The sequence below is a fragment of the Abramis brama genome (assembly GCF_963993115.1).
Source record: "Abramis brama genome assembly, chromosome: 14".
Classification (NCBI taxonomy): domain Eukaryota; kingdom Metazoa; phylum Chordata; class Actinopteri; order Cypriniformes; family Leuciscidae; genus Abramis; species Abramis brama.
Window position 1 is genome coordinate 27,007,409 of NC_139976.1, and position 111,885 is coordinate 27,119,293.

At 39.3% G+C, this 111,885-nt stretch overlaps 3 protein-coding genes across 3 annotated transcripts; 2 read left to right on the top strand and 1 right to left on the bottom strand.

The window, feature by feature from the left end:
• The first annotated feature begins 15,332 nt into the window (after positions 1-15,332).
• On the top strand, positions 15,333-56,196 carry avl9 (AVL9 homolog (S. cerevisiase)). Its single transcript, XM_084135950.1, has 16 exons — positions 15,333-15,543; positions 24,657-24,777; positions 27,100-27,185; positions 27,412-27,483; positions 27,560-27,649; positions 32,264-32,330; positions 33,165-33,205; positions 33,335-33,373; positions 33,452-33,521; positions 38,434-38,900; positions 39,749-39,883; positions 41,370-41,589; positions 43,280-43,397; positions 47,726-47,779; positions 49,452-49,540; positions 55,687-56,196. Exons 1-16 carry the CDS (start codon positions 15,469-15,471, stop codon positions 55,797-55,799), a joined length of 1,857 nt encoding a protein of 618 aa, XP_083992076.1. The 5' UTR covers positions 15,333-15,468; the 3' UTR covers positions 55,800-56,196.
• Positions 56,197-77,918: 21,722 nt separating this feature from the next.
• Positions 77,919-88,798, bottom strand: kbtbd2 (kelch repeat and BTB (POZ) domain containing 2). Its single transcript, XM_084135930.1, has 4 exons — positions 88,097-88,798; positions 82,568-82,948; positions 80,293-80,458; positions 77,919-79,832 (listed from the first exon to the last, which is right to left on the bottom strand). Exons 2-4 carry the CDS (start codon positions 82,738-82,740, stop codon positions 78,276-78,278), a joined length of 1,896 nt encoding a protein of 631 aa, XP_083992056.1. The 5' UTR covers positions 82,741-82,948; positions 88,097-88,798; the 3' UTR covers positions 77,919-78,275.
• An 8,443-nt stretch (positions 88,799-97,241) lies between these two features.
• Positions 97,242-100,823, top strand: LOC311096527 (uncharacterized protein). Its single transcript, XM_084135728.1, has 4 exons — positions 97,242-97,463; positions 97,896-100,301; positions 100,407-100,487; positions 100,684-100,823. Exons 1-4 carry the CDS (start codon positions 97,268-97,270, stop codon positions 100,728-100,730), a joined length of 2,730 nt encoding a protein of 909 aa, XP_083991854.1. The 5' UTR covers positions 97,242-97,267; the 3' UTR covers positions 100,731-100,823.
• Positions 100,824-111,885: the final 11,062 nt, after the last annotated feature.

Below are 111,885 nucleotides of genomic sequence, written 5' to 3' on the forward strand. Positions count from 1 at the left end.
CTATGCAATGTTCTACACTATTTATATCAGTTAATTTGGTGCAGCAGAGACTATGATTTGGACTTTTGGTTACTAGTCAAAAGGTATTTAACATTTTGGAGATGTTATCTGACAGAAGATCCGATCCAAATCTGCTTGGGTGTAAGCCATCAGCACGGTAAAGCCTAGGACGCTCCCAAAACAGATTCCAATTATTTACAAAGAGCAGTTTCTGCTCATTGCACCATGATATTAACCATTCATTTAGCGCGAATAATCTACTAAACTTTTCATGACCTAGTCGGTACGTGGGAAGCGGTCCTGACACAATGATCGTTATATCAGGCGATATGCTGCGTACCGTATCGATCAGATTCCTGAAGTCTTTCTTCAGAACCTCTGTCTGGCGCAGCCTGATGTCGGCCCCTCCCGCGTGCAGGACCACAGTTCCGACGCGCTCGTTCAGAATCTCGGGAACGTGAGCAGCGATTTCAGAAACACGAGCACCAGGAAAGCAGTGACTATGCACCTTACTTTTATTTAACGTAGCGTGTACGTGTCGAACGATGGAATCACCGATGATCACAGCATCGCGTTCTGTTTCGCGGAGAGGGGAGAAGCGGTTTTGTGTGGATATCTCGAAAACCGGGAGGGTCAGAGAGAGTTTTCTTGGTCTAGACCTGACTCGCGTCTTCCGCTGCGGAAATATCCAGGCTTCGTGGTGGCATGTTGGAGCCGGCGTAAACGAGACCATAGCTGATCGCGGCCTCGACGCTCGTGACCGATGCTGAGTAACGCACGGAGTAGACGAGGTCGGAGTCAGCGGGTTAGTAACGTTAATCACTGATTTGTGTGCATCGGCGCGTGATGTTTCAAGAGCCAAACGCCGGTCTATCAGCTCGGCTTTTCTCACTAAAAGGTCGTGGATCTGTTTCTCAACAGCTTCCAGCTCAGACTGTACCGCGTGTAGCTCAAATGTGTCCTCACCTGCACCAAAAGGTAGACTACTTACATCTGATATATTCGCCATTTTAACAGATGGACAGTAAGTTAAGTTAGCAACGACGCTACCAGTGATGCTATCAATATTAATACTAATTTATGGCTTAAGTCTTGGATAAAATCCGTCTTTTTAGTGGTACGGGTGTGGAGTAGATGCACGATAGGCGAAAAAAAATGTTTGTTTATAAATGAGTGCGGAGAAGACGCGTTCAGCCGTGATCCATGGACGTAACCTATAAGAGTATCCAGCGTTGGATCACTAGGCTTGAGACGCGTCTGCTCAACAGTCCGCGTTATAACTATGAGGTGAGGAAAAATAGAAAATGTTCGTTGTAAGTGAGTTTAAAGAGAAATCAAGAATTATAAATCAATCGATGGAGCTCCAAAGACAACAACGCGTTCAGACGCGACGCATGCGCATTCGAAACAGGAAGAATGATGTCAACTGGTGGGAGTTTCAAAAGTTTAAAGTGATAGTTGTGAAATTTAAATAATTTCCTCAGCCTTGTGAGGTTCCAAACCTGTTTGACTTTCTGTCTGTGGAACCCAAAAGCAGATCTCAGGCATAATGCAACCCCAGTCACCGATCGCTTACCGATCACTGCATGAAACAAGCAGAAAAAATTTGTGTAAATCATTCAGGAAACCATTCTTATGTACACTTGTCTAGTTCAATTCAATGCAACAATTTATGTAAAAATGGTTAAGCTCCAAAAATGTCCCAGAAAAGATCCTAAAAATAATCAATGAGTTCACAACTCATGTGTTATGGGTTGTGTTGTAAGTCTTCTGAAGCCATATAATAGCTTTTTCCTTCTTTTTTTTGTCGAAAAAGACTAAACTTGATGTTATAATTCAGAATTAAAATGTCTTATATTCAAATGCAAATGATAAAGATATAAGAAAAAAATGCATAGCATTATTTGTGAACCAAACCTAATATTATTTTTCTGAGTAACATGAATGAGATTTGAGAGCATGAGGGAAGATTTTCAGAGAATAACTGATTAAAAAAACACTAGTACACAGTCAGACAATACAATTTCACACAGAGAAAGTTCATAGTAATAAAGTACTTGCATGTGGTGCAGGTAACTTACTGTAATTCAATGTTGCCACTGAAATGTTCAGATTATTTTAGAAATGTAATGGTTGTTCTGGGGATACAAAAGAAAAAAAGCTGATTATTCACAACATAATATTTATTGACCAGTAAATAGCTTTAAAATTGTAACGTATTTTAGAGAATGAGGGCACCTGTAGTAAGTAAAGTTAGGCTAAACAAAAACAGACCAAACTATAACTGTCACGATCAATGAAGCGGAAGCAAAGATGCAACTGGTGACAGAAAATATGGATACTGCGTAATTGCTTTAAAAAACATTTTTTGCGGTGCTGCGGTGGGCAAGTGATGAAACCGGTGTTGCGACTGAACACCGTGTAACACCGGTAACACCGACTATCGCGCCAAGCCTAGCAGGTACCCAACTTCTCTCCTCCGGACCGTAACCTTCCCAGTCCACCAAGTACTGGAACCCACGTCCCCTCCACCTTGAGTCCAGAATACGATTGACCGAATATGTAGGTTCCCCTTCTACGAGTCGCGGCGGGGGAGGAACCGGGACAGGCGGATTAATACAAGAACGAAACACGGGCTTTATTTTGGAAACATGGAAGGCGGGATGAATCCTCCTGTACACTGGAGGGAGTTTGAGACGGACTGCCACCGGGCTAATGATCTTGGTGACAGTGAACGGGCCAATAAATTTGGGAGCAAGTTTATTAGAGACGGAGTGGAGAGGAATGTTCTTGGTAGAAAGCCACACTTTTTGACCAACGACGTATACGGGAGGCCTAGACCGGTGGCGATCGGCTTTGGCCTTGGTGCGCGCCCCCACTTGGAGTAGAGTCTCACAGGCTCTAGTCCAAGTGCGGTGACACCTCTGGACGAAGGCGTGAGCGGAGGGGACCGCGACTTCAGATTCCAGACTAGGAAAAATTGGTGGCTGGTAACCTACACTACACTCAAACAGAGACAGGCCCGTAGATGACACTGGTAACGTATTGTGGGCGTACTCCACCATTGACAGTTGTTGGCTCCATGAGGAAGGATTCTTGGAGACCAAACATCGCAACGACCTTTCCAGATCCTGGTTGGCTCTCTCAGTTTGACCATTGCTCTGGGGATGAAACCCTGAGGACAGACTGACAGTCGCTCCCAATAATTTACAAAACTCTTGCCAAAATTTGGACACAAATTGGGGTCCTCTGTCGGAAACCACGTCTGTCGGGAGGCCATGTAAGCGAAAGACGTGATCAACGACGGTCAACGCTGTCTCCTTGGCTGAGGGTAATTTGGGCAAGGGAATAAAATGGGCCGCCTTCGAGAACCGGTCCACCACGGTCAAAACTACCGTGTTGCCTTGAGAGGGAGGGAGGGCGGTGATAAAATCTAGCGCAATATGGGACCAGGGTCTCGAAGGGACAGGCAGCGGTTGAAGTTGGCGAACCCCAGAAACCTCTGTAGGGCCTTACGGGAATCTGGATTTGGCCATTCCACCACAGCCTTAACCTTCTCAGGATCCATTCGTATTCCCTCAGACGACACAATGTATCCTAGGAAAGAAACAGACTGTGCATGAAAAACGCAGTTCTCCGCCTTGACAAAAAGCCCATTCTCTAGCAACCTCTGAAGCACTCGTCGGACATGCTGCACATGTTCCTGGAGAGAGGATGAAACTATCAATATGTCATCCAGGTAGACATATATGAACTGGTCGACCATATCTCGCAGCACGTCGTTGACGAGTGCCTGGAAAACTGCTGGGGAGTTGGACAACCCAAAAGGCAAAAGGCAAAAGGCAAGTATTCAAAGTGCCCCCTGGGGGTGTTAAAAGCAGTTTTCCACTCATCCCCCAAATGATAAGCATTACGTAAGTCCAATTTAGTGAAGATAGACGCTCCCTGCAACCTCTCGAAGGCTGAAGACATCAACGGTAAAGGGTAAGTATTCTTTACCGTGATGCTGTTCAGCCCCTGGTAATCAATACAAGGTCGCAGAGATCCGTCCTTCTTCCCCACAAAAAAGAACCCCGCCCCCGCTGGAGAAGAGGAAGGGCGGATAAACCCTGTTGCTAGAGAATCAGAAATATATTTCTCCATAGCCTCCCTTTCTGGGACAGAAAGCGAATATAACTTGCCCTTAGGCGGAGACTTACAGTGAGGAAAATAAGTATTTGAACACCCTGCTATTTTGCAAGTTCTCCCACTTGGAAATCATGGAGGGGTCTGAAATTGTCATCGTAGGTGCATGTCCACTGTGAGAGACATAATCTAAATAAAAAAATCCAGAAATCACAATATATGATTTTTTAACTATTTATTTGTATGATACAGCTGCAAATAAGTATTTGAACACCTGTCTATCAGCTAGAATTCTGACCCTCAAAGACCTGTTAGTCTGCCTTTAAAATGTCCACCTCCACTCCATTTATTATCCTAAATTAGATGCACCTGTTTGAGGTCGTTAGCTGCATAAAGACACCTGTCCACCCCATACAATCAGTAAGAATCCAACTACTAACATGGCCAAGACCAAAGAGCTGTCCAAAGACACTAGAGACAAAATTGTACACCTCCACAAGGCTGGAAAGGGCTACGGGGAAATTTCCAAGCAGCTTGGTGAAAAAAGGTCCACTGTTGGAGCAATCATTAGAAAGTGGAAGAAGCTAAACATGACTGTCAGTCTCCCTCGGACTGGGGCTCATGCAAGATCTCACCTCGTGGGGTCTCAATGATCCTAAGAAAGGTGAGAAATCAGCCCAGAACTACACGGGAGGAGCTGGTCAATGACCTGAAAAGAGCTGGGACCACCGTTTCCAAGGTTACTGTTGGTAATACACTAAGACGTCATGGTTTGAAATCATGCATGGCACGGAAGGCATGGAATGGCATGGAATTTTGGTCATAATTCCACTAAACGTGTTTGGAGGAAGAAGAATGATGAGTACCATCCCAAGAACACCATCCCTACTGTGAAGCATGGGGGTGGTAGCATCATGCTTTGGGGGTGTTTTTCTGCACATGGGACAGGGCGACTGCACTGTATTAAGGAGAGGATGACCGGGGCCATGTATTGCGAGATTTTGGGGAACAACCTCCTTCCCTCAGTTAGAGCATTGAAGATGGGTCGAGGCTGGGTCTTCCCACATGACAATGACCCGAAGCACACAGCCAGGATAACCAAGGAGTGGCTCTGTAAGAAGCATATCAAGTTTCTGGCGTGGCCTAGCCAGTCTCCAGACCTAAACCCAATAGAGAATCTTTGGAGGGAGCTCAAACTCCGTGTTTCTCAGCAACAGCCCAGAAACCTGACTGATCTAGAGAAGATCTGTATGGAGGAGTGGGCCAAAATCCCTCCTGCAGTGTGTGCAAACCTGGTGAAAAACTACAGGAAACGTTTGACCTCTGTAATTGCAAACAAAGGCTACTGTACCAAATATTAACATTGATTTTCTCAGGTGTTCAAATACTTATTTGCAGCTGTATCATAGAAATAATTAGTTAAAAAATCATACATTGTGATTTCTGGATTATTTTTTTTTTAGATTATGTCTCTCACAGTGGACATGCACCTACGATGACAATTTCAGACCCCTCCATGATTTCTAAGTGGGAGAACTTGCAAAATAGCAGGGTGTTCAAATACTTATTTTCCTCACTGTACCTGGCAGTAAATCTATGGCACAGTCATAGGGACGATGCGGAGGAAGAGAAGCAGCACGAGACTTACTGAACACCTCCTTCAGGTCTAGGTACTCCGCGGGCACGTTAGACAAATCCACTGCCTCCTCCTGAAACACAGGGACAGAAACAGACAGACAGGCAGACACAAGACAGGACTCATGACATTTACTGCTCCACTCCAACACTGATTTTTGCTGCCAGTCTATTTTGTGATTGTGATCGATGAGCCAGGGATGTCCAAGAACAACAGGTGCAAGAGGTGAGTCCAGTATGTAAAACGAAAGTGTCTCGGTGTGATTGCCTGATGTGATGAGTGTGATGGGTCCGGTGATGAGTGCAATGGTGGGTAAATCCTGGCCGTTGAGTGCATGAACAGCAATCTTGCGGGTGAGTGGTTGGATGGGAACTTGAAACTTGAGTGCAAATGAATGGTCCATAAAATTACCCTCGGCTCCTGAATCCACCAGTGCGTGACAGTCGTGATTGTGGGCTGACCATCTTAGTCTTACCGGGAGGAGCGTAGATGTTGATGAGGTCTTCTCAGTGGAGATCCCACCCGACAGTAGCCTCATACTTACTGCCGGGCTTGGCCTTTTTACTGGACAGTTGTAAGCGTAGTGTCCCGCCGCGCCGCAGTACAGGCAAAGCCCTTGGGATCTCCGCCTTTCCTTCTCCTCCCGGGAAAGCCGAGCTCGCCCGACCTGCATGGGCTCGTGATCGTCGACGGGGCTGACCACGTCCCCACCGCTGGACCGCTGACTCTCAGCTCCCCTCAATCCACGGCTGGGCAACATCCGTCGCTCGACCCTGTTCAGACGTGCATCCACTCAAAGAGCCAATTCCACCAGTCCGTTAAGAGAATTAGGTAGGTCCAGGGCGTAGATCTCTCTTTGGACGCGGTCAGCCAGCCCATGCAGGAACATGTCCCACTGCGCCTCCTCGTTCCACTGACACTCCGCCGCCAGGGTCCTGAAGTCAATCGAGTAATCTGACACCGACCTCTCTCCTTGTTTGAGTTCCGCGAGCATCCGAGCCACCTCTCTCCCAGCGACCGCTCTGTCAAACACTCTCTTCATCTCGGCGGCGAGTGTCTGGAACGAGGCGCAGCAAGGGTCTTGGTTCTCCCACACCGCCGTCCCCCATAGCGCTGCCCTCCCAGTCAACAAGGTCAACACAAATGCCACCTTGGCACTCTCGTTGCGGAAGGTTCTAGGCTGGAGAGAGAAGTGCATTGAGCAACGAGTTAAAAATGCTCTACAAAAGCTTGGCTCACCCGCGTATGATTCCGGAACTGGTAGGCGGGGCTCCGACTGGGAAGCGCTCTCTGGTGGTGTGGGGAGAACGGCCGGTGTGGGCGGCGCAGTGGGAGCTCGCAGATGTTGAATTTGCTGGGTGAGCTCGGACAGCTGCGTCACCAGCGCTTGAACAGCCCGTGCCGTGTCGTTCAGATTCTTCTCATGACTGTCCATGCGCTGAATGCTGGAGTTAACAAACTCATCCAAGGTTGAAGGGTTACTCGCTGCTTCCATTGAAATGGTCAGATCGTTATGTCACGATCAATGAAGCGGAAGCAAAGATGCAAGTAAAACTCTTTATTTGTAGAATATATATATATAAACAGAATCGCTGGCAGGCTGGTAACGCAGGGACTAGATGGTCAGCAATCCGGTGATGAAGTGACGTGATGATGAAACAGTGAAGAAATCCAGATGACGAACGGAAACCAGTAGAACATGGAACAGGAAACGAAGACACGAACTGAAACTCCGACGGGGACTGGATACAAACACACTGGAGACATCAAACAACGATCTGATAAAGAGAGACAAGTGTGATGAGTATTTATAGGTGACTGAATTGACTGCAGCTGGTGAGGAGAGTGAGATCAGCTGGATCGCTGATACTCTGAGTAGAGAGGTAACGCCCACTCACACACACCCACACACACATAACAACAAATACACGAGACAAGAAGGAAACAGAGAATTCATGAACCGTGACAATAACTTTTAACCTGCTTTTGTTATTCATAACAAACGCCAATGACAGCAGGAATCAGCTAAATTATAGGCTATATCAGCAATTTGACGACACAGTTGTACAGAATATGTTGAATTGAATGACTAAATCAATCTATGACAATAAGTCAATAATTTCCATTTTTTCATTACATTAGATCAACGTAACGTTAGTTAGCATTGGGGCTAAAACCTTCATACCAGATACTGTGCAATAAACGAGTGGTAAACACCGTAAAAACGTAGTAATGTATAATAAATTTAATTTATATATGTGTGTGTTTGAATATATAGTGAGTAGACTCTGTATTTATATTTATTTGCGAGTTTACAAACCTTGTAACGGAGAGCCGAACAAACGGCGGAAGCTTTGATGAGAGGACGGAGCCGTTACTTTCAAACCCGATGACGTCAGTTGATACTATTGTTGTTGCGCGCGAGCAGCGCGAGCAGCACTGAAGTGACGACAGCAGAGGAAAAGCAGCAGTTTCGTGACAGAATACAACTTTTCTCCTCCTGGTTCCTCTTCTTCATATTATTAATATGTTGTTTTTTAAGGTTTAAATTACTTAATAAAATAGCCTAGGCCTATACTAAATATATGTAACCCAAGTGAAAAAGACGTAGGCTACTGTTAAATGTATTAAAATGCATTAAAGTATATTTGTATTGTAGTAGGTCTACTAAAAATACACTCAAGTACATTTTTAATACATTTAATAGTACGTCTTTTTCACCTGGGTATGTATACTGAATCAAACTTAAGTAGCCTATAATAATAATAATAATAATAATAATAATAGGATAATAATAATCTTATTCTGGCCTCACTGAACCATTGGGTTCCTCCAGATGCTGGCTTTAACATAAGAGATCTTCCAGGAACCACTTAAATGTTAAAAGATCTTCCAATAACCCTTTTATCGCATTCAGGTTCCTCTATTTTCCCCCAAAGCACTTTGAGGTCTCGTGGTAATGAAAAGGTGACTCCAGAACCTCTGAACTAAATACAAAGTGCTTAAAGGATCCCATAAGTTCCATCAAGAACCTCAAAGATTGTCAGTGCTCCTCCAGTAACCCTACTATAGGAGAAAGATCTTAGAGGCACCTAAATTACATTTTGAAGTTCCTTGAGTATCCAACAGGATATTTGAGGCTCCTTTAGTTTTTACAGTGTGGAGAAATCAGTATTACACCAAGTATATGTTTTTTTATTTGGATATTTTTGTCTCCAGATATCTATTAAGTCATATTTCTCCATAAAAGTTTTTAATAGCAAGTTACATGGAGTGTTCTTTGGTGGCATACGATCTAGCATATTATCTGGAGCAATGTTAAAGTCTCCTCCAATACAAATTATACCAGATGGATATTTGTTTAGCCATAAGGCAATTTTGTTTTCAATCACCTCAAAAAGAGCCCTGTTTTCATTTGAAGAGTTGTAACCATACACGTTAATCAAAAAAATTAAAATGTTATTAGTGTAAAGAACCAAAAAAATAAAATGCCTGCAAGGGTCACAGTAATAATGTAGAACATCACCAGCAAACTTATTCTTTAGTGTTAAAACACCTGCCGAACGTTCATGAGAAAACCATGCATCTTTTCCCCACTGTGATTTCCAGAAGTTACAGTCATTAACAGTTGAGTGAGACTCTTGGAAGAAACAGAAGTCGGTATTGTATTTTTTCCCAAAAAGAAAAAGAGCTTTACGCTTCACAGAATCTCTCAAACCCCTGGCATTTAGAGAGATAACAGAAATAGAAATAATGAACAAGTCAATGAACAAAGTTAAAGCAAGTGCAAAAAGAGCACAACAAGTAGTAAGTATAAACCTGAGAAACGTAGCTCAGCTGAACATACTGAGAGAAAGTCCTTCCGTCAAGACATGACAACTGGTTGCTGAAAGAAAGTAACATATGTTAACAAAAACACAAGCCGTAATAATACAGACGCATCATCCGTAGATGTGATGGTAGCTGGTAATCGAAAACTTCGATAAAGATTGTAAAGTTCGTCGACGATAAACTGGTCCGCTAAAGGGAGTTATGATCATAAAAGAAAGTCTGAGTCTTCTTTTTTTTTTTTTTTTTCAGCAGACGCAGGCAAACGGATCTCAGTACCATTAATGAAGGTTAATTTTTTTTAACCTTTTAAAAAAACGCTAGTTTTTCACTAGCGTGCACCGACGTAGTAGGCAGCTTTTCCAGCTGCGCGTGCTTCTTCTACCATAGGCCACAACTTCTTCTGTCTTTCTCTGTCCAGTGGAGTAAGGTCTTCCATAAACTGCATCCCATTGTCCTTTAGATAAGCCGAAGACTTTGCTGCCTTCCATATAGCATCCCTGATAATGCGTGAGGTAAACTGCACTATGACAGCACGAGGGACAGACTTGTTGCCAATTTCATTTAGCTTTTTCCCCAATCTGTGAACTGAGTCTATAGCAAAGGAGAATTTGCCCTTCCCTTCAGGATATTTTTGTTCACATATGCGGATGACTTCATCCCTGATGTTCTCCTTCTCCTTTTCTAGAACCCCTCTCAGCTGAAGATTCCAGCGCCTCGAATATCTCTCCATGTCAGCTAAACGAGTTTCACACGTCTCAATTCGCTGCTCGCCGAGTTGCAACCGAGAAGCTAGGTGGTCAACCTTCACTTTCATATCTTTGACTTCAGCAGAGACAAAGTCCACAGTCTTTTTCAAGCCCTCAATTTTTTATAGCATTGTTACTCACCAACTTTTCAAGAGAATCAGAGCGCTCGTTGATCAGTGATGAAATGGATGATAGCATCGCGACCACATCTTCCAAAGTCTCCATTTTTTCCTTTCTTAGAAACAGGCTTAGTTGGTGTGTCAGGAAGATGAGTTAAGCAAAGAGTATCCAGAGTATGTCCAGGACCGGGATCAGTAACAGCAGAAAGTGCGTAATCGTGCATATCAACGGATACATCCATCATACTTTTCGCCCGTTCTTTACGTTTTCCAGCACTTTTTGGCATAATAATTCCACAATTACATCATTAATAAAACACACAATGGATGTGTAAGGTAACCAGTTGAAAGTAGACAGTTTACATGAGTTATAATAGTTTTTTGTCAGCAGAGCTACTAATAGTTATCTTAACATGCCGCCATCTTGGGTCGCCGGCTCAACCTATGGTTAGACTTTGTGTGAGAGCACTTTGTGGACTACAACTCTTCGCTGCTTTCGACACGTTTGATATACGTCACCACCACTAGCACACGGATCCCGCTATACATGGCTGTGTCTTTGGTGCACTTCACCGCCTTCTTTCAGGGAGAGGACAAAATCATTGAGCGTGGTGAAAACCACTTCAAGTCTGGGCATGTGGAGGGGTTCAACTACGCAAGTGGGGAGATGGTCGGCATTGTCCACGCCAGTTGACAAGAAAGCGATTCCTAAAACACACAGGCATCTCGATCTGTCTCCATAGATTATCGCAGCATTAGCACCGTGATTTGACAAGTCGTGAGCTTAGAATTATAAGGTTCTGTCTCCGTTTAGGGTAGTTCTGAGATATTGAGCATCAAAGTTTTTACATCCCAGCTGGCAAAACTGTTATGTAGTATCTACTATTATAGCTCAACAAGACCATCACCCTACAGGTACTTTGAGGATAGAATATCAAAATCCTGGCACATTTGGAAATGGGATTTTTTAAGATGGCCCAAATGGAGATAGAATAGATAATTCTGAGAGCTCTGATTCTGTTTGGAATTATAAGGTTCTATCTCCACTTTTACAAATAAAACCCCACATTTCAAAGAATAAATGTATATAACCATTGATTTAATCAATTTATATTTATAATACAAGCACACAGCTTGTAGTATATAATATAATATATAATAGTATAGTATACATCAAAGCCAAGCAAGTTTGTAAGAAAAAACATTATTTTTATTTTCAAAGAACATGGACATGGAAAAATTACAGCTAAACAAAAAATGTTTTCTTCACATACTACACCCCACTCCTCTGTACTGTAAAAACATTTAGGAAGCATCTTACAAACATTAAAAACGGTTCATTTAGTAGATTAAAACAAAATATTGTGTAACATCATGAAAGTTATGTTTTCATTCCTTTCCACCCCCACCCCCTCTGTGCTCTGAAACATTTAAAAAAATGAAAGATGGATTAGTTAGAAAGATAGAAAGATGGATTAGTTAGAAAGAAAGAAAGAAAGAAAGAAAGATGGATTAGTTAGAAAGAAAGATAGATTAGTTAGAAAGAAAGAAAGATGGATTAGTTAGAAAGAAAGAAAGAAAGAAAGAAAGAAAGAAAGAAAGATGGATTAGTTAGAAAGAAAGATAGATTGTTAGAAAGAAAGAAAGAAAGAAAGAAAGAAAGATGGATTAGTAAGAAAGAAAGAAAAAAGAAAGAAAGATGGATTAGTTAGAAATAAAGATATATTAGAAAGAAAGAAAGATTAGTTAGAAAGAAAGAAAGATGGATTAGTTAGAAAGAAAGAAAGAAAGAAAGAAAGAAAGAAAGAAAGAAAGAAAGATGGATTAGTTAGAAAGAAAGATAGATTGTTAGAAAGAAAGAAAGAAAGAAAGAAAGAAAGATGGATTAGTAAGAAAGAAAGAAAAAAGAAAGAAAGATGGATTAGTTAGAAATAAAGATATATTAGAAAGAAAGAAAGATTAGTTAGAAAGAAAGATGGATTAGTTAGAAAGAAAGAAAGAAAGAGAAAAAAGATGGATTAGTTAGAAATAAAGATATATTAGAAAGAAAGATAGATAGATTAGTTAGAAAGAAAGAAAGAAAGAAAGATTAGTTAGAAAGAAAGATGGATTAGTTAGAAAGAAATATAGATTAGTTAGAAAGAAAGAAAGATGGAATAGTTAGAAAAAAAGAAAGGAAGAAAGAAAGAAAGATGGATTAGTTAGAAATTAAGATATATTAGTAATAAATAAATAAAGAAAGAAAGATTAGTTAGAAAGAAAGAAAGATGGATTAGTTAGAAAGAAAGAAAGAAAGAAAGAAAGAAAGATAGATTAGTTAGAAAGAAAGATGGATTAGTTAGAAATAAAGATATATTAGAAATAAAGATATATTAGAAAGAAAGAAAGAAAGAAAGATTAGTTAGAAAGAAAGATGGTTTAGTTAGAAAGAAAGAAAGAGAAAAAAGATGGATTAGTTAGAAATAAAGATATATTAGAAAGAAAGATAGATAGATTAGTTAGAAAGAAAGAAAGAAAGATTAGTTAGAAAGAAAGATGGATTAGTTAGAAAGAAATATAGATTAGTTAGAAAGAAAGAAAGATGGAATAGTTAGAAAAAAAGAAAAAAGAAAGAAAGAAAGATGGATTAGTTAGAAATGAAGATATATTAGTAATAAAGAAAGAAAGAAAGAAAGAAAGAAAGATTAGTTAGAAAGAAAGATGGATTAGTTAGAAAGAAATATAGATTAGTTAGAAAGAAAGAAAGATGGAATAGTTAGAAAAAAAGAAAGAAAGAAAGATGGATTAGTTAGAAATGAAGATATATTAGTAATAAATAAAAGAAAGAAAGAAAGATTAGTTAGAAAGAAAGAAAGAAAGAAAGAAAGAAAGATGGATTAGTTAGAAAGAAAGAAAGAAAGAAAGAAAGAAAGAAAGATAGATTAGTTAGAAAGAAAGAAAGATGGATTAGTTAGAAATAAAGATATATTAGTTAGAAAGAAAGAAAGAAAGAAAGATGGATTAGTTAGAAATAAAGATATATTAGAAAGAAAGAAAGAAATATAGATTAGTTAGAAAGAAAGAAAGATGGATTAGTTTGAAAGAAAGACAGATTATTTAGAAAGAAAGAAAGATTAGTTTGAAAGAAAGATGGATTAGTAAAAAAAGAAAGAACGATTGATTAGTTATTAAGGATAGATATATAGATAGATAAAGTTTGAAGATAGATAGAAACAGTTTGAAGTTACATTTTTTACAAAAATAACACCACACAGGCATTAATAAACACCTAATGGATCAGATTATGTCAAAAACTCAATTTCGACCAAAAGTGGAGATAGAACCTTATAATTCTAAACTCACGAAGTGGAGGGAAAATGTGTTATGGGGTGACGTCACATAGGCAACATGTAGTCTTTCTCGTTATGTCTTTTCCACAACTGCTAGCCAAAGAAAGAAAGAAAGAAAGAAAGAAAGAAAGAAAGAAAGAAAGAAAGAAAGAAAAATAGATTAGTTAGAAAGAAAGAAAGAAAGAAAGAAATATGGATTAGTTAGAAATAAAGATATATATAAGAAAGATAGATTAGTTAGAAAGAAAGAAAGATGGATTAGTTTGAAAGAAAGAAAGAAAGAAAGAAAGAAAGAAAGAAAGAAAGATGGATTAGTTATACAATATACAGTACTGTCAAACTCGTAACATGAAAAATTATATAAAAAATTCACAGACAACATATGTTCACATTCATGGCACAATTCAAACGGGACCAGAAAATAATTATTTTCTCACATTCACTTGCATTGACGATTTTTCAACCTTAGAGGTCCACTTGGGGTTTTACGGATGGGCGGGACTTACCAGCTCAATAGGCTATTATCTGAAGACCAGGGGACCACGCTGCTACAACGTTCTCCATGGGATTAACTAGCGACGACATTTGAGGACATGCCCACGACATTTCTGGAACGTTAGCCAAGATAAAAAAAAAATGGAACTCTACCCACGACATCCTCACAACGTTGCCATAAAGTAATGTCATGCTGACCAAATGACGACTAATTGACGTCGTCGTCACAGCGTAGGCCTACCCTGATAGCACAAGTACATCTTGGAGACATCTATTTGATGTCTCCATTTACATCTGCAAGATGTATATTTTTGAGTGTCATATAGACATTTAGAAGATGTCTTTAAGATGTTTAAGTTTTAATGTATGTAAAACAGTTTTTTTCTGAGACTGAGATGTTTTTACACAGATAGCACATATACGTCTGCAAGATGTCTGTTAAATATCACTTCATCTGGAAACCATCTGCTGTGTACAAACATCTGATAGACGTCTTTAGGATGTCAGTTTTACATACATTCTAAATCATAAACATCTTAAAGACATTTGACATCTGACAGGAAACGTCCTATAGATGTATTGCAGATGAGCAAACACTCTAAAAAAATACAAATAAAGCATTTCCAAAACACAGTTGAAAGCTAGGCATGATGTGAGCATTAATAAAAGAAAATAAATCTGACCAAAACACAAATTGAATGAGGACAACTCCAAAATAAATGAAAGCATGTTTCTGCATGTAAACCACAAAATGTACAAAACATATCAATACAAAACGTTGTCATATAGACTAAACAAGGACTACTATCCTTGTGTGGATAGTGTGTTTGCTGGGAAGTGTTCTTGTTATACGGTTTTTATTTTGTCACTTACTCAAAATATGAATAAAAATATCAATGTTATATGATATTTGAGACTGTAATGAACTGGCCACCGACACAGGATAAGCGCTTTGGAAAATGGATGGCTAGATGGATGATCTATCTATTCGAGCCATGGCGCGCCCTCTCTCGGCAGTCTTATGACAGCTTTTCGTCTGGTGTGTTTGTTTGTCCTGGAGGCGGAGCATCGCGTGACATACTAACTGACGGTCAAGAGTGCGGAAGTTATAGGCTCCACACATTAAAAAAAATATTTTACTTTTTATTTCTTCTATTTTGAACTCTGATCTGATTGTAATAGAGCGGATGGAGTCGCAGTGCAAAGAGGAACCGGTGCTGCACATCGTAGTTGTGGGATTTCACCATAAAAAGGGTTGTCAGGTAAGAGACTGTCCTCATGTTTGTTTATTAATATTAATCTGCTTCAAACGTGCCGTGCGCTTCTCTATTACCCTTACAAAGAATTTATGTGTTTTTACTATTGTACATGTATTATTTACCATTGGTACTTTGGTGTAGAAATGCATAAAAAAAAACAATATGCAAAAATAAATCTGCTTAAGGAGCTCGACTTCACTGAATGATGAATGATCATAAATTATCAACAACATCGCCTGTAATTCAATACTGATGGTGATAAAGTGTGAGATCCAGCTTTACTGCCCTCTTCATTCCATCCAGAAAAACAAAACAACAAAAACACATTTCTTTTATTTTTGAATGAGTGGCACTTATTGTATGATGTCCACTCACATGAGTAGATTTCAGTCATACATAGTTGTATAGCAAAAGCTATTTTATTCTTTATAAAGGTGTCCCTCCCTCATGGTGGCTTCCATGTTGATATCACATGACCAGATGAATAATGGTCACTAGCTGTACAAGAGATAGTAACGTATCAAGGCATCACATACAAATTCAATTATTGTACATAAAAATAAAAAAATAGTAGGAATAATAAATTCAGTTAGAATAATAAGACATTGTAATAAGGTTAAGTTATTAAATCCAAATTAAATCAGTATTAAATATATATATATATATGTTACACTAGTGCGTTTTCATTTTAAAACTTAATCCTGTTCAAAAGTTTGTTGCCCAGCCCTATTTGTTTGAACCGTGAGAGGCATCAAAGTTTACGCTACTTCTACATCGTGTCAGGGGTTACTGTTTTGGCGTAAGTCGGCGTGCTGCCGGAAGCTTTATTTCAGTTTTTAATATGGATATTTTTCTTACACGAACACATCGCTTTGCTTCAGAAGGCCTTTATTAACCCCTCGGAGCCGTGTGGAGTACGTTTATGATGGATGAATGCACTTTTTTGGGCTTAAAAATTTCATCCTCTATTCACTTCCATTATAAAGTTTGGAAGAGCTTTTATATTTCTGCGCTACTGAATGATTCTCTGTCTATTGTACACGTAAATGAATCGCCGCTCTAAACTAATGGATGCTGCATTGTAACGCACACACATCACAATCTACAATGTAGCACCCATTAGTTTAGAACGGCAAATAAACTTAGGTGTACAATAAGCTGTTTAAAACGTGCATTCTCTCGATTAATTTTGAGCATCTATAGCATAATCAAACATCTTGTGAAGCGCTCTCAGAGTATGCATTTATTTGTCATTTGAACTGTTTGGACATGGAGCTTTAAAGTGGACTTCCAAGATTTCTTATCCTGTTGTGCCCTCTATAGGCCATGACCAGCGACTAGTCAACGCTTAAAGTGTCATGGCAGAGCATTAAAGTCCACTAGTTGGTTCAACCTCTGTACATTCAAGCTCTCTATTCTCTATTCTCTATCTATATCTTCCCCTAGTGTTCATGCTTAGCAATAACATTGCATACAGACACCACATTCCCTAAAAACTCTCTCCCCACTATTTTCTTTAACCTTGCAATTACAACCTTGCAAAAAAAAAAAAAAAAAAAAAAAAATCATAAATTTTTTTGTGTCCATATGGTTTAATTTAAATTTAATAGGCAAAATAATAAAATGGCAAATTACTTGCATACATTCTCTTTTTTGAGGACAAAGTCTAAAATTTCTGGTTTTAATTCATTTTGAGAGAATATTTGGGGGATGATTGCAAAAATGTTAATCTGGTGTAACCGTAAAAACTTTGTACCAAATAATTGATCTTGTTTAAAAAATGTGAAATTCTCAATAAAACAACATATCAGCTAGTTTGGCATAATCTTACATCAGAACTATTTAGGCTAACAGTAAATAAAAGTAAATGGAACACCATTGTTCTAAATATTATAATTAATTTGGGGAATCATGCGAGTCAAGTCAAATTCCTGAAGTGTCAAGGTGGTGTAACCACCATTCAAGGAAGGAGTCATTTGTTAATATTGTATAAAAAGACCATGTGACAGGAAATTATATCACACTGTGTGACACTAACTGCTGCTTGCAAATGTTAGTAACTCTCATTAAAATGTGAGATAATTTGACATTTTTAGGGTATGGTCAGGTATCCTTTTTTTTGTGATCAAATTTTTATTGAGTTACAGAATATTATTGTACAGAAACAAAAAGTAAAAATGCACATCATTCTGAACACTTCTCTTTTCTTTTTCCCCCTCCCACATTCCCAAGGCGACCATATCCCCCCACCCCCCTCTCCCAAAGATACATTCAGAGTATACATAGTCTAAGAAAAAGTGCAGATCAAAATCCAAATACAATAAATAAAAATTAGAACATGAGATAAAGGTCTTAAAGACGCTCCTTAATTTTGGAAATGGCATGTAACCATGCTGAAATAGTCCTCTGAGAAGCTCCATGTAGTCTTGCCATTGAGAGCTCCATGTTCGCAATGTCCAAGAAAGAATGCATCCAGTGAGTCCACGCAAGAGAGTGTGGAGGTTTCCAGCGCAAGGCAAGCATTTTCTTAGCAGCAGTAAGACCACAAAAAAATAACTTTTTCTGAGTTAGAGAGAGAGTATAAGAGGAGTCATCACTTAGAAGCAAGAGTCTCGGACAGCATGATATCTCCAACTCCAAAATGTCCTTCAGCGTGGTGGTAACCCGTCTCCAAAACTCATTGACTTCAGGGCAATCCCAAAACATGTGCATATATGTCCCTATGCACCCAGTAGAGCACAAGTCACATTTAGGAGAGGTGGAAAGCTTCATTAAGTGATGTTTCCTGGGAGTGAGATACATCCTATGAGTCATCTTGAAATGAATCAATTGATGATTAGGATTTTTAGAGACATGTTTGAGGTTAGCCCATATTGAGTCCCAACATATGTCAATACTGTCCTCTGAATCAGTCCCATAAATATCCCTGTGCCAAATGTCCACCACAGGTAACCTTTTATAAGAAGCCTCCAGAAACAACAAGTACAATGACGAAACCATCCCCCTTGTGTTTCCATATGAAGTAAGCAACTTATGCAAAGTAAGAGCCCCAAGGAACCCCATATCCAGGCGCAAATAAAAGAAAAATTAAGTGCCTGGTAAATTATATTCTGCACGTAGATCATTAAACATGCGTAAACCATTGTCCCCCCAAATATCAGCCAAAACATTAATCCCTCTATCACTCCAGTCGGAGAAAACAAAAGGTTTATTGCCCGATAAAAGATTATGATTATGAAATAATGGAGAATTTGAATGCCATTCATGGTCATTGCGGGTGAACTTTGAAGCCGCCCACCAGGTAGAAAGAAGATAAGCTATTATTTGGCCAAAATGCTGCTTCGCTCTCTTTAACGGAATGTTGCAATAATTCAAATCCTGTAGTCTATAAGGTAAAGCCAGATTAAATTCAATCGGTTGCCAAGATACAACAGAGCCAGGATTCAACCATACTGTAAGAGGACGTAATGTAAAAGACCAATGATAAAGCCTAAAGTCAGGTAATGCAAGTCCGCCGGCATCCTTGCAACGCTGCAGTGTTAAATACTTTATACGGGGGGCCTTGCCGTTCCATATGAACTTAGAAACTAATTTTTGCAATTTAGACCAGAAATCTAAGGGTGGTGACATAGCAGAAAAAAAATTTATGCGAGGCAAAATGTCCATTTTGATGATAGAAATTCGAGCTTGTAAAGATAGTGGAAGCGATGACCAACGAGAGCTATTGTTAGAGCTATTGTGTGCAGAGATGGATATATGTCCACACCCAAATATCTAAAGCTGGTTACTATTGGTATAAAAGATGGTAAAACAGAATTAGAGGATGAATTATTTAAATGCATCAATGAAGATTTGTTCCAATTAATCTTATACCCAGAAAATTGGCTAAAACTGTTAAATACTGACAAAATATGATGAATAGACTCAGCTGTATCACTAACATATAAAAGAATGTCATCTGCATATAACGAAATTCTATGAGAAGTGTTACTAAAAATTATAGGGCTAACCAAGGAATGCTGACGAATTTTCTGTGCAAGAGGCTCAAGAGAGAGTGCAAACAAGAGTGGTGAGAGAGGGCATCCCTGACGAGTCCCACGTAATATAGAAAACTTTGGAGAGGTGATGCCCCCTGTCATAACCACAGCAGAAGGGTTGGCATATAATACTTTAATCATATTAATATAATTTCTGCCTAAACCAAGGCGCTCCAAAACTGACCAAAGGTAACGCCATTCAAGCTGGTCAAAGGCTTTCTCAGCATCCAAAGACAAAGTTGCGCACGGTATGTCCATACAACTGGTTACATAATATGCAATAACCGGCGAACATTATCGGCCGCAAGGCGAGATTTAATGAAACCAGTCTGATCGTTATGCACCAATTTAGTCATGAGCAAATCTAAACGAGAGGACAATACTTTGGCAAACAGTTTCACATCACAATTTAAAAGAGACAAAGGTCTATAATTCCCGCACTGAGTCAAATCTTTATTAGGCTTTGGTAACAGAGTAATAATGGCCATATTCGCACTATTATTAAATGAACCCACTTGAGTAGAATAAAGAATCATATTCAACAAAGGCTGTCCCAGCTCATCCCAGAAAGAGAGGTATAGTTCAGGTGGGATACCATCCCATCCCGGAGACTTACCCCTCTTCATATGTACAAGAGCATCTTTTAACTCATCCAATGAGATAGGAGAGTCCAAAGATGCGGCCTCTGCTTCAGAGAGACATGTAAGAGTCAAATCTTGAAAAAAGTTGTCGCACAAAATCTGACTGCAAACCAAATCCGGCCTATATAAACTCTGATAGAAATCTTTAAACTCTTGATTTATACCTTTGGGTTCACTTATCAGGCCGTTAGAAGATTGAATTGCCATAATATTTGAATACTTTTCACCAAGAGCTAAAAGGTGACTTGGCTTAGCACCATTGAAATAATAAGTTCTTCTAACTTTGTGCATTATAAACTCAGCTCTATGCCGTAACCGTGAGTTAAGTTCTGTACGCATCACTTTTATTTATTTCTGAACATTATAGATGCAGGTATTATAAAGATAAGAATGAAACAGTCTCTTCTTCGCTCAAATTTGCACATTTTCTGTCAGCATTTGACATTTTTTCTCTCAACCGCTGAATTTACTGTTTATATACAATGTGCTGTGTTTCCGTGACTGTACAAAGTACGCAAATATGTACGTGATTGGTTGTCTGTTTAGCTTTAAAGCTGCAGTCGGCAAGTCTGGCAGATTGGGTCGACTTAGCCAAAATTTTGAATGTTTTCAACTCTCATGCTCCTCCCCACTACCAGCGAGCACCCTCTCATCGAGGCCGTGCTCGTCAGTGCGTGTGTACCTGATTTTCTGTGAACGCGCCCGTCTCTTCAGCATCGATCAACACCATGGACTCGGAGGTAGGCTGCCCTGGCTAATCTATCCATAGATAGCAATAACCGAGGAATTGGAAGCTTGTTAGTAGATTTTCTCTCCGCCATCACGCTTCGTGCAATCTTCAGGCGAACTTCAGGCGTGTCGTGTGCATGTGATATTGTAACGTGCGCGAGGGAGGGGGGATCTGTGGCGTGTGCACGACCTGTGATTGACAGTCAGATCTCACACCCCCCTGCGCTGATTGGACCCGATGATCCGGGAGCGGTAGATTTTTGCAAAACAAATAACACGCTCCAGGTGGAGTTAGAAGCTCGGGTTTTTTTCTAAAACCACCTTATTTATGTTGTTTTGTCGGATTATAGTGTCGATTTCACTGAATATGATCAAAATTTTTTTGCCGATGGCAGCTTTAACATTCTAACACAGCATCATTTCACACTGTAAAAGTTTGGCACCACAATGCAGGGTTAACACTTCAAAAGCGGTGCTCCGGAGCAGGGTTTCATAACCCCGGGTAAAAAGCGGTGCTAACCCCGCTTTTAAATTACAAGTGTGAAACATTCCTTCACCCGGGGTTAAAAGTGGTGTTTAGAATGACGATAACCCAGGGTTAAGCGTAGTGTGAAAAGCCCACATGTCCAAAGCCCTATTCAGACGGGACTAGATTAACATGGAGAGGTGGGGTAAAGTAATAATTACCAGAGCTTCTCTGTGATTTTAGTCCCGTCCAAATGTGCCATCTCAGTAATCATTACGGACAATGTCAGTAAAGATTACGGCGACTTTTACCTTCAGTAAAAAGTTCCGGGAAAATTACCTCAGGTAATCCCGTTTGAATAGACCCGCTGTAAATATGTACGTAAATATTTCATCATTTCCTGTTTAAAAGTAGTTTTCCGCAGTTTTTCAAGTATGGAGACGCTTGAAAAAGCATTCAGTTGCTTTCTAGACGCTGGGACAAGTCTGTGGCAAAACTCACACATACCATTCAGATCAGAAAGAAGATCGAAAGCACTTGTTAGAGGTACGAAACATCTTTTAGCGTTAGGCAAGTGCCTATTACCAACACAATCCAATCTGAAGTTAATTAATACATCGTTCTACCGGACAAAACTGTTTTATATATATATAAATAAAAATAAATATAGGTTGTTTGCGCACGTGATATCAGGAAGCAACGTAATACACAAATGGCGACAGGAGGGTGACGGCAATGCGCAAATCGAGTTACTCCTCCCACTTCTGCTAGTTTTACTGAGATATCTTGTTCCGTGCGAATTGGCCATTACTATTACAGACGTCCTGTGGTAAAATTACATTACTCCATCTACCCTTGTAAAATTAATCCCATCCAAATAGGCTAGGGCTCAAGAAAGTGCAAGCAAAACTGGTGAAAATTGCACTTTTCTCTCATTCATTCGTAGGCTAGGCTAGCCATATACTGCGCACCCCGTGGGAAACCACCCCTCACTGTATATAAATAAAACACCATCCTTGCACCATAGTGCATTTGCAAGCCGGGCCATCATTTTTTTTTTTTTTCATCTTGGACTGTAACGCTCCAGGGAGTGGGCTGCCAAAGCTCACTTCTGTATATAAATGAAGAATACCTTGTCAGGAAAGATGTGCAAAAATTGTGCATTTAATATGAAAAAAAAGGCATCATGGCACAATGCAGTATTCCTTGCTTCCCAGAATTTTGAAGTCCTCAAAAGTGTGCCCCCTCAGTCCGCTGACCTGTTAGCCTTTTGTTAGCCCACCCCCGCTTTTGAAAAAATCCCAAGAAATGGCATATCCAAATTACAGTTCATGAACCCTTTGCGCTAAAAGCATAGCCTAAATATGGTTGCATTTGAAAGCAGACACTTGGCAGTTTATTGTAAAGTCAGAATTAATTGTTGCCATAATTATATATTTTTTATAAAAAGCTTCACATTTTTTCAAGTTATTAGAAACATATTTTTATGAAAAGTCTTTATGAAAATAAAGTTGAAGTTGGCATGGTTTTAATCTAGAAATGCACTGCAGCTAAAGCCACATGTCTGACCATATTATATTTCAAATCTGAAGATGATAAGTCTAAAACTTAGAATTGTATTAAATGTGTTTTAAGACTATGTCAGGTGATTTTATTTTGAGAAGACTCTAAAATGCTAACTGATGTTTATTGTCATCTTCTAAGCAACCATTCAGTGTATTGCCTCTATTGTTTTGTGGTGCAAACTGCCATTCAGTTTCAGTCTTCACTGCACACATTCACACCTCTCCGGCCTGGTTATGGCTCTAATTATTTTTTTTTTTGTCTTCATTATAATTACTGACGACTTTCTATTCACACTGTTTTAATCCCTCATTTCTTTGATAAAACATCTCACTTCACCTTCTTGGAAACTGTATCAAATGCCCTTCTTGAAAACAAGAAACATTTCAGTGAGCTTTACTATTCAAAATTATTAATAAACATAACATATTTGCTCAGCTAGGTGGCAGGTGCATCTTAGGCCTAGCTAGCATGTTAGCTTAGCACACCATCAATACATGACAATTAAAAAAAAAAAAAAACATGTTTTTGCTCCAAACATACTTTTATAACGCAAGTCGAGTGTTTAAAATAACCTTCTGGATCTGATGTGGCTTCGGATAAAAAAAATCAGACAGCAAATATATTATTTTATAGTATTCTTGCACAATGATAGAGGCTATGTCGATTAGCGTTGCATTATAAATATAATCTATTATTATGAAAATACCTGACACGGCTTGAAGAACATAGATAAATCATATTGTTGCAATCATGTGTTTGTTGTCTCCAAAACATCTTTATCTGCATATTACAGCGATCTCTGGAAGCCTTGTTTTTGTAAAGGAGTTCCTGGAATGTCACATGATATGGCTGTTCAACCAAAGCCACTAGACAAGCCTGCAGTGCAACCTTTAGCTAAAAAAGCGTAATGGCTAATGCGAACACTGCGGTTGTGTCGGTACGTAGGAAAGGAGACCAGAGGCTATTTTTTTAATGGATGTCAATGGAGAAGAGGCTTCACTACACTGAATAAACCGCCTTTGTGAGAAAATAGCTTATTATTTAATGAATCGACTGCCTGTTCACTAATCTTCAAAATGTTTTACGCTAATCAATACTTTTGATAATTCAGTTATATGGTTTCCTAAGTGTTCATGCATTTGATCTGCTGTGTTCCATGTCGAATTTTGCAATCAATGGAAATTTGCAGTTTAATTAACAAAACAGCACTTTAATTCAAACAAAACATCCACGGTTCAGGGTACATTATCTTATTATATTTCCAATAACTTAGCTTGTCATCAGTGATTTCTTAATCTTTTTAAGTATAAACCTAGCCTGTTTAAAAAAAAAAAAAAAAAGATCTGTACATTTTACAAACACCTGAGAGACTGCTCTTAAAAACAACAGTAAAAAAAAAGTAAGTTAATTTTCAAAACTCTTCATTGTAAAACTAATTAAAATGTTATACATGCAAAGGTATTATATTATTTTCAGTGCATATTCAGTACACACCACATGCCATGACAGGTTAACTTGATAAAAAATACATTTGGTTTTATTAAAATTGATGAGTACAAAGCTGTTCAAATATTTGAGCTGTGCTAAAAATATGCTAGATTTTTATAGTTTTCAGATAGCCCCTTTTCATCATTAACCTAAAATCAGTCTACTGTTGTCTTTTTATTTTTATTTCAGGTAGAATTCTCATATCCTCCCATTATTCCCAGTGCGGGTCATGACAGTAACACACTCCCAGAGGAATGGAAGTACCTGCCTTTCCTGGCACTGCCCGACGGAGCACACAATTATCAGGAAGGTAAAGTCTCAATCTACACTACACTACACTTTAGTACAAATTGAGAAGAGTTTTTGAAATTCTACTTAAATACTTTTATTTCTTCAGTTGTAAATTTCTATACAATCTGGTACCATTTGTACAACATGTCTTGAAAAGCCGATATGAAATAACAAAAAAAAAAAAAAGGTTTATTATTATTATTATTATATAGCTCTGGTTTATTAGGGTTTTTTAGGGTCTGTCACCATTATGTTCAGTTGTATTCAATTCAAGGACTTTTAGTTTGTTGTTCTTCCTGTCTTCTGTTCCTTGTTCCTATTTGCCGCCCGCCACTCATCTGTCACCATGGACTAATACAGTCATCACAGCTGTTCATCGTTTAGTTAATTATCTCTGTGTATTTTAAGTTCCTGCCTGTATTCTGTTCATGGTCCGGTAACGTCTATGTTAAGTGTGTGTGTTGCTTCAAGTTCACCTATCTGTAGGTTTATTGTTATTAAAACTTTGTGTTGGAATATCTTTGTCTTCTTCGCCTGTTTACCTGCTGCAACCACCCGTGACAAATGCAGCATAATGCATATTTTTTTATTGACTTTTACAATAAATAATTTTTGTAACTGACCTTGTAAGAAATTTAATAACTCCTCCCACTCAACAAATTAGTGCTCTGACTGCTGTAATGAAAAGTAATAATGACGTTTTTGGCAACTGAAAAAATGCAGCAGTGCACCGGTGATGACTTGGGCCCTTCAGTCCATAGTTAGCAGGTTCTGAAATAGCACTATTGTGGCACTAACCACACCAAACATAGTAGTGGCCCAAAGTGATGAAAGTGCAAAGGTTTTTGTTTTGTTTTTTGTTTTTAATGACCTTACAAGTTCATCAAAATGTGGGGGAAAAAAAATTATATATATATATATATATATATATATATATATATATATATATATATATATATATATATATATATATATACATTTATATTTATTATTATTATTATTATTTTAATAATTTTAATATAAATATTTTTTTTACATTTCAAAATATGAAGGAAGAACAAAAACTTAACTTAGTGAAGGTTTTTATCTGACAAAATTATTTTGCAAAAAAACCCAAAACTACAGTTTATAAAAACTACAGACTACAAAACTAGTTTTGTTTAGAAAAACAAAAAAGTTCCAGGAAAAAGAATACAATGACAACAACATAATCAGTTATTAATATTTAACTGGTTCTCTCTTGTGTTTGCATGTGTTCTTTACATTATTTGGTATGTTTCAGTGTGTCATCACAAATAAAACAATTGACTCAAAGTACTATGCAATATGATTACAAAATCTTTTTTTTACATTTTGATTAATATTTGGATAAAGGGTGAAGATGTCAGTTTTCTTAGGCTGATCAACAATTTTGGCCACTACTGTATGGCAGTTCATTGACTTTCCAACTGATCTTCAAACCATGCGGCAAAAGCAAGCCACTTTTATGAGAATTACAAGCTTCCCTGGAGTTGTTGGAGCCGATGATGGAACTCATGTTTGCATCATCACTCCAACTGAGACATACTATATCAATAAAAAATTATTCCATAGCACTTTATTTTTTTTTATTTTTTTTTTACTTTTTAAAATAAATGTAAGTATTGAAATAAATGTTTCAGTGTCTTAATTAGGTGATTTTATTATAATTACATTGGTGTCATGCTGCTGTGACCTCACCCTTGCAGGCTCACTATTGGCTGATTCAGAGGTTGAGGGCGACCATTTTGAGTTGACATCATTGTAGTCCATAGTTTGCAGCACTTAAGTGCCACTTCAGTCAGCACTTAAGAATCAGTCTTAGACTTTACTGAAAGTTGCTTTTAGCTTCTTTGTAAAAGTCTCATACTCTTAGAAAATTCCTACTTTTTACTAAGAATTTTTTGACACTGAAGACAAAGCTTAGGACTATTCTTAAGAGCCTTTCTGAGAAGTTTTATACATATGGGCCCAGGTTTTTGTTGGTCAATGGCGCAGTCTATTTCAGTTGCCTCAAAATAGCTACGTGCCATCAATGCACCTGAACACACTTTGTTTTCAGACCAACACGCCCATGAGCGCACAAATGGGTGCAAATGCATTTGCTATTTAAACAACATGGCGCAGGGCGTGAAAATTATAATTGTGTCAGGCTGAAGCTAGCAAAAAAACGTGTGTGTTTGCCTTTTTATTTTTTTATGTAAGATAAGATGATGGGAGTGTGGTATGTTCAGACTGAGCAATGATCATAGATCTAATCAGTGAAGTATTTTATCAGCATACCTGTTTTAAAATGCACATTGTTATGTTTTTTTATGGACAGACACTGTCTACTTTCATTTGCCTCCTCTGGATGGACAGCTGAAATGTGTTTATGGAGTGTCTTGCTACAGACAGATGGAGGCTAAGGTTTGTCCACAATAATTTATACTTGCAATGCTTTGTGTAAGATTAAATTTTTTAATTGAGCATAACCCAGGAAAATGCTGTCTGGTGCCATCATAATGATGTAAAACAGTTTCCTCAATCCAACATAAATTTCTCTAAATAAATAAATAAGCTGTTTTTTTAATAGATACTGTTAAAGAATTACATTATATCTAGTCTTATATTATTGTAATGCTGTGTATTACAGGCACTGAAAGTACGAGAGGCAGATATCACGAGAGAGACAGTTCAGAAGAGTGTTTGCGTTCTCAGTCGATTGGTAAGTTGCATATGCTAGAAGCCTTGATTTACATAAAAAAAATACTGATTATTAATGTTATGCATTGTTGTTTCAGCCACTGTTTGGTATGATAGAGGCTAAACTTCAGCTCATAACTCACGCTTACTTTGAAGAAAAAGATTTCTCTCAGATCTCCATCCTAAAGGCAAGATCTTTCACACACATTACGTTTTCAGATATTTTAAGAACTAATGCAGCTAGAAGATGTAAAGGACCAGTAAGTTCAAATGTTTTACACTTATGAAGTTAAGAACTCCAGTCATATCAGTGGTATATACAGTGAGGAAAATAAGTATTTGAACACCCTGCTATTTTGCAAGTTCTCCCACTTAGAAATCATGGAGGGGTCTGAAATTGTCATCGTAGGTGCATGTCCACTGTGAGAGACATAATCTAAAAAAAAAAAAATCCAGAAATCACAATGTATGATTTTTTAACTATTTATTTGTATGATACAGCTGCAAATAAGTATTTGAACACCTGAGAAAATCAATGTTAATATTTGGTACAGTAGCCTTTGTTTGCAATTACAGAGGTCAAACGTTTCCTGTAGTTTTTCACCAGGTTTGCACACACTGCAGGAGGGATTTTGGCCCACTCCTCCACACAGATCTTCTCTAGATCAGTCTGGTTTCTGGGCTGTCGCTGAGAAACACGGAGTTTGAGCTCCCTCCAAAGATTCTCTATTGGGTTTAGGTCTGGAGACTGGCTAGGCCACGCCAGAACCTTGATATGCCTCTTACAGAGCCACTCCTTGGTTATCCTGGCTGTGTGCTTCGGGTCATTGTCATGTTGGAAGACCCAGCCTCGACCCATCTTCAATGCTCTAACTGAGGGAAGGAGGTTGTTCCCCAAAATCTCGCAATACATGGCCCCGGTCATCCTCTCCTTAATACAGTGCAGTCGCCCTGTCCCATGTGCAGAAAAACACCCCCAAAGCATGATGCTACCACCCCCATGCTTCACAGTAGGGATGGTGTTCTTGGGATGGTACTCATCATTCTTCTTCCTCCAAACACGTTTAGTGGAATTATGACCAAAAAGTTCTATTTTGGTCTCATCTGACCACATGACTTTCTCCCATGACTCCTCTGGATCATCCAAATGGTCATTGGCAAACTTAAGACGGGCCTTGACATGTGCTGGTTTAAGCAGGGGAACCTTCCGTGCCATGCATGATTTCAAACCATGACGTCTTAGTGTATTACCAACAGTAACCTTGGAAACGGTGGTCCCAGCTCTTTTCAGGTCATTGACCAGCTCCTCCCGTGTAGTTCTGGGCTGATTTCTCACCTTTCTTAGGATCATTGAGACCCCACGAGGTGAGATCTTGCATGGAGCCCCAGTCCGAGGGAGATTGACAGTCATGTTTAGCTTCTTCCATTTTCTAATGATTGCTCCAACAGTGGACCTTTTTTCACCAACTGCTTGGCAATTTCCCCGTAGCCCTTTCCAGCCTTGTGGAGGTGTACAATTTTGTCTCTAGTGTCTTTGGACAGCTCTTTGGTCTTGGCCATGTTAGTAGTTGGATTCTTACTGATTGTATGGGGTGGACAGGTGTCTTTATGCAGCTAACGACCTCAAACAGGTGCATCTAATTTAGGATAATAAATGGAGTGGAGGTGGACATTTTAAAGGCAGACTAACAGGTCTTTGAGGGTCAGAATTCTAGCTGATAGACAGGTGTTCAAATACTTATTTGCAGCTGTATCATACAAATAAATAGTTAAAAAATCATATATTGTGATTTCTGGATTTTTTTTTTTTTAGATTATGTCTCTCACAGTGGACATGCACCTACGATGACAATTTCAGACCCCTCCATGATTTCCAAGTGGGAGAACTTGCAAAATAGCAGGGTGTTCAAATACTTATTTTCCTCACTGTATATATATATATATATATATATATATATATATATATATATATATATATGCACATTACAAGGTGCATATATTACATGCATATATAAACATTGTGCACAACCTTAGATTTAGATCTTAAGTCCAAAGGTAATGATCAAGATCCCTCAAAGTTTTTCATTTAGGGTCAATTTAAAATGGGAAGGGTTATAAAGAGGCTTGGGATGGGATACGTAAGAAATTATAAATTTCTTAATTAAATTAAGAGCGTTTTAAGGACAAAAACCTGATAAAATTTCTAAGGTATGGTAACTGTAGTATAAGTGGAAAAATTTACTCCTGACCATTGAATTATTAAAAAATAATGTGAAAAAAGTGAAAGTGACGTGTAGCCAATATGGTGTCCCATACTCATAATTTGTGCTCTGCATTTCACCCATCCAAGTGCACACACACAGCAGTGAGTATTGAACACACACCCGGAGCAGTGGGCAGCCTGTGAAGAGAGCACTGTTCATTTACTCACAACCCACAACCTTCGGGTTACAAGTCCAACTCTCTAACCATTAGGCCACAACTACCCAATAAAACATTACATAACAAAAACAACAAAATGGAGTTTTAACCTGATAAAGCTAGGAATATTGACATGACCAAAACTGCATCCAACTAAATTCTGAAATAGTGCTTTTTTTAAATATTCAAATAAAGCCTAACAGACCCCTGAAATGGTAAAACATTTCAACTAGTGCACTTTAATTATGCGATTAAAACCTTAATGTATTAAAACATTTTAATCAACAGATGAAGATGTTAACAGTTCTGAAGTATAAAATGTTTTATATTTATCTGAAAATAAACGATGACAGTGACAATAAGACCAGGTGCTTTAATTGACAAAATGAAAAGTATTTCTGTTTTTCACAGAATTTTTTAATTCAAAGTTGAATTCAAAGAAAAGGTGGTAATTGTCCACAAGGGTGCTAGCAGTATAACATCACTAAAGCCCTGTACTGCTATTTTTGCCCATTGCCTTATGCATTATAGTGCTATAGTGGAATACTGCATTTTGTTTTGCATTAAATCATATAACACAAAGAAAAAAAGTTTTGGCCATATTGGACCCCATCCAACACAGTCTTTTGAGGAGTAAAGATGGTTCAGACAGTGGAAGATACTTAAGGCAAGCTGCATGAGAGCAAAGGATCCAATGAATCAGGTAGTGAAGCTGCTACACACACACACACACACAAAAAATGCTGGGTTGTTTCAACCCATGTTTGAGTCAAATATGGTCGAACCCAACCATTGGTTTAATTTTTTTAATTACATTTTTATGCCCAATGGTTAGGTTTGTCCATATTTGACCCAAACATAGGAAACAACCCAACATTTTTTAGAGTGTACAATCATTCGCAAACTGAGATGGGGTTTCCCAGCTGCCAAACACAGCAACTTCTTAAAATATATATCATTTAAAGATTCACATACTTAATACACTAAGAAAACATTCATAATAATAAACAAATTCACAATTTGCACCTCATAACTGTCGACCCACTAATTAAGCCAGTGCTGCGTCACCTGAGGACAGGACACACAAAAACATTTTTAACAGACAGAAACATTACAGACTCTCATTGAACTTACTTCTATCACTTCTTTTGACAAGTTTTCCAACACAACTCTTTGGTGTATTTCAGACCAATTTCCCTCTGGATTTTGCGTGTGAAGCGCTAAAATATGGAACATGCGGCGCTCTTTAATACAGATTTAGTACGGAGCATGTTTTTTTTTCTTTTAAATGTGCAAAGATTCCATAATATATGCGCTTGGTGTTATCACAACTTATTAAAAAATATAGGTAAATATTCATATTAACTTACCATAAAATCCTGCCCGCTATGAGTTCCGTGAACCTCAAAGTCTGAAGCCAAGTGAAGAATCCAGAAAGTTCGACACAGAATTAAAAATTAATAAACCAGTTGCAGTCATATATATGCAGTCGTGGTCTAATGGTAAGAGAGTCTGACCGGTAACCAAAGGTTGCTGGTCTGATTCTCAGTACCGGAATGAAATGAATGAGGTGCCCTTGAGCAAGACATCTAACCCCCAATCGCTCCCCGGGCGCCACAACAAAAATGGCTGCCCACTGCTCCGGGTGTGTCTGTCATGGTTTGCAGTGTGTGTGTGTGTGTGTGTGTGTGTGTGTGTGTGTGTGTGTGTGTGTGTGTGTGTGTGTGTTTGTGTGTTTGTGTGTGTGTGTGTTTGTGTGTGTGTGTGTGTGTGTGTGTGTGTGCACGCACTTGGATGGGTTAAATGCAGAGGACAAATTTCAAGTATGGGTTACCATACTTGGCCTTCACATGTCACTTTCACTTTCACTTTTTACAAGTCATACCTACTGCAAAGAAAAAAGTATGGATGTCAATGACTGAAACAATTTTAGGACATTTATTTTAAATAAAGTACATTTATTTTTATGTTTTATGTATGAAATGTTTGTAAGGCTAACTTACATTGCTTTCGAATCCTATGAGAAAATAACAGTTATTAGTATAACATAAAATAAATGATCAAACTCAAACGAAACTGTCTCACATATTAGGGGAGTTTGAGGTAAGTATATACCTCTGTAAATATAATGTAAATTAACACAATGAAACTAATATACTGTGGATGTGTGCAAAAGGTCAATTGTCCACCTACTTTCAGTTGCAGAATAAATTAATCGTAGGTGTCAAATACATCTGTACTTTTACGGTGACATCAGTAACCGCAAACATTTGCTTTTGTATAATGCTGCATCAACACAGATATAAGATATTTAAAGAAGACCATTTTTAAATCAACCAGTAGCAAAAAATCACTGTATGATTGTTCTTGGTTCTCTGTAGGAGCTCTATGATAATATGAACAGATCTTTAAGCTGTACGGCGCTGGAGGGATCACAGATTTATCTGGGTAATTCAAAAACACAAATCTGCTTTTCACAACTATAATAGATCAGTTCACCCTTAAAGGAATAGTTCACTTAAAAATGAAAATTCTGTCATAATTGACTCACCCTCAAGTTGTTTGAAACCTCTATGAATTTCTTTCTTCTGCTGAACACAAATTAAGATATTTTGAAGAATATCGGTAACCAGACAGTTGATGTACCCCATTGACATCCATAGTAGGGAAACAAATACTGTGTAAGTCAATGGGGTCCATCAACTGTTTGGTTATCGACATTCTTCAAAATATATTCTTTTGTGTTCAGCAGAAGAAAGAAATTCATAGAGGTTTGAAACAACTTGAGGGTGAGTCAGTTATGACAGAATTTTCATTTTTAAAAGAACTATTCCTTTAACTGACCCTAATTGGATGAGTGTGATGGGGAATGTTCTTCAGCCCACACTACCCAATCAACAAATTATTTCAAAAGCCTGTGTATGAAACACTCAATTTTAAGCTTTTGGCAAAAGCCAAAGGTTTAAATTTAAAACCTGCAATTTTTTTTTGTCATAGATTAGGCATATTACTGAAATATGCCTAATTACAAACGTCAAATGGGTTGCAAATACTGTTTTATGTTGCATTTAAATGCTTTTTAGGAATATTTGCATAACTACACAAACACCAGTTATGAAACTGTGCAGCCAATGTTTTTTTTGTTTTTTTTAAACAACTTTGGGGTGTGATAAAGTCAAATAACATGTACATGATTAATATATATACTTAACACAATAAATTTGCCATTTCCAATCATTCATTTTTTTTTTTTAATTATTATTATTTTTGTTTGTTCTGAAGGTCTGTCTGCCAGAGATTTGATCCTGCACTTTAAACACAAGGTAAAGGACTGGACTCATTTTAAATGCTGCTTCATCCTTTTGGATAATACATATTTATTTTGATCTTTATTATGCAACTTGTCTGATTTTGGACTAAATGTTTGTGGTGTTTCTCTTTATTTGCTCTAGGTTCTGATTATTTTTAAACTGATTCTGCTAGAAAAGAAGGTAATTATTACCATCTCAATACATACTTTATATTAAAGTGGGATCTCAAGGATGATCACGTTTACTATCTCCCTATAGATCTTGTTTTATGTGACTCCGGTGAAGAGATTGGTTGAAACTCTGATGACTGTCCTGTCATTGTTTCCAGGTAAAAATGCTTTAAAACAGGTCTTTTGATATTGTGCCAGATTTGAATCAGCGGGTGTGTTATTCTAGCAAAGTTAATAAAGAAATAGTAACACAGCAGAGTAATTTCAAAGGGTCATGAAACCCTAAACCAAATTTTCTGAGATTTTAACAGAGGTATGTGTGTTGAACACCATTGAAGACAATGTTAGCATCTGTTAGATTTAATAGTAGGGGGAAAATGGTTAAATTTTAGTTTTTTTCCGCTATTTTCATCTTCCGGGTTTAAAATCTTCATCGTGTCCACGTCACAGGCTGTGACGTGGCAGAGCACTATAGTACTTTGATGACTCATCGGTGTCTCATTATTATTCATGTACTGAGTTTTCTTATCCAATGAGAAGACACTTGCTCTTAATTTTTCATGACACCACGTGGAACTTTCCAATGACAGACATGTCAAACTGTGATATTGCGTAGTAGATGAGAGAGCAATGATGGGACGTGCGTTTGTTTTCGTGGTGCAAAAGTTCCAGTGCGTCTTTCCCCGCGATGCTGCCTGGGCTAGACTCCGGCCATCAACCACAGACACATCTAAACTATGTGTGTGTAGCAACCACTCAACTGGAGAATGGTGGACTTTGGCCTTGTACACCAATGCAGGTTGCGTCTAGTGATGCGGTCCCGAGGACTTTTCTATCGCTTCAGAGGTGTGTGTGTGTGTGTGTGTGTGTGTGTGTGTGTGTGTGTGTGTGTGTGTGTGTGTGTGTGTGTGTGTCTAAAATGTAACCCTGACCATTTTACTTGCCTTTTGTTAAATAATCACTCGTTATTAAAATTTAGATATTTCGATAATACCTCAATTGTATGGAACGTATGCTTAATTTGTGAAAATTTCTATGTCACTGTCCATCTTTATTATGTGTGTTTAGGGGGCGCGTAGATCTAGGCTATGTACGGAACGTTGGTTTTTTTTTTTAAGCGGAAAAATTATTATTTTCAAATATATGCATTTATAGTGTGTATACAAACAATTTATATGTTTTCAATACAATTATGATTACTGTAGGCTAATATATGTAGCAGGGCATTCAGTTACTTTTGAAAGGACAAAAATAAGGTGTCCGTGTATTTCATTAGACTTTAACTTTGCCAGCTATAAAAAAAATCTAGCATTTCCTCACGTGTTACCACTGATTTTTAGGGCCGGGTCGCGGGGGCAGCAGTCTAAGCAGGCATGCCCAGACCTCCCTCTCCCTAGACACTTCCTCCAGCTCTTCCGGGGGGACACCGAGGCATTCCCAGGCCAGCCGGGAGACATAGTCCCTCCAGCGTGTCCTAGGTCTTCCCCGGGGCCTCCTCCCGGTGGGACATGTCCGGAACACCTTCCCAGGAAGGCGACCGGAGGCATCCGGAAAAGATGCCCGAGCCACCTCAGCTGGCCCCTCTCGATGTGGAGGAGCAGCGGCTCTACTCTGAGCTCCTCCCGGGTGACCGAGCTTCTCACCCTCTCTCTAAGGGATCGCCCAACCACCCTGCGGAGAAAGCTCATTTTGGCCGCCTGTATCCGGGATCTTGTCCTTTCGGTCATGACCCACAATTCATGACCATAGGTGAGAGTAGGAACGTAGATTGACCGGTAAATCGAGAGCTTCGCCTTGCGGCTCAGCTCTTTCTTCACCATGACAGACCTTAGCAAAGGGCCCCGGACCCCATACTCCCAGAGCACCCTCCACAGGACGCCGCGAGGTACACAGTCGAATGCCTTCTCCAAGTCCACAAAGCACATGTGGATTGGTTGGGCAAACTCCCATGAACACTCCAGCACCCTGGAGAAGGTATAGAGCTGGTCCAGTGTTCCACGACCGGGACGAAAACCGCACTGTTCCTCCTGGATCCGAGGTTCTACTATCGGCCGTGTTCTCCTCTCCAGTACCCTGGCATAGACTTTCCCGGGGAGGCTGAGAAGTGTGATCCCCCTATAGTTGGAGCACACCCTCCTGTCCCCCTTCTTAAAAAGAGGGACCACCACCCCGGTCTGCCAGTCCAAAGGCACTGTCCCCGACCGCCAAGCAATGTTGCAGAGGCGTGTCAGCCAAGACAGCCCCACAACATCCAGAGACTTGAGGTACTCGGGGCGGATCTCATCCACCCCCGGTGCCTTGCCACAGAGGAGTTTCTTGACTACCTCTGTGACTTCAGCATGGGTGATGGACGAGTCCACCTCCGAGCCCCCAGCCTCTGCTTCCTCAATGGAAGACGTGTCGGTGGGATTGAGGAGATCCTCAAAGTATTCCTTCCACCGTCCGATGACATCCCCAGTCGAGGTCAACAGCTGCCCACCTCCACTGAAAACTGGGGCTCATAGAGTTGAACGACACATACTGTTTCTGCTGATAGGTGTTTTATTTACTGTTGGTTCCTAGGTTACCAATACCACCGTCTTCCGCTCGAACAACCTGATGGAAACGCACCAAAAGTGACTTTTATTTTGTGAAAGATACCAGAGCTCCAGACCGCACATCAGGGCTTGACAGTGCAAGCGTTTCACTCGCATTTGCGACTAAAAATAGATGCAAGCGAAGTGCGAATTGAAGTACAGGAGCATGAGTGCGAATAAAACTTCTTAAATATCTTAAATTGTATAAAAAAATGTATCATCTTAAGATGTTTTCAATTTGGCTATGGAAAAACAGCGATACAGCCTAAAATGATTACTTAACTTTAAAAGCTAATTATTTAATTAAATAAATAACACTGATGAAAAGCATGGCAGAACAAGTGAAGGAGACGCCCTGAATGAAAATGCACATTCATCACTCTCTGACAGCAACTCTGCTGATGGAACAATAGAAAGTGTGATGCAAATAGTTGCCTCAATTTTTTTTGAGTGAAACCAAGGCAATATTTTTTACAGTGTACATTATTAAAATGAAAAGTTGTATCTGCTAATATTAATGGACTTGAGATAACATGAACTTTAATATTTTTTTTAATTAACGTTAACAAAGAATAATTGCTGTATCAAGCTTTTGCTCATTGTTACTTAAAGGGTTAGTTCACCCAAAAATGAAAATTCTGTCAGTAATTACTCACCCTCATGTTGTTCCAACCCCGTAAGACCTTCGTTCATCTTCGGAACACAAATTAAGATATTTTTGATTAAATCTGAGAGCTGATCACTCCTCCATAGGCTTCTAAGTGATTGAAACTTGCTGGCCCAGAAAAGTTATTAAAGAGATCGTTAATATAGTCCAAGTGACTACAGTGGCTCAATCCTAAGTTTATCAAGCGACGAGAATACTTTTTGTGCGCAAAAACAAACAAAAATAACGACTTTATTCTACTATTCATTTCCTTCTCTCTGGGCCTCGAGTTAGTTTACGTAGTGTTTAAGCGTAGCGCGTCTGTGTTGCACGTCACCACGCATCACACACATGACAAGCGTCGACCAATAGTGAGCCTACGTGGTGACGTGCAACACAGACGCGCTACGCTGTTACACTACGTGAATCCACTCGAGGCCCAGTGAGAAGGAAATGAATAGTGGAATAAAGTCGTTATTTTGGGGGGGTTTTGCGCACAAAAAGTATTCTCGTTGCTTGATAAACTTAAGATTGAGCCACTGTAGTCACTTGGACTATATTAACGATCTCTTTAATAACTTTTCTGGGCCAGCAAGTTTCAATCACTTAGAAGCCTATGGAGGAGTGATCAGCTCTCAGATTTAATAAAAAATATCTTAATTTGTGTTCCGAAGATGAACGAAGGTCTTACGGGGTTGGAACAACATGAGGGTGAGTAATTACTGACAGAATTTTCATTTTTGGGTGAACTAACCCTTTAATGTTAGCCTACTTAATGCATTAACTAACCAACTAATGGGACCTTATTATAAAGTGTTACCTATTGTTCTTTATAGTTGTTTTGCACTTAAAACTGTTTGGAACATTTGTTTGCTTTATACATTTTTTGTGTATTGTTTTATTGTATATTGAAATGTTCAGAGTTGTTTTATTGTAAGAAAAAAGTTATTAAGCCTGTTTAGAGGACAACACTTTATTCTAACCTAATGCAATACATGATACCATATAGGCTACGATGGTAAAAGCTTTAGAAATTATCGTTAAATTAAAATTTGATAACGTCACATGCCTATATATACAGTTTAAAGTAGGACTATAAATAATACATAATGATTAAAAACAGTTTAAAGCAGAAATACCTTTTGTATTATTTTAATGTCTCTTTATATCCTCTTATTAAGCTAAAACACATTTGAAAAATTTGTTTTTAATGCGGTCCTAAATTTTTCAACTTACGAGCACATATGCTCCTTGGTAAAAAAAAAGTAAGCATCAAGTAAACTGAATTCTTTATGAATAATATTCTTAAATAGGGCTGCACAATATATCGAAATTATAGAAATATCGCAAATGTATATATTGCGATATGCATATCGCAACGGCTTGCAATAACTGGGATCATGAACAAAAGAGAGAGAAAATCACTTACTGCTCTTGGCTGAATAACTTTTGTAGCTTTAATAAGAATCAGTATATTTTTAATTCATACAGTGAAAACTAAGCAGTGTTTTATTTTTACATTTGATAATTCAGTTTCTGTTGTTAAATAAATCTAATGTAGGATAACCTGAAACCCTAAACCCCGTGGTTTACACTGATGTCAAAATAACACTTCTTATGCTACAGTAAAACACTGCTGTTCACTTTCAGAAGTATGTAGGCTATATAATTTTAAATATATTTTAAAGATAATTTGTTTATTTTACACACTTTTAGTATTATCGTATCATATATCGAATATTGCATTATTTAATGAGTTATTGCATATTGCATTTTTCTTCAATATCGTGCAGCCCTATTCGTAAGTTATATAAAGTGACTTATTACATTTTTTTTCTTTTTTTTCAGGTATAATAGAGCATGGGCTGGCAGATTCCTCTCACTATCAGCCCCGGAGGAGCATCTCAGAGGACTTTAGTTCACCAGAAATCATATCTGCAGATGAAGAATCATTCTCCATGTCTGCTACAGATGTTACTGACATACCAAAAGAACTTGAGGGCAGGTATGATGTCAGTGACCAGCCGGATCAATCAAAGGCTTGTAACACTGCTTTGGACACACACTTCCTTCAGCCTCACACAGGAAGCTTGCTGGACTCCTCAGAGTGTGAATGGGAGACCCTGGAGCCTCATGTGATGGATGAAATGGAAGAGAATGTGGACATAGATCATTCAGAGATGTTTGACACAGATTCAGGTCTGCCAATAACAGTACAGCCACAGTCAGCCACAGGACAGGGAACGTTGACCTCAGGCATTGTATCTGGATTGCAAGAAGACCAGTATGGACTACCACTCGCTATCTTTACAAAGGTGTGCACACAAAACACATTGTCACATCCACCATACTCTAGAGTAAAACTACACTTGTGTAAGTTCAGTAATTATAAAAAGCTTGAATATATTTGTTAAAACTGTTTATACTATAATTAATGAAATTTGGCATGCTTTTATTTAATTCAGATTCAGAATTTTAATTAATTAAACAATAGGGAAAATGACTGTGAAGATACATTTGCATTTTTTATTTTAGTCTAATATTTAGCAAACGAATGCAAAAGAATTTACTTTTTTTTCTTCTTCTCCCATTTCATATCACCATGTCCCTTTAGGGGCTCTGTAAAAAATGCAGTCAAGTTAGTTTATAAAGTTTGCAATGTTTTTTGCACCAAAAATGTCCAATATTTATAAGATTCACTCTCTGGGAAAACACTAGGGGTCTTACCACTTGCAAAAACGAAAGTACAGTCCCACTGCTGTGATTGGCTAACTTCATTGCACTGTATCCACTACCCTCCTTTACAGTATCCTGTGTGTTTTAAAACTTGAGATAGCAAGTACTGTGATAGAGCCATATTTGTTGTATCGCCCCAATAAAATTAGTTAATCATAAATATGCAATATGCTATTTAATAAAGTGGCAACAAAAGAAAAAACCCTCATGAAGTCAAAATGTTAGCAGACATGCACATTAAGTAGCATTGTAGTAACTGACAAAATTTCAACAAGAACGAGAATGCAGAAAAGATGCTTTTTACTCCAGAAAGTTGTTAGAACTTCTACCAACAGGGACTAACTGTTAACCAACCGAACCCTGACCACTGGATTAAACATGCAAGTTTGATTTGCATGACCTTTTGACTTCTTTGCCCTGTTTCCAGGGTTACCTGTGCATGCCATACATGGCACTCCAACAGCACCACCTGCTATCAGACATAAGTGTTCGAGGTTTTCTTGCCGGAGCGACCAACATCCTCTTCCGTCAACAGCGCCACCTAAGTGATGCCGTTGTGGACGTGAGTCCATCAACTTTTTTTTCTTTGTTCTGTAAACACTCTAATTATGGAGACAGACATATGAGATATTATTAGGTGAATCTCACAAAGCCTGTCAAGAATGTGTGCAGCTCATTTCTTTGCATTGTGACGTTATATTCATGAGAGTTAAGTCTTCTCAATTCTCATTCCTGTAATGTGTCTGGTTGGTCTACTTTTGATTGTAATTCTCTTAATTCACGATGATGATTCTCAAGATTAATGTAATATAGTCGGGAAAATCATCCTGTCCAGACATTATAAATGATGAAAAAACTATTTAAAATAATATACATGACCAAAAGTGGACACTTTTCTAATGGATGTGTTTGGCTACGTTAGCTACAGCCAATATAACGGGAGCATAAAATAAATTCCTCAGACATAAATTTTCAGAAGAATGGAGCTTATGACTTAAGACGACATAAAATAATTGCCTAATAGTTTTCTACAGCTATATAGCAGTTTTGTTTGAAAAACAGGCAGAAATTTAAGTTGTTCTTCACTGATACTTCCCCTCTTGTGAACTGCTGTAGCTAGGTCTATGAGAAGATCTGATTCAAATAAAATTTATCTGATTCAAAATCATTCATCCACAAATCAGACATTATCAGAGATTATTCCTTATTCCTTATTATGGGTAAATAACAACCTCCACGGTTCTACCATCACAGAAATGATAACGGTCAACTTGGATCATGTTGTCTAACCACTTTATAATATTGATGTCACTGAATCGCTTTCAGAGTGCGACATTTAATCACTGTTGTGGATACCATAGAAATGAATGGGAGGTTGAATATAAGCGAGTAGGCTGTAGATAAGTGATAAGCTGTTTCAAAGTCAGTTTATTCAGCGTTTTGAAGCCATCAGTTAAAATAAAACAGTAAAACAGCATCTTGTCTCCCCACCCCAGTGTTTCTTTTTTTTCCATGCAGGCTTGCTTTAAAGCAAGTCTGACATTACTATTTCTTTTTACAAAGATGTAAAGAATAGATAAGGCTTATTTGAAGATTTTCAGTGAACAATGACTTAAATTACCAGTATGGCTTCAGGAAACTTGGAATATAGCACAAACTGTTTGGCCACTTATATTATGCTTTTAAGGTACTTTAGCATCCTTTCGAAAGCTTGAATGCTTTAGTCCCCATTCATTGTGACTGCTTTGAAAAGAGCGACTGGCAGTCATAGTGATGACAGAATATTTTGTTAATTTGGGTGAACTATTCTTGAATTGTCATAAAAATAATGTCATGATGCAAAACACAATACAGTGTTAATGGCCCTTAAAATAGGCTTAATTTTTGTTTGCAATGTATACACATTTTTATTTCCTTATGTTTGAAATATGAAACTTGTCTGTTTTGTAGGGAGAGGTGTTAAGTTAACCCATGAGGCTGTTAAACCAAATATCTTCTCGGATGTATAGCTGTTAAGAGTTAATTGTTTTAAATTTGCCTGTGTGCAGGTGGATGAAGCCCGTATTCAGATCCATGACCCAGAGCTGCGCAAAATGCTGTCTTTAAGTACAGCTGATCTGCGATTCGCTGATTACCTGGTGAAACATGTCACTGAAAATAAAGAGGATGTGTTTCTTGACGGGACGGGCTGGGAGGGTGGAGACGAGTGGATAAGGGCGCAGTTTGGCCTATATGTACACTCGCTGTTATCTTCTGCTCTACAGCAAGGTGAATTACAACACACACATTTATATTAATTAGTGTAAAATGTTTTAGAATACCTTTTTGTAGTATGAATGAACATGAATGAAGTGATGGAATAAGGGTGCATATGATGAAATGTTTTGAGTGTTGAAATGGAGACAATCTGTTATCTCCAACTTGTGATGTGATACAGTGACCCAACAATACAGCGCAAAACATCCATGCATCTAATCTCCTACAGTATGTCCATGGATGGATGGCCAGTTGATGTAACATACACACATAAACAATCACACTCATATCTAGTTTCCAGTTCACCTAACCTGCATGTCTTTGGACTGTGGGGGAAACTGTAGTACCCAGAGGAAACCAACACCAACACGGGGAGATACAATCTGCACACAGAAATGGCCTCTTGACTCAGCCAGGACTCAAACCATTGCCCTTTTTGCTTTGAGGCGAGAGTGTTACCCATTGAGCCATATATTTGTTTAAAGGGATAGTTCACCCTAAAATGAAATTTTTCAATTTGAAAAATTAAGTCATAATTTACTCACCCTGGTGTTGTTTGTAATGCCATATGCCCTTCTTTCCTTTTCAAGGAGAATTTCTTAAAAATGTCCCACTCACTCTAGTCCATATAATGGCTGTGAATAGCAACCAACATCAAGCTTTTAAAAAAGATGCAGAATTATCACAGAATGATCCCATGTGACACGTTGCATGTATTCCATATTGCATATGTTCTGGGGATGTATGATAGGGTTTGGTGGAAAAACAAACTGAAATTTAATGTATTATTTAACAAAAATCCTCCTGACCTTGGCAGTAGGTCTGTGCACGGCGCACGTTTATGACACTCTATTAGCACTGCCGTTCATTCTGACAAGTTGTGAAAAATCAAGATTAATAAAAACGCAACATGTAATACACTCCTAGAAATCCTCAAAAACGTATCCGTGTACTCTCTTTACCAAGTTAAACATATCCGAACCAGAACTCCAGGTCAGGTGACAGTCAGAATTGACAGATGTAAATGCGATAAAACAACAGATAAATTCACCTCAAAGAAGAAAGTACATGGATTGTATTTCATGTCGTGCTTTTATTCATCTTGATTTCTTGTGATTTTTCTGGGCGAATCGGAGTTAACTGCGGCACTAATAAGTGTCATGAACACTTGCCAATCAGGATTTTCATTAAATAATACAATAAATTTTGATACAATAAAATTTAGGGTTTTTCACCAAACCCTATTGTACACCTCAGAGCACTTGGGATATATTACACATGTCGTATCACCATTATGTGATACTTTTGCATCTTTTTTTAAAAAAAGCTTCATGCTGGTCGCTGTTCTCTGCCATTTTAAGGATGAGCGCAAGCGGGACATTTAAAAAAAAATCTGTTTTTGTGGTCCGAAAAAGAAAGTAGGGCATATTACATTAAAACAACACCAGGGTGAGTAAATGATGACATAATTTTCATTTTAGGGTGAACTATCCCTTTAAATCATCTGTTATCTTTGCCTTAGAGTATCACTATTTTACCACATCCAGGAATTCAGTGCCCCTTTTGTTTAATATTTTATTTTTATAAACCAGGTCAAGTTACCAACTGAACACATCACTCCAGGTTCATGTACGTGTACTGTTGTGTCGTTGTGACTCTGAAGTTTTATTTAGTTTTTTTGTTGAATATTGTTTGTTATCAGATCATGAGCGGCTGTTGGCGGATTATGGAGCTGCGTTCACATCTGCCTGGAAAATCACACACAACTACAGACTGTGGATCAGCAACAAGCATCCAGCAATGGCCGAGATCACTCCAGGGTATGAGAACTGAGACAAATCAGAATAGATTACTTACAGTAATTCTGCTACTGCTTAAATAATTTTCATAGTTTGCCAAAATAAAGTCAACCATATTTTAAAATATGGTAAAAGGAGCTGGCTCATTCAGAAAAATATGTGAGACTTGGGATGGTGGTAACACATTTTGCTTTAACATTTGTAAATCATTATTGTTGTTTTTTTGTCTCAAACTTTGATATTAATATTCCCACTATCATGAGTTGTAACAGAAGGCTGGGTGGGTTGTAACCACCCTAGTGAAAAAATAGTATACTTAAGCACAATTTACTTGTATGTACTTTAGTATAACTAAATGTATTTGTGGCACGCTATAAATTGGTACACTTAAAGGGCACCTATTATGACTCTTTTCACAAGATGTAAAATAAGTCTCTGATGTCCCCAGAGTATGTATGTGAAGTTTTAGCTCAAAATACCCAACAGATAATTTTTTACAGCATGTTTAAATTGTCATTTTTTGGAGCTCAGAAAAACATGCTGTTTTAGTGTGTGCCCTTTAAATGCAAATTAACTGCTGCTGCACGGCCCAGGGGTCAGAGCCTCACGAGCTCGCGCTCAGCTATTCGCATCCGGTGTGAACGCACAATCAGAGCCAGGACAATCTCATCTGATAATATCAGAACAGAAACTCTCAGTTGCGGTGTTCATTTCGACTCGGAGTCGGACAATAATGCCCACAGAGCCAGAGAATATATGCTGTATGGAGATAGAACAGGTATAGTTTAGTTTAATTATGGTTATAATTTACTTGTCATCTGCTTTTATCCACTATTAATACAAGCCTGCTGTAGCAGACCCCGTCCGAATGATGACCAAAATATACTGAGTTCAGTGAAGTTTATTGTGCATCACACAAAAGATGAGCGTTAGTTTTACTCCAGAGAATCACTGTAAGAGCTAACTAAACACAGTATAAGAAGTGAGCATTAAAGTCTTATCCATAAACTCTCTCTGTCTCCCTTTCATTATCATCAACATACACAGCGAAGTACACAAAACACTCGTTACAACTAAAAGTAAACAAATATATACACACCTTTTCAGTGGGTGCTTAATAAACTGGTAAACTTTATATCCGTAAAATGACTCGATGAGCTGTCATAAAGTGCATGCTCTCACTTTCATCTCTGCCGTGATCAGTAACGTTAGGCCTGTCGCTCTGAAGACCGTAAGCTGGATCACAAACAGTACAGATCCATCCTCGAGTAACAACGAGAGTAAATTAAGACTGCTATGTTCATTCTTACATCCAACAACAGCACACCTCAATCGCTTAGGAGACATTCTTGTCTACAGCTGCTCAAGCGTCGAAACACTGGCAGACTCTGTGTCCAGCTCACTCAGGGCGGGTCTGGGCTCAAACTGCAGTGTCAATCAAGGAGTCGTGGGAGGGGCCTGTGCAATTCTACGTCACATTGCATAGAATCTGAGAACAGCTCATTCTGAGACAGTGCTTATGATTTATAGGGATTATAAAAAAACCACTGGGTGGATTTTTATCATTCTAGGGTGGTTTTGCTCACACACTGCCAACACACATTTATGTTCAAACACCATGTAAAAGTGAATTTTGCATAATAGGTGCCCTTTAAAGTCTGTTAAATTTTGAAAAATAATTTTGTACTAAATGCATTTTAGTTGTCCAAAAGCATTGCTGAACTTCAGCTGAAGTTGTATTAAATATACTTGTTTGTGCTAAAGTAAAACTATTTCAAATAGGCTACAATAGAGTAATCTTTATAAATACTGGCACAGCAATGTCACGCTTCTAGTATCTGTAAAACCGCATTCTTCCATCTTAAAAATATATATAAATTACGTCATATGCTCTCAATGACAAATGCGAAACAATTAGTTCATGCGTTCATGACATCAAGGCTAGATTATTGTAAAACTATTATGGGTGGTTTCCCTGCACGCTTAATAAATAAACTACAGCTGGTCCAAAATGCAGCAGCTAGAGTTCTTTCTAGAACCAGGAAGTATGACCATATCAGCCCGGTTCTATCAACACTGCATTGGCTCCCTATTAAACATCGTATAAATTTAAAAATATTGCTGATTACTTACAAAGCACTTAATGGTTTAGCTCCGCAGTACTTGAGCGAGCTCTTAACGCATTATAGTCCTTCACGTCTATTGCGATCTCAAAATTCCGGCCAGCTGATAATACCTAGAATATCAAAATCAACTGCTGGCGGTAGATCCTTCTCCAATTTAGCACCAAAACTTTGAAACAGTCTTCCTAACATTGTCCGGGAAGCAGACACACTCTGTCAGTTTAAATCTAGACTAAAAATACATCTCTTTGGCCTAGCATACACATAACACATTATAAACTTCTATAATTCAGTGGTAGGCTGCATAGATTAGGTCAGCCGGAACCGGGAACACTTTCCATAAATCCTGATGTATTCGTTACATCATAAGAAGAATGGCGTATATGCAAATATTAGTCTCTCTGTTTATCCCGAGGTTTAACGCAGTCTGCCGGAGTGAAGTGTCAACTAGTCTCTCCCCTCTGAATACCTCCTTCCCTTTACCTCTGTACAGATAAAATGTTACGGTTATGAATAAAACTATTCAAAATAGTTACGGTTCACATGGATACGCGGAAGCGATAAAGAATTCTGGATTATTCATTTTTAAGGCCTGAAGTTATTTGTTGAGGTCAATTTGTAAAGAAAGACTACACACCTGTGCACATATATATTCAAACGCGCATACCTATAGACTAAACACGTAATACGCATGTGCATGGCGTCAGCGTTTTCACAGGTTCGCGTTTTTGAAGTTTGCACAGAGATAACTTTTTTTTCCAAAATTTTTCAAGGCTTGCACCTTGGAACCTATTTCTACGTTCTTGAGCCACCAGGCACTGTTGTGCGAATGAGCGGCCCGGAGCGCGTTAAGGGTTTTCTGTTAGAACAGTGTCGTGTTAGCGGCCCCTAAGTTAATAACTAATTATCTTTGCAACGGAAGTGAATCAATCAAAACTAACTTTAGCTGGACAATAAATTTATTCTAGAGCTGTTACTTTAATTTCCTATTATCACTGTAAAGCTGCTTTGAAACAATCTATATTGTTAAAAGCGCTAATGAAGGTGAATTGACTTGACAGCTTAAGAATTTGCTTTTTACTGACATTTTTACAGACACCCCCCAGTATACCAGTAACTCGCTTATCCAGAGAACATCAGTAAGACAATGGGAACAGATATATGTTCATTGAATGTAGGAACCACAACGGACTGGATTCGAACCCAGGTCGCTGCCACACAGCGCATTTGGTTTACCAGTTGCGCCACCGTGCAGATATGTATCACGCAAACTGGGGTTACATTGCGTTCTTTCTATACTGTTACAAGTACTACTATACGCAAACAGATTTTTCCATCAATGACAGCACAAATTATATGTATTTAAAGACTGCGAATTGCTGAGAAAAGTCTCAATGTAGTCACAGTAAGCGGTTACGTGAAAATTAACGCGAAACTGTATAGAACATGAAAGTGCATTAAAGCTGTTAAAGAAAGCCAGCAGACACAATATTAAATATCATCTGCAGAATGCAGAATGTTTTGTTTCCCTTTTATCTGACATGATCTGTCATTAACGCTGCAGGAAGCAATTGCATAAACCGGCATAACATTAGGTTTATTCTTGTTTATTCACTGCATTGCAAATTAAATATTAAACCAGATTTTCCCTTTTTCAAACTTCTACTGTAACCTCAAAAGGATGATGTTTGATAACGATTTCATCCCTGTCGCTAATTTTGAGTATCTAAATTGGTCAAATTGTGTTACAATAGTCTGGTCTCCACTATTCAAACATGGAAGACGTGCATTATTATATAAGCAACTCAGAACACTAGGTCACAAATAGTTAGGAACGTTTAAAGAACTGTGTTGTAAACTACCTTCAGTAGAGCATGTGTGGACATGAATGTACTATACAAACATAGTTACAAACTTACTCATTTATAAATTAAAAATGTGTTCAGTGACTTCATGTTCATTTACAAAACATGTTTAACTGCACCCTCTTTCACCAACTACCATTTTACCAATTTCTGGTATTAAGTTTTGTCATCTTTTATGCATCATTAGCACGTGTTGCTCAGTTGGCTTACTTTTCAAATAATTTTGAGGTTTATAACTCTGCCCAATACAATTTTTTTAAACTTTCGAAGGGAGGCCAAGCATGTTTATCTCAAAAATAATTTTCAACAAATGTTTTACCAAAACACACAGAAAAATGTAACTTTGACTCTCTGTTCATAGACATCCATTCCAGGGTCAGTACAGTGTGGCCGATGTGAAGATCCGCTTGTCACAGTAAGTGTTACACTATTATGCTCTTGTTTACATACTCCTTCATAGGGTAGTTTTAATATCCATTTAAAATGTCTGTAGAACTTTACTAGTGAATATGCAGTACTTATAAAAGGTGTTCTCCCCACTTGAGCGTTAAAGGACAAATCCAGTGAAAAATGAACCTAGGGGTAATTAACACATGGTTACCGAGTCGATCGTTCCCTGCGATGCGTTTTCATGAAAATCGAATGTATAGAGTTTTATCTTTAAAAACAGATTAGCTCATAACACTAGTATATGGGGCACAGAGTAAGTAAAAGTAAATCGCTAGTTAATACCACTAACAAGGCTCAAAATAGCCTCACACTAACACGGTAGCATAATGAGGGTCCCTACATGCAAACCGAAGCATTGAGAACTTTGTAAGTGTACAGACAGTTTAATAAGAAGATACTTTATAAAGACAGTACATTACGCGTTTACAGACAGGCGTCATCTTGGAAAACAGTCTCGACTAGTCGAGTCACGAACGCCGTGCTAAGTGAGCTGGTCGATAGGAATTACGCATAGTGAAATCTAACGTAGCACGGCGTTCGTGACTCGACTAGTCGAGACTGTTTTCCAAGATGACGTTGTTTTTAATGACCCTACAAGTTCGATTAAACCATCAAAAATTTGGAAAATCAATATTTTAAATATGAGGAAAGAAAAAACTCTTAACTTGGTTGAGGTATTTATCTGCCAAAATTATTTGGCAAATAAGGCAAAGCTTCAGATTTTATTTTACTGTGCAAAAAAGAAAATGCATAGAAAAACTAAAATCTCTCTTTTGAGAGTAGAAGGTACAATAAATGTAATAAAATACATAAAAAATTCTGACAAAGACTGCAAGACACCTTTGACTCAGAGGAACATATGTTTTCAATAGTTCAGTGATGCAAAGTCACTTCAGACCACATCTCTAGAGACTAAAACATTGTCACTAAAACCTGCAGTATTTTCTGTGTAAACATACATATTCTGTGCTTGAAGTGGGTCGGTGTGCACTGGTACGGGGCTTTTCTATTCACCGTTCAGGAAATTCTTCTTCTGAATTAAATTGTGACAACAACCATGTCCTTTTGTACAAAGGCCCAACCTTTGAAGACAACAAATCCAAATGTGAACTGAATGTGTACAGGGCCAGAGTTGCTAATGTATTTATTTATTTAAGTAGTACTTTTTTCTTTTTTTTAACCAATTTAGAAATGGGGAACATCACAGGCAATTTTCATAAGAGCAACAATATTCATAGTAGTCGCTGGCAAGTTTAAAGTATAAGCTGCTAGATGAATACAAGAACAGAAGATAATTTAATTGGAGTTAGAGTAAGTGCTTTGTTTATGGTTGTGGATTAGTCAAGTGCTTGTGGAAGAGATGTTTCTTCATGAAAGTTGTGTTGGCAGCTCATTCCACCAGAGAAGAACAGAGACACTAAAGGGTCTGAAAAGTTACTTTGTGCCTTGTTGTGAAAGAACAACCAGGCGCCACTTGTTCACTGGTGGAAGGCGGTAGGGAGCATACATGTATAGGAGTGCACCCCCATGTATGACAGCTTCTCAGAAGTCTCAGTCTCAGAAGGGGTTAATCATGGAATTGTACAAGAAATTGTAAAATTGGGAGTTTTTGTGATGGCTCACTCCTGTTATTTCAGTTCAATGCAGAACAGCGAGCGTGGGAAGAAGATTGGGAATGCTGTGATGTCAACGAGCAGAAGTGTCGTGCAAACAGGAAAGGCTGTCGGTAAGATTAACAATAGATTCATTAGTTCACTTGTTAATTCTTTCTTATTTCACATTGAACTTATTTCCCATACAATCTGTTACAGCAGTACAAAACAGCCACACTGTGCATGTAGTACATGCCATTTACAGTGCCTTGTGAAAGTATTCATACCTTGCATTTTTTTCCCCACATTTTGCATGTTGCAACCTTATGCTAAAATGAATTTTTTAACATCAATCTGCACTTCATAGCACATAATGAAAGGCAAAATACACATTTGTGAAAACGTATTGCAAATTTATTAAAAAGTAAAAACTGAAATGATTACAACCCTTAACTCAGTGCTTGGTTGAAGCACCCAAACTTTGCACATCTTAATTGGGACCATCCGTGAACAGCCATTTTTAGGTCTTAGGTTTAATTGGGTTCACCTTCAGGATATGGCTGAGCCACTCCAGAACATTCACCCCCGGTTCCACTGACAAGGCTTAAGCCTAGTGCCAGACTAAAATGCATGTTTGAGCTGATTTAACTGAACTGTCCTTCTGTAAGTTTCACCCATCTCCAGATATAGGAGTTCAGCCAGAATTAAGGATGCACAATTTAGGGAAATTCGATTTAAAAAATATATATAAATATATATTATTTTTATACAAATCTTTGACAATAATTTCTTAATTTTTTGTCAGAAAATCTTTTTTTTTTTTTTTTACTTCTGTAAACCTCTACACTAGAAAAAAACTTATTGATTTGCATATGTCTAAATTCACATATAAATTTATTTAGAGAGAAGTACTATTTTTCCTATTTTCACCCAAAATAGGGTGATGTGATTGTGAGCATTATTGAGTACACACATGTAATGTAATGTCGGTTTCATTCATGCTGGAAGCTGGAGGGTGCCCTCATGCAGTAAGTCCACAAGTGAGACCCCTTGAAGTCATAAAACTTGTTATGAGGTTTCAGGAAATCCCTTTTATGGACAAAGTCATGCAGATATTGCTGCAGCAGCAGCTGAATAAAATGCAGATAGAGACATATTGAACAATGAAATGAAGACAATAAACATACGATTGCGTCAATATATGGTTTATCTTTGTTCTTCAAGCCATCCCGGGTATTTTCATAAGAATAAAATATATTTATAATGCAGTGCTAATCAACATAGCCTTTATCACTGTAGAATACTTTAAAATAATATAATTTCTGCCTCTTTCTGTGATAGGAAGCCACATCAGATCACAAAAGGAAGTTATTTAAAACACTTGACTGATGTTATAAAGTGAGTGGAGTAAAAACGTCATTAAATGTACTCTTTTGTTGGACAACAGGCTTGTAAATGCTTCTCATCACAAGTTTGGATCGATGTTTGGTGCATGTTCCTTTTTCAAATAAATGCACATTGTAAGTGACTTAATCTCACAGGGCTTGCAGAGATGATGCAGCCTTTACTGCGATCGAGCCACTCTGAACAGAGTGTTGCCCATATATAAAAAAATTGCAGCCTTTGCGATTTTATTATCGCACTAAGCTAAATCGCTATTTGGATTTTATTTCGCTTTAATCGTGCAGCCCTAGCCAGAATGACCATCAGGTTCTTGGTCACCTCTCTTTCCTAGGCCCTTCTTTCCCTATTGTTCAGTTTGGCTGGGCAGCCAACTCTTGGAAGAGTACTGGTTGTTCCAGACTTCTTCCATTAAGAATTATGGAAGCCACTGTGCTCTCTTCAGTGCAGCGGAAATGTTTTTTTGTAACCTTCCCCAGATCATTGCCTCGAAACATTCCTGTCTATGAGCTCTAGACAGTTCTTTTTACCTTGTGGCGTAGTTTTTGCTCTGTTATATGCATTTTCATTTGTTAGACCTGTATAGTGTCAACATGGTTTGCAAATACTCACGAAGAAGACGAAGGAGTACCAATAAGCAGTCTTAACCCATTTTTATTAACCCACAACAGGAAAAAGCATAGGGAAAAAACTAAACCATATAATCCATAAACGAGAAATGGCAAAACATGACTGGGGCTATCCACCTTATTTTTTAATGTGGAAGTAAGCTATTTTATGTGGATGTGCGAGACTTCCAATTCATTAGCTGCTATAGGGAAGTAACGAGAAGAATAACAAAGTGCAGTAAACGGTAAAACTATTTGCGCTACAAACCAATGTGTTTATAATTATGACAGTACATTAAAATAATATGGTAAGAAATACAAGTTTGCAGTATCAAGCAGCATAACAAGCTGTTTCGTACAGCTAAAAATAATTGTAAGCAGATGACACCGAAAGCCAGACACGAATGCAGGACCGGAAGGCCAAGGCGGAGTCACTGGGAACTATCTCACAAGGCCTAGCTTTTGTTGAGGAAACCGGAGGCAGAGCCGGAGAGCTGGAGGGAGTTAGCGGTGAGGGCAGAGTCGAGGAGCTGAGAAACACCAGCAGAGCAGGCAAATCCACATAATTGGACAGAGAGAACAGAACCAGGGTGTCAGACTGGACCAACGAAGGAGCTAGGATCATAGGAGGAAGAAGGACTCCAGGCAGAACCAGACCATCCAAATTGCTGTGCAGGACCAGCAGAGAAGAAGATAGTTTGAGGGTGGGAACAAGGATGAGACCTGCATCCATGGACCAAATCAATAAAGGAATGATCCTTCCCTGGCTCTGAGATAGACTGGGGCCACAAGCTCTGATTACTGGATAGACGTAGGCTCTGGCCCCGGGACAGAAATGGTTGCCGGTTCTTGCTCCAGGATGGAAACGGTGGCTGACCACAGAAAGAGAAGGCACTAGTGTGGGGTCCGTGGCAGACTTGTGTGTTGTCTCTTGGTCTGTGGTAGGTGCGGGGCTGACGGAGCTCTTCCTTCTCTGCCTCACAGATGCTGAAGGGATTATTATGTAGGATCACCCACTCTACATATCTAGCAAACATCCCTCAAGGACCTTCTCTAGGCAGGCCGTGCCTTGGACCACTTATTAAAAAAAGCTGGTATTAAAAAACACACAGAGGGAGCAGTCTGGATAGTGTGTTAGGCACACTAGGTCTAAAAAAATCCCTTGTGTTGTCCTTGAGGAAACGATCTCTTGGTCGAAGAGTAGGAGGCAAGCGGCCGGTAAGTCTATCTTTATATTATGTCTTTGTTGGATAGGTCTTCTGTCAGCATGGTTTGAAAACACTCACAAAGAAGATAAAAGCAGGAGATCTCAGGAACAAACAAAGGGAAAATGCAAAACCACATAATCCATAAGCGAGAACCGACAAAACACGACTGCAAACCAAGGGCTATATAAACACAGGGCAAACAAAGAAACTGAACAAAATACTGGTGAAATGGATAAAAATGGAAACTAATGTTGCGACTGAGACATGTCAGACACACATATTTGTTATATTAAACAAATAATCCATCAAGAACATCAGCATTGCATGACTACATTTAATGCCCTTCCGATATTTATCCTTGTTTTCGCATGGGCCCGGTTGCAGTCTCTTTTTTTTCTGTAGCCACTCAAGTCTTTTGCATTTTACAAAGGGTGAATCTCCAGTTGTCACTGGTGATTGTTGTTTGAACCTTTCTGGATCCGCCATCAAATTGATAAGTTTATATCAAGTGCTGTGAGAAAAGGCTATAAATCTCCACCTTCAACATCCTCACACGCAATATAGCCTACTAGCCGAGACACCTTCTTTATGTGTACAGATGTGACGTGATGATGCAAAGACATGCTCGAATTTCCTGCGAAAATCCACCAGTACTTCTGGAATTAAAAACATTATTACAAGCTTACCGTTTTGAATTGAGCTAAGGCAAGCAGATAGTTTTGGACACTGGCTCAAAAAAAAGTTTTGGATAATTTTTAGGTATTTTTAGGCAGCTTTAGGTATCCCTACCTCTTTTAAGAAGGGTGTCTTAGAACTAAAAACCGATGGTTTGCTCAAGGCTGTTGATCTGCTGAATTTCAAACAATGCTATAACTTATTGCTTTCCTGTATTCTGCTTCAGCTCTCTGTCTCCATTGTTAAACTGTATGCATTTACTGTATGTTTAACTGTATGTGTGTGTATGTTAGATTAGTCTAAGTGTTTAGTCTAGTTAATAAAGTCTTGTTCGTGTCACATGTAAAGTTGTTTGTGGTTCGTGCTCATATACTGGATCATGCAGATTTTAGTAAGTAAGAAAGTTATTTTCCTTACGCCGGAAATTAACATTTCTTAAAATTAATCAATAATTTATACTGCATGTTCGCTGGACGAACAGGTTAGTTGATTGTGGTCTTAATTCTGCTACATCAATTTAATTATATTTACTGATCCAAATATTTATAATTAGTTATAATTAATTATTTATAGTTCTCTTGAGCTAATTTGCTACACTAACAAGGAAGTAATGAGTAACTTTGGCCATATACTTGCGTTATTTTATGGAACATGAAACATCAGCGTTCTTGAGAGCGTCATTCAGCTCACTCTGGTTATCTCAGTATGTATATTTTAGACAACAATAAACGAAATATGTAATAAAACACCATTCTGTCTCTTTTCGTTTTCATTTAAAAAATCTTAAACATATTAATAACCACACAAATGTGGTTCAGGCAATGTGTACATTGATTATCGTCACTGCTGCATGTATATTATTTATAAAAAAACAAAGTATAAAACACAACCCTGAAACCCAACATTTTAAAAATATTAAACATATTAATATGTGGTTCAGGCCATATGTGCACATGTACTCTGATAATCATCACTGTAATAAAATGAAATATAACATTAAACACAACCCTGTCTCTTTTTGTTAAATATCAGTTTTAATGATCAATAATAGCCATTATAAAGGTTGAGTAAAGGGTATAAGCTATACAATAAGAAATAAAGACAAGCAAACAATTAAAAAAGTCAGCGCTCTAGTAGGCTACAACGGTACAGTTAAATAGCCTTAATATATAAAATGATGACACTTCTCTTTGCCCTCAGCCAAAATAATTTGACAGGGAACAAATGATAGATTCATGAGCCCAAAGATCGCCTGTTAGATATACACATTACAAATTATATCTCATGTTCAACCACTACAGAGACATCGGAGCCAGCAGCAAACGTCAGAAGCACTAGCCGAGGAACGGCTGTTCTCAGCGGGGTACATGAGTGCTGAGCGCCTGGTGATCGCCTGGATCTCATAAGTCCAAAAACGTCAGATCAAATTTTCAAAAAGGTGCTATCTTTCTAACCACAGATCTGAGCTTTAAACAACTACATTCTTGCCTGAATAACTCTTAAAACTACATTTTGTGACAGTAGTATTTTTAAATTACCCGGGCTTTCTGCTCTGCTATTGCTGCATGCTGGTAGGTGAAAGATGCATTCTGGGATACCTGGCTGACTCAAGTCCGCACAAGTCACCTCTCGAATGCATCTTTGATAAAAGGGGCGGATCAAGAACACATCCGGGGATTTGAACTGGACTTGGCTAGATGTGAACTTTGAATTGAAAGAGTACTTGGGCAGCGATTGATGACATTTCACAAGAACACAAGTACAGACAAAAACGCATATTGAGAAACGGCTTGAAACTAAACAGAGCGGAGAAACAGGAACCGAAGGAAACCGAACAAAATGTCAAAAATAAAATTCCACATAACAGAACATAATCATGACATTTAAACGTGTGTGTCTTTTTCAAATCATGTCCAATTAATAGAATTTGTCACAGCTTAACTCCAGTCAAAGTTTGCAATGTAATTATTTTTGTTTTTTAAATACATTTGTTACTGTAAGTTATCACTAATCTGGTATTTGCTTTGTCATTATGGGGTATGGAGCGTATATTGATATGAAAAACAAAATTATGATTTAAAGCATTTTAACAAGCTTGCAACATGATAAAATGAAAAAAAAATTGAATACTTTCGCAAGGTGCTGAAACAAGGAAAAGGAAATTGTTTGATTTTGAATGTATAAGAATGTATTAGAATGTGATGCTTTCCATATGTGCTATATAACAGGTCTTGGCTCATACTAGTTGTGATCCTAGAACTTTAAGTAATTATTGGTTTAATGGTTTTATTTATTTATTTATGAGCAACATGTTTTGTAGCTCCTGCAATTATTTCTTGCTTGGCTTAAATCTATTATTATTATTATTATTTTTTTTATTTTTTTTAGGTCAGTCAGTAGGTGGAGCTTTGACCGTCGCTAAATCAGCCATGTCGTCCTGGTTCTCCATGCTGGCTCAGCCAACCGCAGCAGTCAGTGCATCTCCACAGTCTACGGACTGACGTCTACTTCTAAGTTCTAAAGAGAAGACAATACTGCAGACATTGCACACATCTCTATTGTTAGGAAATATAACAATGAAGATTTTTATAGAGAAAGAGAAAATGTAAAATAAAAAGAGGATTACAGCAGCTTGATTTTAGATTTAGTACGCATTGTAGTAGTTTAATGGTAATAAATATACTGTAATAAAAGCATTTACCTCTAACAAAATACACTATTTTCAGGTGTTCCGTTTGGGATTGTTAATGGTTATGGGACTGGGAAGTTATGGGAAATCATAAAACCTGTCTATTCTGAGATCAGGTTACCAAATGTTTTATAGGTATTTTTCCTACAAATAGCACACTGATTATCTCTAATGGCAAATGAAAAATAAACATTATGGTCACAATCGGCCTATGTTACTTGTCGCTGTCCACTTTCTCACAAATAAAGAAACAGTGGCACTATAGAGTCCTATAAATTGGACCTACATCATGTTTAGATCAGCCCTGAATGCTATTTAACAAATGTTGTGGCAAAAAACAATCATTAAACAATCATCATCACTGCATAAGAGACACCAAGAATCAAATTGTACATTTGTGTTTACCATTATCATCATCAGGATAGACTGTCATTTTCACCAATTGAACAGACATCCCTGCTCTCACCAGTCTCTGTACTGAGCTGGAAACACATTTCATAATACATGGCAAGCATAACAATATCACCAATCCTACTGCTAAAATTGTCAGTACGGTTTGAATCACCCAGTATGCCCACCCTCCCCAGAGAGTCATGAACCAACCAACCCATTTGTCATTCGCATACTTCACATCATTTAATAGATTTTCTACTTTTCCTGAAAACATTTGCACAAATCAAATCATTAGATCTATATCAATACTAAGCCCTAGTTTGATTTAATCAAATAAAATCATCAAAATCGTCACAAAACTAATTATTCTGCTAAACGTAAACCATTAGTTGGTCCACATCTTGTCTTGCCGGTCGTCCCTTTTGGTCTGACCTGTGGAATCAACAACCCGAAACATATTATCACTTAATAGCACTCAGAACACTTGGAACAGAATCAGTTCTGTTTGACACAATCCATCCTGACATTCTGCAAAAGGAAATTTTTAAGTTATTCGCTGCGCAGGTGTGGCACATTTCTGCCACAATAATAACCCAGGCCAGGATAGTTAGCCAAATTCATCCATAGCCATTATTTCACTGGGCACACTCTGCCCTGTATCAAAAGTCTGCATGCTCTGTAAAGAAAAACAAATGTTGAGGTTATTGTCAGATAGTAAAGTACACGTAGTTTCTTTTGTCTGATGTGCTGCCGTGGCCTTCGCTGCCACATCTGCTCTGGCGTTCCCTGTTGAAACAGTCCCTGTTATTAGCACACTTACAGACAGCAATTTTGTTAGGGAGAAAAATGACTTCTTGCAGGGCTTTTTCCCGATTAAACCCCGTGTCCTCCCAACATTTATTGTCCCACCTGTGCGATTGCATTCAGCAAATGTGAACCCCTTGGTAAACCATATTTGGCAATTGTTACCATCCCCCTTTTGATGCATGATCCAACTCGTGCATCCATTTAACATAATGGTGTTTGGGTAAACACTAACCCAAACGTTGTCCTTCAGCCAAATTTCCCCCAGACATCTTTATCTGCCTCTGAAACAAAATATTACATTCTTCACTCCAAGCCACAATCTCATCTTCTTATCGAAGTATTTGAAGGGCAACGGCCCTCAGTCTCACGGCGTATCTTGCTTTTCAGGCCTGTTGTCAGTCATCAGCAAACATTTTTCAATGTCAAAGTCATCAATTGTTTCTATCAGGTCAGGTCATGGTGTACAGACTTGGTCAGTGGCAGTCAAACAACATTCTCCTCCTTTGTTCACTATAATCTACCAGACAGAGCTTGATGACCAATCACCTTAAAGCTTGCCCCATGTTCTGTATTGTCTTTTCATCAGATTTTTGGCTTCTTTAAAATTTGTCATTTGCCTTAACCCACCTGTAATGATAAAACTCATTCCAGAGGTTAATGACACAATATACACACTATGGAGACAGAATAGCTCCCCTAAACTAACACATACTAAACATGAATTAACACTCATAAAACATACAATGCTGTCACCATCAAACAAACACACACGCATACCTGACTATGAACTGCTCATATTCTCATTATTCATATCTTTTGGTGTTTACACTAAACATATTTAAATTTTAAATAAGATTTTAAACTTCACATTTTCCTGTGGCTTTTATCTAATTTTACATGGTCTCTTAACCAGTTTCAAAGCACGTCTGTTCATTATTCATTTTTTCTTAGAAAAGTCAGCTGGGTTGTTTTGGTTCATTATCATTATTTTGCTTCAGCTTGCTTTAGCAGGCTGATAACAGAAAGACAGACAGAGTACCATCCCTTCATCCACTCAAGCAGTCTCTCTCACTATACACAAATAATCTTTTCAACAGCCTCCTAAGACTGTACCTTAGACAAAATGTAATAATAAATTCATTACAATAACCTTTGACCATTAACCTTTATCCAGACTTTTCTTGAATCTACAAAAGCTGTCTTCATCTTTAGCCACCATCATGTCTAACGACCTTCAGTAGTTAAAACTATCTTATAGACATATTATTTCAATATCAACACTTCTATAAATTTTTTCCCTTGCCCATAAGGCAACCAGCATCATGTTCCTGATGTAAATTAAGTTTTGTTACTGTCTCCACAACAAATAATTACATTCACCTCATGGTCTCAGCTGGCTCTTGAAAGCCCATTCCCATCAGCTCGTTATCTATAATCTCCAACAGGGTGTTGTCCCCTGGCATAGTTGCAGACACTTGTCACAATGAAAAACAAGCCATACAATGAATGCAGTTTCTGGTGAGTGGTATAGAGGAACTCACATTTTCTGGGTCAGACTGCCGTAACTTCTCACAACTCATCTCCCCTCTCAATGATCTGCTGATGCTGGTGGCCTCTCAGTCATCAGCGCCACTCTCATACCCATCTCACATAAAATACCTCCATCAGGAGATGCCCAGTGTTTGGGGCGTGACCCCCTGCCTTAGGTTGACCTCTGGCCAAAGAGGATCTTACCCGTCATTGAGTAATCACTTCGTGCACACTGGTAACCTCTCTTCCCCATAACAGAATCAGTTTTCTTCAACAGACTAAGTTGTTTTCTGGAGCTTAGGGAAGGCACATTCAAGAGTCACCAGAGCCATCTGGACTGCCTAATAGTGTTAACACAGGGAGACAGGTTAATAACAGCAGTATTTAATCACTAAAATCCATTAAACATCTTCAAATCAGCAAAATCGCAATACTGAGATTATACTCAGTGAATTTAGTTATCACAACCGTCCATTCAGTGTAGTGTTACATCTGTAGCCGGAGCCATCGGCCCTGTTTCATGGTGGAGGCTAAGAAGTTACTGGCCCTGAATGACACTAGTCAACAACGTCACTTCTATCGTTTAAGACTTCTTTAAAATCATTAAATTTTACTTTTAAAACATTTACAAATTTCCCTTTAAATGTATGAAATCTTAACTGCCTGTAGCATGATTTCTTTTAACATCTCCATGTCTATGGTTTTCAACTGAAACACTGTGCTTCACTATAAATAGCTTATTATCACTTATGACACAGGCTCAGATAACAGCTTTTAGTTGACATTGAATGAGAGAGACTCTGAGGCATCCAGGGCTGGTACACTGCACTCTCATAAACTTCTAAAATCAAACTTTATCTTTTAACTCTAGCCCAGCTTAATACATTTGCCAGAATTGACATGTATTTTCAAACAACCACATTTTATATTTGTCTCTTGCCCACATCAGGGAATTTAGACATTACATAGACATTAGACTCTGTCGCACTGGCCGTTTCAGCCACAGCACACACAAGATTCAGATAAGCGAACTGTTTCAGCCGATCACAAGCTTATCTTTTGAAAGCAAAACATCAGCTCCTAGTTCTTTCATGGTCAACACTATTCCTCCACGTTCAAAGCACTAACAAGCTGTTTGTTTAATCAGATACCTTTCTACACATTTTACATTTAGCAACTGTTAATCCAGTAATACTGCTTCTGCTTATTTGATCAATTGACTTATTAAAAATATTATTATAGATCTTTCCTTCAAAAAGATTCCCTTAAGACTTCAATCTTTCAACCTTCTTTTAACCTTCAATCTTCTTACGACTTCCATCTATCAACTTTCCTTTAACTTTCTTTTCTCCCTTATTTACTCGCACGTTCTTTTCACTTTCTTTAGCACTGCGTTCACATTCTTAGTTCTTTCTCAGACGAAAACTTTAATATCGTCATTTAAATGCTGTTCTATTTTCAAACCCACATTAATACACATCACTTTCTTTTACACCTTCTGAGTGGGCATTTACAGTTACGGGCTAAATGCCCTGCTGACCATAATTAAAACCCTCTCTGTCACCTTGCCTATAGTTTGATCATTGAGCTTGCAAACGGCTCCAACTTACTGCACACCCTTGAAGCAGTGTGTCCCAATCAGGAATGTAAACAGAGCCACTGATAAGCAGTTCTCTGTATTCTTTTGACAGTCCACCAGTGGCGGATTCAATCACAATAGCCGAATCATAATCTTCATCATTATTATTGGCAGCAATACGAGGCTAAAAATTAAAAATGTTCAGTTTCTTTCTTTGTTTAGCCAGTCAAGTTGTTTAAATTTCAAAACGGAATCAAAACCCTGACTAAACATTTTCTTTTTAATTTCACATTTCTTTGAAGTCAGAGCTTCAGAGCACAGCTGCTTACAGCTTTTGCTCTCTTCTGTCTCACTGTTCGTTTCAGGACTCTTCATAAAGTATAAAATTTGTACTATATGTCATCAATTTCATTAAAACTGGTTTGTTTGTTCTGGTCTGCAGATTCAACTTAATGTTATCATTATTTTCTCAGTCCCACTTATCTCTACTGTTCCACAAAAACCAAAATATTATATTACTCATATCTCAATCCCTAAATTGCACAGACAGCCATTATAGCTTACTCCTTCAACTCTCGTTAGGAAAATTCTCTAGACATCATTATTTTACCACTAAAATATATAATTGTTCCCCATTCTGCTTAATAAAACTTTCTTTTCGCTCTGCCTCATCTAACCAGTACACGATTGTTTGCTTACAATCCACACACACGTCTCTCACCGCTGTCAGCCTAGTGACACTTAACATTCCCTCCCTGGGAAAACCATTGGACCTGATCAACTTTTGTATGTCCAGCATACATTTATGTCCGTAATTTTTTTTCATTTGACAGAAAACTGGTGTATAAAAATTATCGAGCTTACTGTGAGACGACCCCATACTGGCTGATTCTATTTTCCTGGATTTTCCTTCGACACGCGTCTAATAATCTGTCAAACGTCTTCAACAGATCCGATTTTGTCACCTCAAATCGGCAAGGGTAGCAAAGATGCTCTGTAATTACGGTTTACACAAAATCTTTCCGTGAGCGCTTTCCAGCGCTCGATTGATTCTGGTTCACCTAATTAATCAGGTGTGGCTCTTCCGTCCACTTTTACGAGCTAGTTACCGGCCTTCCACCGGTAACTTTCTATGCCCGCACCAAAGAAATAGTCTCAGCCACCATGGTTCACTCACAGTCATACCAAAATTACACCACCACACAAAATAAATTTGACTGTCTCTTACCAGAGATGCTTCTATTGCCACCGGGTTCTTTCTGGTTCCAGTGGAGTTCCTCCTGGCCCTGATAGCAGTTGGCTCTTCTCTTTCAATTCTGCGAGGTAAGACTAAAGCCTGTTGCTTCAGGATGATCAATCGTCAATCCGCTTTACTCAGGACCAGAAGAAACTGCCATGGAATCCCACTTCTGACACCAACTGTTGTGGCAAAAAACAATCATTAAACAATCATCATCACTGCATAAGAGACACCAAGAATCAAATTGTATTTTAAAAGATATTTATTCTCCTCCATGAGGCTTAGTCACAAAATCACAGCAGCTACCCCGTGACGTGAGCAAGACCTGACACCCAGCCCAGGAAATTCCCTTCTTATACTCCTTCTTCAAGGTCCTTTCTCTGTAGTTTTCCACTCACCCAGCCACATCTAGCTGATTTAGAATAGAATGACCCCTTTAACCCCCCTTGGCTAAATTATCTTCCATACCCAAAGAGTTAAAGGTTCTTAACCATTTGTCTTACTGTGTGTGTCTTGCTTACGCCAGGTGCACAAACATACATGTATCCTGTTCACATTCCACAATATAGACATGTGACACATTATGTTGCAATATATGTTGAAGATCAATGGAAATCAAATTTTTCCATTACACAAATTTTCGTGAGCTTAGAATTATAAGGTTCTATCTCCACTTTTGGTCGAAATTGAGTTTTTGACATAATCTGATCCATTAGGTGTTTATTAATGCCTGTGTGGTGTTATTTTTGTAAAAAAAATATATATTTTGTTAGTAGTTATTAATAAAATAAAAAGGTTCCATCTCACAAAACATAGATCTATCTATCTTCCAACCTTTTTAATCTATCTATCTATCTATCTATCTATCTATCTATCTATCTATCTATCTATCTATCTATCTATCTATCTATCTATCTTCAAACTGTTTCTATCTATCTATCTATCTATCTTCAAACTGTTTCTATCTATCTATCTTCCAACCTTTTCTATCTATCTATCTATCTATCTTCAAACTGTTTCTATCTATCTTCGATCTTTATCTATCTATATATCTATCCTTAATAACTAATAAATCTTTTTCTTTTTTACTAATCCATCTTTCTTTCTTTCAAACTAATATTTCTTTCTTTCTAAATAATCTCTTTCTTTCAAACTAATCCATCCTTCTTTCTTTCTTTCTAACTAATCCATCTTTCTTCCTTTCTTTCTTTCTTTCAAACTAATCCATCTTTCTTTCTTTCAAACTAATATTTCTTTCTTTCTAAATAATCTCTTTCTTTCAAACTAATCCATCTTTCTTTCTTTCTTTCTAACTAATCCATCTTTCTTCCTTTCTTTCTTTCTTTCAAACTAATCCATCTTTTTCTTTCTAACTAATCCATCTTTCTTTCTAACTAATCCATCTTTCTTTCTAACTAATCTATCTTTCTTTCTAATTAATCCATCTTTCTTTCTTTCTAACTAATCCATCTTTCTATCTTTCTAACTAATATATCTATCTTTCTTTTTAATATATCTTTATTTCAAACTAATCCATCTTTCTTTCTTTCTAACTAATCCATCTTTATTTCTAACTAATCTATCTTTCTTTCTAACTAATCCATCTTTCTTTCTTTCTAACTAATCTATCTTTCTTTCTAATATATCTTTATTTCTAACTAATCTATCTTTCTTTCTAACTAATCCATCTTTCTTTCTAACTAATCTTTCTTTCTTTCTAACTAATCCATCTTGCTTTCTTTCTAACTAATCTATCTTTCTTTATTTCTTTCTAATATATCTTTATTTCTAACTAATCTATCTATCTTTCTTTCTTTCTTTCTAACTAATCCATCTTTCTTTCTTTCTTTCTTTCTAACTAATCCATCTTTCTATCTTTCTAACTAATCTATCTTTCTTTCTAACTAATCCATCTTTCATTTTTTAAAATGTTTCAGAGCACAGAGGGGGTGGGGTGGAAAGGGATGAAAACATAACTTTCATGATGTTACACAATATTTTGTATGTTTTAATCTACTAAATGAACCGTTTTTAATGTATGTAAGATGCTTCCTAAATGTTTTTACAGTACAGAGGAGTGGGGTGTAGTATGTGAAGAAAACATTTTTTGTTTAGCTGTCATTTTTCCATGTCCATGTTCTTTGAAAATAAAAATAATTTTTTTTCTTACAAACTTGCTTGGCTTTGATGTATACTATACTATTATATATTATATTATATTATATACTACAAGCTGTGTGCTTGTATTATAAATATAAATTGATTAAAATCAATGGTTATATACATTTATTCTTTGAAATGTGGGGTTTTATTTGTAAAAGTGGAGATAGAACCTTATAATTCCAAACAGAATCAGAGCTCTCAGAATTATAAGGTTATATCTCCATTTGGGCCATCTTAAAAAAATCCCATTTCCAAATGTGACAGGATTTTGATATTCTATCCTCAAAGTACCTGTAGGGTGATGGTCTTGTTGAGCTATAATAGTAGATTATATTACATAACAGTTTTGCCAGCGGGGATGTAAAAACTTTGATGCTCAATATCTCAGAAGTACCCTAAACGGAGATAGAACCTAATAATTCTAAGCTCACATATAACACAAATCTGTGTGGTTTTCCTTGCAAGTATAGATAGACAGACAGACAGACAGACAGACAGACAGACAGATAGATAGATAGATAGATAGATAGATATGTTATGTTACGGTATGTTATGGCAGGAGATCAGCGATTACCCTCTCTTAGGGTAATCAGAACACAACCAACATAAATGTATTGCAAATATTATTAATGTTCAGTGATTTATGTACAACATGATTCAAGAAAAAATAGTCTGATTTGAAGAGGAATATCCGAAGGCCAAGTCCTGATTGGACGAAAGGATGAGTTGGGGAGGGAGGAGGGTAATTAGCTCTTGAGCAATGCGATAAAGCTGCTGATAATACTGAATGGACCTTATAGAGATGCTGTGATAAGCATCATATTCTAGGTAGCCATGGATCGGCTGAGATTCAGCGCATGCTTGAAGTTTCTAAAAAATATATAGCCTTTTGAAACCTCGATCCAGAATATCCATTGATGTCAGCGCCATTTTAATTTCACCAACAAATCCTGTCTTTAAGTACAACCAAGTGTCAAGTCAGATTTATTTGTATCGTGCTTCACAATACACATCGTTTCCAAGCAGCTTTACAGAAAGTCCTAATAGGTGTGTTCGACTTCATGTGGCTCCTGCGCAGACCGATTGGTATATGAAATCAAAGTACTGTGAGAGCGATTAGAGAGCAGACGGTTTCGTATGCTTTCAAATCGCTCTCGTGGTACTTTGATGTCATACACCGCATGAAGTCGAACACACCTACTGCTATTTCCATAGGTGAAGTGTGTGTAAGGCTGGGCCTTCCCCTGGCTACGGGCTCGAGGCTAGCGTAGAATTTTCTCACTCAAACGACTGACTGCTCCTACTTCTGATTGCTTTTAGAGGGAAAAGCTGTCCATAACTGCTGGTCTAGGATCAGGTTTTCTCTGTAATAATAGCATATTGGCAAAACAAATTTGGTGGTTGTGCTCTCGAGAGCATCAAAGGTTTCTATTTACAACGTTTTTTTGCTGTGTTGAGCAATGTAGCCAATCACATACAGTGAGGAAAATAAGTATTTGAACACCCTGCTATTTTGCAAGTTCTCCCACTTAGAAATCATGGAGGGGTCTGAAATTGTCATCGTAGGTGCATGTCCACTGTGAGAGACATAATCCAAAAAAAAAAATCCAGAAATCACAATGTATGATTTTTTAACTATTTATTTGTATGATACAGCTGCAAATAAGTATTTGAACACCTGAGAAAATCAATGTTAATATAGCCTTTGTTTGCAATTACAGTTTCCTGTAGTTTTTCACCAGGTTTGCACACACTGCAGGAGGGATTTTGGCCCACTCCTCCACACAGATCTTCTCTAGATCAGTCAGGTTTCTGGGCTGTCGCTGAGAAACACGGAGTTTGAGCTCCCTCCAAAGATTCTCTATTGGGTTTAGGTCTGGAGACTGGCTAGGCCACGCCAGAACCTTGATATGCTTCTTACAGAGCCACTCCTTGGTTATCCTGGCTGTGTGCTTCAGGTCATTGTCATGTTGGAAGACCCAGCCTCGACCCATCTTCAATGTTCTAACTGAGGGAAGGAGGTTGTTCCCCAAAATCTCGCAATACATGGCCCCGGTCATCCTCTCCTTAATACAGTGCAGTCGCCCTGTCCCATGTGCAGAAAAACACCCCCAAAGCATGATGCTACCACCCCCATGCTTCACAGTAGGGATGGTGTTCTTGGGATGGTATTCATCATTCTTCTTCCTCCAAACACGTTTAGTGGAATTATGACCAAAAAGTTCTATTTTGGTCTCATCTGACCACATGACTTTCTCCCATGACTCCTCTGGATCATCCAAATGGTCATTGGCAAACTTAAGACGGGCCTTGACATGTGCTGGTTTAAGCAGGGGAACCTTCCGTGCCATGCATGATTTCAAACCATGACGTCTTAGTGTATTACCAACAGTAACCTTGGAAACGGTGGTCCCAGCTCTTTTCAGGTCATTGACCAGCTCCTCCCCTGTAGTTCTGGGCTGATTTCTCACCTTTCTTAGGATCATTGAGACCCCACGAGGTGAGATCTTGCATGGAGCCCCAGTCCGAGGGAGATTGACAGTCATCTTTAGCTTCTTCCATTTTCTAATGATTGCTCCAACAGTGGACCTTTTTTCACCAAGCTGCTTGGCAATTTCCCCGTAGCCCTTTCCAGCCTTGTGGAGGTGTACAATTTTGTCTCTAGTGTCTTTGGACAGCTCTTTGGTCTTGGCCATGTTAGTAGTTGGATTCTTACTGATTGTATGGGGTGGACAGGTGTCTTTATGCAGCTAACGACCTCAAACAGGTGCATCTAATTTAGGATAATAAATGGAGTGGAGGTGGACATTTTAAAGGCAGACTAACAAGTCTTTGAGGGTCAGAATTCTAGCTGATAGACAGGTGTTCAAATACTTATTTGCAGCTGTATCATACAAATAAATAGTTTAAAAAATCATATATTGTGATTTCTGGATTTTTTTTTTTAGATTATGTCTCTCACAGTGGACATGCACCTACGATGACAATTTCAGACCCCTCCATGATTTCCAAGTGGGAGAACTTGCAAAATAGCAGGGTGTTCAAATACTTATTTTCCTCACTGTACATCTGAAGGGTTACAAATTTAAGAATCTATTTCAAATATGCTTCTGTACATAACATCATGGTAAAGAATCTTTTAAGGTTAAGATCTCAGCAAAGTTGCAATTTCTGTTCTCTCCTTATTGTCAGACTGATGGGATTAGCACACGAATGATTCACTGAGAATCTCACCTTTTGTTCTGCAAATGGTTTTCGGACCCAAATGGCTCTTGGAGCCTTATGCTGATTGAATTAGGATGGGCCAGACCCTCAGTCTAGGGTGTTACCTTAACCTGTATACTTAATTTGCATGCTTTGTTCAGAATATCCACCTCTATGTAATCCCTCCCCCTTGGAATGTATATAACTACAATGCATACTGTATTAGAGTTAGATCATGTTGGAAGTACTACAGCAACGTACAGTGAAGTTCTCAATAAAGAATAACTTCCGTTGAACACGATCCCAACTGTCTCCTGGTCCCAACTGTCTCCAGGTCTGTACTAAATACAGTACACTGGACAGTGAGTAGTATGAGTCCTAAAACAGTTCAGTAACAAGAGCAGGATGTTTGAAAATGTGTAATTAAAGATGATTTGAAGATATGAAAAGAAGTGATCGACCTAAGTGAGGAAGGAAGGTTATTCCAATCTGATGGAGCTTTGAATTTGAATGCACAACGACCAATTTCTTTACTGATTCTAGGTGTAACTAGAAACAGTTGGTCCATGTGCCTTAGGCTGTATTGAGAGCTGAAAGGGATTAAAAGGTCTTTCAGATATGAAGGGAAATTAAAATGAATACATTTGAAAATAAGTGTTAACCAGTGGAGTTGCCTTCTGGACTTCGGGGCAGGCCAGTTCAAGGACTCATACATTAGACAGTGATGGGTTCTATAAGGACACCTGAGCACAAATCTACAAAGACTGTTATATACAGCAGGGGAAATAAGTATTGAACACGTCATCATTTTTCTCAGTAAATATATTTCCAAAGGTGCTATTGACATGAAATTTTCACCAGATGTTGGTAACAACCCAAGTAAGCCATACATACAAAGAAACAAACAAAAATAAGTTAAGACATTAAGTTATGTGTAATAATGTGAAATGACACAGGGAAAAAGTATTGAACACATGAAGAAAGGGAGGCGCAAAAAGGCATGGAAAGCCAAGACAACTGCTGAAAACTTACAGTAATTAAAAAGCAATCCAGCCCCCTGTCAGTGGAAATTAATAACAGCTGGTTCAATCCCAAATGATGGCCTACAAAAAGGTCTCATTGCCAAGGTGTCACACAAGACACATCTCATGATGGGTAAAAGCAAAGAGCTGTCTCAAGACCTTTGCAACCTAATTGTTGCAAAACATAATGATGGCATTGGTTATAGGCGCCATTCTAAGCTTCTGAATGGTCCAGTGAGCACTTTTGGGGCCATAATACGGAAGTGGAAAGACAATAATTTCACCATAAATTTGCCTCGACCAGTGCTCCTCGCAAGATTTCTGATAGAGGAGTGAAAAGAATAATCAGAAGAGTTGGCCATACTGGATGCGTTGGGGGACTACTTCAAGCCTGTGAAAAATGTGATCTACGAAAGGTACATGTTCGGTTGTTGCAAGCAGGAGGTGGACGAGCCTATAGACAGTTTTCTCACGAGGGTGCGGGGAGCTCAAAGACGAAATGATTCGTGATAGACTTGTCCTGGGCATTGACGATGAAAACACCAGGCGGCGCTTGTTGTGTGAACGTCAGCTGACTTTGTCACAGTCTGTCGAAATATGCCGACTGGCAGAAGCAACGGAACAACGTGTAAAAGCTATGGACAACACAGTCAGTGACACTGTGAATATTGCACAAGCACAAAGGCTGAAACGTAGGGATGGTGAAGTGAGTAACGAGCAAATGCTCAGAACCGTGAACTGCAAGTATTGTGGGGGTGGTCACAAGAAAGGCAGAGATCAGTGTCCCGCATATGGAAAGACTTGTCGATCATGTGGTGTATTGAATTATTTCGCTAAGGTTTGTAGAGCCCGTCAGAGAGCCGACAGGTCCGACAGATTGAATGTATTGATGGATGATGGTCAGGATGAGCAAGGGCCCTACAGCGAGGGTTGACTGTTTGCGGCTGAGGAATGCATTGACACAGTAAAGTCCCCAGGTCCAAGATGGTTCGTTAACCTGACACTTAATAAAAGAAAGCAGGCCTGTCAGCTAGATACGGGAGCAACTTGTAACGTTATGAGCCGGACAACCAAAGAGAAACTGGATCCAGAAAGCCCCCTGCATCCGAGCACAACAAGACTCAAATTGTATTCTGGTGCCACAATGCTTTCCCTGGGGCGATTTCATACAGAATGCACTATAAAGAGCACCAAACACAAGCTAGTTTTTTAAGTGGTTGAAGCCGATCAAGAGCCGTTACTCTCGGGTGACACGTGAGCGGCTGGGACTCATGAAATTTACCATCCCAGAAGAGCTTCATAGACTGATTGCATACTCCGACATGCCTCTCACAAAGCAACAGTTAACTAACAATTTCAAAGACGTGTTTAATGACCCAGTCGAGTCAGTCCCAGGAGAGGTCCGCTTTGTGCTCAACAGCAGCGTGTCGCCTGTGCATTGCGCACCACGGAACGTGCCAGTGGCCTTGAAAGCCAGAGTTAAAGCTGGATAAGTACATGAGAGACGGACACATCACAAATGTCACGGAACCCACACCATGGATCAGCAACATGGTAGTCATAGCCAAGCCAGACAAAGTAAGAATATGCATAGACCCAAAACACCTTAATCAAGCACTGCAAAGATCGCACTACCATATGCCAACACTGGAAGACGTTCTGTATAAGCTACCCAAAGCACGTCTGTTCACGCTGGTGGACGTTCGCGATGCATTTCTACACTGCAAACTGGATAATGAAAGCAGCTTAATGACAACTTTCTGGACACCATGGGGGCGGATGAGATGGTGTAAACTGCCCTTCGGCGTTTCCATAGCACCAGAAATCTATAGAGCCCATAGCGGATGACATACTGGTTGTTGGCTGCGGTGACTCGGACGCAGAGGCCGAGTTAGATCACGACAGAAATCTCCGCGCTCTGATGGAGCGATGCAGAGCTGTGAAACTCCGGCTGAGCGAAAAAAATACATACTATGAGTACCATGGACAGTGCCGAGGGCGTGCTCTCATTCATAGACCAAGCCCTACACCTCAACGTGACAGACGTCAGTCTCCGCCAAATCGTAACTGAGACCAGAGCTGACAACGCATTGCAGGAGCTGGCAAAGATCGTGTTAGCTGGCTGGCCTGAGCGTAAAGAAAACGTATCACTCTCGGTGCGCGAGTATTGGCCATTCAGAGATGAACTGAACATTCAGAATGGTGTGCTTTATAGAGGTCAGTGTGCCATTATACCAAAGGCATTGAGAGCAGCAATGCTCAATCGCATTCACGCCACGCATATTGGAGGAGAAGCCTGTTACAGACAGGCGAGGGTAACGCTGTTCTGGCCCAACATGAGAGGAGAGATAAATGATTACGTGGCTAACTGTCCTGCGTGTAACGAGTATGCGCACAATCAGCAAAAGGAAACAATGATGTCCCACGAAATCCCTGTGCGTCCCTGGCAAATGGTTAGTATGGACTTGTATGCGTACGGTGGCAGAGAATTTCTGATCATAGTGGACCACTACTCAGAGTACTGGGAAATTGATCAGTTGCCAGATCTGACGGCGGACACAGTCATTACACGCTGCAAAGTGTAGTTTGCGCGTTACGGCCAGCCAGATCAAGTGATTACCGACAACGGGCCGCAATTTGCTTGTGAACAGTTCAGAAAATTTGCGGCACCCCAGTGGGGGTTCATACATGTTACATCTTCACCCCAGCACCCAAAATCTAATGGAAAGGCCGAATCTGCAGTGAAGATTTGTTAAATCACTCTGTAAGAGGGCAAAACTCGACGGAACAGATCCATGGTTAGCAGTGCTTCACTGGCGAAACACGCCCACGGAGGAATTGGACAGCAGTCCGGCACAGCGACTCATGTCCCGCAGACTTAGGACAGGCCTTCCCATGACAAACAGCTTGCTTCACCCCAAGGTGGTTGAAGGAGTTCCGGAGAAACTCAGGTGGAAACGGCGGATGGCAAAATTCCATTACGATGCGAGAGCGAGAGACCTCCCAGAGCTTAATGTCGGCGAACACATCAGAATGAAACCACTGCCGGGAGATCGCACGGGACGGTGGCGGAGAGGCCAGTGTCTGGGGAAAGTGAATCTGCGGTCTTATGTGGTGGATGTGGATGGCACATTATACAGGCGCAACCGTGTGGATTTGCGTAGGGCTGAGCGCTCCACCCAGTTTAACCACAAAGAGCCAGGGATGAAGGAGAGCAGTCAGGGCTCGGTGGCCAGCGACGATGAAACAGCAGTCAGAGAGGGCGACACATCGGACAGCACAGAATGTGTGCCAGAGCAAGTTCAAGAACGGAGGCTGTCAGTGCCTAACAGACCTACCCAGCGTGAAACCCAGATCATTACGCGCAGCGGCCGTCAGTCACGTCCACCACAGAGACTGGACTTGTGAACTTTCCTTAGGAGCGTATACAGACTAACGCATCTCTAATGCAGTTCAGTTTTGAAATACACAGCATAAGTTGTTCTAGTAAACTTTGAGTTCATATTCGGGGTTGGGTTTGTTAATAAATGGAGGGGTTCTAAGGGAAGTGTGGCAACACTGTAAAGAAATGGAGATGTTACAGGGAAATACCATATATGGGTTTGTATCCTGTTGTGACGTTGTGGGTCCCGGTTTGCGGGCAGTTATGTTATGGCGTACGCTAAATAAAGACGCACATGGACTCCTGTCTGCTTATTACATACAGAAACAATTGTGGTATATAGCAGGCGGAATAGGTGGAGAGAGAGGCAGAAGGAGAGCAACAAACACAAACACAGGCATACACGCACTCACACATAGACCGGACAGGAAAGCGCATACGGCATTGAAGCAAGCACATACAGCTCTTTCCAAATAAGTAATAATAGAAAATAAAAAATAACAAGGTACGCAGCTCAGTCTGCATGGCTCAGCATAATGCGAGCAAATCAAAATGAAAGGTCCAAATCTACTAACAGTAAGATAAAGGGCCTTTATGAAGTCGTCAGAAGACAAGCAAGCAAAAATAAGATACTAAGTATACTACAAACACATTTACATATTTACTAACATTACAGACTGATATAATTATAATTCAACTTTATTTGGAGTACTTCTTTATTGCACAATGCACATTTCTTGATAGTAAGTGTAACGGTCACCAGCTGGAGTGCCCTTGAGAGCCACCAGAGGGCACTCCACATAAGACTATTATCACTCACAAACTACATTTCCCATAACTCACTGCCCGGACTCATCATCACTTATCACTGATCACATTCACCTGTACCTCATTCACTGATTGCATTCACCTGTGTCTCATCATCCTGTTAGTCTCAGTCTATTTATACCATGTTCATTCATTCACTCACCGTGAAGTCTTGTTTGTGTCACACTGCATTTCTGAGCATTCTCTTGGTTTTCTTGTCTCTTGGTTTTTGGATATCTTGCCCTGTTCCCTGGATTACTCTCTTGCCTCTGGTCCCTGGATTACTCTCTTGCCTCTGGTCCCTGCCTGTTTTGCTTGTTTGTTTGTTTCTTTGTTTGGACTGCCTATCTGTGTATGACCCTTGCCTGTACGACCTTCCTTATTAAAAGCTGCATTTGGATCGATCTTCGTGTCTTGGAGCAGTTCGTAACAGTAAGCCTTAAATTGTGTTTATTATTACTATTAAATGGACTGCATTTATATAGCGCTTTCATAGACCTATGGCCACCAAAGCGCTTAACATAGCCTCACATTCACCCATTCACACACTCATTCATACACTGACGGCGGTGTCAGCAAGGCGCCATCCAGCTCGTCGGGAGCAGCTGGGGTTAGGTGTCTTGCTCATGGACACCTCAACACTTGGTCAGGTGGAACCGGGGGTGGAACCGGGGATTGAACCACTGGTTTGTAGACAACCTACATGAACCACTGAGCCACTGCTGCCCCTTACTATTAGTAAGGATAGTATGATCTCTGGATACTATAGGCAAATTCCAAATGGAAGTGAGCATCCCTACTCCCTTTGAAGGGCAGAGCCCTTGAAGTGGGGACTTTGAAGTAAGCAGGGCACATGTTTGCCATTATGTAGCCATTTGGAACTCACTTGGTGAAGAAAGCAATGAAAGACAACGTAATTTCTCTTCACCTGAGATGTTCCCATGACAACACAGTACAGTGTCCATCAACTAATTAGCTGTTTTTATAGACCTTATGCGCCAGAGAAACGAGGGCGCCGCCATCTTTAGAATATTGTCTTTGAACTTCCGTTTTTGCAGTCGCTCTGTATATTTCTATGGCATTGCTGTCCAGGGGTAATTAGCTTTAGAAGTGGATTTAATTAATGTAAAGTTAACTAAAGTTATCATGAGGAGTGTAATGTTTGAAGCCGATGTCTCAACAAATGTCAGTAGACCGGGAAGATTTTAAAACGAGCCGTTCATTCATAAATACGCAAGATCGCTGTGAAAATACAGACCGGAAGTCAAAAGACAACGAGCGCAGCGCTGAAAAGGGGCGGGGCTACATAAGGTCTAAACAGAAATTTCTTATTATTGCTGTTAACATAACTGTTGTAAATAAATAAACATTTTATATAAAAACGTTTTTAAAATGTATGTTATATATGTGTGTGTGAGTGTTTCTCTGTGCTCAACTCTAAAACTTGCTGTCTCATCTTTGGACTCTGCATTACCTAACACATTTCTTACCTATGAAACTCAATTAAACAACATGGCAAAAATGTGTGAAATATATCACAAACAAAACAAATTGAATTACTCTGTGTGCAAGTAAACTTGAACTCTCCCGCCATCTATCTTTAAAATAAATGTCACATGACCATAAATGATCAAATTACTTCCTTGAAGTGACCATGGCATGCCCAGCAAGCGTTATTCTTTTTCCCAGGATGGTAGGAGAAGACTCATGAATATTCATTAGGAAAGTCATCCCTGATTACTGAAATGAATCATGTCTTGTGTAATCGCTTAATCTGCAAACAATGTCACGTAACATCACATTTACCTCAGAAAAGCCATTCAGTGACCATAAACTCGATAGTCAGTCAGAAAAATGAATTCTAGAGAGGACCATTTAAATAAAAAAATGCACTATACATATTCATTGCCATATAATCTTGAGAAAACAACAGCCTTGATGTGCACCCATCAATCCTTGATGTGCAGAAAAGTGTAAATACAGTATATGCAAACAAGAGATGGGACATACATTTGAAAAACATGTTAAATATGATCCAACTGCACTCCAGTAAAAATTTAGGCACAGAGCTGTATTGAATCTCTCTACATTATTTTATCATATGAATAGGTTAGGTAATGTATTTGCCATCCATGTTATCTGATTAATTAACTGGAAAACAATGATTTTACAGTAGGCCCTACAGATGAACAGTATTGTATTTTACTGTTTTAAAATAGTTTTTTGGAGGCGGGCAAGGTGTGTATTAATATCTGTCAAGCAACTGTGCATATACAATCACTTAATGCAGCCATCAGGTTTTAGAACAAGAGACTTTATAAATGTTTTTCTAATAAATGGGTAATTACGTTCCTATTTTAAAACTGGTAAAAGCTCAGCCACACCAGGAGGAAATTGTCAGCTGTCAGCAGTCAAAGTCTGGGCCCAATATAATATAAATATGCAGAAAATCTGTTCATGCAAACTTCTTTTGTTGAACACAAATGCTTCAAGGTACACAAGCTTGAATTAACACGTTTTCGCATTCAAAAAAATGCTGCGTGCTTACAACTCATATTGACTCGGGTTTCTTTCTTTTTAAAATAATATATTACCATTCATTGAAAAAACACAATGCTGTCAGGAAACACCCATCCATGTGAACCTGATGTTTTGGGCCCATACTCACACGTCCCAAGCAACAGAAAGAGTCTGCAATATTCTTTTATAACAAGTTATTAAAAACAGTAGTATGAAATAATAACCAAAAGTGAGGGTTCAATCTAGCAGGAAAAAACATTTCTGTACACACTATTAAACAATAACAGCAGAAAAAAATAATATATTTAATATAATATACTTATAATATAAAAATATACATACACACACACATATATATATATATATGAGCAGCAAATCATCATGTTAGAATGTGACATTGAAGACTGGAGTAATGATGCTGAAAATTCAGCTTTGACCACAGGAATAAATTACATTTTACAATCTATTCACATAGAAAACAGTTATTTTAAATTTTGTAATAATATTTGGTGAGCATAAGAGGCTTCCTTTAAAAACATAAAAAATCTTACCGATCCAAAACTTTTGAACGGCAGTGTGTGTGTGTGTGTGTGTGTGTGTGTGTGTGTGTGTATAGAAGAAACATCCTCACTTTAAACATTTTTTTTTCCCAGAACATTTCTTAACATATGTAAATATTTGTATGTACATAAAAAGACTCAACAACCGAGACATAAACTGAACAAATTTCATAGACATATGAACAAAAGTGGAATAATGAGTCCTTGAACAAAGGTGGGGTCACAATTAGCAGTCAGTATCTGGTGTGGCCACCAGCTGCGTCAAGTACTACAGTGCATCTCATCCTCATAGACTGCACCAGATTTGCCAGTTCTTGCCGTGAGATGTTACTCCACTCTTCCACCATGTCACTTGCAAATTCTCGAACACGTCTGCGACTGCCACTGCAAGGACGATCACCTGTACTTCCTGTAGCAGTTTTAGGTGTCTTACATTACATACACTGCAGTTTATTGCTCTTGCCACATCTGCAGTCCTCATGCTTCCCTGCAGCAGGACTATGGCATATTCATGCAGGTGATCAGGAACCCTGGGCATCTTTCTCCTGGTGTTTTTCAGAGTCAGTAGATTCCAATCGAGCTTCTCTTTAGTGCCCTAAGTTATTGGAACTGTGACCTTAAAGCAGCACTCAGTAGCTTCGGGACTTCTTCGATGTATTCTCGCTTTTTGCTCGCAGGTTTCTCTCTAGAGCTCCCCCCACACCTGCGGCCCGCCGCCCCAAAGTTGCAAGTGCGGATTTTCCGCTCACGGGCACCAGGGGGGTGCGAAACGACCACCATTCAACCCGAAATAAGTAATATAACCATTCCAATGACTCCGAAGCTGTTCAGTTAAGGTAAAAAAGTTACTTGGTTCACCTTTAACAGTATACCATGTGTAAACTGTTAGTGTCTTAAAGGTCCCGTATTATGCCCCTTTTCACAAGATGTAAAATAAGTCTCTGATGTCCCCAGAGTGTGTATGTGAAGTTTCAGCTCAAAATACCCAACAGATCATTTTTTACAGCATGTTTAAATTGTCATTTTTTGGGGCACAGAAAAACGCGCTGTTTTAGTGTGTGCCCTTTAAATGCAAATAAGCTGCTGCTGCACGGCACAGGGGGCGGAGCTTCATGAGCTCGCGCTCAGTCTGTCAGGACAATTTCATCTCAGGAATGATGATAATATCAGAAACTCTCAGTAACGGTGTTAATTTCGAGTCGGACAATAATGCCTACAGAGTCAGAGTGCTGTATAGAGATGAAACAGGTATAGTTTAGTAGTTTAATTAGAGTTATTATAACGTATTTGTCATCTGCTTGTATGTAAACATTATTTATTAATATAGCCTAAGGTTACAAGTCTGCTGTCTGAATGATGATCAAACATATACTGATGAGTTTAATAAAGTTTATTGTACATCACACAAAAGATGAAGCGTCAGTTTTACTTCAGAAAATCACCGTAAGAGCTGAGTAAACACAGTAAGTTATAAGAAGTGCGCAAGTACATAAACGAATTTCGGTAGAGTTGAGGGAGCATTCCTATGGCCGGAGGTTAGTCAAAAAACGGTTCTAGTGACGTCATTAAAGAAGGAAGTAGAGGGATGTAGTCCAAACGGGCCGTTCGATGTAGGCGACTTCTGTTAAATAAAATATCTCGCTTGGCATTGAACTTTGAGCTTTATAATTTTACAGATATTATTTATGCTCTAACAGCAACATTACACACTAACTAAAGTTTGAAACATGGGATCACGAAGAACAGGACCTTTAAGGACTGTTCCACAGATGCATGTGCAATAATTGTTTCATTGAACATTGAGCATAAACAACATTGTTTAAACTTTCAAATCTGTATATCTGTACAATCTGTAAAGCTTAATTCCATTTTACAAAATTATCTTTAATACAGTATCTTTTGAAAAAGGGACGTTTCGGATTTACTGAGATTATGGTGGTTGGACATCGGCCCCTCTAGGATTGCCCCAAAAGACAATTTTGTACATTTTCACAGTTCAAAATTAAGAGCTCCAACCCATGTTCAATGTGAAAATTTAACTCTGTGAATTTTGTACCTGAACATCAAAGGGATCTCAAACCTCTTTTTAGTGCCTCAATCTACATTATGTTCACACTAGTGTTTTAAGAAGCCAAACAATTAGAATATAATAATAGTAATTTTATATTATTATTATTATTCATATGACTGTAATAGTAATGTATTGTAAAGCAAATGCACTGTAAAATAAATGAAAATTTCATAATTACTTTACGCTACAGTAGGGAAAATACAATACTTTTGACCTCATTTTAGTTTGACGGAAATTGCAGTTGAGCTTTGATTTTGGCGGAGAACTACCGTTTCTGTGAAAATGCGTGTCATTACAAATCTAGTCAAACGCTGTAATCATCTTCCCACAAAAATGTGAAAATAATGTGTAACTGGTACCCGCTACATGCACGCTAAATTCACAGCACATGCAGAGGTGAAGATCACTGCGTTCATTCACTGTGAACCGAGCCATTCTGAGATGCGGAAAGCACCGGATCACAGACTACATAATTAAATTGCAGTGTTTTTGTGATTTGGTAAGGGCACAAAGCCATATTGTGCTTTTGATTTTAGTTCGTCTGACAGATATGTTGCCAAAGCAATGGTGCAAATCAACAATGTTATTATGAGAATTTTACAAATATAAAGAAAGGTGAGCAATACATTTCTGGAAAATGAACCAGACAAAAGAACAGTGATAAATTTAATAAGTCAGGTGTACAGTTGTCATTTTCCACCAAAGGAGGTTTAATTTCATCATGATCCATTTACACCATCAAATTAAACAGTATGCCAAAACAGAAATGCCAAAACAGAATACCAAACTTGTAATGGTGACAAATGAAATGTTCTCAAACTTGCTATAAGAAAATCAAATCTACACATGTCTGAGGCGGGTCAAAATTAGAAATGAAACGTTTCAGATTCCAATTAAATATCTGATCTCCATGAGCACATTAGGCATTAAGGGAAGTCTGTCCATAAGCTCAATCACCTTTCAGAACAGTGGATAAATTACAGGACAAGTTTCAAAGATGATGCCATTAACTATACATGAGGCAGTAACACCATGTCCTCATCCACCTCAAACTCCTCAGCTCCATCAGGTGAGAAGAGGTAAGTGGGTGGCTTCCAGGGGGATTCGTCAAGGCAGGACGGGTATAATTTACCCACGGCACAGCGGAAATCTTTGCCGAGGTCCCAGAGCACACGCTCTGACACAGGCTGCCGCAAGGACCAGCAATCGAGCTCCAGGTCGTACTGATACAGAGCATACTTTGCCCGTTCATTTAAGTGCGTCTCGCGTATGAAGATGCATAGCGTATTCAGTAGCACCACAGCACGCACACAGGGGTCAGAGTACCGCTTGGCTGGGATGTTGGCAGCTAGACGCCATACATTTTTGTTGACATCGTATATCTCAACCGTAACAGAGGAGCCATCGATAGTGCTCGTCGGCAAACGCAAACCCGAGTTGCCCACCACATGTAGACCACCGATATAGAAGAGGAGATCTCCTAACGCAGCAGCGGAAGCAAAGCAACGACTTGTCTGCCGCATGGCCATTTCCACCCAAGTATCAGCACGAGGGAAGTAGCAGTACATGAGATCGTGTGTCATGACGTAAATGCAGTCCCGGGCTGTTACCGCTGTGCTCCAACTCCACGCGCAGGGAAGAGGGCTGGTCACGCTCCATTCATCCTGCTCGCAATCGTATCGCTCCACTGTGCGTTTATTCAACTCGCCGCCCATGTTATCACCGCCTATAGCGTAGATGAAACCCTGACAATACACCAGCGACGGTTTAGTGCGAGCGTAAATCATGGGTGTTTTAGCCACCCATGCATTCTGCTGGGCATCCAGCCAGTAGAAGGTGTCCACTGAACAATAGGCAGCCTGCAGCTTGCCGCTTTTGCTGCCGTGGGTAGCTAGCGCACTCTTCAGTGGTATCTGTCCACCGGCAATGTACACATCATTGTCTGGGGTGACTAATGTTCCAACCTTCTGCAAGTCTCCAGGCAGGCTACACAGTTTATAGACTTTCTCTGCTTGAGGACTATAACAGACCACTGTGTGACGTGGACCTATTACGACCGGGTGGCTTTCAGCTGGCGGTTCGGCCTCTACAAAAATCAGCATTTCTTCCTTGGTCATGCCCAGTCTGGGCTTGAAAAACTTTGGCATTGACTTGTACAGGCCTTGCACAACCACTGATTTGTCATTCGGTGGAAGCCCTTGGAACCAGGCACGTTGGGTCACCTCAGAAAGCGCATCAATCCGAATCTGGCTGAGGACAGAGGAGAGATACTGAGAACGTGCTTCCATGTTGTATTCCAGCCACAGCATGGCCGCCTCGCGTACCGTTTCCTCTTTCTCCACGTTGAGATTATCGCTGCTCAGGAGGTCCAGCAAGAGCTCGTGCGAGAGCTGCAGAAAAGCTTCCTGTCTGTAGACGACAGAAAATTTGTGCTCCACCATGCGCTTAGCACTTTGCTTCAACTCTGTGCAACTGAACAGGTCACCGATGCTTAGCATGCGGACGCAGTTTTCAGCTGTGATTTTCTTGACCAAGTATTCTCGACACTGCAGTAAAACATCTTCCACCTGAGAAGAAATCAATGAAAGACAAAAATAAGTAGACGTAAAAATTAAACAACTGTACTGTAGATATTGAGATTCTCTAACTGGCCCGCTTCTAAAAAGTAGTTGGTTTTAGTAAGAAACATTTATTGAAAAGCTCCTTTTGGCCAATTCTCAAAATAATTTGGTACACAATGCTTGAACGTCATGCACATCCCAAATTTCACAATGATCAGCCATTCACCTTATTGGCTGATGACCATTTGTTATGTGGACATTTTAGAGACCTCTAAAAATGCCAGACTGTGCTGCTCAAAGTCTGCAACGATGTTATGTTGTGACAGTAATATGTGACCCATAGGTTTTGTGATTGAAGCAAATGGAAAACTTGTTAAAACAAGTCAGTGTGAGCATTGTGCGTGTAAACGGATATATTTAACGAGTTAATCTGTGGAAGACTGTGTTGTGTGCATGTCTTTCTAACCTGAAGAAAACAGGCCGTCTCGTAGAGAGGTTCCACAGTGGTGTCGTTGATGACCAAGTTGCCGGTGTAAGCATATGTTATGATGGTCTGCAGTGTGATGGGGTCAACGTTTCTAAGATGAACATGGGTCTGTTTGCTCTCACTGAGCCCGCTCATAAACATGGCCCTAGAGGAACACAAACAAAAAACCACATGGGTCAAAACTAATAACTACATTTCATATGGAAAAAACTTGACTCATCGATTAAAGTTCTTCTTTAAATCTGAATCTGAAGAAAAAGTTTCTGTAATTTACAAAACCTAAATATTAGGCTACTAAACAAAACATGTTATTTTCTAGAAGTTTTGACAAAATTATTTTTGTTCCAGTCTACTTAAGTGTATGTAAATAAAAAAAACAAGTCAATTGTATACTGTATGCATGATTTGGAATGGCAGCCAATACAAATAATAATAACAATTGCATATGCCATGCCACTCCTGAAAGTTTTCAGTGTGTATGTGGCAGCTGGTCAAGCATGAAAAACAAAAGTTTTATTCAAATTCTGAATGGACTATATATCCCCTAGAAAGTGTTCTCTTTATAGTAACTAAAAAGCTCCCTTACACACTCTCTGCCTATGATAAACAGTAAACTCAACTCTCAGTTCCAAATTTTGAGGTAACTTTCAGGTTTATTAATTAGCCATACTTATTCTTATAGAATAGTAACTTATTCTCTGAACACAACCCACTTCAGAGTTAGTTTATTTCAGCGGTATTCAGCGCTTCTGTGCGATATTGATGAGGCAATATTCTAAGCAAATGTGATACATCTTACCTTACAACAAATGTGGAAGCAACATGGCTAAAACAAAAACAAAAAAACTTTGCCAAATAAACCATATCTTTGCAAGCATTGGCTGCTGTTTTTACTTTAGTTTTTATATTTATCATAAAAACAAACATTATTACTTTTGTTCACAGTAATAAACTGTATATTTTAATACTCTCTTAATCTTTGATCAATTAAAAAAAGGATTGCACTATAACCTAATAGTTAGCGATATGCACCAAGATGTAAATTGCCAGTTTGTTCAAATCAAATTAGAATCGAATCATGAAATTTGTGTCAATGCCCAGCCCTAGACTTTAATAGAGACGCTGCTGCCGAACACTGTTGAGAGACGCACAGACTTCACACACACACACACTTAAGTAATCTATCAGTGTTTTCTCTCCAATAACAGCATATCAAAATGCTCAAGCCTCTGTTACCACTTATGTTAAGTTATGTTTTAAATTATGTTTTGGAATTGGCAAAGGAGGCTTGGGATGAGATGCGTAAGAAATTATTACACAAGGGAGTTTAAGGACAAAAACCTGACAAATGTCTTGAAATAAAACATCTGCACAATTTCATGAGCTGTGGTAACTGTAGTATAAAGTGGAATAATTGACTCCGGGCCGTTGTAATATTAGATAAATAATGCAGACCTAATAATAAAGTCCCGTCATCAATTATTCAGTTTGTTAAATTTTTTTATATATTTTATCATTTTAATATTTTCTTTACTTAAATTATCATCATCATCATCATCATCATCAACACATTTTATAATTTGTTTCTATTTTAAAACAGTTAAATAAAATAGTTTCAACAGTTTTTGCTATGGTACCGAAATTAGTACCAAGAACCGTGAAATTTAACTGCCATTGGACCGACTACTGGAATTTTGGTACTGTGACAACACTAGTTAACTTTGAGGCTGGTGAGAGCTGATTAGCAAAAACATTGTCTTCATTTTTGTATATAGACTAGAGCAACATTTCTGTGATGCAGAAAACTCAAAATTGTGAAATAGCATAATTACCTGTAACACTTTTCATACATGTACACAAATTCTAAAGCTTTCTTTTTTGTTTGTTTGTTTGTTTGTTTGTTTACAGTTTAACACCATGCCAGCTACCTCGGCTATTTTCATGGTGAGCAAGATTAAAAATGTATTAAAATAGCGATTAAAATAGGTTTTTAAACTTTATCTTAGATAAAAATTCAAAAACTAGATCTGGTCTTACTTCATTAAAAATCTTTTCATAAGAGTCAAATAAAAAAAATAACGGAAAGTTCAATCTATCACAGGCCATCAAAAAATGCTTCAGTAATAATGGATTCTGGCATGAGAGGCATAAAGGAGGATCTTCACCCTTTAACAGAAATATGAGTTAATCTGGAGTAGCCTATATAAATGTAACAAATTATTATTGTGCATTCACAAACCCCTGCTCTACCCACCTGAAGTAAGAGCTGCAGGTGGCCAGCACCATCTTATGGCAGGGGAACTCATTCTCCTCCACCAGCAGAGTGATGTCAGTCAACAACTTCTGCTCGTAGAAATACTTCAGCTGTTCCAGCACAGAAACTGCATAATCTGCGTTGACTGGCCGACGCTCTCCAACCTCCGACATGTTTGTATCCCATGAGTTTTCAACCAGCTTTCTGATGTCAAAGCGTAAAGGTTCCTTTCTGCAATGGCCTGTTCCCAGAATACTTTGAAATTAAGGTTATTCCTCTACCATGCTGAGTCACAGCTTTTACAGCACTCCCCCGGTGTTCAGCTGTCTTGGAGGATGTTGGGATTTAGAGAAAAGGAAGCGTGAGGTAGAGGGAGATTATCTACATCAGAGAAAAAAAAAAAATTGTTTTTAATAAAAGTATTCAATAATAATAATAATATTTTATAGAACAAATGTAAAATTACAGTACTAACACTTAATTACAAATTTTGTTTTGCTTTCAAACACTAAAACAGCTTTTTATTTTGGTGGAAAACCATAGGAAGTCTTTAAAGCTTCTTTTTCTGATACAACAGATGCTAAAACACAACATGTACTCGGTGGCAGTCCACTCGTTTGAAAATTGATTTTCGTTTGAAAATCCATATCGTTAGCCTCATAGCATAATTGCCTAAGTCATTTTTTAATTAATTATTTCTTAGGCAATTATGCTATGAGGCTAACGATATGTTGAAAATTTCATATTTCTACTTCCGTCCACACTGAGACAGCATTTTTGTCCTGTGAAAACGGAGCTTTTTGAAAACGCAGTTTTTGCGTTGTGTGGTATTTGAAAACAATGAAGCATGTTAAGTCACGTGACACATATTGAACCAATAGATATCTCTGTTTATACTGCTATTGTGCCTGTTATGTGCAATTCACTTTCACGCTGTTGCTAAAGATGTTACTTTGTACACTCTTCATATCGCAGTCCTGCAAAGATGACAGAAAATTTACTTGCAATTGCTGTCCTGCGGCAAAACATGAAAGCAGTTGCGTTTAAGACCAAACATATAATGGTGACTGAGTGCAACCTGGACGCATCAGTGAATGGGGAGATATTGTGCTAAAGAAAATGATCCTACCAGAAGAATAGCATGAGAACTTTATAATGTCTGTTCTATCTGTATCATGGTCGTTAATGGAGCACAGGTAAACTGAGGTGAGCACAGTGACTGAGGTGGCCGGGCCCCTCATGGCGCAGACGCTGAAGTAATGGCAATTTTTCCAGCCGCTGAATGTCAGCTTTTTCTTGTTCCATTAAATGGTAAGTCAAGTGAACATGCAAGTTGAACTTTTTAGTGACAATTACGAAAATTAATCTGGAGATTATTGGATTGTTGCATTTTATATCACAAGGCTAACAAGCTATTTTGTGGATACTAACTGTAATATTATTACTAAATTTGTATTAGTGAGTTATTGCATATTTCTGGCTTAAGGCCCTGATATACTTCAAGCAAAATCGAAAAACTAACTGATGTGATGTCATTTTGGACAAAATCATGCCAAAACGAATTTCGTTTGGAGTTCGAAACAGCTTGCCAAATCGAACTTTACAGAAAAGTTTGCTTCAGCTGGTAAACACCACCTTTGTACTACCATTTGGCGCTTTTCCACTGCATGGTACGGTACGGCTCGGTTCGGTACGCCACGCTTTGGCGCTTTTCCACTGCATGGTACGGTACGGCTCGGTTCGGTACGGCTCACTTATGGCGCATTTCCACTGCATGGTACGGTATGGTACGGCTTGCTTCGGCTCGCTTTAAATGGTACCACCTCTGTTGAGGTTCCAAGCGTACCGTACCGATACTAAAATTTGACGTGAAAACACTGCAGATCACTGATTGGTCAAACAGAATCATCATCACTACCAGCGTCATTGTATTTACGACACTAAACCCGCTAGATTTAAATAGCCAGTAGACAACAGCCAGCGCTGTAGCGCCTGTTTTAAAAGTATAAACTTCAAAAAAAGAAATGGCTGAATCGTGGTCAGTGGACGAGGTGCAGACGTTCCTCTCGTTGGTTGCCGAGGAGTGGATGGGGAAACACGGAATTAAAAATTCGCATTTAATATGATGATGTCATGGCAGTAGAGACGGCAACTATAACGATCAGTCCCACACCCACTTTGAAGCGGTACTAACTGCAGTGGAAAAGCAACTGAGCTAAAGCGAACCGAACCGTGCCGTACAGAGTCGAGTCGTACCACGCAGTGGAAAAGCGAAGCGAGCCGAACCGTTCCGCGTCGAGTCGAACCGTACCGAGCCGTACCATGCAGTGGAAAAGCGCCAATTGGTCCATGACGATTACGTAATAGGTAGGTGTGCGCGGAGGCTCTGCCTTTTCACATTCCTGTTCATTCTGTCGAGGTGAGACCGACTCGCGAGTGAAAACATGAGCACACTGCTGTTATACTTCTGATGAAACGAGACACTGAAACTACTTTTCATGTTTAATACAGTAAAGCTGCTTGATTTTAAGCAATCTATTGTATAAAGTGCTATATAAATAAACGTGACTTTACTAGAGTGCCGAATTGAAGAGCTTTTGCAAACATATCCACGTTGCTATGATCAGATGCTTTTCTTATGCTTTATTTAAAAATTCCTGCTGTCAATTTTGTTTTGCGTTTATTTTGATGTTGAGAGGAAAGCGTGCAGCACATATTTATATATTCATCTAAACACTGCTCTCAGCAGTGTGGGCGGCGTCTGATGTTCGATGATAACGCGCAGCTTTGTATGATGCGTTGACGTAATTTCCACAGAAACAAGAAGCTAAGGCGGGACATATTGAAGCGCTGATGTTACGTTGGATTCAGTAGTTGTAGAGGTGTGAATAAATTCTAGCCATTTCATTCTTAACCAACGTACAGTTGGAAAACTTAATAAAACTCGAGCAACAGAACACACACCTCCAACCAGTGGCATAATTTTGTTTTAAAAAGTGAGTGGGAAAGGTGTTTGGGGGGTGTGTGTGGGGGGGGGGGGGGGGGCATTTAATTGCTATACAATGCTAAATCAGATATATGTACAATAATAATTTTCAGAAAAAATAACATTATGATGTCCAGAAATCAATTTCAACAGCGCATTCGGTTTAATTGGTCATTTAATGAGATCTAGGCCTACTACTCATATATATTGTTAGTGCCGAGAATTTTCACATGAATAAATGCATAGATCCGCCGTAAGTGTAGATTGTGTATTTTCATGGTCTAGTGATAGAACTTTTCCCAAGCGTGTCAGAGGTTCTGGGTTCTAATCCGCATTCGTATAGTTTTTTTTCTCTCTCATCCAAACCAAATATGTTTATCAGTGGTCGTCTATCAAGCAGGGACACGTTTGTGTGCATATTGTGCGCGAGTCACAAGAGAACACTGTATCCATGCCACTGATAGCAGTGGCAATGAGCACTCCGCAGCTTGATTTAAAAAACAACATTTCAGCGACTTCAAAAAGTGGTGGGGACAATATCGACCCTGGCAAAAATCCATATTGCTCCATGACGGGTCAACAACTCGCTTTGGCTAGGTGGTATTTATAGCATAGGGGGCTGGACGCTTCACATTCTAGAGAGCATTTGATTGGACAGAAGATGTAATGAGAAGCTTAAGTCCTTGTGATGTCATAAAAATCAGTGGTCCATTTTAGCGGATGTGAGGGACTCTGTAAGTTTTGGATGCTTATATCTCCTAAATGCTAAATTTTGTCATTGATTTGGATCACCCCAACTTATTCATAACCAGGGACGTCGTTAGGCCTATTTTAGGGGGGCTGAAGCTACCCCAAAATGTTCCTAAGCCCCCCTAAATGATAATAAGAACAACAATAACAATTCGATTTATCAATAACCGTATCCTCATTCATATTTAGACGCAACAAATGATATATATCCAGCTACAAAAAATAGCCGAAAAGTCGGAAGTTGGAGAGCTGCCAACTCTCACGCACCGTGAGACTCGCGCAATTGACACTTTTCACACGCTCTCACGCCACACATCCATTTTCTCACGCACAGAAAAATCGCGAAGCAAACAGGACACGGACCAACAGACTAGACAGAGCAGGTTACTTTATGCTATAAAAGAATCTCAACTCTCAGATTCTGTCAATTTTATTACGAAATTCAAACAATAAATACCGTTTTGGCGCTTGTAAATGTTACGTGACAGATCCCTAGCGCACGTGAACCGATCATCTCTAATAGTAAAAAAACACGAACACTGTTGAAAGATACAGTAGTAGGCTACAACTTACCGAAATGTATATTCCTCATAGGCCTACATAATATCGATCAATCAGTGTTTTTTATCAGCGTGAAGAGGTCAAGCTGGAGAACAATATGTTACATTTACCTCAGGAAAGCCATTTAATGAACATAATATAGGAAATAGCACGTAGCCTAGCTGGCAAGAAAAAAAGTATTTTGCTAAATATGTGTTCTATATTACATAGGCCTATTTATTATATTTTTACTTATATCATTAAATAAAGTTGTTATTATAATAAAAAACATTATATTTAATTTGAGTTATTTTTAACCTTAAATAATACTACCATCTGATAGGGCTGTCTATGTTTACAACATTAGGTGAGTTGTTTTTTTCTTGAGAAAAATTAACGCCTATCTCGAGTAGGCTACCTAATATTTATCCAAATGAGTCAATATTAAATCAAATCACAATAATTTAATTGAATTGAAATAATAAAAAAGTGTAGCTTACCAGAAATTGTACCATGCTGCACCATAACATTAACATATCATTTTAACCTTGAACCTTAAACCTGAAATGGGCACTTTTTGTGACAGCAACATTTTTGATCAAAGATGTGGCTTAACTTCAGAATTTGAACTAAAATCAGTATTCTTATGATTGCTCTGAACATTTCTGACTAAGTTCAACAAACATTAAATTACTTATTCATAAACTTAAAAAAAATAATTAATAAAAATTGAGACTAGGGTAACAGGGTTGAAGATGGTAACGGGGTTGAAGAGACAAATACAGCGACATATATACATGGTTGTTTTTTACTCAAATTCACTGTAAGATTTTCTATAAACGCAAGTTACAAATACCCTAGGGGCTAAGCTCATTAGTTCAGAGATCAGTAATGTAACAACATGAACTCATTACACCTAAATTTCTCAGTCTCCCCTCTAAATATATGAAAAGCAGCTTAGAAACAACTAGATACACACAGTACAGTAAAAGATTATATTACCTTAAATACAGTTAAAGATTAACATTATATTAGCATAATTTCTTAAGTGACGAACGTGTTTTGCTCCGGCAGCATTGCTGATCTCCGATTATAGTGCTTACGCCATACTACAGCATCTTACTGTACTACGCAAACATGCTGAGTTTTAGCTTAAGTAAACATTTGATCACAACTGGAGCCTAGTAGGGATGCTGTTATCCGGATCATAACCACGCTACGCTGTTAAACAGGCCTGCTAGAGGTCACCTTACCTCCGATGTGCTGCTGGAACTCCGGCGGCTGCTGCGCGTTTCTGTCGGATCCACAACACACAAAGACGAAGCTTTTTCTCAGACAGCAGTCGTCTAGAAATGCTCAGTCCTTCCGAGATCGAAACCCGGTGCCTACAACAAACACCTTGACGCCCTGATCATGATTTCAAGCGCATATTACACACTGATCACTGATATAGCATTATGCTGCTAAATATATTAGCAAATCTAGCTACGAACAGCAATACTTTCCTGCAATTAACCAGATTGGTATTAATGTATCGAATATCGCTCGTGCACTTAAAACATCTGCACTCAGTATGCAACGATGAAGTGACTTATCCGGGCTTTTAGGCGTCGAGTGAGCTACGGTAGCGTTATTTAAGAAGTCGCTTCGATCGGGAAAGCTAGCTGCATGCTAGCAGCCCGAGAATTAAACCAGTAGATAGGAACCAGCGACATGCGTTTCACCGAAGGGGGCGGGGACAAGCTTCTTCCGCCTGGCCCTCTGGATACTCGGATGATCTGCTAAATTATGCTTACACACGTCGTCTGCATCTGGCATCTTACAGTTCGAGCTATCATTAAGTTGGATAATTTGAAATCGAATATATTTAGGCCTATACCACTTACGCGCATGTTACCTTTAGTTTCACTTGCTAAATAGAGCAGCAGCAACTTACAACCTCCATTCTACGTTCTGGGATTTCTCAGTTATCTGGATTTTACTGTTGACGATTTGACATGATCCAGACTCATCCTGGAGTTGCTGTCATAGCAACAGGTCCATAAACTCACACCTGCTCGGGAGCACGCTTATTTCATGCAAAAAGAATTAGATTGTATTTTTTTAAGCAGAGCTGCGGAGTCCCAGACACTGCTACTTCCTTGCAAGAGTAGGTTACCTTATTGAACCATTGAAGATAATAATTTAAAATACTAATAATAATAAAATAATAAAAAATTATAATTCATGTAGGCTAGTCTATCATATACACTACCTACTGTTAAAAAGTTTTGAAACATTACTATTTTAAATGTTTTATGAAAAAAGTCTCTGCCTTTTTTTGATTAAAAATGCAGAAAAAAAACTGTAATATTTGGAAAAACAGACAGTAATCGAAATATTGTGAATTTAAAATAGTGGTTTTCTATTTTAATATACTTTAAAATATAATTTATTTCTGTGATGCAAAGCAGAATTTTCATCAGCTATGACTCAAGTCTTCAGTGTCACATGATCCTTCAAAAATCATTCTATTATATTACATTTTTTGGTTTCACTTTATTTTGATGGTCCATTTAACACATTATATTGACTATAAGTAATACTGCACCTGTCAACTAACTCTCATTAGAGTGATAGTAGAGTAGGCCTTTTAGTAGACTGGTAGGGTTAGTAAGTTGACATGTAGTTGCAAAGTTACTTATAGTCAGTAGAATGTCTGTTGGAGGAGCATCACAATAACGAGTTAGCAGATATTAAGCAGACAGTCTACTAATAATCCAATGAGAGTTAGTAGCCTAACTATTTTTGACAAAATAAAGTGTTACCTGATCATGGTTTCGAGTATCGATCTATTAGCCCTTAATGAACACAAGAACGTGAAGTAATCTCATACAACTTAATCCAGATATTTTAATCAAATCCACAAATTCGTTTGAAGAACGATATTAGATCAGTTATCACGATTATAAGATCTGGCAGCTGTCAAATCATCTCAGATGTATTAAGTGAGGTACGAAGAATGGACCCCAATAGGATTTTTCCATTGGCTTTTGGATTATTGCAGAAAATAAGCTCTGTGACTAACAAAAGTTAATGAAACTCACACGTTTTGTATAATCTTCACAAATTAACACAACTTTTATTAATTTTTGAAGCAAAAGCTAAACATAGGCTAGTCCAGCCTTATTGTGTTTATAATCATGCTCTACCACCATCTTTCAGGGAAAATGTTTTTTTTGTTATTTTTTTTTTAAATAAAGACTGAAAAAGTTGTCAGAATCTTAGGGATGGTGACATTGAAGTCATGAGACCGTGGCTCTATAGTTATTATTAGGGATGGGTATCGTTAAGGTTTTAACGATACTCCTTATCGATCCGGTACTTTAACGGTATTCTTATCGGTTCTTTTTGTTATATTAAAAAAAGGGAAAAAAATAATTCAGAACATAATTAATATTGCTTTATACTGTATTTTGAAATGTAAAATAAATATCTATAGTAAAAGAAAAAGCAATGCTTTAACAAAACAAATAAAACATGTATGTTATGCAGAAGGGTGCAGGCTTTTGTGTTTTATAGACAGGACGCCAAAAACAAAGTACAAACACATGGTCAAACAAAAAAAAAAATTATACAATAAAACAAATATACAAATTATATACCCAGTGCTTTAATTTCAGTAATGTCTACTGACATTACTGTTCAGGAGTAATATGGGCTAAAAAGACATCTAATAAAGTCAGATGTAAAATAACACTGCATAGTTTATCATAGATAGATTAAAGCTTATATCATTCAAGAGCTGTATGACTGATTTTCTCTTTGCCTTTTGTTGTTTGATTCACATTAATGGAGCAATCGTCAGCAGGTTTATTAGACTGCTGCCTCTTTAAGACCAAATGCAGATCTAATCATTATTACGCATCATATTTTCTCCCAACTATTTACGCCCATTTAAGACATAAACTGTATTTAAGTGAATAAACTGTTTAAGTGAATCTCCAAGACGGCCATTTTGACATATTTTTGTGTATATTTGATCGTTTAGATGCGTACACGAAGACCAAAATATCCGTTGCTTGTCTCATTGCGGTGTGTTTCGGAGCGCGCGCCGCATTTGGAACAGCGTCTATTGCGTTAATTTTGGTACTTTTAATAGCCTTTTATTATCAAACGCGTCCCGCAGTTTAGCAACAGTATAGACTACATTTTACAACAATCACTGATCGTGCAGATTCTGACGTTACGTTTGGGTTTTAGGGAGAAATGACAGCGCACCGCTGTGAAGGGAAGGAAGTTGAGCTAGACAGAATGCAGCTTTAGTTTTTAATGGTTATACCTCAAATATCTTCTTTTTTATAATCATTGGAAGCCAAAATCTAAATCTAAAATAAAATTAGTTAATATCAAAGATCTAAAGTGTAACCGTTTGAATGTTCTGTCCTTATCGTCACTCATTAAGCAGGGCTGTTGTGTGCGCCGTGGCTTTGCGTGAAAGATCGCTCTCTCTCACACACACACACACACACACTCTCTCTTTAGCAAAAATGCATCACAGACAAATGGTTCAATATTATTATAGGCCTATATAGAAGTGGCTGGCGATATTAAATTCGCAAGATAATAATTTCTTAATAGCAATAATAAATAGCACGTGTACTTTCTTAATTTCTCCAGTACCGACAGCAGAACCGATAACGTCTGAGCTTAACGATCCAGCGGTCTTTCAAAATTCAGCACCGGGGCCCGTTTAATACCGGGTTTCGGTACCCATCCCTACACTGTAAAAAATGATTTTATGTCAAAGTAAATAAAACAGGAAAAATCATGTATCTTTTGCTAAGAATAATTTTGTAAAAATGAAAACTTTAGTATATTAAGTAAATCCTAATTATATACTAATTTTTTACTTGTAAATATTAGACATCCAACAGACAAGTGAAATTGACTTCTGACTCTCTGGCATATTTACATGCATTAATTAAGTACTTGAAGCAAATTTAAAAAAATCAAGTAAAATTTAGTCCTTGAAGAAAGGAATCTGCGCATGCGCAGAAAGAAGAAAACACGCGATGATTGAGGGATTTCGAATCTCCACTCCAACGGCTCTCGACAGGTAAGCAACAGTAAAAAACTGCATTATATTACGGATTTATAATGATTTTTTGATTAATTCAACGATTGTCTTGTCATCACTTCATGCTATACATTTGAAAAGTTTAGTGTTCTTAAGTTTAGAGACGTGCTCCAGAAAAAAGTTAAGGGAGAGGCAGAGGCAGAAAGCACCCTGTTTATTTTCTTTATTTTACAAAAGCACAATGTTTTATTTCGATTGAAAGTGGAAAAAGTAGACATTTAACAGTTTATTTTTTCATATTTCTTAAGTCTGTAATCTTTATGACCAAAAATGACGGAGTATAAGTCTAATTTGCTGCTACGCGCGGGCGCTTTTGCCGACTCAAGAGGGTTAATGACGAGTTAACTTTGTAGACGTTAGCCATATTTTTTTCTCATTTTTAAACTTTACGTTTTACACGATTTATCAGTAATTACGCCTAAAAACCATGAATATGTCACTTAAATCATGATCTTTTTGTTTAATATTTATTTTGTGTGCAATTTTCTTTATAGATGACAAATATTGGCCACGAATTAACAATAGGCCTAAGTGAGAAGGTTCTCGTTCCCTCATCGTGCACAGTATAATTCATTTCCTCATTCATTTGCTAAATCGTGCATACTATCTATTAAATGGTCCCTGCTTTTACTAAATCGTAACCACGTTGTAAATGACAATAATTCGTACTCCCAAATTCCTAATTCGTAGCCTTGATATCTGCTGTGTGTCACATGTTAGCATTAATGTGTGTAAATTGACTATGAGAGTAAGGTCATGCAGGATGTTTTTAATGATTTGGTTTAAATGAAATGAATAATGTGAATGCAAATTAATTAACTTTTAATTTAAAAGTATTAGCTGTTTACTGATTATTGTTTTTTTCTCTCTCTCTTTTCTTAATTTCAGGATATTTCTCAAATGCATTCAGCCCTTTGTGCCTCCGTTGCTGTAAACCGGTTGAGAGGGACAAAGAGAGAGACCGAACACACTGAATTGTTATTATTGTCATTATAGGTTTCTGTATATGCTTATTTCTTAATAAATTACTCTTAACTGCACATTGTCACAGTATTATTTTGTCACATTATAAGAGTAACATTTAATTGAATTTAAAATAATTACCAGCACTGCATAAAACAAGTAAAATGTATTTAAAATATCAAGTGGTTTTACTTAATTATATTAATTATATCAGATTTGTAAGTAAAAATTACTCAATATAATTTAACAGGCCAAGTTATATGTACTTATTCACTTTGTGAATTTTACTCGGCTTAGTTAAGTAGATTTACTTAATTTCCATCATTGTGAAATTTACTTGAAAAAAATTTGTGCAAAAACTTGCCTTATAAAAATTGAGTAAATTCTACTTATTGTTTTTCTCAGTGTAGTTGAGATAGATGAGTTAACCTGTTCAGCGTGATGACGTTTTTTTGGGGGGGGGTATTACTAATGTATTTTATGTCATTGAATAAAACGTGAAAATATATTGAGCTTGTGTCCACCACAGACGGCACTTAACCAAAAACCCATTCAAAAAACCCACTGACTTCAGGACAGTGGAACCGGAAGTGCTAAATTGCTAACTCGTTTCTGGATTTTGGCCTACAAAAATATGTCTTCTCTGCAGCACTCTATAGCCTTGACATCAATAAGTCTGTGAAAGGGCCTGTCTCAATACCCATGCAGTCTTTGCACTTGAACACTTGTCCTCTTACGTAGGTTGTATTTCCTGTATTTGGCCTAAGTGTTTAAATGGGAGTGAAGACCGCAAGTGTGTGTAGAACTTTTGATTAGGATTGAATTTTTTTTTTATTTGTGTTGTAAAGGTTTTTATAGAGCTTTATTTACACATTTTCATATTCAATAGTTTGCACTTAAATAAACTTAAATGTCTATTTGTTAGTTTATATGTAACAGACGACACATAGCCTAATTGTGATATTTCTAAACACTAGGTCTTTTGTGTAAATTCTAGGGGTGTAACGATACCCTTATGTCACGATTCGATACATATCACGATACTGAACTCACGATACAATATTGTTGCGATACTCCAAGACATATGGTATAAGGTTAACAAAAATTTTACTGTTGATTAAAATGTTAAATTTGATATTACATTGTGGGTTTAAATGAATAGGCTTGGACTTGGTGCTGGTAACAATGCACAGGACAATGGTGACACCAAAATAAAAATATTCATGATTCTGAAGCTGAAAATAAAGAATTATTTTAGAAGAATATGCTTGCACTCTGTCACTGACTATATATATACTGACAAGATATATTGTTACCCCTAGTAAATTCAGTTATTATTTTGTCCTGTGGTCAATATGTAAACATCTGTTACATGAAATAGCTTATTCTAAAATGATTAGCAGATTCTTAGTTTTTTATATAAAAGTTAATGCTGCTTTTCAATTTACTTTTGGTGCAATAAACAAAGTAGTTTATTTTCTTTCTCAAGTCACATTAGAGAAAGCATTTTTTTATGATTCAAAGTTAATCATTCTGAGTTGATTTAAATTCAGGAAAAAAAACAGTTCTAGTGGCTGACAGGTTAAGGAGAAATACCGGCCCTTCCCTTCAATACCAATACCACAGTCTGCTGCTTGGATCATGCTGACATCATTTCCTCCATCGCCTGAGCACAGAGATAAGAGAGATGATAGCGGGAAAACATGAGAAGACACTGTGAAGACAGTCATCTTCACCGCTCTGAACGATTCATGTGCTTGGAGAGAGTTCGGTTTAAGTGGGTTTTTATCTCAGCTACCAGATGATGAGACTTAAAGCTCAACAGACTAAGGAGAGAAGCGGAGAGTACTGACCATATGGCACATGTTCTGTTGGCTGTATGTTGCTGTAACAATCGAACAATTTGAGCTTTCTGTGTGGGAGAGCAGCGACAGCAAATGGCACTGACACGTGATCCCCCAATCTTTATTACTGGGGAATCAATCTTTATTCATTACCCAGTCTGGTTCCACTGCTCTCTCTTTCAACTACCTGCTCTGTCCAGACGGTGGCACTCACAACACAGCCTGTCGGATCCTGTCTGACCTCATCTTCCTGTTTATGCCCGCTCTGGTGGCCTGCCTACATTTTTAACATTTGAGTTCATCCTGTTTGTACATCCTGTTTGTCGCAGTTGGGTCCTTCTTGTTTGCTGTGAATGTGTTGAACAATGCCTTCATCTCTGATTTTTAAAATTTTTTTGTCTTTATGTCTGTTTTTTTCTATTACATGATGAAATAGTATGTGCTCAGTGCTCAGTGATGTTATGTTTTTTTATATTTGTACTATCCTAATACTTAAAATGTGCTACAGTTGCAACAAGATCACAGTCTCCATAAGAATGCAAGACAAAAACAGTCAATGTCTGCAACTACAAGATATTGTTTAGGTGTCAAATGTGAGGTGTGCAATATGGTGAAGTTTAAATCATTAGACGTTTCATAAGCTTAGTTTAATATAAGGCTGGCATCTCCAAATATGGTGCTCTTCTTCTTGGCGTCTTCTTTGCTACTCATTTAAGATGAGCAAAATCTATGCAGAACCAGTTACGTGTAATCATTGAGATGCATGCCAGTTAGGAATGCGTCTGAGAATGGTCTGACTTGCTTTGATATTATGCTGAGATGTAGCCTCTCTCTCTCTCGCTATATATATAGCCAGCAGCCATATCGCCCTATAGCCCAGGACTGGTTGCCTACTGAAGCCAAGCAGGGTTGAGCCTGGTCACTATACCTTGATGGGAGACTCCTGGGAAAACCAGGTTGCTGCTGGAAGAGCTGTTAGTGAGGCAAGTAGGGGGTGCTCACCTGTGGTCTGTGTGGGCCCTTACACCCCAGTGTAGTGATGGGGACACTATACTGTCAAAGAGCACCGTCCTTCGATTAAGACGTTAAACTGAGGTCCTAAATCTATGTGGTCACAAATAATCCCAGGATGTCTCTCGAACGAGTAGGGGTGTAACCCCGGTGTCCTGGACAAATTTGCCCAGTGGCCTCTGTCCACCATGACCTCCTAATCATCCCCATATATATATATACAGTATATATACTGATTGGCTTCATCACTCTGTCTCCTCTCCACCAATAAGCTGGTGTGTGGTGGGCGTTCTGGCGCAATATGGCTGCCGTCGCATCTTCCAGGTGGATGCTGCACATTGAGATTCCCCCTTCCATATGTAAAGCGCTTTGAGTGCAGAGAAAAGCGCTATATAAATGTAATGAATTATTATTATTATTATATATACATATATATGTGTGTGTGTGTGTGTGTGTGTGTGTGTGTTAAAAATCAAACATTTTAGAAGAGAACAAAACATGGTTGGTCAAACCATCTATACACACATAGGCTATATAAAATCCATGTCTTTATTAAACAAAAAATAATAATGGGTGGGGGGTTGAATTTAACAACTTTTACTAAATCACATCCAATTTATTAAAACAAGGCAAAGGAGTATTAATCAAGAAATATCCACTTATGATCTCGTGGGTGGCTGATCAACTACAAGAACTGTCCATTTTGACTGCATTTTTTTCACTCCCCTGACTGCAGCTATCTACTCTTGTCAAAGGTGAGGCATTTGGAATCTCACACAAGCCTATAATTTTTCTGTGTTTGCAGTTGTTGTGCATTAATAGTAAACTAAACTAACACTAAACAACTTTTCTGGAATCAACAGCCTTTCTAATAGTCAGCTGGACTGCCTAATCAGCTCATGCTTCATCCTAATTAACGTCATTCTAATTAATAGGTCTAATTATTTGGGTGTGGTTTTCTCTGGGTTCACAACACACTATTGATTTAAACTTGTGGAAAACTGTGGATTAACTTTTATTGTGATTATTTCTGGTCTGAAAAAGCTTTTCAACTTCAAGGTAAGCTCTATGTGAACTCTAAATAAAGCCACCTACTTTGTTTAATTGAAGTTTTAATAGTTTAAACAAACTGTTCAGTTGCTATCAATATACACACGTGTATATATATATATATATATATATATATATATATATGATCACTGTTTGTCATAAAATGCTAAGCTGAAATGCATGTAAAATCAAATTCATAATAAGGTGTGGATTGATAAATAAAAGTTCATCTATTTTTTGAAAGAACTATATAATATAAGAAAGGTCAAGTAGTCTAAAATCATCCCAAACAAAAAGGAGAACTGCTTCAGTTAAACTTCAAAAACAAAACCCTGACTGTAGTTTAAAGACTACTCTGACCAAATTATTAAAACCCTCTCTTGACTTGTTCTTCTTCAAGTATAGCTGCTTTCGCTACCAAAGAGCCCACTGGTGCAATGGCAGGTGTACTGAGTGGATCACTGTATGCACAGGCCCCTCTGCTCCCTGGTCCTCTGCCCTCCAGAGTATTACACCCAGATGAGCAGCTCCAACAAAACCAACCCTTTTACGTTCCCAATGTCCAGCCTCTCTTCCCATATCAGTGGTCCATGCCAACGCCATATGCTCCCTATGGTGGATTTCATGGATTAGGTATCTTCTAAAGCATACCTGTTTCTTTTCTCATTTTACCAAATATAGTTAGGGTTGCTATTTCTTTTGTTCTTCAGAGATTGATTTCAATTGAATTATACTGTTGAGCAATTTTTCAGGATTTTACTTTATTTGCTGTGCCTTTATTTCATTTTACCCGATGAACATGATGTTTCTAAAAAGTGTTTCTAAAAGTTTCCTGATGGCTGCTTTTCTGGATCTCAAGCACATTAAGCTCACGACTGAAAGTATGGAGGAATCTGCATGTTTTTCATAATACGAAGTGTGATATTTACTTTACATGATTTAAGTGTGTGATTTGAGGAACTTTGATTTAGGCTAGGATCCAGCTGTTAATGCTATCAAACAGTCTGTTAAAATGTATTCATGGAAACCCACATTTACGTAATATAACTGTTCTTTGTTTTCAAGGTTACGGCATGATGCCACCACTACTTCCCCCGTGTTTGGAAGTCCCTGGATACATGATTCCTCATGCTCAACTGCCCATATTGGACTACAGACGAATGACTCCCCATGTGGCTCCAACTATTGCCCACCAGACCCACCGATCCCATTTCCAAAACCGTGTGCCTGTTGGTCGTGTGATGGTCAGCTCAGAGGTGCAAACTGAACCCCTTTGTCATAGCATAGACTCACATGGACATGCAGCAAGGTCCCAAACTTGTTCTGAATCAGGTAGGGGTACTGGCTGTGGCAGTCCAGTGTCAACATCACCCTGCTCCTCAGATAACAAATCAGTCGCTTGCCCTGAAGGTGCATCCACAATGACTCAAAATTGCAATGCCACCAATACTATTGACATTACTGGTTTATCAGCGGTTCCCAAGAGTGAAGTCCTCCAAGCTGAACGGGTACAAATCAAATGCAATGAAATGCCTTCTGGGCTTAAGATCTTTCAGAACATGGAGCTAGTTAGTCAGAACGAAACTGACCTTTTGCAGTGCAGCTTGGCATCTGTACAATCTTCAGAGGATGTCGTCTTGTGCTCTTACCAGTCATTAGCAGTAAAGAAGGATAAACAGAAGGTTGAAGCTGGGATGTTAAGATACTCCAGTAAGCATTGTCTCCCTGCTTGTACAGAAGTTACTGTGGTGAGAACTTCTCCATCTTGTAGAACTTTTAAAACGTATCCTAAGCCAAGCAGATCTGTTGTTACCCAAAGCCTTAAAGCAAAGAAAAAATCAGAGATGCCTTTTCATACAGAGGTAAAGGAAGATGGAAACTCTTCCAATGTTCCCTTCAAGATTCTGCGGCTGCCATTTAACATACAGTACCAGTGTCAGCTCGAGGCTTCTATCTGGTCGGTAGAGTCTTTTATCCCGTATGTGCCATCCAGTGAGTGGATGATAGAGAATGGCCTTCTAACCCCTCAGAAACCTCTGAGCCCACTGATTGAACCCAGTCATAGTATCTCAAAGCCAAATTGTGTTCATGTAGGGAAGTATCAACAAACTGATGCATCTACTAAATACCATGGTCTTCCACATCAACTAGAGACCTCTATCTGGTCTGTAGAGTCTTTGATGCCGTATGTGCCGTCCAGTGAGTGGATGATAGAGAATGGCCTTCTAACACCTCAGAAACCTCTGAGCCCACTGATTGAACCCAGTCATAGTATCTCAAAGCCAAATTGTGTTCCTGTAGGGAAGTATCAACAAACTGATGCATCTACTAAATACCATGGTCTTCCACATCAACTAGAGACCTCTATCTGGTCGGTAGAGTCTTTAATGCCTCATGTGCCGTCCAGTGAGTGGATGATGGAGAATGGCCTTCTAACCCCTCAGAAACCTCTGAGCCCACTGATTGAACCCAGTCATAGTATCTCAAAGCCAAATTGTGTTCCTGTAGGGAAGTATCAACAAACTGATGCATCTACTAAATATCATGGTCTTCCACATCAACTAGAGGCCTCTACCTGGTCGGTAGAGTCTTTGATGCCGTATGTGCCTTCAAATGAGTGGATGGTTGAGAATGGGTTTTTAACTCCTCAGAAACCCCTGAGTCCACAGATTAAATTCAGTGATGTTCTGTCAAAGCCGAATCAGTCTTACACTAATGTTATTCCAGTAGGGGAATGTCAACAAACTGGTGCATCAACTAAATGTGAAGACTCCATTAGCTCACTCAAGGCCCACTCACCATACCGTCCCTCAACAAGCTGGCTGGCTGACTTTGGTAATGTATATTACTACAGTAAGTTACCCATTGTACAACAACAGCCTAACATTTCGGAGAGGCGGCTACCAAAGATGTCCCTTGGCATTAGTCTTGAATCTTCTCCTCTCAGAAATGGGAAAGAGACCAGGAACCAAAGACCAGCAATTGGTGTCTCAGATCAGAAGCATAGTTCACTTCATACTTGCAAGTGCAAAGCAAAAAGCAGTCCAAGGCTTGCTGGATCTGCAATGACGCGTGGATGGGTTTCTCATTCCACATTGGAGAAAAAGCTTCCCTTCTGCACATCATGTAGATATAACATGAAAGGAAAGGATGATAGAAAGCTTTCTTTTTCAGATGGTCTTTGCTGCAAAAGAGAAGAGATTGCTGAAATGATAACCTTTGATGACGAGAGGGCTACTGAGGGAGTCCATGATATCCAAAAAAAGATTTTGGGAAGTCATGTGGCAAAATGCTGTGCTGCTTATCAGCCTAAAATCAGAGATCAAACAGGACTATTTGAAAATTACCAATGCCTTAATGCTAACCCTGCTCAAGATAAATGTGTTGACCTTGAATGGAGAACTTGGGAAAAGAGTGGGAAAGACTGTATTATCAACCCAAATAAGAGATTGCTACAGAGACTGCAGAAAGGTAGGGCTGCCAATAGACTTACCCAAATTCTCTACATTGTGTGCATGCGTACATGTGTACATACACACACTCATACTCTATATTGTTACTTATGTCTTCTGGTAGACGATGCATGGAAAGGAAGAATGCAGGCACCTAAAACTGAAAGAAGGATCCAGAAAAAAGAAAGAAAAGGGTACTTGCAAGGTAAGAGTTAATTCACTAGTTCGCTTGCCATTCAGCCTTAATTATTAATAGCAAACTAACTTGGCTTGCTGTCCTTGGAGGAGGCTCGAACCCGAGGCTTGGCTTGAGCTCTATGAACATTTAAAATTTCCTTTTATTTAATCACTTCATCTTTTGCTGTTATTTTGCTGTTATCCCACTTTCTTTCTCTCTTCAGAGCTCACACAACAGGGAGACACAATGCACACCCCATGGAGAGAGTGAAGGCACACTGTCACAAATGTTCAAACCCTTTCAACACTCAAATACTCATTTTACATTTTTATGCAGTGATTTAATAAAGTACTTATGACTGCCAACATGCATATTGCCTTTTGTCATTGAATCTTCCAAAGTTCCATTTGAAATGAAATGTCACTAAATCATATTTTAATACGTTGTGTGAATAACTATGTATGTAATGCACAGCACTGTGCAAATGCTTGTGCAGAATAGATGTGCCAGGAGGAAATCTGAAATTTAAAGTTTACTTTTTTTTTCTTTTCTTTTTTTAAATATTGTAATTTGTAATGAGTCCTACAACAGAAGGTATGATCCACGCAGATCTGGGGTCTCATTTATAAAACTGTGCGTAGGATCCTTACTAAAAGTGTACATGCGCCCGAAAGCCAAAAATGCCCGAAAGCCAAAAAAATATTCAGACTTATAAAACCGTTTGTACGCCAGAACCTGCGCAGAATTCACTTTATAAATCCCAGTCAGCGGAAGATTGTGCGCACACACAAGATTGTCTCCACCCCGAAATAGCCATATATGGAGCTTACAACGCCTAGTTTCACTATGCAGATCCTCATCTGCATATCATTTGCATATGATTATTCATCCACGTGATAACGTTTAACGGTACAAGACACATTAGGCTACATTAATAAAAATCATGTAGTTGCCTATCCTTGCCTTGTTTTTGAATACATAAATCAAATAGTGTAAAATACATTTCAGAGAAAGTTTTTCTCAATCTTTTCCACTGGCCGAATTGTATTTTTAATTGATTTATATTTTTAATGGAAACAGATGCCTTGGGCATTATTTGCACGAAACTATTTTCTCAGACAATCTGGCATTATCATGATAAGCAATTATCTCTGCGGTTAAAACATTAAAACACAGCACGCCACAGGAAAAGTGTTTAAAAAAAAACATCGCATCCACAACAAATATTTCTATTGATTGAATATAAAAAATGTTGTAACTTCTCAGTAATGATTTCATGTTTAAGTGTTTAACTCCATTAATTTGAATGGCATATTTAATCTAAATGTTTATATCAGAAGTAAAACATAGTTTAAATCATTATTTTATTTATTTAAACTGTTATTTGCGTCAGTTTCACTAAACGGCCCAACGCGCTCGCTGGCGCGGACATTTAAGAAGGGATGGATATTTGCTTCAAGTGATAGGCAGGGACGTCACTAGGTTTGGAGGACAGGGGGGGCTTAGCCCCTAGGGTATTTGTAACTTGCGTTTATAGAAAATCTTACAGTGAATTTGAGTAAAAAAACAACCATGTATATGTCGCTGTATTTGTCTCTTCAACCCCGTTACCATCTTCAACCCTGTTACCCTAGTCTCAATTTTTATTAATTATTTTTTTTAAGTTTATGAATAAGTAATTTAATGTTTGTTGAACTTAGTCAGAAATGTTCAGAGCAATCATAAGAATACTGATTTTAGTTCAAATTCTGAAGTTAAGCCACATCTTTGATCAAAAAGGTTGCTGTCACAAAAAGTGCCCATTTCAGGTTTAAGGTTCAAGTGTAAAATGATATGTTAATGTTATGGTGCAGCATGGTACAATTTCTGGTAAGCTACACTTTTTTATTATTTCAATTCAATTAAATTATTGTGATTTGATTTAATATTGACTCATTTGGATAAATATTAGGTAGCCTACTCGAGATAGGCGTTAATTTTTCTCTAGAAAAAAACAACTCACCTAATGTTGTAAACATAGACAGCCCTATCAGATGGTAGTATTATTTAAGGTTAAAAATAACTCAAATTAAATATAATGTTTTTTATTATAATAACAACTTTATTTAATGATATAAGTAAAAATATAATAAATAGGCCTATGTAATATAGAACACATATTTAGCAAAATACTTTTTTTCTTGCCAGCTAGGCTACGTGCTATTTCCTATATTATGTTCATTAAATGGCTTTCCTGAGGTAAATGTAACATATTGTTCTCCAGCTTGACCTCTTCACGCTGATAAAAAACACTGATTGATCGATATTATGTAGGCCTATGAGGAATATACATTTCGGTAAGTTGTAGCCTACTACTGTATCTTTCAACAGTGTTCGTGTTTTTTTACTATTAGAGATGATCGGTTCACGTGCGCTAGGGATCTGTCACGTAACATTTACAAGCGCCAAAACGGTATTTATTGTTTGAATTTCGTAATAAAATTGACAGAATCTGAGAGTTGAGATTATTTTATAGCATAAAGTAACCTGCTCTGTCTAGTCTGTTGGTCCGTGTCCTGTTTGCTTCGCGATTTTTCTGTGCGTGAGAAAATGGATGTGTGGCGTGAGAGCGTGTGAAAAGTGTCAATTGCGCGAGTCTCACGGTGCGTGAGAGTTGGCAGCTCTCCAACTTCCGACTTTTCGGCTATTTTTTGTAGCTGGATATATATCATTTGTTGCGTCTAAATATGAATGAGGATACGGTTATTGATAAATCGAATTGTTATTGTTGTTCTTATTATCATTTAGGGGGGCTTAGGAACATTTTGGGGTAGCTTCAGCCCCCCTAAAATAGGCCTAACGACGTCCCTGGTGATAGGCTTGGTGAGTGAAATTATATTTGTATTATCTTTCTGTATATGTTTAATTTTCTTTAGATTTTCTGTCTAAAAGTGACCAAAAAGACATTTAACTCCAGCTCACCATAGGTGTCGCCAAACTGCTCCATCTCCAAAACGTTCGTACGCATGGGTCAGAGTTTGCGTGCAGGTGCGCAAATTTTCCCGTCAAGTTTGTTTTGATAAAGCACAACTTATGCGTCGGAACTTCGGAAGTGGCGTACGCCTCTTTCAGGGCCTGTTTTGTACGTACGCAACGGTTATAAATGAGGCCCCTGATCTCACCAACAAGACAATCTGATAAAGCGGTGCTGTCTAGAGTGACTTAACCCTCTGGTGTTTGGTCATTTTAGACTGAAAAAAATGGTTTATAAATTGCTACTTTATCGGAATGGTACGAAACTTGGTGACGTGGCAGTTGCTATTTATAACCTAAATGGTCATTAAACAATAGTCACATGTCGGCGCAGTGCACCAACACATAGCTCATTTGTGCTTCGGGCGTCCCAAGGTCGAGTCCTGGCTAGTTGATCTTCACCGATCCTCTTTCTCTCCTACTTCGCTTCCTATGAGCTAACTGTCCTGTCATAAAGGCAAAAAAGCCAAAAATAAATCTGTCCAAAAAAAAAAGTCACGTGTTCGCAGTCAAAAATGTCATAGGAACTGAATGGGGAAATATGTGAAAATACAGAATTTTTCTGTGTGCAATCTAAAAAATCGGCCATGATGATGGAAGACTTGAAATACTTGATGTTTTTTTTTTAAAGCCCCTGGTCCGCATCCACGAGGTCATGGAAAAGCATGAGCATTCTTCAGACCTTCTCCTTTTGCGAAGTCATGCACATTTGTAATGAAAAGGATTGTTTTAATATAAAATGACTATTCTTCTAAAAAATGTTGCCAGTATTTGCATTCATAAATTTCATTGGCTGTTTAAATAAAAGCTTATGTGAGCATGATTAATTTGCTTGTAACATTAAAATAAAGAAACGGGCCGAAACGGGCGTGGCTTAGTCCTATAAAGGGAGCTCGAAAAGGCTGATTCACTGATTTTATTCATCGCCGAAGCGAACCAGAGTGAACCGTACGCACGGCCAGAAAACGCAGTACTCGTTCCCTCTTCTAAAGAGAACCGAGGTTACGTTAGTAACCGAGTACGTTCTCTTACGAGAGGTCTCTCGTACTGCGTTGAAAACGCTAGGGGAACCAGTGCAAAACGCTGTGCGTACTGTGATTAATCACCCATAAACCTGGATACCCAGGATTTATCAAGCATAAATCACTAGAGGGACTCACAGAGAGTCCTGGAACAGGAAGGGAACCCTTCTGCCCCTATATGGTGACGTCCACTGACGCGGTAACATGACATCACATAGACAAGGCGGGGAGCCTGAACTAATGTGGGAATTTGTGGGTCTTACGCAATACTGCCCATATGATAGCCGGCAGCGCACTGCGCTCGCGGCCTCAGAGTCCTAATCAGACCACTGATTTGATTATACCGACAATAGCTTAGCCTGTAGAGCGGGAACCTCTAGGTTATAAAACCTAATAAATGTAGACGGCGAGGCCCAGCCTGCCACCATACATATGTCTTGTAAGGGAATCCCACTAGACCAAGCCCACGATGAGGCAACGCCTCTCGTGGAATGCGCTCTGACACCCAATGGGCACTGAAGACCCTTAGCAGTGTAAGCTAGCGCTATAGCATCGACTATCCATCTGGACAGGCTTTGTTTCGAAACAGCCATTCCCTTGGAACGTCCACTGAACGAGACAAATAGCTGCTCAGTCTGTCTAAAGACAGAAGAGCGAGACACATAAGCTCTCAGGGTCCTTACAGGGCAGAGAAAACTTGAGTCCCCTTCCTCGTCTGACACCGGCAGGGCAGACAGGGAGATAACCTGAGCCCGAAACGGTTTGTTGAGGGATTTTGGCACATAACCATGCCTAGGTTTGAGTATGACTCTCGAGTCACCTGGCCCAAACTCTAAGCACGCTGCGCTCACCAAGAGCGCGTGCAGGTCACCTACGCGCTTAACTGAAGCGAGAGCCAACAGAAACACTGTTTTGAATGACAGATGTTTGAGGCTAGTCGTTTGGATGGGCTCGAAAGGGGAACCTTTCATGGCCTCCAAAACTGTAGAGAGGTCCCACATAGGGACTGAAGGAGGTCTGGGAGGATTCAGCCTCCTAGCTCCCCTGAGGAAGCGGATGACTAGATCGTTCCTCCCTAATGACTGACCGAGCGTTGTTCCAGAAAACGCTGCGATAGCCGCCACATAGACTTTGAGCGTGGAAGGGGCTCTGCCCTTATCCAACAGCTCCTGTAGGAAGGAGAGAACCTCCGTCACCTCACAATCGAGGGGTGAAAGACCCCGAGCCGTGCACCAGCTGGAGAATACTGACCACTTTGAGGCGTAAAGCCGTCTAGTTGACGGTGCTCTAGCCTGAGTGATAGTGTTTAGCACCCCCACTGAGAGATCAGCGGGTACCCGTTGAGCGCCCACACGTGGAGGGACCACAATTCCGGGTGAGGATGCCAAATCGAACCCCTGGCCTGCAAGAGGAGGTCCTTCCTCAATGGCACTGGCCACGGGGCTGTGTCTGCTAGCTGCATCAGGACTGGGAACCACGGCTGGTTCATCCAGAGCGGCGCTACGAGCAGCACTGAGCATTTCGTTTCCCTGATCCGTTCTAACACCTGAGGCAGGAGGGAGACGGGGGGGAAAAGCGTAGAGCGGACAGCGCGGCCACGTTCGGGACAGCGCCCTCTCGCTCTTGGAAAAGAACGCGGGGCAGTGAGCGTTTTCGTGGGACGCGAACAGGTCCACCTCCACTCTGCCGAATCTCTCCCACAACAGCTGGACTGTTTGCGGGTGTAGAGACCATTCGCTCGTAGGAACGTTGTTCCTGGACAGTCTGTCTGGACCCAGATTCTGGATCCCTGGCACATGCACTGCTCTCAGCGAGCGCAAGTTGCGCTGAGCCCATATCAGGAGGCGTTCCGCCAGCCTGTACAGGTTTAGGGATGTGAGACCGCCCTGGCGATTTATATAGGACACCACAGACATGTTGTCCGAACGGACTAAGACGTGTTGGTCCTTGATTTGGGGACGAAAACGCGTCAGCACGTTGTCCACTGCCATCATCTCCAGGCAGTTGATATGTTGGAGCTTTTCGCGTTCTGACCACAGGCCGAAAAACGCTCTGCCTTCGAGCAGCGCTCCCCATCCCGATGTGGAGGCGTCTGTCGACACCACTATCACTCTCGAGGAAGTCCCCAGGCTTACACCTGATTGGTACCAGTCGCTCGTCTTCCAAGGTTTTAGAGCTTCCACACAGCTCTGATTGACCCTGAGACGCATCCAACCGGATGCCCACGCTCTGCGCGGTACTCGCGCTTTCAACCAGAACTGCAGAGGGCGCATGCGGAGCAAGCCCAGCTGGAGAACTGATGATGCTGAGGCCATAAGACCTAGCATCCTCTGAAATTTCCTGAGCGTGACGGTCGCGCCACAGCGGAAAAGTTTCGCCGCGCGCTGAATGTCTAGCACGCGCTGTGGTGACAGCCGCGCTATCATAGACTGTGAGTCCAGAACTGTGCCCAGAAACGAAATCGTTTGACTGGGGTTCAGCGAACTCTTCGTCCAGTTGACTCTGAGACCAAGATTCTCGAGGTGATCGAGTAAAATGGCCCTGTGCTCCACGAGCTCTGATCGCGATTGAGCTAGAATCAGCCAGTCGTCCAAATAGTTCAGCACTCGCATGCCTCTGAGTCTGAGAGGTGCGAGCGCTGCGTCCATGCACCTCGTAAATGTACGAGGTGCCAGGGATAAGCCGAACGGCAGGACTGTATACTGGTATGCCTGGCCCTCGAAGGCGAATCTCAAGTATCGCCTGTGACGTGATGCTATCTGTATTTGAAAATACGCGTCCTTCAGATCTATCGACATGAACCAGTCTCCTCTGCGAATTTGCGCGAGGATTTTCCTGGTCGTGAGCATTCTGAAACTGCGTTTCATTAATGCTTTGTTCAGCTGTCTTAGATCCAGTATGGGTCTGAAACCCCCGTTTTTCTTGGGAACCAGAAAATATCTGCTGTACAGCCCCCCATCGCTTTGAGCTTGAGACACAGGCTCTATAGCCCCTTTGCTCATCAGTTTTGATATTTCGGCGCAAAGTAGGTGTGCTACTTCTGAATTCACCGTAGTCTCGACGCGCGCTGTGGAGCGGCGAAGACGTCGATAAAACTGTAGCGAGTAGCCTCTCTTTATAATGCCTAGCACCCATTCCGAAACCCCTGGAAGCGCTGCCCATGCGTTCGCATGGATGGCTAAGGGTTGGATGCGAAGCGCGCTCTGTTCGTCGGGCGACAGAGGTGCTTCGGTGTGCTGCAACATAGGCGCAATGCCTGTGACATTTGAGGCGGGGAGCGCGCTGATCACAGCGGGCAGAACGCTCGTCCTCAACCCGACTACAGTGCTTAACCGAGTGAGGGAGGGCTGAGCGGGTCCCAAAGGACTCATGGTGTCTGTGAGTAAGTGTGGGCGCGGGGAAGCGGGCACATTTACTGCTTTGGACGCGCTGTCTGCCTGGGCAGAGCGAGCGCGCACAGGTTTCGTTTTTACAGAAACCCTGTGACATGTGTGACATAGTGTTTGTGGGCACTGGGAAGTGGCCACATTTACTATGTTGTTTGCGCGATCGACCTGAGTCGATTTTATGGGCGCGCGCCCTGTGTGAAGGGCTGTGCTTGTGTGTAGGGATGGGCACTGGGCAGTGGGCATCAGCACTACATTTATTGCACCATCGGCTGTGGCCGGGATACCAGAAAATACACTCTTTACAGGATTTATCTGGGTAGCCGTAAAAACGGCTTTTGTGTGCAGGCAAGCGGGCAACTGTACGGGCTTGCGCGTTGCAGAAGACGCTGAGACAGTCGCAATTCCTGGAACTGAAACAGCGGCGCGCTTGGGTGAGAGTCCGGCCGCAGCGGGACTCACACACCGGCGCTTTCCTAGGCATGCTAGGATGTTTTCGGGGCTTCCGGTTTCACCGCAATCCTCGGCCGCGGCCCACGCGGAGCGGGGCGACGGTTGGCAGAGCGAGAGCGGGGCCTCGAGCTGCGTTGCTGTCGGTGTTGCGATGAAGCAGCAGGAGGGGGAGGCTGTGGCTGAGAGCTCCGTGGGGCCGGTTTAGCACGACTCGCTGAAGAGCTAGAGCGCTTCGGAAGGAAGTGCTTGAAGGCTTGAGACGCTTTCTGGACCTCGGCGAATCTCTCTACGAACTCGTTGACAGAGGATCCGAAGAGGCCAGCAGAATACAGCGGGGCATCGAGGAACGCGGTGCGCTCAGACTCAGCCATATCCGAGAGCGTTAGCCACAGGTGTCTCTCAGCTACAGTGGCGGAAGCCATGCACCGTCCCATGGCCTGTGCAGCGGACTTAGTAGCGCGGAGAGAGAGATCCGAAGCGCTTCTTAAGTCCGAGAGGCAGATCGCATCAGGTCCCATCTCGTCCAGCTTGCGGAGGAGATCTCCCTGGAAGATCTGCAGCGTAGCCATGGTGTGTAGTGCAGACGCAGCCTGCCCAGCGGCGGAAAAGATTCGCGCGAGCAGCGTCGACGTCATGCGGCAGGCTTTGGATGGCAACACCGGTTTCGTCCGCCGTCCAGCAGAGGGCGGGCAAAGATGGGTCGCTATCGCCTGTTCCACCGGTGGAAGAGAATGGTAGCCTCTGTTTTTAGCATCGTCTAGAGTAGCGAATGCTGGTGAAACAGACGAACGTGTTCGGGCTGAAAAGGGAGCGCTCCAAGCCTTCGCAACTTCTTCATGAAGCTCAGGAAGAAAGGGGACGGGCTTGGATTCCGGAGAAGTGCGCTCACCAGGGAGAAAGCTACCATCCAGTCGAGTCCGAGAAGGGGGCTCCGGAGCGGACCACTCGAGGCCGAGGCTCGCCGCGGCCAGCGAGAGTACGCGCATCAGCTCCCTCTCGATTTTAGCTCTTCTGTTAGGTGTACGAGCAGGAAGCGCGAGATCCACAGAGCTCGCCCAGTCTTCGCTGCCCGAGGCTAACAGAGAGCACGTGTCATCCTCCCCCGACGCGGCTTTAGAATCAACTTCCTCTGCTGAGGCGGCGGCAGACAGCGGTCGCTGAGCATCAGGAAGTGATCCAGGCGAAACCGGTGAAGCAGGCGGGCGAACCGGCGAGCTTAGTCGGGCTGGAGAAGGCTCCGGGACCCGCTGAGAGCGGCGCTTCTTACGGCGCGGCAGTGCAGCGGGAAATGCAGGCTCGGAGAATACTGCCAGGCGAGTCCTCAGAGTCACCATAGGCATAAGCTCGCAGTGAGGGCAGCCGCCGTCAGCGAGCGCGAGCGCTGCATGGTCTTCACCCAGGCAGGAGACGCAGATGACATGACGGTCTCCCTCGCTGAGTGGGGCTCGGCACGAGCCGCATTTAGAAGGCATCTTGAAAAAGGGCGAACACACACACACACAGAAAGATATAACAGAAAGGATATGGGCGCCGGAAAGCGCAGCAGGAACGGCAGTCGAAGGCGGCGTGGGCCAGCAGCTTCCGTAAGTGACTCGTCCTGCTGAAGTGCTTCTCAGACGACGCGTTGCTTCTTCTCGTGATCCAACGATGCGTGAGCTTCGCTGAAGAGATGAAAAATCAGTGAATCAGCCTTTTCGAGCTCCCTTTATAGGACTAAGCCACGCCCGTTTCGGTGGGAAGTGGCAAGGAGGGCGCGAAGCGCCCTCATTGGCCTGACGTCACCACAGGCCTCGCTCGATAGGCTTATGCAGTTGCCGCAGAGCAGTCAATGAGCGAGCGAGCCGTCTCGCCCATGGCTGTGTGCTGCTGCAATGCGCTTTACATTATTTCAAAAATTAAAGGATAATTTTTTGCTTCAGTATTTCGTGAAAAAGATTTTTTCCCCTAGCGTTTTCAACGCAGTACGAGAGACCTCTCGTAAGTGAACCTGTTGTGTGGGGGGAACCCCGAGGAAAAACAGCGCATGCTCTCTCTGCGTGCAGAATTATTAGGCACGTTGTTTTTCTGATAATGTTTTTTTTTCAGGCACATTTTACCAATTCCAAACCACATTAATCTTAATAACTACTATTAATTTTGTATTTAATCATTTATAAGTGATATATAATTATTCATGAAGGATGGAAATGAAAAATGCTTTATATTCAGGTGTGCATAATTATCAGGCACGTTTTCTTTTACAGGTAAAATAAGCCAAAAAAGAAATTTAACTCAGACTGAAAAGTCTTAAATTATTGAATGCCCATGAGAAGGATGCAATACTAGAAATTGCAGTTAAGGCATGACCATTGGACAGTGAAATGCTCATTGGGTCTGCAGGGTCATACAAAAACGGTGTGAAACCATCAGGAACCCTTTAGTCTCTAGTAGCACCACCATTTTTCAAAACTGCAACCTACCTGGAGTCTCCAGAAGTGCAATGTGTCAGGATCTCAGAGACTTAGGTTAGGTAAAGAATCCTAAAAAATTACCCCCACTTAATAAGAATCACAAGCTGAAGTGTAGAAAAATACATGAAGACTGTTTTTTTATAGGCTTTATAGACAGACAGACAGATTGAGTGACTCTTGAAGGACCAGCACCACATCCTCTTGTACAACTGTTTGAAGAATTCATCTTCCAGAATCTGGCAGTAAGTTTTGGGAGTTCATTTTTAGTCCATCTCCTACCCTGAAGTCCTTTTACAGAGATGGACTAAAAATGAACTCCCAAAACTTTTGTATTCTATTGTGTTCTTGTATTCTTGTTTGTGTTCATTGGTTTCTGTTTTGCTTTTGTTATTAAATATGCCTGCACTTAGATCCACACTTCTGCCAGCCTTTGTCCTCTCCATGTTATATAGGCTATAGTACAAAAGACAAAATATTAGCTGAATTGACTAAAAAAGACTGTATGCACTTTACAGTTTACTTTACAGTTTAGATGCACTTGATTCTTAATACTGTTGTTACCTGTGAAATTGGTGTGAATGTTTGTTTCTCTGACTGTTGATGGAACCACAGTTTTGTTTCTTAGTGGATATTGTATAACAGCGCTTGACTGCTCTTGTTATGATTTTGAAGTTCTGTCATGTTTAAATTTCCTCTAATTTTTCCAGATCTAAGAATGCAAAAAAACAAAAAACAAAAAACAGACTTGCATTCTTTTAGAGACCAGACTTGCAGGATACCTTAAAACATCTTATTTGGAAGGACAGGAGGACACATAATGCATATGTACAATAATTGAGATGTGCTGTGATCTTCTGTTGCTTAACTGCCAATCCCAGCACATTTTACTACACTGCTAAGAAAAGGTTCTATATAGAACCTGACAGAGGGAATAAGGGATCCTATTCCCATCATGGGATAATTTTATGGATTTTATAAAAAATAATTTTGATTACATTTTATTAATTTTAAACTAACTTGTAAACATACTTTATCACTAGAAAAAAAATTAACCCGTTAAACATAAAAGTATTATGCAATCATTTCTCCTTATAGAAACTTT

Excerpts from the sequence above, each read along its gene's own strand:
- avl9 (XM_084135950.1), top strand. The coding sequence starts at position 15,469 with ATGGAGTCGCAGTGCAAAGAGGAACCGGTGCTGCACATCGTAGTTGTG. Across the intron at positions 33,522-38,433 it reads TGTCCTGTCATTGTTTCCAG|GTATAATAGAGCATGGGCTG; the intron begins GTAAAAATGCTT and ends CTTTTTTTTCAG. Across the intron at positions 41,590-43,279 it reads ATCTTCTGCTCTACAGCAAG|ATCATGAGCGGCTGTTGGCG; the intron begins GTGAATTACAAC and ends GTTTGTTATCAG.
- kbtbd2 (XM_084135930.1), bottom strand. The coding sequence starts at position 82,740 with ATGTCGGAGGTTGGAGAGCGTCGGCCAGTCAACGCAGATTATGCAGTT. Across the intron at positions 80,459-82,567 it reads ACCTGCAGCTCTTACTTCAG|GGCCATGTTTATGAGCGGGC; the intron begins GTGGGTAGAGCA and ends GTGTTCCTCTAG. Across the intron at positions 79,833-80,292 it reads AGACGGCCTGTTTTCTTCAG|GTGGAAGATGTTTTACTGCA; the intron begins GTTAGAAAGACA and ends ATTTCTTCTCAG.
- LOC311096527 (XM_084135728.1), top strand. The coding sequence starts at position 97,268 with ATGGCAGGTGTACTGAGTGGATCACTGTATGCACAGGCCCCTCTGCTC. Across the intron at positions 100,302-100,406 it reads GCTACAGAGACTGCAGAAAG|ACGATGCATGGAAAGGAAGA; the intron begins GTAGGGCTGCCA and ends GTCTTCTGGTAG. Across the intron at positions 100,488-100,683 it reads AAGAAAAGGGTACTTGCAAG|AGCTCACACAACAGGGAGAC; the intron begins GTAAGAGTTAAT and ends TTCTCTCTTCAG.